The 108,058-nt window shown below is 34.5% G+C and overlaps 3 protein-coding genes and 2 long non-coding RNA genes across 5 annotated transcripts; 2 read left to right on the forward strand and 3 right to left on the reverse strand.

The window, feature by feature from the left end:
- Positions 1 to 3,239: 3,239 nt before the first annotated feature.
- On the reverse strand, positions 3,240 to 11,671 carry ak7b (adenylate kinase 7b). The gene is made up of 18 exons (XM_051133503.1): positions 11,132 to 11,671; positions 10,789 to 10,968; positions 10,583 to 10,691; positions 10,416 to 10,510; positions 10,217 to 10,327; positions 9,971 to 10,054; positions 9,802 to 9,890; positions 9,616 to 9,706; positions 9,464 to 9,541; positions 9,215 to 9,364; positions 8,980 to 9,108; positions 8,247 to 8,340; positions 8,045 to 8,173; positions 7,886 to 7,939; positions 7,241 to 7,438; positions 6,319 to 6,539; positions 5,422 to 5,580; positions 3,240 to 5,335 (listed from the first exon to the last, which is right to left on the reverse strand). Exons 1-18 carry the CDS (start codon positions 11,219 to 11,221, stop codon positions 5,300 to 5,302), a joined length of 2,097 nt encoding a protein of 698 aa, XP_050989460.1. The 5' UTR covers positions 11,222 to 11,671; the 3' UTR covers positions 3,240 to 5,299.
- LOC127179788 (uncharacterized) lies at positions 4,752 to 9,439 on the forward strand. Its single transcript, XR_007829556.1, has 4 exons — positions 4,752 to 4,881; positions 5,408 to 5,505; positions 9,063 to 9,129; positions 9,314 to 9,439. It is a non-coding gene; the product is annotated as an uncharacterized LOC127179788 (long non-coding RNA).
- A 632-nt stretch (positions 11,672 to 12,303) lies between the features above and the next one.
- galcb (galactosylceramidase b) lies at positions 12,304 to 18,327 on the reverse strand. The gene is made up of 17 exons (XM_051133504.1): positions 18,136 to 18,327; positions 17,937 to 18,005; positions 17,766 to 17,829; positions 17,562 to 17,675; positions 17,338 to 17,477; positions 17,206 to 17,244; positions 15,648 to 15,778; positions 15,361 to 15,516; positions 15,127 to 15,251; positions 14,918 to 15,045; positions 14,536 to 14,625; positions 14,357 to 14,446; positions 14,073 to 14,217; positions 13,785 to 13,968; positions 13,043 to 13,206; positions 12,857 to 12,933; positions 12,304 to 12,707 (listed from the first exon to the last, which is right to left on the reverse strand). The coding sequence occupies exons 1-17, from the start codon at positions 18,274 to 18,276 to the stop codon at positions 12,561 to 12,563; spliced, it is 2,004 nt and encodes a 667-aa protein (XP_050989461.1). The 5' UTR covers positions 18,277 to 18,327; the 3' UTR covers positions 12,304 to 12,560.
- A 596-nt stretch (positions 18,328 to 18,923) lies between these two features.
- LOC127179785 (uncharacterized) lies at positions 18,924 to 97,656 on the forward strand. Its single transcript, XR_007829552.1, has 4 exons — positions 18,924 to 18,962; positions 80,642 to 80,726; positions 84,001 to 84,106; positions 97,591 to 97,656. It is a non-coding gene; the product is annotated as an uncharacterized LOC127179785 (long non-coding RNA).
- Positions 90,779 to 96,202, reverse strand: si:dkey-87k14.1 (leucine-rich repeat transmembrane protein FLRT2). Its single transcript, XM_051133505.1, has 2 exons — positions 95,704 to 96,202; positions 90,779 to 93,310 (listed from the first exon to the last, which is right to left on the reverse strand). The coding sequence occupies exon 2, from the start codon at positions 92,879 to 92,881 to the stop codon at positions 90,893 to 90,895; it is 1,989 nt and encodes a 662-aa protein (XP_050989462.1). The 5' UTR covers positions 92,882 to 93,310; positions 95,704 to 96,202; the 3' UTR covers positions 90,779 to 90,892.
- Positions 97,657 to 108,058: the final 10,402 nt, after the last annotated feature.

Consider the following 108,058-nt stretch of genomic DNA (forward strand, 5'->3'; position numbering starts at 1 on the left):
TAATATATTTATTATAATATATATTATAATATATTTTATAATATACATTTTATATATATATATATATATATATATATATATATATATATATATATTTCAGCTTTATGGAATGCAAACTAGTTCATAAAAAGGCAAAAATGTAAAAGGTATTTACATTTTGGTAAAACAGCTATATTTTATAATATACATAATGTAATTTTTTTAAAAATAAATATATATTTCAGCTTTATGAAACACAACCTAGTTTAATAAAATAAGGCAAAAAGTCATGTACATTTTGGCAAAACAGCTATGTTTTAATATATTTTATAATATACATAAAGATTCACACACACACACACCTATATATGAAGAGTTGATTTGCGAAAACTGATCCATTTTTAACAATTTTCAATAATCATGTTTTTTCATTTTGCATTCCCGTTTATCTCAATCAAACTGCAGTTGGGTTATTTTGATTAAAGATAATAACATAAAAAACGCAATTTTGGAAAATAAAAACAAATGTTTTTGCAAAAACACACACACACACATATATATATATATATATATATATGTGTGTGTGTGTGTGTGTGTATATATAACACTAAGTCATACCGTCTAATAGCAAAAGCTGAAAAAACTTCAAATGTGCAAATTCATAATTATCATATTTTGACTTTCAAGTAAGCAATTATAGAGGACAGTCCACTATATTAATGCACATTGTTCTTACTGACCCCCTTCCTAGCCGTCATCAATCACTGGAAAATTTCCCTGACTTTCCAAAGGGACGATGCGAGAGGAGCACACACCGTCTGACGCACGTTTCTTGGAGGTGTTCCCCCATTTTGATGAATTTCCGGCCTAGGCACCCAGCATCCCTGCTGTATGTGTGGCTGCATCTCCTCCTTCCTCCTGTCAACATGATCCTGCGCACAATCAGTCGCAGGGTGCAGACTCGCCGGGTACCTTTCCGCTCCTCGCTACGTCCTCTGGCCTCACCCGCTCCGTCTGTCTTGCTCGTGAGCAACAGAATACAATTATTGTACATCTCACCACTTCAAAATGATCTTTAATTCTTATCACTGCTCTGTTGTTGCAAGGGAAAATGGACCAATCTCTCTTTCTTTCACACCTTCAGTTTCCGTTACTGTAGTTAAAGTAGTAGAAAAAACGACTTTGTTGACCTGCCAGGCTTTTATGGGCAAAAACAGGGTGTATTGTGTATATATATTTTACTTTTGTTTATGTTCTCGTAGTTTAACAACATGAAAAGATCTTTCTTTGTAGATATCTAGAATATTATGTTGATACAAAGTTTGTCATAATCCCTGATTCTGCCCTGTAATCAATAAAAAGACATTTTCAGGCCCTGCAAGTGAGTGCAGCCAATGATAAATATTGGCAGACAAGAAAAATGTGTCATTTTTGTCGATTGAAGGGAACATAATGATATTCACAAGGAGACCCCCACTGCGACACAGACAAAACTGTTCCTAAGCAACAAAACACTTTCCCCCCTCCAAATGCAGACGGGGTTTTGCTTTGACTGTTTGCAGCCGGAGATACTCAGGCCTGGAATGTAGTGACATGAGTAAACATAACTCTACAGACTTCTGGACTTACATTTGACACATTTAGCTTCTGATACTAATAATAGGTGTGCTTTATTGATCCAAAGGTGAAAATATAGTTGATCACACACAAAAAAACAATCATTTAACTTTTTTTTAATGGATAGGTAGGTAAACACATTTTTCTGTTTGATATGCGTTGTATTTATTTATTGTAGCATTACTGTATAATTGTTATTCATAATCATGGACTGTATATTTGACATTTAGGTTCTGAATTACAATTAGGACTGAAATAAATATCCTAGAAAACTGAACAACAGAAATTATACTTCCAATCAAAGCATGCTTTGTTGATCCAAAAGGTGCAAATATCCATGTTGATGTTTATAAAAGTTTTTAGTAATAGTATAATCTCAGGCTGTTTAACATACATAAATGTTTGCACAGTATGTGGTCAGTTGGGTTGTTTCAATCTCGGTGGTCTTGGTGGGAAATCTTAAAAGAAATACCATGCATAGCTTGGGTAGGAGTGCCATCTAGTGGTATAAACTTGTAAAGTAACCTGACTGAAAGAATTGAAGGTGTTGGAGAAATTGTAGCTTTAAACAGTACCAAACACTACCAAACGTTTGGGGTCAGTGAGATTGATTGATTGATTGATTAAAGAAATTAATATTTTTATTCTGAAATTCATCAAAAGTGACAGTAAAGATTTTTACATTGTTACAAAAAAGGTGTTCATTTGAACTTTCTATTCACCAGAGAATCCTGAAGAAAATTCAGGATGCTTTCTAAAGTAAGCAAATAAATAATAGAAATTATTATTATTATTATTTAATTAACAATTAATTAATTCAAATAATAAAAATATTATCATTATTATTGTTGTTATTCAACAAAGATGCATTAAACTCATCAAATGTGTCAGTAAAGATTTTTGTTTTTAAAAAACAAAATCTAATTAAATAAACTGTTTCTTTTGAACAATCCTGAAGAATGTACATGATGCTTTCTGATAATAATAATAATAATTATTATTATTATTACTCCTAAATGCTTGAACTAAATGAATAAATAAAATACTGAAATAAAATAATAATAAAAATAATTATGATTAATAATCAGCAAAGATGCATTAAACTCATCAAAAGTGGCAGTAAAGATTTTTACATTGTTACAAAACATATATAAATACATAAAATAAAATAAACTGTGTTCTTCTGAACTTTCTATTCACCAAAGAATCCTTTAGAAAATGCTTGGTTTATAAAATAAAATAAAATAATTATTATTCCTGAAGAAGATGCTTGATGGTTTCTAAAATAAAATAAAATATATATTATTATGATTATTGTTCAGCAAAGATGCATTAAACTCATCAAAAGTACAGTAAAGATTTTTACACTGCTTGCAAAAAAAAAAAAAAAATTGTACTTACCAAATAATCCTGAAAAAAAAAAACATGGTTTATAAAATAAAATAAAATAATAATTATTATTATACAACAAAGATGCATTCAACTCAGAGATTTTTACATTGTTGCAAAAAAAAAAAAAAAAAAAAAAAAAAAAAGAACAAAATAAAAACAAATTGTGTTCTTTTGAACTTTCTCTTTACTAAAGAATCCTGAAGAAAATAACTTGATGGTTTGCAATCAATCAGTCAACCAATAAATCAGTCAGTCAGTCAGCAAATCAATAATAATCATTATAATTATATAAAAACAATAATGATAAATGTTACTTGTATATCAAATCAGCATATTAGGATTTGTGAAGACCATTGTGACACTGAAGACTGGCTGCTGAAAATGTTGGCCTTCATACAGAAATAAATCACTTGTTAAAATATACTAAAATAGAAAACGTCTATTTTACATTTATATAATATTTCACAATAATAATGTTGTTTTACTGTATTTTTTAATAAAATAAATGCAGCCTTGGTGATCATAAGAATTTTTCCAAAAAAATGTCACAGACTCACAACTTTTTAATGGTACTGTAGACTATATAATAAAGTATATATATTTTATTGACTTTTAAGTAAACATTTTAAAGTAAACTAAGCCAGTGTACAATAAAATACTCAATAAAAATACTATACAATTCATTTTGGTCTTAAAACATGCCATAAACAATCTCATACGTTATCTTCTACAGCATATGTACAGAGAAGGTTGTTAAAATTATCTTTATGCACGATCACTGATGTTTGCCTTTGAATATTTGCATAGCTGAATTTCAGATTGACATTCTTAAGGCCCGTTCACACCAAGAATGATAACTATAAAGATAACTATCTTAGCGTCCACACCAGCAGACGATATCGTCTGTTTATTTTAAAGGAGAAGTCCACTTCCGAAACAAAGATTCACATATAATGTACTCATCCCCTTGTCATCCAAGATGTTAACCGATCGTTTCGCTAGATAAGACCCTTCTTCCTTGGCTGGGATCGTTTACAGCCGCATTTGGGATCGTTTGAAGACGCATTTAAACTGCATTTTGGAAGTTCAAATTTGGGGCACCATATCAGTCCATTATATGGAGAAAAATGCTGAAATGTTTTCCTCAAAAAAACAATTTCTTTACAACTGAAGAAAGAAAGACATGAACATCTTGGATGACAATGGGGTGAGTACATTATATGTGAATCTTTTTGGAAGTGGACTTCTCCTTTAAGCACATGCTTGTCTGCCGCTTTAAATTTTCATAACAGCAGGATTGATTCTGATTGGCTGTCCATGTTTTTATCATTTATCAGCTGGAAAAAAACGTTCTAAAAGTGATTCTAACGACATAGTTTCTCTGAGCCTTTATCGTTATAGCCGTGGTGTGGACGATTTTTAGAACTATATCTTTATCGTTATCTTTATAGTTATCGTCCTTGGTGTGAACAGGCTTTTAAGCCCCAAAGGGCTGATATTTAAAAAAGTTTGTTCTGCATCAAAAGTGCTCATCAAAAGATTTATAAACAGTTCTCAGGGCCTATCCATATTACAGACAGCCAATATTTCTGTCTAACCTCACGCACCTGTGCTTTGTCATACACAATCTCGTCCTTAGCAGCTGGTTATATATTACGGTTGCACTTGACTTGTAAATTCCTACCTGGTTTATTGTTTATTGCCACCTTCTGCTGCCATTTAGCCTATTATACCTCATGTGTTGGAGTACTGTTATTGCCTGCTGTAAGCTGAACTGTACTGAACTGAACGCATACTTTTGGCTCTTCTCCACTGTATCGTTGTATTAGTATTATTCTATTTGATAATCGGGAAACTAGCGCTAAGGACTATGTTAATTTATTATATAAAAAGGTAAGGTGCAGTATTTTCCTTATTTTACTAATGAAATGAATTATGTGCTAGCTAAAAGGGTCTGTTAATTATTTGCCATTTGTAACATTTATCCTTTAAAAGCAGAGGACAAATCAGACTAATCATAACATGATGGACGAATGAACTTCTAATTAACATCTTTATTCTATCAACCTTTTATTATGTTTTTTGCATTTTAAATCCATAAAACAGTGAAAGAAATTGTTTTTTCCTATTTGATTTGCATAGTATTTATTCATTGTAGCATTATAGTGTAATTATTATTTATAATCATTGACCGTCTTCAAGATTTAGATTTTAAATGAACACTAAGACTGAAATAAACGTCTCTAGAACAAAAATCAACAGAAGTTGTACTTGCTGCTGAAACCCCAGGGCGAATAATGTCCACGGTTTATTACGCTTCAGGATTATTTTTGAGAAGGTACTCAGCCTGAAAGATACAAAGAGTGACAATTTTAGAATTTGAACTTGAAATAATCTAATAAATTGTGATTGTTATTAGGAGGACCAACCTACCAGGAAGTCTATGGGGTCGTCAGGACGTATTCTACAGCATTCGATGAGCCCTTGGGTGAGAGTGGGCATCACATCCCTCATAAGGTAGTTCCTTAAAGTTTCTGACTGAGATTCCAACAGGTCATGTTCTTGTCTTCTCACCTCCTCAAGATGCTGATTCTTAAAACACACAAATACCCTGACATCTTATAGACAAGCAGAGATTAGCATCCTTTTTTTAAATATACACTGCCAGTCAAAAGATTTTGAACAGTAAGATTTTTAATGTTTTTCAGAAGTGTCTTCTGCTCACCAGGCTTGCATGTATTTGATCCAAAGTACAGCAAAAAACTAAACATTTGAAATATTTTTACTATTTAAAATAACTGTTTTCTATTTGAATATATTTTAAAATGTCATTTATTCCTGTGATTTCAAAGCTGAATTTTTAGCAGCTGAGTAGATTTTTTTTCAGGTTTGATGAATAGAAAGTTTAGAAGAACAGCATTTATCTGAAACAGAAATGTTTTGTAACCATATAAATGTCTTTATCATCACTTTTGATCAATTTAAATTTCTTAAACAGCAAATCAACATATTAGAATGATTTCTGAAGGATTGTGTGATGCTGAAAACTGGAGTAATGATGCTGAAAATTTAGCTTTGCATCACAGGAATAAATTACATTTTAAAATGTATTAAAATAGAAAGCAGTTATTATAAATAGTAAAAATATTTCACAATATTACTGCTTCTGCTGTATTTTGGATCAAATAAATGCAGGTGAGCAGAAGACACTTTTTAAAAAATGTTACAAATCTTACTGTTCAAAAACTTTTCACTGGTGGTGTATATAGTTTATAAAAACAAAAAATGCACTGATTCCACTGTAGTAGAAGACTGAAAGCAGGTGCTTACCCACTCCCCCCAGCACTGATCTCTGTGTTGGGCCTCTTCTTTCTCCTGCCGTTCTGCCTCGGCCCTCTCTGCCGCCTGTTTTTTTAGCTGCTGTTCAGCTTGCTGCCGCTCTTTTTCCTCCACCTCCTCTAAGATTGTCCCGTAGTTCTTCGGTTTGCCCACCTTTTTGCAAATCTTCTCTAATATCAGCAGGTATTCATTGTCATCATTGCTTGTAATCTCTGAAATAAGGAAAATAGACATACAGGGGTCTGAAATGTATTTGGACCCTGGGTGCTGTCAGAACAAGAGCCCAAACAGCTGATAAAAACATCACAACAATCCACAAGTAATCCACTTGACTCCAGTCCATCAATTAATGTCATGTGAAGTGAAAAGCTGTGTTTTTGTAAGAAACTAATCCATCATTAAGACATTTTAGCTTTTACCTTTCACTTCTGTCCATAATCCATAATAATGCTTAAACTCTAGTAAAAAAGTCCTGTTGTTCTCTCACATCAAAACCACCAACATATTTGTTTTGAACTGAGGTTTGGACTGTTTACTCACCCTCATGTCGTTCCAAACCTGTAAGACCTTTGTTCATCTTCAGAACACAAATTTAGATATTTTTGATATTTGAGCTTTCTGACCATGTGATGTGATATAATTTTATGAAGCTACAAGAATTTTTTGTGCACTTATTCAACAATTCTTCTCTTCCACGTCTCCAGATCAGAAAGCTCTCACATTTCATTAAAAATATCTTAATTTAAAGGTCTTATGGGTTTGGAACAACATGAGGGTGACTAATTAATGACAGAATTCTCATTTTTGGGTGAACTATCCCTTTAATGCTTACCTGTATGCTTGTCTTATATCAACAGATGTAGTATTACTGCACTTCATTAAAGTATGATTTGGTTCACTCGTTAAATATTACCTAAGTGCTCAGGATGAATCTCCAGATCCTCAAAGTAGTTCAGCAACGTCTCGTCCTCTACGTTTCTCTCTCTGAAATTGGCCAAGCGGCGAAGGAACTGTTCAGGGGTGTAGGAAGTTCCTTCCACAACTGTCTCCGGTAGATTCAGAACACGGTTTTTCAGGAAATCATCAGTGGCGTCGACAAAGAACACAAACTCTGATGAGAAGACAAATGATAGCAATGTTTAATAGCTCCTGTTACAGTATATCTTTTAAATGAATTGTGGGTGTAATATTCTATCTTCATCTGTCTACAAATACAATATTTCACTAAAAATATTCACACTATGTAAACTGAGCTAAGCTAAATTAAGTTAAATGGCACAGTTTTTATTTAGCAAGTACACTTTAACTTAACCAAATGATATTATAAATTTTAATAATATTTCACAATATTGATGTTTTTACTGTATTTTTGATCAAATAAATTCAGCTTTGGTGAACATGAGAGATTCTTTTCAAACTTTTAAACATTTATGTAGCTAAATTAATTTTGTAAGATTCAAATCAGTCATGCAAGACTCAAATCTTAAGGCTAATAATTATAAAGAAGAAAGCAGGCATTTCTAATCTGCATTATACTTTATATTAATTAACTGCAGACCTGGGATGATCTTTTTCTCATGTTTAGATTGCAAGTCCTCAGGCTCTTCATCACCTGTTGAAAATGTAAATAATCATGCAGCAAATCAAAACTCATGTATTATTAATCAAATCATGATTTAATTAGTTGATATATCACCTAAAAAGGCATATGTCTCACCAGTAAATAACTCCTTCGCCTGCTCGTATGTTTTCGGAAAACCGTCCAAAACAAAGCCCTGGTTCATACAGGGTTTAGTCCTGAGTTTGTCCCTCATTATACGAATCACATATTGGTCATCTAGCCGTCCTAAACAACAACAACAAAAATCTTAATACATAGCATTTCAATATATATCACCTAAAAAATACAAATATACAACCTCCATTCTGATTCATGTTTTCCTTCAGAGTGTCGAGAAACTCCTGAGCTTCACTCTGATCGTTTTCCGCGTCCTCCATAAGAACACACGACTCCTGATTGATTCAGTTAAGCATTAGTATAAAATATTTCAAATGTATAATTTTTTTCAATGTATGAAAACAAGAAAAGATATCACTAGAGGGATCTATTTACTTTAATATTATTTTATTTAGCTTTTTGAAAAGGCTCGTTCTTCAAAAATGACATTTTAGTCATCAGTTAGTCACCCTCTTGTTGCTTCAGACCTGTATGAATGTCTTTCTTTTGTTGAACACAAAAGAAGATACCTGAAAGAACGTTGGTAACCAAACAGTTGATGGTAGCCATTGACTTTCATGTTATTTTTTCCCTGCTGTAAGTCAATTTTGGGTTCTAATAGTCTTCAAAAATATCTTCTTCGCTATATACTAGTCAACATTTGAAGTGGATCAAAACCTTTCATCAAAGTTGTCCTAAAACCAAAACAATACCCGTTCTTTTCTTAGGACAACTTTGATGAATTTTTGGATCCACTTCAAATGTTGACTACTCTAAATTTAACACAAACTCATACAGGTTTGGAACAACTTGAAGGTGAGTAAATGACAGAATTTGCATTTTTGGGTAAATTATATATTTTTTTAATAATATCTGAATTATATGAACATGCTTTGATGGTTCTGAATAAATTCTGGTTGTTGTACAACACTAACCAGGATTTCTATTGTTTCAGTGATTGTCTCCTTAAGCTTAATGTGATGAAGTTTGTAATGCTTGCATATTCTCTCCGCTATAGTGCTCTTCCCAACAGCAGGTGGTCCCAGGATGCAGATACGAAGGGGCTGGGACACATATAAACAGAGGTAAAACTTTAGATGAAGTCAAAGAGCTCAACACTGATCTTTAACATAGAGGAAGTATCAACAGTGCTAGAGTACTTCAGCGTACCAACAATCCTCTAGTCTGCTTGTATTCTTCAGTAATCTGCTCAATGTTTTCAACCATGCCAGTTTCTGACACCCACTGAATGTTAAAATTCTCTTTCAGATACGTTGCGTCAATACGAAGGTTGACAAGCAAAGAATCAATATCTGTTTGCTGCAGAAAGTGGGAAAAAAGTCAATACAAAACCAAAACTGTACAGTACTGGTAATGTTTACTGTAGTATGTCAGAACAATACTGACATTGATTCATACCGTCAGCTCCTGTATGAGATAAATCTCCTCTTTTGAAACATTCTGAGTTTTTCCTGGTCCAAGAACAAGTGTTATTGCCTTGAGAAAGAATATTGTTTTACATGAGAATCATCCATTTTTTAAACAAAAACACTGAATGTGTACAACCTCACCTTTATGATATCCTCCACTGTGTTTTTGGAATCATCAACCGCAACAAAGTATTGTGACTTCGGCTTGTGGTCAATGACATTTTGAATGATCCTTAAAGGATACAAATCAGTGGTAAATGCCCAGGAATTAAATTTTTGCATGGATGATAAAAATCATTAAAAAGCTGGACAATATTTGTTATTTACCCTGCCAGATCATTGATGTGAATAGTGGGGATAATATTGGAGCCATCTCCAAAGATGGGCACCTGGGAGACTTCGCCCAACCATGACATCTACACAGAACAACAAATCATAACACTATTTAGCTTCAACACAAGTGTGATGCTTTTTAAAACATGTGCATATGATTTACCTTAAAAAACAAATGAAAGATGTGTTCTCCCATTCCATACGGTAGCCCTGAAGCAACAACATATGTAGACAACTGGGAGCTTTTCTGAAAATCATTCATGAATATATATGAACTTCACACTTTTACTGCCTACTTGAAGTGTTTCAAATGTTATTAGTAACTATAAACAGTGTTTACGGCTGTTTAAAATTGCAGTAATTTTCAACCAAATTGCAAAGATTTTATCCTGCAAAAGTTCTTGCTTACAGTTTTGCCTAACTTGACCACAAGCTTCTCCAAACCGATATGATCATGAAAGTTGGGGTGTGCTTTTCTTCTTCTGTAGTGTTCTTCTGTAAAAGGAATCTCTGGATCATCCTATAATGGAGTTCAAATATTCATTAATACGACCTTGTTTACATGCTGATCAAGAGTGTCCTCAATTGATAACTTTAATTATTCCTACTTTATCAGCTGGTTTAGTCATAGCCCACGTCATGACTGTTGACACCAGGATAAACATCTTGGGGCCAGAAAACTGGTCGATTTCCTCATGAATAGCTGTGATTGGATGAAAATTTAACTAGCATCTGCTCAGCAAAATAGGTTTATAGCAAGAAAGAAATATGATACCTGAGACAGCCCACTGTGCTTCATCTATCTGATCAGCATGCTGAGTAATGTCATAAATGATCACATCACATTTCATCAGATGATAAAGAAGGTCTTCACGCTTCAAGTTCTGGTGGGAGGAAAAGGGATGCGATGAAAAAATACAACTGGCAACAACTTATAAAATGCATATCTTCTGCATAATGCTGTAGTTGTGATTTATTTACGCTGTACTCTTCAGCAATGAAAGTGCACTTCTCCTCCATTTGGCTGGAAACTGTTCCCACAATCTGGAAGGTTGCACCTTTGAGTTTTGCTTGCTCATCATGCAGCGTGTCATCATCTTCTTCCACATCAGCCTCTCCGGGGTCCACAAGAGATGCACCAACCACACATGAGTCTAAAAACTAAAGACAGGAAAACAAGGGTGAACGAATTCCTGCAAGTCGTTTCATTTAACTTCAACCCGTGTTTTGCTATTCCATCGTAAACTACACGGAACATGTAAGAAGAATGCATTTATAATGCTGCAGGCGCAATTATATATTACAGAGTAATAAAATATTTTACCCTTGCAATATTTTTCGATGTGTATTCATCAACATTGTTAATAAAAACACGTTTGGAGTTTCGCGGTCTCTCCTCAGTCTTGTCCGCCATACTGTGTTGTTGTTGTTCTGTTGCTAGGAAACAGATGCGTTCGCGCCGTCCACATATTGCTAAATATAAAAACACATCGTGCTCCTGTGAAACTAAACTCAGCTCGGCTTGTTGTGGAAGCGTTTACAACATAAACCTCTGTAAATAATTAAAATCATCTTCAAGAACCTTTTAAGGTGGTGTTTGGATGACAAAGTATATTTGCACTGTATGACGGTCTTTTTCAAGTAGATTCTAGCTAACTCAGATTATAAAGTTATCATACTATCATTAGCTAACATAAATCATGTAAAACAACAGGTAGAGCCTTTAATATTTCTCAATAGCCTAAATGTTGCTGTGCCGCTCCACAGACATGACATTATAAACTTTCCTGATGGCAGATGGTCGTGTGTGATTGATCATGTTGTGGTCATTATCAATTTCACAGGGAAATTGCTGTAGGATTGATGTTTTGTACACAAAACAATTGTAAACGTACTGCCCCACTGTCTTGCGAAATATTATTTAAATCATTATAACATAAAAATTACAAATATAGTTTCACTACCCAGATAGGCCTAGCACACCTGTTGTCTGTTAAAGATAGCTTCATCTGGAAAGCATCTGCTGTGTACATTTTAAATCGTAAACATCATAAAGATATTTTCTATACATCTTTTTAACATCTGATAAGAAATCTCAGGTAATTGATTACTTAATCTATGACTCATATAGAATGTTCATTTGTTGCTGATTAATAAACGGTTTAGTTCTTCATGAGTTATTAACTCATGATTATCTGTGCATTAGTTAATCATAAATGAATGCACATTAGTGACACCATATTGGAAAATGTTACCAAATGTCCTATAGACATTGCAGATGAGCAAACAATAAAAAAAATACATCTTGCAGATGTCAAATAGACGTCTTTGTGATGTATGTGTGCTATCAGGCTATACATTTATATTTAGGAAGGTTGAGGTATGATAATCATAACAAAGCTAGAAGTATAAAGCTTATATCAGTGCTCCGTCATGAATATACCAAAAAGTGTCACAATTCCGTACAGCTCACCCTACTTTAAATGACACTCAATGCAAGATGTTTTTTTTTTTTTAATTAATGTGCAAAAATATACATTGAAATTAAATTAACAACATAAAAAACTCACACTGTCAATATTCAGAAATCACACAAGTGGTTTAAATTATTAGTATTAAGGCAGCCTGGGTGTAAATGCAAAATTAAATTAACAACTCATTAAATCTCTTCATAATTACATTAGTCAAACCTGAAATGTTTGTTTCCAGTCTGCTTGTTTACAGTGTCAAAACAAAGTCAAAACCAAAAAATATCATGCTAAGGCCTCTATTGCAAAATTATCAAACTGTGCAAGTTCAAAAGAACTTGTGCCTATGGCCGCCCATCCATTTCGTGGCTCCCAGAGCACTGCATTCTTCCACAGGGGATATCCGTTGAGATCTGCTGACGCATAGTTTCCCTGAAAACAGAATAAATGACATATCAGCACAAGTACAAATCTGACAGTGTGGCAAAATGAGATTCAAGACACAACGGATTAACCTGAAATAGAGGGAAGGCTCAGCAATAAATATATTTAGGGACATTCCTATATATAATTCAACAAACCTTGACTGTAAGGGTGAGTGTGTACCATACACGTGCTCTAGTTCCAGACTGGCCCTCAGCAAGAACTGTCATTCCACCTGTTCGATCAAAGGATTTGTAAATATAACCTGGCTTAGTCAAACTTATAGCAGTAGGGAAAATAGAATAGAAGCAAAAAAACAAGGCTTTTATTATTCAGATGCTTACTGAGGTCATTTGTGATTTTGTAGGTGCCATCTGCATACACCCAGAAAAAGATTCCCCTGGTGCTTCGGACGACACCTCCACCTTTGTTCACTCTGACAGCAATGAAGACTCCACCGGTGTGCTCAGCTTCCATGTACACATCACATGACACCATCAAGTCATGCCTGACAATTGTAAGTACATCAAATTATGTAAAATATTATATATTTCTTATGTACACTTCTTTCAAAAGTTTTGGGTCAGTACAACCTTTTGTTTTTAAAACAAGTAACTTTGTTAAAAATGCAGAAGTTTTTGTAATATTGTGAAATATTATTACAATTTAAAATAATTTTAATATATTTTAAAATGCCATTTATTCTTGTGATTTCAAAGCTGAATTTTCAGCATCATTACTCCAGTCCTCAGTGTCACATGATCCCTCAGAAATCATTCTAATATGCTGATTTTGTGCTTTAGAACATACCTTATTATCAATATTAAAAACAGTGCTACTTAATGCTTTTGTTGAAACCATATAACATTTTCATGATTCTTTGATGAATAGAAAGTTCAAAAGAGCAGCATTTATTTAAAATAAAAAAATGTTTAACATTATAAACATCTTTACTGTGTGTTTCAATAAATCAAATGTATCCTTGCTGAACAAAAGTATTTTACAAACTCTAACTGACCTCAAGCTTTTGAATGGCAGTGTATATAATAGTCATATGCACACCATATTGAACACTGCTGCACTTACCATTTATAATCACCAATAACACTTATTGTCTGATCAGCATCTGCAACCCAGGTCACCGGACGCTGAGTGACCACTTGTCGCAGAGTGGAAACATGAGGGCCAGGATCCGTTAGGTTAGTGAAATATTCAAAAACCCCCGTCTGATCTGCAAAGTTTGGAGCTTCTGAGAAATATGGAGTCCCAGCTGGGAGACAGGAAGCCAAGGTTGTTAGATTTGCACACAAAAGTATGTGAAAAGTATTAGAATAACTATTAAATGAAGGAAAAAATACAAATGAAGCTACTTACAGACATCAAAATTATCTTTGTATGATTTAGGAAAGGGAGCAGAAGGTGGAGGATCCGGGTAACTCCCTCTCTGACCGTTTGTTACAGTAGTAAATGTATAAATCTCATCAACATCAAGCTCTATGCTGAAAGACCCCTTAGTTACCTACAGCATTCACAGTTCAGAAAAATAAATTTATTGAACCTATCATTTGTTTGAACATTATCAAAATGCTTTCTTATATTAACAAGGTTTTATCATACAAAAAAATCCTTCACTTTCCTGATTTTATGTATATACTTACTTTAATAGGCTTGAGATTTTGGAAAAGGACTGTCTTGTTTGTCTTGAAATCGAACTTTGAATGCCACACCTGCAGCTCACTGACTGAGGCCTGTTAAAAAAGGTTATTCCATATACTTAAGTAAAGTTCAAGTCATTTTATCCATTATAAACTCATTTAAACCACATAAAAACACTTACAAAAGTCCCTTTCAGATGGAATGTTACATTCTGGGCAGTGACGTTATAGGGAAGCAGAGGAGGTCTTATACACACCGAGTGATCATGGGTCTAAAACAGAAAAGTAAAACAGTGTATAATAGTTTAAATAACGTGTTTACATACACAGTAAAGACCATTAGAAGAATATATGTACAGTACACTACCGTTCAAAAGCTTGGGGTCAGTATGATTTTTTTTTAATGCTTTTATTCATCAAGCATACATTAGATTGATTAAAAGAGACAGTAAAGACATAACATTGCAAAAGATTTCTACTTCAAATAAATGCTGAATTCTTAAAAACATATTAAAAAACTAATGTCATGCTAATCATTTAGAACGTCAATTTCAAAAGTCTCACCATAGTTTCAGTGATTATTGTTAGACTTCCTTTCCCATCAGTCAGTGCAACATAGCTTCCACCATGTGCGAAGTGTCCCACTGTCTGCAGGTACGTCCAGCCAGGTTCCGTAAACTGAGTAGTGTGAGCTTATAGAATTTTATAAATTAAATACTTTGATAGTCGTATCACACATTATCTATATGACTTTACATGATGATATAATATACCTGTTATCCAAATAGGGGACTCAGCAACATAATTTCCACTCCATGGCTCATTTGCAGTCATTAGTCCATCCCTTCCAAAGGGAAGTTCCTCATAATAACTAGCAACAAGGTTCCAAGATATGGTCCTAAACGTGAACACAAACCATTTGTCTCATCATGTTATCTGCGTGAATTCAACGTATGAGAGTTTGCATTGCAAATTGAGAAATGCTACATGATTCAGAGTTGTCATACGCTGTCATTTTTCCGTTGACGTAGTTCTGGTTAAGAATTCGGGCCCAGCAGCCTCCGCCAACATTGTCATTAAAGGTACTGTAGTCTTCAGAGGACCACAATTTCTTGCCAGTCTTCAGGGCTGCAGGCACAGTGTTGGTGCCAGGATAATGAACCCTGTTAGTTAAATAGTTAAAAAATCAGGATCTCACATTACCACTCTTTAAACGTATATACATGTCATGCTAGTGTATTTCATATTTAAAAACAGGGTACGTACAGTTTAATAAGGAAATAAATCATCATACCCTAAGATTTCAACAGCATCCTGTAGCTCTTTGTCATTATTTACAACAGAGGTGATCGGCTCCCATAAGTTATCACTGGCAATGATTTTAACTCTCTCCAGACCACTTTTATTCAGTGTATACCGCAAAAGCTGGCAAACATAGCAGAGAAAGAAACTATACAAAGTCATTTTTTTTATACAAGGTCATTCACTGAAACTTAAGTTTCAGGTGCTGTATATGCAGTAATAAACTGATGTAACAGTCAAATGGAAAAGCGAAAACAACACCGTAACAATAAAACACACATTGTTTAGGGTCAGTACAATTTTTAAATGTTCTTTGAAGAATTATGCTCACCTAGGCTGCATTTATTTGATCAAATACAGAGTACAAACAGTAATACTGTGAAAGATTATTTCAATTTAAATGTTTTCTATTGTAATATTTGAAAAATGAATTTATTCCTGTTCAAAGCTGAATTTTCAGCATCATTACAGTTTTCAGTGTCACATGATCCTTCAGAAATAATTCTAATATGCTGATTTGGTGCTCAAGAAACATTTCCCACTATTCTTTTTGTTAAAACTGTGATTTTTTTTTTCCCGCAAATTAAATCTTTTTTTTTTTTTTTATATATATATAATTTAATCCAAAGTACAGCAAAAACAACAATTTAAAAGAATGGATTTCTATCTGAATATATTTTAAAATGTAATTTAATCTTGTGATTTCAAAGCTGAATTTTTAGCATCATTACTCCAGTCACATGATCCTTCAGAAATCATTCTAATATTTGCTGCAGAAAAAAAAACAAAAACAAAAAAAAACATTAGAATGATTCTGAAGGATCATGTGACAGTAAAGACTGGAGTAATGATGATGAAAATTTAGCTCTGATCACAGGAATAAATTACATTTTAAAATATATTCAAATAAAAAGCAGTTATTTTAAATAGTAAAAATATTTCACTATATGAATGCTTTTGCTGTATTTTAGATCAAATAAAAACAGTCTTAGTGAGCAGAAGAGAACATTAAAACTAAAGTGTGTGTGTGTGTGTAAATATATATATATATATATATATATATATGTGTGTGTGTGTGTATATATATATATGTGTGTGTGTGTGTATATATATATATATATATATATATATATATATATATATATATATATATATATATATATATATATATATATATATATGACCCTCAACCACAAAACCAGTAATAAGTTGCATGGGTATATTTGTAGCAATAGCCAACAATTCATTGTATGCGTCAAAATTATAGATTTTTCTTTTAAGACCATGTTCCATTAAGATATTTTGTAAATTTCCTACTGTAAGAAAATATCAAAATTTAATTTTTGATTAGTAATATGCATTGCGAAGAACTTCATTTGGGCAACTTTAAAGGTGATTTAGATTTTTTTTTAATTTTTCAGCTTTCAGGTGATGTATGGTGATGCAGTTTTAAAAAAATGCACCTTTATGACTGGTTTTATGGTCCAGGGTCTCTCTCTCTCTCTCTCTCTCTCTCTCTCTGTATATATATATTGACTGACAGTACTTACCTTTATGTATTTACTGTCAAACTTCCTTTCATTCCATATCTGTGGAGAAAACAAAACAGATCAGTTCAGTTTAATGAGGAATACGGCCACAGAAAAACTGAAAGTTTATTGGAATAGATGAGATTCATTCACCCCAACATAATCAATATCCAAATCATGGTATTGCTTGGCTCCTAGAATCCATGACACCACATAGGAAACAGTGATATCAGGGAAATCATATGGCCAGTTTTCACCATTTCCAACCCATCCTGGAAAAGCCCATGGTAGACCTGTTAAAAAATAAATTATAAATTGTGAAAAACACTAATTGAATGCATTATGCATGTTTGCACTGTTTGATGCTATTTTTTCACCTATGAGAGTGATATTTGGATTCCTCTTCTTGGCTTCCCTCATAAGCCACCATTCATATCCTCTAAAATAATTCTCATCATCTTCGTAGTGCATATGTGAGGGCTCAGTTCCATCTGTAAATGATTACATTAAATAGGTTATTTAGATAATACAAACACACAATGACTGCGCATAAATTTAAAAAGTGAAAGTTCTCTATGCACCTGTGGTCTGAGCATCGCCTCCAATTTCAACCTTCAGGATTTGTAATGAGGCTCCAAACTTAGGCTGTTAGACACATATTGACATGTATACAATCTGTAGTATTTAATGTAAATATAGATTTTTTTTTCTAACATAACATGTAGTCTGATCACATTCCTAAGCAAACACACCTTGAATAGATAGTCTAGTATCTGACTCCGATATGGTTCAGCATAATTGACGAGCAAACGCGAGGTCGCCTGTAAAAAGACGTTTATAACACATTGGTTTGTTATTGTTATGCAGACGTTAGGGTTTTCTGTTAACAGTTTCACTCACTAAGCACTTCAGAAACTGCAAAAAGGAAGCGCACTAAAGTAAAAGACTCACCCCACCGCCGCTTAAACCACCAATACCATCAAACGATCGTCCTAATCCAGGTCTATCATCCAAATCGTAATCTTCGCCTAAACAAACAATGATATAGAGAAAAACACTCAAAAACACACCACAATGATTTCTTTTGGTCATTCTAACTCCTGCGTTCCTGCAACCTTATCAGCTGACTTGCATGTTCCGCAATAGGCGGTGCTGTGAGCTGAATCACGCCTATAACCACGCCCCCCGCAAGCGTCTCCAGTCACAGTGGCTCTGCGTCACATACAGGGGCGTGGTTTATTTTGACTGCGTAAACACAGTAAAAAATATAGGGGAAAACGAATACAGTTTTATTGTATTGCCTGCGTTTAGAAAGGAGTCATACTTGCTATGCTATGCTGTACATTTACATTTTCATATCAATATACATATTTTATTTTAGGCCTGTAAGATAACAATACAATACTTGTTTTTAAGGATTTTAAAAAATAGTTTTTTTAATTATTATTATTTTTTTTTATGTGAAGATTAATTTGCAATAAATCTTGAATAATTTTGTTTAAAAAAAATAATGTTTAATTATTGTTGCCATGTTTCCCGGTGCTGTGCACTAAAAAAAAAAAAAAAAAAAAAACTGACAAAAACTAATCTTTTATTAGGAAATATTTCAGATTTTTTCATTTTCGTTTCTCTTGTCAAACATTTCAAATAAATAGCTAATGTTTTAGTCTTAGTTTTAGTTACCAGTGTGCAAAATCCCTTTAATTAATAAAAGACATCGTCTTCCAGGAAGTGACATAATTTTGGTGGGAAAGCAACAATCAACAATTTCAGCGTCTGTAAGTATTCGCAATAGATTCCTGCGATGTTTTTTCACTGTAAAGCAAACATACATTTAAAAAATGCTTAAAAAAGCATGTTGACTTAATCATATTGGCATCCCTAACTGTTGTTTTGTGGTTGGTTTTATAGAGGTTTAGAAAACAGAGAAGTCATGCTGTTCTATGATGAATGTTTATTTTGGGCTCACAAAATAAGCTTTTGAGCTTTTTTGATTAAAATTGGTCAGAAGAGAAAATTTATATAAAAGAATCCTTGATGTCAGATGATGGCTTACAACCAAATATTGGAATTCTGTATAAGTGTGGTCAATTTTGATGAAAAACAAAACAAAACACAACAAAAAACATACATAAATATATATACACCGCCTATTAAAATCTAATAGCTGTTTGAAAGTGTACCTAGCCCATGAACATTGGGGATGTCTGTTAAAATATATATATTTTTTATTTCCTTTCTGTATTTCTGTAGGCCATTGTTAAAGGCATCATTATCTCTGGCATTGTGAAGGAGCCGTGTGGTCTTTCCTCAATTTTTTTTGGAAACAATTTCACAGAGGAGAAAAGCATTGCCTAAATTTGATATTCGTTTTCTTTCTTTGATAGTATCCACACAGAACATGTCATCTTTCATAACCCATTTCATTTTTCAGTCTACGTTTTCATTGCGAGTCAGATGCGAAGGGGTTTCTCATAGATGGTATGAATTTTCTCAGATTTGTGGAGCTGCCAAGTTAGCTTTACAGACTACTTTATTTACAGCGTTCTCCTGCAGAGGCTTATAATACAATTGGATGCATACATTGATTACTTATATTTGATTTTTTAACTTCTACAATCTGTACCTCATTTATCAGTCTGCTCTGGGGGAAGGAACAGCAAGGTCATCAGAGATAGGATTTTGGCTTATTGATTGATGGTTTGATATCTTAGAAATATGAGCTTCTATCTGATAACAATGTAGGAAGGAAAATAGCTGTACAATGTCAAAGTTTTATTTTTAGAGATGATCTGTTTTATTATTATATATATTTTTTTAGGTAGCAAAATGACACTAGCAATTGAAATGTTTAGTTGTTATAAAACGTAGTTGATTATAGCTATTTATATTTTATTGATTTATATTGTTAAGTGCATTACTGAAATACTGTTTGTGCAATCTTTAGTTACTAAACTCTAACAATGTTTTTTCTTTTCTAATATGTCTGAATATAGATTATCTGAGGTATGTTTATTCTTAAATTAATTCTTAAATTAATTGTTAATAAAACAATGCAAGATATGACCACAGGGGGGCAGAAGTGACTCACAATTCACAATTGATATATTTCCCACCTTTTTTTTTCTTTGTTTGTTTGTTCTTAGTAAGCCATTTACAAGCAATGTTACTGGGATTATGCAGACAATTCCATCAGCTTCCTTCAACCTCCATCTTCATTTTTATGATCAAAGATTGGTATCAAACTCTGTGATTACATCAGGGGTTCGTTTAATTGCTCAAACAATATTATCCTGCTGGGAATATCTGGAAGAAAGAAGATGACAAAAACTCATGTTGCATAAGCAAAGGGAAAGCATAATTATACAGTGATGATTTGGAAAGCAGTTTTTGGCAAACCCAAATTAAAACACCTCTAGATCATTGAGTAGGTTATATAATGGCTTATTTTTAAATTTAATTTAAATCTAATTTAATTGTATTCTATTTTTTATTTTGTTTTATTTACTTTTTTGTGTTCCCTTACATTTTAAAACATATAAATGCCATATATTTCATACTTTCATATCAGCACACTTTTCAAGCAATAAATGAATGAATGAATAAATAAAAATATACAGAACAAAAATAAATCATTAAAAAATGCTCTGAAAAAAGCTCTAGCATCACATGTTTACAGATATCACTTGGTTTATCTAATGCAGTAAAATTCATACATTTTTCTTTATGCATTCACATGTATTCAGAATTTCCCAGAACGTCACTAAACCTCAGATTTGTTGGGTGTGAATGTCTATATTATTTCAGAATGTTACCTTGTTGAGGTGAGGAGGTTTTAGAGGGCGTCTGTTTATGTCTCATCTATTTGACAGCATAGTGCAAAAATAAAAAGCCTCTGCCATGTAATTTTAGCAGCATGAAAGTGTACGTGGCTCTTAAATCACTGCCGTGACCTCGGTTGCATCCGTTCTTTTCCTCTCTTTTTTTTAGTGTTTTATTCTTTCTGTGTGCCCTTTTCAAATGTTAATGGCAACACGGTTGCAGAAGAAAGCAGGTTATTCTTTATTCCAGAGAGAGCCAACTTGATCTCTTTGACCATTTCAAGTCAGACATTGATGCATTATACAGTTGGTCAACAATTTATTGCCTGACCCTGTATGCAAGTAATGTGAGGTGTGTGTGTATGGGTGTGTGTGAGAGAGAGAGGCCACTTGAAATATGAATAAATGTTTTAATGTCAGCCTGACATCTTTTCTGTGTTCGCATTGCCACTTATTTGTCTTTTTTATTCTCCTCGAATATGGTTATGTATTCCTGCCACATATTTGCCTTTGGGTTGTCACCTTTTTGTACTCCTACATGGATACAGCTTTGAAAGACCGACCCTTATCTCCTTCTTTGACTCTGTGGAGCACAATTGAATGTGGACAGTAGAAAAAGGCTATGTATAAAGATGTCACACAAACTCCCTCCTACATTTTTATTATATGCATATGAGTAATCTGTTTGACTTGTGAAATTACGTTGTATTAAGCATTAGGAAACTATAGGAAGTGCATAGGAGTCCATACAAGAGTCTATGTCTTGGTTGAGGGATCTGGTCATGTCCCTCTTGTTTTCCCTACAGAGCATAGGATGTGACTGGAATATCTTTAGAATGGATGGGTAGATGCATAGAGAATTGCAAGAGGTGTGCCGTATGCTATTGTTTATTCACTGAAGTACTTGATTCTGATTGGTTGATGGCAGCATTCAGCAGTCACATATTTCCTAATATTTACTGTCACCCATGGAAACACTGTATGCATGGCCATAATCAGGGTTTGAAAATTAGTGAGGTCTGGTGCGGGGTTTGCCTAATATATATGTGTACTGTGTGTAATAATTAGGTATATATAAATGCGTATATATGTGTGTATATATATATATTTATATATATACACACACACATATACACATATATAAATATATATATATATATATATATAGAAGAGAAATATGTTATTTATGTACAAAATATTTTTATTTATCTATAATATAAATTATATAAAAAAAGTAATAAATACATATACTTTTATTAATTCTTAAATATATACATGAATGTGTTTTTATATATACGTAATAATTACAAATAGTACACACACATATATTAGGCAAACTTAAACTTTTATAATTGTATTTACAAATAAACACTAAACACTTTAAAACAGACATACATGTAGATGTTTATGAAAGATGATTTCTCTTTTTTTGGAGGGATAAGCATTGTTAAATTGTATCATATTTACTCCAGCAAAATATGAAGAGTTTATCTGGAAATATAGAACTCTGTTTTAACAATTTTCAAAAATTAAAAAAAAGTGCATTCCAATTAATCTCAGTCAAACTACTGTTATTTTGATAGTAAAAATAGTAAAAATAACTAATACAACTAAAAAACACAATAAATACATGGTAACATAATAAAAAACATGATTTTTAGAGTTATCTGTTTTTGCAAATAAACTCTTTGTATGTAAATACTTCACTATAGGTTAGGAGTGGATAATTTTATCAGCTTTTTATTAACCATGTTGCTGTTATAGTTTTCATTAATAACCATTGATATATAGATGATAACTTCGTCTTGTGCTCTTATGAATGTTTTTAGCATGATTTTGTGATAATTTAATTATTATACTGAATGAAATAGCATAGACTTCTTCATGGCTTGTGTTTTCATATTTTATTTCATTCTCACAACTTACAAATCTGTGTGCTAGTGTTAAAATGCTGTTTTTAGCGTTGATAATGTTTCTGACAGATAATATTGTGGTGTTTTTGTTTTTTTTTTGCATTTGCATTTGCCTTACTGAATGTCAGCAATAACCTGTCTGTAGGCTTTTTTGATTACTGTTATTTTAAGTGCTGGAAATGCATTGTTGCCAGGTATTGCTATGGAAACAGAAAAATGAATAGAAAAAGAACCCAAAATTTGTTCAAATCTTTAGTAAGTAAGACCCTAAGCCGCAACTTTCCACTTTATAAAATTTTTAAAGCATCAAATTAAGTGGAAAAGACAAGTCCAAAGACGCATATAATAGTTGGATCTGGCAACATGGCAGAGGCATTTACGAGTTGGGAATTGTGGGAGTTTTTTTTTTTTTTTTTTTTGTAGTATTTTGAATTAGAATTTTTTTTTTGTTTCAAGTTCTGTTTCATGTTACTCTTAGTTAAAGTTTTAGTAGTATTTTTGTCATTTTTTTATTATTTTGTGTTGTTTTAAAATATGTAAATATATAGATTTTGCTGTTTTCTTTATTAAATTGTAGTTTTTGGTTTGTTTTTTATATTTGTATTTTATTTCAGTTAATATTTATTTCAAGTAACAACGTTTTTTTGGTTTTATTTAACTAATGACCCAGAGTAAGATGTTTTTATTTAATTTTTGAAGCTAAATACATTTAATTGTTATATATTCTAACATACATTCTCGTACAGTACTAGTGTGTGTGGAATGTGCAACTTAGCTACTTTTATTGTAAATGAAAAAAAAACAATATATATATATATATATATATATATATATATATATATATATATATATATATATATATATATATATATATATATATATATATATATATATATATATATATATATATAAAAAAAACGTATATATATATATACTTCAGTAAATTTACCATCAGTACAGATTCTGCCTCAATTGATCCATCCCAAACAGGTTGATTGACAGGCATTCTGACCAATCATAACACCGACAAACAAATCAGACAGGAGAATAGTTTAAGTTCAGTGACTTAAAATTGAAAAATTGTGTGTATTGACGTCTTTCCGTGGTTGCTTTTTTCGTGCTTTAAGTAAAGAAGAAAAGACAATCGGTTCACATGTTGATTGATCTAATGAGGCAATACAGTGATCCATCAGGACACATTAAAGAGCCACAAAATGGTATTTATTGTTTGAATTTCTTAAAAAAATGACATTTTAAAGCTGAGACCTTGTTTCATACCAGAAGTAACCTGCCCTGTCTTACCTTTTGCTGTTTTGTCAGTCTCCTCTTTGCTCCGCGATGGATGTGTAGTTTGAGAGCGGCATTGTTTAACTAAGGAGGGCGGTTTTTTGCGACAGGTCAAATTGCGTCCACCATATTTTCTCAGTGACATTTTTCCAACTTGAACACTCTAGGCTTAAAGAAAGTTCAGAATTTACCACTTGTAATTATGAGTTTGTTGAACTGGCGCTACTTATTACATACGCAGCAGACGCCATCTTGTATCTTAGATATCAAATGTAGAAAAAATGACACTTCAGTGTGCCCGTTGTGTTGTTAGAAAGATTGTTTTGTGCCTTTTCAGTATTTATAGTGCTGGATAATGTACCGTCAGCCAGTCATTATCGCAAAATACACCCTGACAGTCATCACAACCCTGACGCTTAGCCGAGGAGTTGGGTCCATGTATCATTACATAATGTTCAAGCAAACAAGTGACATAAAGCAGAGACACCCGGCTATATTCTGATGTTGTTCTGTGTCTTTAAATGCTTTCTTTAAACTTGGGGGTGGTTTGAAAGATGGCAGACAGAAGATTCTTTAGACGTGTTCTAACCACCTTTACATCATGGTTCGAAGGGTTACTGCGATAATCTTCTTACCACGACAGTGTATCCATGTTTGTGAAAACATTTCAATGTCCTGAAATGAATGAATCCGCTCCCTAGCCTTCCAGAAGCAATCACTTAAAGCGTAGGCCGTGTATTTCATTGGTTGGGTTGCAGAAAACACAAAGACTGCAAAAAAGGTCATTCATCTTGATTAAATATACATTGGCAGCAGGTCAGGGCTGCAGAAGGGATTCAGATTTAAACGGCACCGCTTCAGAAATTAATTTGATAGCTTCTGGTGTTTATGTGAGTCTTTGTGTGGGGTGTGTACATGTGTGCAGCTTTTGTGTGTGTGTGTATGCACATTTGTGTATTTCATTCAAGAATAGTCATGGCTTCTTTCATTACTGAAGTGGACCTGACTGCATTCATCTCTGTGTAAGGCTGACAGCCTTGAGTGTTTATGACTCTGGAGGCACCATCAAGCCACAAACCTCGCTTCCTCTTTTGCCTCTCGGAGAGTTTTCACGCCATTTTAGCAGAAATTTTGTGTGTTGTTTTGAAAAGTAACCTCTGTAAAAGTCATTAAATAAGGTGCTGAGATTAAGTTAGCACCAACATTGACGCTGAATTTTATTTTAGATTTATTTTCTATTTTATTTATTTTTTTTGCTACAAAAAGCTATTGGACATTTACACTGTTATGGCTCAGTGGGGCATGTTGTCACAATGGAAACCACCATCAAACAGACAATTCTAGAATATGTAGCAAATTGGAACATTTTAACAGTTATGAAATAATAGAAAATAAGTAAAAATAATTTATGGAAAATCAGAAATTGGAGATGTAACAGGAAAATTTTAAACTATTGTTTTGTATGAAATTAAAATTACATTAAAACTTAACAACTTGCTCCAATAAAAATTTAACAAATAGCTTGACCTTTTTTTTTTTTTTTTTTTTTTAATAATAACTGTTCTATATTTTATTTTAAAATATGGTAAAGCACATTTTTTTGCTTGATTTATTTATTCATTTATTTAGGAATAGTAGTGGACATCTTTTTCTGGTGTTAAATGATTTTTGTGGTATGTGTTGAATTTTTAATCTTTGTTTAATGAACATAATCAACATATTTATGTCCTTGATCTTGATGTGCCAAAGACCGTCTTGGCGCATATTTGCAGAATAATTGATTTTCAGGGTTTTGGATGGCATTGCCTAGTTTTGCTTTTCCAAAGACATGAACTGTGATGGATAGTTTGCCTCTGAAAATTGCTTGAACTTAAAGTTCCACCTCCAGCCTTCTGCCAAGAGGGATATTCCATTGGGATATTCTATCAGAATACCCCTCAGTGATCATGATTACGTAAATCATTTTACAACCCAGTGCGATTATATAAACGTGCCATGAATACATATCGAGAAATCTGAATCAGTGTGATCAGTCTAGTTTAGAGGAAAGTATTAAATTATGTATCATTTAAAGCACTTTTGGCTTTAAACGGATACTTTAACCTGCTTCTACTTTTAAACTTCTGTTGAGTATTTGTAATGTGCCATAAGAAATCCATATGGCATAAAAACTAATCATTACATCAGTATTTTGAATGAAGTTCAGGGAGTAAAACTCCCTTATGTAACGCTTGAATGCGCAGCACAGAATGCAATACATATTTGTATCTACAGATCGTTTTATGAGAGGCAGACTTCCAATTTACAGATGGCTTATGGAAAGCGGATGCAAGTTTTTCTATCAATAAATTATGATACCTGGATAAAAAGAGATGAGCATAAGACGTGGCCAAGCTGGAGTGTTTACTATGGACAGGATTAACCACCCATCACCAGTCATTTATCGGCTCTTTAGGATCTCAAAGAGGATCATTAAAAGAAAACAGCATGGCTTGGCATGGCCTTGTATTGGCATTTCCTATTTAACAATAATCTATATGCTTATCTCCGCTCCCTCGTGACCTTAACATGTTGTGAATCCAAAGGAGGTGTATTGACCTGTGCTGTAAGGAGAAATGCAAGCTTTTAATCCTCTCTTTATCTCTCTCTTCTGCAGTGAGGTTTGGGTATAAACTAAAATTCTACACTATGTTAAGAGGTAAACAAATTGTGTTTAAAAAAAAAAAAGTTTACACAATAAAAGCTATGGAAGCCTGTTTCCACCACAGAATTAAAAAAACAAAACAAAACAAAAAAAAAAAAAAACAAAGGTAATTGACTTTTTGTCTCACAGTTCTGACTTTTTTCTTAGAATTGTGTGATTATAAACTCGCACTTCTGACTTCTCAGAATTGCAAGATATAAACTCTCAATTCCAAGTTATAAAGGTAGAATTGCGAGATTCTACTAATAGACCTACCAAACTTTGTGTAAAAATAAAAATGCTGCTAGCTTTCTAAAGTCATTTTTGCTCCCCTCTAATTTGGCTCTGAATCTCAGGTGAAAGTTGTCATTTTGACCCCTCTCTACAAAATAGTGGATTACTCAGTAAATATACATTTAATATTTTGGCTTTCATCACTATTTATGTTTGTCTTTCTACAGAAAATATATGAACAAAATCTATGAAGACTGATATAAAGATGAAATTGCGAGGAAATAACAATTATGAGAAAAAAAAGTCAGAATAATGAGGAAAAAAGTCTGAATTGTGAAATAAAAGTCAAAATTGTGAGTTTATTATGGCTGTCAAACAGTTAATCGCAATTAATTGCATCCAAAATAAAAGATTATATTTACAGTGTATATATACATTAAATATACTGTGTATATTTATTATGTGTATAAATACCCACACATAGATTTTTATATAAAATATTTATATGTAATCTAAATTACATACGAGAATAAATGTACATTTAATTTTTTTTTTAATATATACATGTATGTGTGTGTATATTTATATTTATATATATAGAGAGAGAGAGAGAGAGATAAATTGCATGATGTAAACTCTCAATTGCAAAATACAAAAAAAGGAATTGTGAGATAAAAAGTGGCAATACCTTCTTTTTTTATTTTTTATTCAGTGGCAGAAATGGGCTTGCATAAAAAATAGATTCCAATTCTTTACAGAACAACCTTTACAGTTTAAAACCGTTCTAATTTACAGAAAGGCTTTGAGTTTGAGCTAAATTATTAGACTAAATTATGCATATATTAACAGTGTAAAAAAATATCCTGTTGTTTTTACAAAAGAAAAAAGAAAAAAACTGGCAGCTGTGGTTGCCAGAAAAATGCTGTAAAAATGCAGTCAAAATGGAAACAGCTTTGCAGAATAACCTGTAAATGTTTGCAGTTTAAAATGGTTGTAATTGAAAAAGTTTTTGTTTGTGCTAAAATATTAGACTAAGTTGTGTATAGGTAAACAAATACGAAAAGATCTTGTTGTTTTCACAGAAAACTGGCAGCTGTGGTTTAAAACTGTTTACAAAAACAAACAATATAAATAAAAAAATTAACAGACCATTTTTTGTGAGTTAGCATAACCATTTTGCTTTTAAACTCTTATTTTATACTGACAACCAAAATAAAAACAAGAGAATAAAGAAGGTTATCAAAAGTAGCTATTCCACACACTGGAGTAAAAGCTAATGCATAGAAGGTGCTCAGTGTCATAGACACATACAGACATCAGTGTAACATAAAAACCTAATGTGCATAACTAATATATAAAAAAACAGGCTTTAAGATTTTGTTCATATATTTTCTGTAGAAAGACAAACATAAATAGTGATGAAAGCCAAAATATTAATGTCTATTTACTGAGTAATCCACTATTTTGTAGAGAGGGGTCAAAATAACAACTTTCACATGAGATTCGGACCCAAATTAGAGGGGAACAAAAATGACTTTAGAAAGCTAGCAGCATCATTTTTATTTTTACACAGAGATTGGTAGGTCTATTAGTAGAATCTGTTGACTTTAGCAAGTTTTGTTCCATTATGTGGCAACAGTGAGTTGAAAATGGCAAAAAGGTTTTTTTTTTTTTTTTTTTTTTTTTTTTTTTTTTTGCCTCAAGTTTGCATGCCTGCATCTCAAGAAGTATTAAAGTTAAGATGAGACACTCCAAGGCATTCGTATAGTAAATATAAAAAGACTTTAATTAACCGGGCTAAGTCATGTAAATTGTTAAACGTGTAGACCTAAATGTGTACAGTTTAATTATTTACTCATGGAGCCACATTAAGTTCTCCATATCTCTGGGACTGAACCATTGAGGGCCTTTAAAATGATGATCCCAAAAAGAAAGTTTGTTAAGAACCAGAATCTAAAAGGATATTAAGATATCTTTAATACTTCTTGAATTACATGATTTACAGGCATGCGCTGTAGAAAAAAACTTAAAATAATTTGTTACCCCGCTGACTTAATTTTTTTTGTTTAGTCAACAAAAATATTCCAGTTGTCGCTTAAAGTAACATTATGTAACTTAAAATTTCGAGTTGAATAAATAGGGTAACAAATTATATTAAGTTGAAACAACTTTTGAAAGACTTGCACAATGCAAAAAAAACAAAAAACAAAAAAAAAACATAAGAAGTACTTTTTGGCATTTTTGAACTGTAATCATTGGCATATAATGAAACAAAAATGGCTGAAGTTAACAGATTTTACTAATAGACCTTTTAAAGTCTTTTTTAAAAATAAAGTAACGATACTGCCAGCTTTCTAAAAGTCCTTTTTACACCCCTCTAATTCGGAAAATTATCATTTTGACCCCCCCTCTACAAAATAGTAGATAACTCAGTAAATACACATCTGTGGCAATTATTATTTTGGCTTTCATCACTATTTATATTTGTCTTTCTACAGGAAAATTAACATAATCAAAAATCTCCGGTTGATTTGACATGGAATGACCCAACAGCTATTTACATGAAAAACCAAATGTGAAACGTCACATTCTGGGAATGACAGTTTGCATAATTTCATTGCAAATTCTAAGATGACTTGTTTTTTTGACAGTCAAAAAGTGTACATTTAACAGTATTTTACTGTCCACCGTATATAGTAAGGGAACTTACTGTTACCCACCTACAAGTTTTTCTCAAAGCATTTGTTTCTGTCAAAAGTAAAAAAAAAAAAAAATATCAGTGTATAAGCTCGCTGGGCATTTCTTAACCTTTACATCATAGGTCTGTTGTGATTGCCGCTTGACGAGGCTGTTTTGTAAGCTAAGATGTTGAAAAATAAAAAAATATCACGGCACCGCAGGAGGCAGCCAAAAAAAACAAACTGCCATTCGATTTCCTCTTATTTTTGTTATAAAGTGCTTCAGGAAATGAGGCAGATGATGCCTCAGGGGCACCACCGTCTAAAAGTGTACATATGGCCAGTGACAGAGCAGTGCAGACACTATTCAACCTTAACCCAGGGGTGTAAACACACAATGTGCCCCTGGACATAAAGTCTCGCCACACTCCGTATCTAGAAAAATGATGAAATATTATCTGTCAGGCGTTGAAGGAGACAGAAGAGTCTGTGTGGATATCAGGTTAGAAGTGGTTTCTTCAATGTACCGATGGAGTCTGCTGAGGATCAGACCTCTCAGTCAAACACACAATTTGTCACAGTAACACCAGGAAATGTGAATTTGATTGACATCGCTGAACCGTGCTTATGACAAGGACGGTTACAACTGACGTATGATTGGCAGTTTACACGGATGTATCATTCATCCGCAATAATTGAAAATAACAAAAACAAATAAACAGGAAACAATGCGACGCCACATGCTGTGCAGCAAGAATGAGATTTGATAGATGTTTAATGTGTATGCAAATGCACAAGAAAGACACACGCAGTAGTATCAGTGACATTATGCGTATATTGTTTAATTTTATATTTGATCATTTTTATATTTTTGTGGGTTTTATAAAGTTGTTGTTGTGTAACTTCCCAGAAAGTGTATTTCAAGAGAAACAAAGACTAGTTAAAATGCACTTTTTATTGTAAATATTTATTCTATTTTTTAATTTATAAATATTGTGGTCAAGAATATTATGAAGACTTTTTTGCAACTTTTATGTTTTACATATGTATGTTCTTTATCTATTATGATAGTATGTGCACTGAAGTCAAGGTATATGAAAATATATTTGATACACTTTTATTTTATGGTTACACCACTTGACAGTTTTTAAGCCATTAAAATGTTTGTTTTTGTTTAAAATACTGTAAATGTATTTAAAAATTAATTATGTTTCTCCATTCTACTACATACTTACACTGTAAAATAAACTACTTAAAATAAGTTGTTTCAACTTAAAGTGTTCATGCTGCCTTAAAATTTTAAGTTTAGTCAACATGAAATGTTAAGTTGTACTACATGAAAACATGGATATTTGAGTTGAGTAAACGTAAAATTTGTCTACTTTAAAAAGGCAGCACGAACACTTTGTTGAAACAACTTAACAAGTTGGGTTTTTTTACAGTGTTTATTTTATTTTATTTTTTAATAATTGTCTCTCCTTTTCAATATCTCAGACAACCAATATAGTATAATGCTAATATGGCATTACACGTTTAGTAGTTCTGGAAATGTCATTTTACATTTTTCCATTGTAAATTATAATGCTTGTTGTTTTGACTTCCAATAACTATACATTTAACAGTGTTTTACTGCAAATTATATTAAATGTTTTGATAGATTTATTAACTTTTACGTTTCAGATTAGGTTATGCATATCTGTTAGTTTCTTTATCTTCTTGCAGAGCTGTATGACTGATACAGTACTATGAGATCATAACAATAGTAGGCTTAATTTGTCCTGTACAATGAGCAGAGCTGTTGATGAGGTCAAATCATCAGAGCCGCTTGCTTTAAATTGCATTACGAATCAATATGAGACAGGCTGATGAATCAATGCTGCTACCAAAACAATAAAATTGTGTTAGCTTGTTGGCCGTTTTAAACTACTGTCATTTATCTTGCTAAAAGTATTGGCTGTTGCATGGGCTTTTTTTTTTTTTTTAATCTACATGGGATCAGAAAAAACTAAAATGAACATGCAAACAAACTAACAATAGTGTTTTTAAATTACAGTAACTGAAGATGAAGGAATATAGTTGAGAGTGTATGAAATAGCTCGACAATTGCCTGTAGTTTCATCAGACACAAAACATGATTTGCTACTTGCTAGTCATTTGTTGGTAGTTATTAGGGGATGGGATAGCCTATTATCATTCTAGAGAGCATTTGATTGGACAAAAAAATGTGCTGTGCAGGAAGAAGTATCAATATTTCATTTTTATTTTTTATTTTTTTTTACGGAACAGAATGTATGTTATATTTTTAATCATATTTTAATTTTATATCAATAAAAGTTAATGTTATATCAATGCAGTAAATGTTTAAGAGTACATTAGCGTATAGATATGAGATCTAGATAAATGATTTTTACAGTTGTAGGGTAAGAATCAACCTTATATGGCTTATTAACTGTTTTAAAAAATGAACTCTGGCAATTTTGGAGCATTTTCATGTTGAATAAACATAAGCAGCCCTCATGCGCTACAAATGACTTGAGGAAAAATTACAAAGTACAGCAGCATTTTTTTCATCTAAAGCTCATTTGCATGCAGCAGCTGTTAATTTTATTCCTGTACTTCATTCTGACTTGATCAAAAAAGAGAGATAATTCTAGAAGATGAACAAACAAGTAAAAATGCAAATGATTTTTTTTTCAACCAAAACGATGTCTGTTTGTGTGTGTGTGTGTGTGTGTGTCAGAATACCATACACATAAACATTTGTTTTAGTCTGCTTTATTGGCATCATCACCTGTTTGTGAGACAATCAAGGTTTTATGTTTTAAAGGGATAGTTCACCCAAAAATGAAAATTACCCCATGATTTACTCGCCTTCTGAAGTGAATCTGTGCATTTTTGTAAGAAAAATGTCCATATTTCCACGTTCACCTACATCCTACGTCATACACTGGAACGCCACTCTCTCATGAATGTGCGTACGACAGTTAGCGGAAGCTAGAGATATTATAAAAGAAGATATTTTTCTTACACAAATACATTGATTAACTTCAGAAGGCCTTTATTAACCCCCTGGAGCAGTGTGGAGCACTTTTTATGATGGATGAATGCACTTTTTTGGACTTCAAAATTTCAACACCTATTCACTGTCATTATAAAGCTTGGAAGAGCAAAGACATTTTTTAATATAACTCCGATTGTATTCATCTGAAAGAAGAAAGTCATATAAACCTTGAATGGCTTGAGGGTGAGTAAATCATAGATTAATTAAATTTTTTTGGGTGAACTATCCCTTTAAAATAATTCCCTCTTCTTTATTTCTTCATTACTGATTTATTTAAAGTCCTGAGAGCCGATGTTCTGATACACACACTAAGCAATCTCCTGCAGCTCTTTCTGTCTGAGTAACGGCAGTTTTTGCTGATAGAGAAACACTCTTGTGGAAAATTGGAATGCTGGGTATTTGTGGGGGCGATATCTGTTACTAATTAAAACTGAGCATTTTGACTGCCAGAAGAGACATCTTGGTATGACTTGTTGCACTTGAGAGGAGTTATGTAAGGGCAAATGTGAACACTTTTAAACTTGTAAGTCAGCATTTATTATCAGAGGTCATTGAGAGATCAAAGCAGTGCTTCACTCACGGGATTGTGTTATTTTTATTTGACTGTACACTGCAGTATTCAAAGTTAACACATCTCGTTCATACATGCAGAGGACTCAGGCTTGTTTGACCTTACCTCAGCCTCATATTTTGCAGTATAACAGTATTTTTGCTCTGTGGCATTGAATTAAATGTTGATAACCGTGACAGTAACTAACAGGCTTATTCAGGCTAAAGCCAAATTTTTGGCTTAAGATACATGCATGACTGGACTTTAAATAAAACGATACATTTTTATAATCTACTTGTCCAAATTATAGTATTGTGGTCTGATCCAGCACCTTTTTTTTTTTTTAAATATTATTCTAATCTCTAATAATTCATTAATAGAATACTTCACCCAAAATTAAGAAAATCTGCTGAAAATCCACTCACCCTCAGGCCATCTAAGATGTGGATGAGTTTGTTTGGAGAAATTTAGCATTACATGTCACTTTTAGTGGATCCACTGAAGTGAAAGGGTGCTGTCAGTGTGATAGTCTAAACTTCTGATTAAAAACCTCACAATAATCCACAAGTAATCCACTGCTTGTAAACAATGCTTGATCTGTGCATATTTCTCTCCTGATTCAGATTCACTGGAGAAGCAATATTTTGGATAAAGGACTCTCGTTTTAGATGGAAGCAATTGTTTAAAGTTAAAAACGTCTTATGGATTTGTTACTTTTGGATTATTGTGGGGTTTTTTGGACTCTCATTCTGACGGCACCCATTCACTGCAGAGGACCCATTGGTGAGCAAGTGATGTGTTGCTACATTTTGCCAAATCTGTTCTGATGAAGAAACAAACTCATCTACATCTTGGATGGCCTGAGGGTGAGTACATTTTCAGAAATGTTTATTTTTGGGTGCATTATTCCTTTAAGGTATCTGAGGTTTTAATAGAACTGGTCTTGTGCTTTACAGGCCTGCATTTGTTGGTTATTGCGTCATTCATTTGCACTGAACTGGATAATCACATCTATCGCATTCAGAAAGCAGCAGCCAGTGTGTTTTCAGGTCCATGGATGTTGTGCAAAGCTGTAGGCCGAGTGCATTTAGCAGTGGATGTTTTAATGAAAGATGAGTATCTATTTCTCCCCAGGCAGTCTCCGTGGTAATAAGCATTTTCACTTAAAATAAAGTGGGGTATTAATCTTCCCGGCATCCTCTCTGTTATGTGAGCAAATTACTTGTCTGCCATAAACATATTACAGTAATTTGTAGTGAAAAACAAAATATGCTGAGGATGAAAAGCCATTTCTTATACCATGCAAAACCTCAGATTATGCAGTGCAAAAGATTTTATTAAATAATATACATATATATATATATATATATATATATACTCTGTGCTTCTCGACTGGTTTTGCTTCAGGACCCAGATTTTACATCTGACGCTGATAAAATGTGAAGTATCAAAGTTGTTTATTGTACAAAAGTAAACAAATTATATGATGGAAATCTTGACTATATTAAAATTATAATGAACAGACACTGTCAAATGTTATATTAGGCAGCTCAGTATGTAAAAATGAAAAACAGATCTTTCCAATTTTGCCAAGGGATGTATTTCAACCAAAAAAAAAAAAAAAGAAGAAGAAGAAGAAAATGATGTAGTTTTGATATTAGAACAAACTTGAATTGCAAACTACTATGAGTATTAGATAACAGCAAAACCAACCAGAACAGCAGTAAAAGAAATAAATGCATTTATATACATAATAAATTGGATATTTCGCAGGTAAATGAAGCAGGAATGCACATTACGTGTGTACATATATGTACTGTAGCTCATTTATAGGCATGAAGTGAGATCACATGACATAAATGGGTTCATAAATTTCTCTGGTCCTCACTCTGTTTTGTAAATGTGCACGTTTTATTACCATTATAAAGCAGTCATGGTTCACGGCTGATTGTTAATGTGTTGGTATAGCTGTAGACACTTAACGTTCTGACTTCTTTGAGTAATGAGGCTAGATTTTACGAGAAAGAATAGAGATGTTCAACATGCTGAACAAATTAAGATCTTAATAAGGATGAGAGGATCAGTGTTTTAATCGTGTATAATGAATGAATTTTGATAAGGGTACGTGTCATTAAGAAAAGAGAACTTCAGTTGCATTGTACAGTAGCTCTTACATCTGATAGAAACACTGGGGAATGGCTCTTTCTGCCTTTTTTCCAATTTGGATAATTCAATTCCTTCTTCCTTTGTTAAATCAGAAGTATTATGCAAACCCATGTCACCATGGCATAAGCCAATGCTTGATTAACCATCAAAACAGGCACAATAATCCTGGATTAAGCTAATGAATCCTGCAGTGCATTAGAAGTGCTGATTTTATTCTTCCAAAGATCATGTTGTTGTGATGTAAGCGTTAAAGTCATCTGATTTTAATGGTTTATGATTTAAATGACCTTTTTAATGTATCTATATACACACACGCATAATAATATGCATATGATTTTAAATGACCTTTTTTAAGGTATACTGTATACTTGCGAAAGTATTCATACCCCTTCATTTTTTTTACGTTTTATGTTGCTGCCTTAAGTTAAACTGCTTTAAATTACTTTTTCCCCCACATCAATCTACACTCCATACACCATAATAACTAAGCAAAAACAGAATAGTCACAGCTTTGTACATTTATTAAAAAAAAAAAAAATGAAATAAGTACATTGCATAAATATTCATACCTTTAACTCAGCTGAAGCTCCTTTACAGCCTCAAGTCTTTTTGGGTATGATAATCTTTGCACATCAACATTTGGCAATTATCTGCCATTCTTCTCCACACCTCTTCACCTCTCAAGCTCTGTCAGGTTGGATGGGGCAGACACACTTTTTTTTTTAGGTTTCTCCAGAAATATTTGAGTGGGTTCAAGCCCAGGCTTTGGCTGGTCTATAAACCAACTCTTGCTGTGTGCTTAGGGTCATTGTCCTGCTGGAAGGTGAACCTTCTGCCCAGTCTGAGGTTCTGAATGCTCTGGAATGGGTTTCTCACTATTTTAATGCATTGAGCTTTTTTTATACTCTGACCAGTCGTTCAGTCCATGCCACTGAAAAACAGCTCCATAGCATGAGTCTGCCACCACCACACGTTACTGTTGGGATGCTACTGTGCAGGTGATGAGCAGTGCTTGGTTTCCTTCAAACACAATGCTTAGAATTGAGGTTCATCAGACCAGAGAATCTCATTTCTGAGGATCATTTAGGTGTTTTTTTTTTTTTTTTTGCTAATTTCAAGTCCTTTTTCATGTGTCTTCACTGAGGAGAGGACTGAATCTTGCCACACCTCCATAAAGCCCAGACTGATGGAGTGTTGCAATGATGTGTGTCAATGATGTGTTCTCCCATCTCCTTATATGATCTTAGAGCTCAACTAGAGTGATCTTCAGGTTCTTGGTCACAAAAGCTCTTCTCCATCAGTTCGCTCTAGGAAGAGTCCTGGTTGTTTTAAACCCCTTCTATTAAGGGTAACGGAGACTACATGCTTCTGTGAACCTTCAGTGCAGCAGAAGTGTTTCTGAACTCTTCCCCAGGTGTGTGTGCTTGGTTTTCACTCTAATATTCATTATCAGCTGTTAGACCTTTTATCAAGACGTGTGCCTTTTCAAATCATACCCATTAAACTTGCCACAGGTTAACTTCACTTGAAGTGCAGTAACATCTACAAGCAATATAAATGTTCCTGAGCTAAATTTCCAACTGTCCCAGAAAAGGGTACAGTATGAATACTTATGCATCAAAAGTTTTTTATTTTTTAATAAATTTGCAAAGATGTTGTTTGCTTTGCCATTATGGTGTATGGAGTCTAGATTAATGTGGAAAAAAGTAATTTAAAGCAGTTTAACATAAGGCAGCATCATAACAAAACATAAAAATGAAGGGGTATGAATACTTTTGCAAGGCATTGTGTATATATATTTAAATACCCGAAAAAGGTCTTTTAAAATCTTATGCGCATGTGTGTGTGTGTGTGAATGTGTGTGTGTGAGGACTTTCCATAGACTTCTGTAGTTTTTATACTGACTAAACGATATTGTCTATCCCTTAACCCAACCCTAACCCTAAACCTACCCCTTACAGAAAACATGCATTGTTACACTTTCAGATAAACATCATTTACTATTTGTAATAATTTTTTTACATTGTGGGGACCGCAGGCCGGTCCCCACAATGTCAAAAATTTCAGGTTTTACTATCCTTGTGGGAACATTTGGTCCCCACAATGTTGCAAAAACAAGTACACAAAAACAAACGTACGTGTGTGTGTGTGTGTGTGTGTGTGTAAATTGCAAGTAAAATGACAAATAAATATATTAGATCATGCTAAATTTGAGGAACATTTGGAGAGGAAAACTTAGCTTGGTTTTAGTAGAATTTAATGAAAAATATTAGAGTTTATTTTAAAATATTTGTCTGTTGATTTCACACTGGCATCTTGGCAAATCCAAGCACAGTGTGTGACATTTCTGAGATCTCTTTTGAAACTCTAAAGGAAATGTGTGACACTACAGGGGTCTTTTACTTTTTGAGAAGTAGGAGACTTCCAACAAAATTCTCTGTTTTCTTAATGTCATTGCAATGATGCCTAGGAGAAATAATTAAGATGTTACAGAGATTGTGCGTGGTGACATCCAGCTGACTTCTGTTTGATTTTTGTTTATGTGTGTCGCAGAGTTTTTGCACAAACATCTTTACAGTTCTGTCTCGCTTTTAATTTTGTACTTCCTTTTTTTTTTTGGCATATACAGCAGAATTCCAATACATGCAAATCCAGGCTGCTACCCTGTCTAGGAGAAACTCGGATAAACTATTTTTTTTTCACCTGAGCTATTTTCTTGTTTTAAATTCTCTCAAGGCGCCCCAGGGCATCTTGGACAATCAATATGTGAGCAACAACACCACAGCTTTGTGAATACTTGAAGTAAAAAAATCCTTAAATAAATTCTAGGATGCAAGAAAGCATAAATCAAAATGGGAGCTTCAGAAGTGTGATCGAGTGAGGCAGAATGAAACTCTTATCGCTGACTAGCGTCCTGCACCCAGCTTCACTACAGAAGTAACAGATATGGATGAGGTCAACATACTGGAGCATTGCCGGAGGGTTTAAAAACCACAATATTCCATCGGGACATAAAGAATGGCGAAAAGAAAAGGTTGCTTCTGTTCAACACTGTCAGCTCTATCTGTAGATAAATAAAATGCTTTTTTATTTTTCCTCCTACAGTTTGTAGACTAAAAATTTTCAGCACAAGTCAGATAAAATATATTTATTTTTCTCCCCCCCTTTACAGAGTGTCAGACTAATTCCAGAATTATAACAACAACTCCAACCTTTATTTAAAAAAAGAACAGTATATCTCACATAAGCTGTAGTGACAAAGGTATCTGCTGCATTAACCTTAGGAGCGTAGGCGACTTGGCTATGTTGGTTCGACATTCCAGAACGAAGGTGGGAAGGTGACATCTTGACTCATTTCCACACCTGCTTGATATGTTCTCTTTGATCTGATTATCTGGATATGTGCAATAATGGTGCAATTTTTCCATTTTAAAACTCAAGTGTCAGTGCGGAGCATGAATGTTCCCAAATCAGTTCGCATGCAATTATGCCCGTAACAGACAATAAAGGGTCATTATGAGAATAAAAAGACATTTGATATCTAAAAATGGGTGACGAGATTCTCTCAACTATGTTTTTAACAAACTCTTTTGGTACTGATTGGGCTGTCTGTGAATAATAGAACAAAAATGTCATGCCATCGTTTAAACCACAGACTTTGAAAGCAAGAAAATTGCTTGTGACTTAAAAATAGACTGTCTTTTTTAGTTTTCTTTAACCTTTTTTATTATTCCTCTGAACACGCTGTTCTCATCTCTGTGCACTCATGCCATTTTGACAGTTAGAATCTTCAGTTCATCTTTGTTTCTCTTGTTTTGTTTGCTGTTTTGCATGAAATTTAGTTGTACTGGTAGCAAGTGACTCAAAGCATGTTTTGTAACGTGTGGTTAGTGTGTTACTGTAAGTTAGGGCCATGGTTTATGTCAGGGATTGCAAAAGTACAACTGGACTTTTATACAAAAAATTTAAAAGTTCTGCTTATGGGCTAAAGTCTATTTGTCCAAAGTCAGAGTTAGAAATGTCTTGGGAAAAATGTATATGTATGCAAACTGTATAATATCCAAGGTACACATTTCTAGTAATTGTGCAGTTAATTCTCATATTGAATTTTCAGAATGTTTTGGAATATTTGTCCTCTCCCCAAATTTGTCACTACCGAAACACAGTAATAATAATTTAATTAGAAGAGGTAAATCCATAACAATTACGTTTTTAACAATATTTCGAGTGTAATTAGTTGTATTTTCATTCCAAATTTTCTTTGTAAAAGGCAAAAAGTTGGTCATACTGATTTCAAATTTAAGGATTCATTAGTTTGAATATACACTGAACCAATAACTGTCATAACATCTTAGCTGATAATTTAGTATACTTTATTTTTGACAAAGCATCCCGTTTTGGTAGTGACAGCACATTTTTGCTTGACAGTAATGCTTTGCTAGCGACCATATCACATTATACAGAATTTTAACTTGCATAAAACATACTAATATACCAAAAAAACTGCATAACTGTGCTAAAATTGAGTTTATTTCCTCCAGAAATGAGGATTATGTGTTCAGTTTTAACTCTACCGAAACAATGACGTTTCGGTATTTTCATGGGATAACACCCAAAAAAAAAACAAAGATGTCACTACCGAAACTCCACCAGATGTTTCGATTTTAACATTTAGGTACTTTTGAACCTACCTGATGCTAGGTGATGCTAATCATCACATAGTTAGCTAGCACAGTTCTAAACAGTGGTACACATATAAAAACTAAATGTTATAAAATAACTCCCAAAAAAGTGTGCTTAATTGCATTAAAAAAGTGTTCGGTAGTGACGTTCCTTAAAGAGGTCATCGGATGCCCATTTTCCACAAGTTTAAATGATTCTTTAGGGTCTGAATGAAAAGTCTGTAACATACTTTGGTTAAAATTTCTCAGTGGTAGTGTAAAACAACACCCATTTACCTTGTCACAATCAGCTCTGTACACAGCAACCTGTTTTGTTGCATGTTCCTTTAAATGCTAATGAGCTCTGCTCACCCCGCCCCGCTCTTCTGTGGGGTGATGAGCTGTACTGTTTACTTTAGCCGCAAAACTCGATAACTAACACATTATTAGGAAAGGCGATTTGAAAAGATGCATTAAAAAAACATGTATACTCACTTCTTCTGTAGGTGAAACTGGATCACGAATGATAGATAGATAGATAGATCAGGGATCGGCGCATTCCCTTCAAAAATGACAGTCTTCAGCAGCTCAGATGTTGGGAGTAAATGATGACTGCTATGATCATTATTACAACCAACAACAAAACACCTCAGTCGCTTAGAAGTCATTCTTGTTTTTGGCTCCGGCATCTAAACAATGGCGGTCGGACTGTTACAGCTCACTCAGAGCGGGTCTAAGGTAAGACAGCCGTGTCAATCAACAATCAACTACCTTGGTCTGTGTTACGTCACACTGCCAAGAATCTGAGAATGGCCTGATTTTTTTTAAAAAAGGGGATATTATTTATAAAGATTAAAAAAAAATACCACTGGGTGGATTTTTATGATTATAGGGTGGTTGTGTTCACTCACTGCCAACACACATTTGTTCAAACAACATGTAAAAGTGAGTTTTGCATCTGATGACCCCTTTAACCCTTTTTAAACCGTGTCGGTGCCGACACATCAAACCAAGCTGTATTCATGTTACCATAACTCTTCAACCATTTGCAAAAAAATTCAAATTGCTCCTGACAGCAGACAACTTGTGCTTTTTGGCAGTATATAGCTTATTACAGTAATTTCTTGCATTTTTGGATTGCATAAAACACGGCAGAGGAGTAAATATCACAAGAGTTGATTAGGATGATTTTTGATGAGACTTGGGAGCAGGCTGAGTGAGGCTTTTCTGTATGTAGTGTGTGCATCGCTAAAATGAGTCCGTGCATGTAAATGTATGGGTGTATGCATGTGTATGCATTTGTAAATGTGTGCGTGTGTGAACAAAAAACCCTCCTGAATAAAAACTTTGCAACCCAGTATCACAAAAATACTTGTATATATGTAAAATATATGTAAAATTTTGAAGTAAGAAGTGTTGTATTATTTCGATCATGATTTTATCTTTATAAAAAAAAAATCTGAAAATTTATTCCTGTTTTTTTTTTTTTGTTTAAGCCATTTGTTTTCTGAAAACATAAATGACACCTTGCACTTGAAAATAGCACATTCAGTTTGAATTTTTCAATCAAATAAACAAAATATGTGAAAATGACCTATTTTACCTTTAGGTCTTAAAGGGTTAAAGTTACACAGATTTTTCAGACTTTTGAACACATTTACCTTAAAATACCTATTTACTCACACCTTATAGCTGTGAGAATATTGTTTTTTAAAGATGAACGAAGGGTCTTACGGGTTCGGAACAACATGACATCAGTCACATTGCGGTACTCTTGTGAACATATATGTCAAAAACTGACACGGAAGAGAAAAATTTGTCACTATTTTTGTTTTCTTTGGCTTCAAAGCATTAAACATAAACCACAGATGTCACATGGACTATTTTAACGATGTCCTTACTACCTTTCTGGGCCTTAAACGTGGTTGTGGCTAAAAGTGATACAGCTCCAACCGGAAACTGAAAATCTAATTATATTTCTACCTATTAACAGTATTACTGTTGTACAGTGTGACAAAACTTACGCTAGATTGATGTGCGAAGGTCTTACAGGTTTGGAACGACATGAGAGTGAGTAATTAATGACAGAATTTTCATTTTTGGTTAAACTATCCCTTTAAGAATAAATCATATTAGAAATTGTAGACGTTCTAAGCAAGTTTGACTCATCCAGTTCATCTTGTTCATGATATGATGCATTATGCACCGCTGCAATTTATATAAAAACACTTTCCCTTTCACAATGTACATTATTAACGGTTTTGTTGTCAAAATGTGACTTTACCGGCAATGCATCAAATGAGAAGCCCTTTTAACATTAGAGGATCCAGCAGTATGAACGCCCGCACGACTGATCATAACAGCCATACGTGAAATCCCTGTATGCATGAACGGTGCGTTAGCCAATTAAAAGGTCTTGTGCAATTGACCATAGCTCATAAGGTCAAATCTTAGGTGTTATGCTCAATAGCAGTTGCTAAAATTCATCTACTCTGGTGAGAACAAAAAAAGCACTGATGCAGAATCATCAAATTCAATGCAGACGTTCTCCACAGTCCCCTGTGTTTCTTTATGCACCGATATGAGTTCTTAAGTAAATGACTGGAGCATTATTTTAGGATAAAAGGAGTCGAAATATTACATTTTTGCTTGGGTGCTGTGGTTGCATTAAAAGAAAAAAAGATATTTGGGACGTTGTTGTCTTAGTAAGCTATCCTAAACCAACCTCCTGGGCAAAACTGAGGCTTCAAAGGCTCCTCTATATTACAAACTGACTTGTATTTAAGTATAGTGGAGCGTCAAATGCACAGCATATATTTTTAAGGAGAACAGAACGGTCCATGGCGTCCTGTTCAGAGACTACTTTGAGGTGTTGACGTGGAGCAAAGGGGGAAAGGGGGCGCTTGGGAATAAGGTGGCAAAAGTGCAGGAAAAAACCAAAAGCTGTGTGTCAACAGTATACAACTCAGAGCTTAATTGCTGAGCAATGGCACATTTCTGTGGCTCTCAGGAGACAGAGGCTGCGTTATTAGATGGTAATGTGTAGTGATTGAGAGCTCCAACGAGCATAATTCTGCCTTGGGGCATCTTCCTTCTCCCGTTTAATTCCCCAGACGAACCTCAGCGGGGTAATTTGGAGGAGCCCAATAGATGGCTCAGCTCATTACAGTGGCCTTTGCTGGACGGATGCTACGCTGAAAACTCGATGGCCAGGGTCTACCAGGCAGGGACGTATTGATCCGCTGCCAAGATTCGTAATATCACCTCCTGTGGGCAGATTTCACCGGCTCTTCATCTTGCAGACGTTCCTCAGAGTCCTGTCCTGTTTTATAACAACCTGACAAGAGGCATATGTCCTTAACTTTCCTAATTAATATGTTAATGAGAACTTTTAGTCACACATTTGCTTGCGTCTATGTGTGTGTGACTTTTCGTTTTGAGCATCCAGTCTTGAGGTGTATTTTAGCAACCTCAACCGCATCAGCAATGCGTCTGCTAATAACTGAAACTGGGCATGACCCCCTTTATGGCCCAAGGGTGGATAGAATTAACGCGGCAGACTTTCGCATGCCAGAAAAATTTCATCAAGAGGCACTCTCAATGTTTAGTCGTCCTGGTTTTTGACTCCAGGACGTGTTCAACTAATTAAGCGAAAATTACAGTGAGGCTGTTACTCAAAGGTCCTTCTGTGCCAGAGCATTTCACGCCTTGCATTTTAATTGTAATGCATTATCCATTGACTTACCTCTGTTTGAAGGCCATGTTTAATGAACTACAGTAGATACTACAAAGTAGTCACTTACCAACACAATGGTGTATTGCTAATAGTGGTATTAATATAAGCAAGTAGTTGTTAAATTAAATGATGATTGAAGATCCTCTAAGTTGATTTAGAATTTATTATTATTATCATTTTTTTTTCTGTATTATAGTTTATGGTACATACTACATTTAAAAATATATAAATAATTGCAGCGTTAATGTAAGCAGTTAATCGTTAGTTGTTAATAAATCATAAATCAAATTTCAGGATTCAGGCATTTATATTTATTTATATATAATATTATATATTGCATATTACATATTTTTTACATATTTATTTTTTTAAAACATATTAATAGTTGCAATGTAAATGTTAAAAAAGATAAATTACATGTTAAATTTAAATGATTGACAATAGAATATCCAGAAAAATAATAATAATGATTTTTTAGTACTATTTTTCACAATATTATGGTACATGCTACATTTAAAAATATTAATTTTATTATTTATTTATTTTTTAAACAGTCTGTTTATTGACATGTAACACAATATAGCAGTGTAATACAGCAATTTTGTAATTTGTTAAGCAGTTAATTGTTAATAAATCAAAATCCGGATTTAGATATTTTTGTTGTCACTCATTTATATTAACGATTAACTGCTTATAGTAACGCTGCAATTGTTAATATATTTTTATTTGAACAAAACATTAATAATAATAATAATAATAATAATAATGTTTAAAAGTAAATGTTATTTTTAAGTAAGTTAAACAAATAATCAATCTTAATGTAATTAATTATTTTAAAAGATAACTGACTAGAAAATCCTGTAAGTTAATTTATGACATTTGAGATTATAGTTTTTGATGTTTTAATATGTATATATACTCATTTATGGTATATTTAAAACATTAATAATTGCAGTGTTGATGTAAGTTGATGAAATTCTGAAATAATAATAATAATAATAATAATAATAATAATAATAATAATAATAATAATACTTTCATTTACATCAACAATTAATTACCTTAATAACGCAAATAATAATAATGATTATAAAATGTTAAATATTTTGACTATTATTATTATTATTATTATTATTATTATTATTACATTACCAATATTATTATTATTATTATTATTATTATTATTAATATATTTATATTGGACCATAAATTATTAAAAAACAAAAATAATACATATTATTTTTTAAGTAATTAAATAATATTAATAATTGCACTTTTAATGTAAGCAATTAATCATTAGTTGTTAATAAATAATAAATTAAATTCCAGGATTTCTATTTTTTGTCAATCATTTAAATTAATGATTAACTTCTTGCAGTAACACAGCAATTATCAATATATTGCACCATAAATAATAATACAATAATAATAATAAGAAGAAGAAGAAGAAGAAGAAGAAGAAGAAGAAGAAGAAGAAGAAGAAGAAGAAGAAGAAGAAGAAGAAGAAGAAGAAGAAGAAGAAGAAGAAGAAGAAGAAGAAGAAGGTTTAAACATAAATGTTATTTTTAAATAATTTATGGTTAATTTAAAATAATAATCAATGTTAACGTCAGCTTGCAATAACAGTCATTAGTAATAATTGTGGTGTTAATGTAAGCAATTAGTTGTTCATTTAAATGATGATTGACTAGAAAATCTTGATTTATCTAATTTATCAAACTGTAGTAGTAGTAGTAGTAGTAGTAGTAGTAGTAGTAGTAGTAGTCATTTATTTGTTTGCCAAGACTAAACCAGTTTTCTCATTGGTCTGACAGTAAATAGAAAATTGTCCTCATATAGATTTGTGAAGGACAAAAAGGTTGAAACATGCTTTCAAGTTTGCAGCAGGCATTCAGTGAGTAAAAGTGCTTTTTGTCAATCTCCCCTGGGAAGATCACTATCTAGTGTTGTGACCTTGTTTGGCAGAATGGCAGGATGCACTATAAGTTGACCTTGGTCTGTACACTGAAACTGTGTTCCCTTCTACTGTGTTGGCTTTTCAAGTCACAAACCAAACTAGCTTAAGAGCTTTTGGGCTTTTTTGATGAATATCTTGCAGGTTGTAGCTGAAAAGGTTGGCTGTATTAATGAAAATTCCATATGTTTTGCATGGTTTGGCATGTGGCCCCATTTTTAAGATGGCAGAAAAAGGGCACCTCGTTATTCCGTGATGAATCATCGATGAAGAGCCCCTCCCCACCCCAAATGAAAGGTTATTTTTACTTGCGTAAGAGTGATGTGTCTGCATTTGCATTGAACCTCTAATGTGCAACCCTGCATTTCAGAGATACTGTTTCAAACAACAGTGCAATTCTAACTGAGGATAAATTTGTGAATAATTTGTATTGTTTCAGTAATGACAACAGTATCCATTTACACCAGACAAAGCGATAGAAATGCAGAAGAAGAGTCTAGAGGCTTTCACAGGTCATCACAAATTTCCCACAGACCGCCATCTTTTAGCAAGACAAAGCAGAAAAAAATCTAGACAAAAGACTCTCTTAATCTGTATTCAAATGCGTCATCATTGTGTTTTTGCTGGCGAGTCTCACTTTTGCACAAAATAGAAAGTATTTTTACTTTAGTACTGGTTGTGTTGATGCGCAGTAATCAAATACAATTAGACATGCACTTCAAGTCTGCTTTATACTTGTCAGTAGTTTTTGGGCACAGCCCCCTATGCATAGCAAACAGACACATCCTCAAACTGATTTTTATGTTGTTAGGTTCACCCAGGAGTTACTGCTGAGTCATGGCTGAGTACTTCTAGAGAATCTATACAGAGCTAAGACTGTTAATAATAATAATAATAATAATACAGTTTAAGTGTTATATAAGTGTTATATTGAAAGTGTTTTCATTTGGTGTTGATAAATAATATTGTTTGTTGTTGTTGTTGTTGTTGTTGTTGTTGTTGTTGTTGTTGTTGTTGTTAGTACTAGCATTAATATTAGTTCTATTCTTTTTTTCCAAATTTATTTGTAGCAAATTTATGGTACAAAGACAAAACATTTTTTTAATGAGTATTAACAAACAAAATGATTATTAATTTGGGTATTACTGTAAACAATTAATTACTCATTTAAATGATGATTGACTAGAAATTTCTAAAAGTTGAATAATAATAATAATAATAATAATAATAATGATAATAATTGTTGTTGTTGTTGTTATTATTATTATTATTATTATTATTATTATTATTATTATTATTGACAGCAAAATAACAACAACAACAACAACAGCAACAACAATAATAATGATGATGATAATGATAATGCCATTTTAGTAAGTATTACTTAAAATTTTATTATTGAGTATTTAAAGTTTTTGGCATTTTTTTGTTGATTAAATATAGTTGTTTGTTGTTGTTGATGATTATGCTAATACTAATTATTATTATTATTATTATTATTATTATTGTTGTTGTTGTTGTTGTTGTTATTATTATTATTATTATTGTTATTATTATTATTATTATTATTATTATTATTATTATTTTATTATTATTATTATTATTATTATTATTATTATTATTATTATTATTATTCAGTTTTAACAAAGTTATGGTACAGAGACATTAAAAAAATATAATCATTATTATTAATTTCAGTATTAGGGTAATTAATTCATTATGAATGTATAATTAAGATTGACTATAGAAAGTTTAATTCATTTTATTATCATAATTATGGATAATGTTCTAATAATAATAATAATAATAATAATGTAGTTGAAATATTATTGAACATTTATTATGTTCAATAATACATGTGTTTTGGCATTTGTTGTTGGTAAATAATGTTGTTTTTGTTGTTGATTGTTAATCAACCTATTATTATTATTATTATTATTATTATTTATTTTTTTTTTTTTTTCATTTTAACAAAGTTGATACAAAGACATTTTTTCAAAATAATAATCATTGTTCTTAATTGCGGTGTTAGGGTAGGTAATTGTTAAATAAAATGTATTAAAAAGATAATTGTTGTAAATATTATTATTATTATTATTATTATAGAAGGTGGAATGTGCTTCAGGCCATCCTTCAAAAAGGTATGGCCTTGCCACCATCTTGCTGTCTACTGTAATAGCTCTTTATCAGGACCTCAGAAGTTTTAACAATCATGTTTGAGAGCTGTTGAGTTTTGCACGGAGGACCAGCAGTACAAGCTCCTGTTGTGCCTACACACCTCCAGCTCTCTCTCCTGATATCTCTCTCAAACACATGTCTAAAAAAATGTTCCTTCTGAGCCTTAACATAGACCATGTGAAATTTGGTGGGGGGAAAAGTCTTAAAATACACCAACGGGAAGGCAGCATTGGAAAGGTGAAGCTGAGTTGCTCTGTCTATGCAGTAGAGTCAAGCCCTAAAGTGCTTGGACGACTGTGTCAGGACTCTCGCAGGATTTAAATGTGAAATGCATGAGGAAGCTAAGGATGAATAATGTCATCTTGGCTCTCTGGATCGCTGCAGTGCAGACAGAAATTCTGTCCTGAGAAAATGTTGGCGGTTCAGGTCAGAAATTACTGTATAAGTGCATTTCCATTAGACAGCCTCATTGAGTCGTGAGTGCATCCTCAGTCGGGGCTGAATGTCCACCGTTCACGATAAACTCATTTTTATTTGTGCTATCAAGCCAAATGTATTGTTTTAACTCGTGAACATGCACAAGGAAAAACGTCCCTGTGGTGACATTTCTTCAAAATTATGTTACTTGCTTCTTGTAAGTTTCATGATACTTTTAAAGTAAAATGTCAAATAAGTGGCATACCCTAAAGGTACATTCAGTTTTATTCGAAACAAACAAATGTGAATATGTTAACATTTTATTAACTTAATAATTTTATTAACACTGTTTGATGAAGGTACCATGGCAGTTTAGAAATTAAAAATAAAGTGGCGTTAAAAGATTAATACGCTTTGGCAAAAAAAAGTATCACCTACACTAAACCCTAACCGAGAGTGTTAATAATATCAAACATTTAATTATGGCATTTTAGCTAATTTCAAAAAGTATCTGAGCTCTTCTGTTATTGTGATTTGGATGTGATTAGGATTCATGGTACTTGTATCCGAATTGTGAGACATAAACTGAGAATTTTGCAACATATACAGTGCCCTCCATTAGTATTGGCACCTTTGGTAAATATGAGCAAAGATCACTGTGAAAATAAATGCATTGTTTATCCTTTTGATCTTTCATTCAAAAAAATCACAAAATTATAACCTGTCATTGAAGTAAAACACTTGAAAGTGAGGTGGAAATCTCATGTTTTCCTCTAGTTTGTGTTGGTCACAATTATTGGCACCCAATTATTGCAACGTCCTTTCCCCAAGATAATAGCTCTGAGTTTTCTCTTATAATGCCTGATAAGTTTGGAAAACTGAAGATGCTTTCACCATTTTTTTTACAGCCACTTTCTATTTTGTGAAGCTCAACAATCTTGTTCTGCACATCTTTGGTTTTGTTCTTTGTGATGGATGATTAGGGGAATTTGGCCTTTGTGTTTCTCATATATATAATCCTGTGGAACAGGTAGTCATGGCTGGACAATTTTATGCTCCTAGTCACCCTGGTGCACAAAAAAAAAATGGGAAAAGGAAATATGAATGGGAGTATACGGCAGAGATATTTTACTCGTAAGAATTTCTAGGGGTGCTAATAATTGTGGCCAACATGCATTGGAGAAATTCATTTATTTTGTAATGTGAGCTTCCCCCCACTTTCAATTGTTTTACTTCAATGAAAGGTTGGAATTTTGTGAATTTTTTTTTTTTTTTTTTTTTAAAGGAAAGATCAAAAAGATAAACAATGCAGAATTTTTTTTCACAGTCTCCTTTGCTGACATTTTACCAAGGGTGCCAATATTAATGGAGGGCACTGTGAACTCACAATTCTGAGAAGGAAAGTCTAAATTATACACTTTATAAATTAAAAGAATTATCAGAATTGCAAAAGAAAAACAGAAAGAGAAAGAGAGAGAAAATCAGAATTGTGAGATACACATTTTTTTCTTGGAACTGCGAATTTATATCTCTCAATTCTGACTTTTTTTTTCTTTTTTTTTAAAGTGTTGCGCCGTTGTGTGCTAACATCTTGCAATTCTGAGTGTATCTCATAATTCTGCAAGTTTTTTTCTCAGATTTGCAAGAAAATTTTAGAATTGACTTTTGACAATACTAGTCAAAAGATTTTTTATGTTTTTTTAAAGAATTTTCTTCTGCTCACCAAGTCTTCATTTATTTGATCCAAAATACAGCAAATGCAGTAATATGGTGAAATTTCTATTTAAAATAACTACTTTCTATTTGCATATATTTTAAAATGTAATGTATTGTTTGTTTATTTTTTTTGGGGGGGGGGGAGAAATTATATAATAATTAACACTTTTATTTAGCAAGGATGCTATAAATTGAACAAAAGTGATGATAAAGACATTTATAATGTTACAAAATACTTTTCTGTTTCAGATGAAAATGCTGTTCTTCTGAACTTACTATTAATAAAAGAAACCTAAAAAATTCTACTGTTTTCAACATAATAATAATAATAATAATGTTTTTTGAGTAGCAAATCAGAATATTAGAATGACTTCTGAAGGATCATGTACCTGGAGTAATAATGATAAAAACTAAGTTTGAAATCACAGGAATAAATTACATTTTAAAATATATTTAAATAGAAAACAGTTAATTTAAATAGTAAAAATATTTCTAAATTTTAATTTTAGTGTTTTTGCTGTACTTTGGATCAAATAAATGCAGGGTTGGTGAGCAGAATATACTTCTTTCAGAAAACATTAAAAATCTTCCTGTTCAAAAACAATTTACAATTCTGAGTTAACATCTCGCAATCTATAGGTTGCAAGACTTTAACTCACAATTGCAAGATATAAACTCACAATTCTGAGAAGAAAAGCCAGAATTTTGAGTTATACACTCAAAAAGTCAGAACTGTGAGAGAAAAAGTCGCAATTAACTTTTTTTTTTTTTTTAATTAATGTATTGTAAACAATTCTTTAATATCTCCCCCTGTAATCACAATTTGTGTGAAAAGGGGAAAAAAAGACTGTTTTTACTCCCACTAGTGTGCACATTTTGCAGTGAATTGTATGTAAAGGTACATTTTTAGAGTTTTGCAAAAAATGAATAAATAAATGTAGGTAGTGGCACATATACCAATGAGTCTAGGTTGCATGCATGGCATTTTTTGCAGCAGTGTTGTGTCAAGAGTAAGTCCAAATGATTGTTGGCTAGATGATGCAAGTGTTTCAGCACTTCCTCCTAATCATCTATGACCATACCTGGCTTTGACAAGGCCTGCCTCGTGGTTCAAAAAAACTAAAGTTGCTCCAATGGCTTGGAGCTGCCAACTAGGAGCTAAACACAACAGCCTTCCTCCAGCCTGTCTGTCTGTGCCTGAAAGCCTCGCGTCAGTCAAGCCTTTGTTGTTTTATTATGTGGAAGAAGAAACCCTAGAGTGGATCTCACAGTATGCAGGGTGATTTCAAACCACACTTTGCTCCTGACTGATCTCCTCCGGCTGAACAAACTTGCACTATCAAGAAATATATCGGATCCGCAATATGCACCATTAGTAATCATTACGTAGCCCGTTGCACTGCTCTCTTAGTGACTTTAGTATTTACTGTTTCACCTAAAGTTTAAGTGCAGGTGGTTTATATGCAGTTGGTTTCCCTTTCCGTGAAATTCTTCAAGATAAAATACTACGAATTTGGGCGAGCTGTAACCTGTTTATTTATTTTCACCCAAAACTTTAATTAAAAGATATCATCTCTCCCCGAAGCCCTTATAAACTTTACAGCCCTGTGTCTATGGGTTATCTTCCATTGTAGCCACTGGAAGGCCATGCTGATGAGCGTAACTGGACAGGGGAGGACTTTTGCATGACTGTTACAAGTTAAGGGCCGTGACTCACATCAGTTTCCCCCTGCTGTTTTTTTATCACCTTTGACCTTTTCTTGTTCAAACGCGAGCGGAGTTGTTTCTTCATGGTGTGTTACTGAAAAGTTTTGCCTGCAGTGCTGGAGGATATTGTGCTAGTTTTTTCCAAGTAATGAGAACAGTAACATGTTACTTATTAAAGGATTAGTTCACTTCCAGAATAAAAATTTCCTCACCCCCATGTCATCGAAGATGTTAATATCTTTCTTTCTTCAGTTGAAGAAATATAGTGGACTTCATTTTGAGCCGAACTGCAGCTTCAAAGGGCTCTACATGATCCCAGCTGAGGAATAAGGGTCTTATGTAGCAAAACAACTAGTCATTTTTTAAATAAAAATTATTTTTTAACCACAAATGCTCATCTTGCACTAGCTCACGTCGGAAAGGTCATGTGTGATGTAGGTGGAAGCACCAACCCAGTGTTTACAAAGCGAATGTGCAAAGAAAGTCAAAACTGCAGTTTACAAAAATGAGCCTTTACAAAAAATGGCAAAGCAACGAAGTCGGACGATTTTGTTTTTGATTTTTGAAGTTGGAGGAGAAAAGGAGATAGAGTTTGTCACTCTACCCTACCTGTTTGAACCAGAGTACACAGAGTAAAGAACTAATCACACGTGACCTTTCCAACGTGATTACGTAATGTGTGAAGTTGTGAATGTGCATCGCAGAGCTAGTGCATGACGAGCATTTGTGGTTAAAATGTGCATGCATTTTTATTTTTTTTAGAAATTGAGCAATCATTTCGCTAGATAAGAGCATTATTCCTTGACTGGGATCATGTAGAGACCCTTTGAAGGTGCAGTGAAACTGCAATTTGGACCCATCAAACCACTGATCCCCATTGCAGTCCACTATATGGAGAAAAATCCTGGAATGTTTTCTTCAAAAACCTTTATTTCTGTTTGACTGAAGAAAGAAAGACATGAAAATACATACAAAATAATATACAATTAACTTAAAAAAGCTTGTGCTTATCAAGGCTGCACTCTAAAAAAATGCTGGGTTAAAAACAACCCAACTAGGATTATTTGGCAACCCAGCGCTGGGTAAATATTGGACAGAATGCATGCTGGGATTATTTTGAACCAGGTGGTTGGGTTAAATGTTTTTACCAAACATGCTGGGTTATTTTATTTAAGTCAACTATTGTTAAAAAAAAATATTATATTGTTGTCTTAAAATGGACTGGAACTTATAAAAAAAAAAACACAAAGAATTACTAGAGGCAAGAGAAATAATCAATATATGAACATTTATTATTAAGCAAGAACACATGGACAAAGTACAAGACAAACTGAATTTATTTGGGTGAATACAGCATATTTTGCAATATTACATTTAAACTCATTTAACAAGCATTTTAGACATAAAAAAATAAATAAATAAATAAAAAAAAAACTTTTTAATTTTAGTGTATTCAACTATTCCCTCTAATCGCTTTTTACCCGAAATAACGCTAATTCTCGTACCGGTATGTCGCCGAAATCTGAGATGGTGATGGGCTGCTGTTCACCGAGGGAACTATGAACCTCAGACTGCTGGCTCGCATTTTACTCGTAGCTGAATGATGCAGTGACTGACTCCATAACCGTAGCTGCCCATAAACAAACAGTACTGAGATTAGAAAACATATTTAAACATCAAATTAAAATAAATTCCATATTAAAACAAACAAAATCAGTTTATTTTATGCAAGGCAAAAGGCATTTCCATCATTTGAAATGACCAACCTGACTGACATCTCATCCTTGTATGTTGCTTTGTGTAAAATAATAAAATTTACAGCACAGTAAAGACTTATAAATGAATTATTATTTTTTTTTTTATGTAATAAAAGAAGTACACCAAATTGGCAGTGCTGAGAGCACTTTCTCCTGTAGAGGACACAAAAAGCCCATGCTCTGACTGTAACTCAGCGTCTCAACAACAACAAACAAATTTTTTCATGATTCTATAGTGAATAGAAAGTTCAAAGAACAGCGTTTATTTGAAATAGGAATATTTTGCCACTTTGTCCTTACTGACATTTTTGATCAATTCGATGCATCAATGCAGAATATACCTATTTTTTGTTGTTGTTGTTGTTTTTAAAGTCTTAAACCTAAAACTAGTTATTGTTCAATAATATTAACCTTTTGAGCCTCTTATAGGTCTCGAGCAACATTGTTGATTTGCTTAGCCTATATGATTTTCATCTGTTGTTCAACTCAGTGCCATTTTAAGCCAACTGAATGCGCGTATTACCTTTTAAATCAATCTTAACTAAATTGCCTCAATACAAAAATGCAATATGCCATGGCCACTGACTTTAAAGAGTCTCATTTTTGCAAAGTCATAATGGCGTCTGAGAGAGGAAGACAAACAAGAGTATCATCGTCATGCCTATTTGCATGAGATCCAGTTCAATATCTGGCCAAGAGCCACAGTCCATCAGACAAGACAAGGTTATGGCAAGGATTTATGTTAAGAAACCTTGTAATTACCTTCACAAACAATGATTTGTGATCAAGGTAAACAGTATTGATCTGTTGTTGATTTATAGCTTTCTTAAAATTCACTGCTTCTGATGGGTATCAATCACCATGGTCCTGCCCACTCGCTCTTGAGCGTCTCAGTGTTTCTGTAGAGAGCTACAGCAGGTTTCTGCAAGTAATTTAATGTATAAATCAAGATTATTTTGCAATATTATGCCCTTCTGAAAAAGTCTGACTGATTTAAATTGCATTTTTAACAAATTAAGTTACTGTAGGAAATGTGTTTAAACATATAGAGATACAGTATACTAAAGTTATAATACTAAATCAGTATAGTTTTTATTATGATTGTTTTTAAAACTTTATAGGTATTTGAATTATTTCAGTTTAAATTCAATTTTAAAATAATATATAAGAAGTTCTTTTTTTTTTTAATGTTCAAATACTTTCGAAAAGCAAAGTTTGCAATGTTGCGATTAATTTCTGAGCTGATTCGTTTGGTTTATGGCTGACAACTCTATTGCATTATTATTATTTATTTAATATAATTTTAAAACCAAGGTTGCAAAAAAAGTGGTAGGTCATTTTTGTATCTATTGATCGGTGTTCAGTAGACCAACGGTCAACATATGACATGTTATTTTGGCTAAATGGGCATTGTAAATAATATAATCAATAGACAATTGTAGCATTATGACCTATGTTTCTCATTTAGACAGTATTCTGGTTCAGCTAGTGAAATATTGCATTCATTCTGCCAATATGGACACTGTTGTTAGTCTAGTTGACCATAAACAGAGCACTTCGGTCGGAATGAGAAAGCTTACAGATGCATCAATAACTCTTATTGAGCTATGTTTGCTGTTTCTAAATGAACAGTGTCCATTTTATGAATGTTTAACGGGATGCAATATTGTGCTGGTTGGATCTCATATTGCCTCATATGCGCATTAATTATTTATTCTTTTTCTGACATTTCAGCTGCCCTTTACTGAGCCACTATTTTGCCAGCCACAGTGAATCTCCCTCAATACACATCAAAGAAATTTATCTTGCATCATGATACTAAACTTATTTATAGATATTAATTTTAATATCATGTTTGGGATTGTGGGAGTTTTAAATTTTGAGGCTCAGGGCTTCAGGCGAATCCCTGGTTGAAAGTTTAATGCGATGCAGTGCGAAGCAATGGAATCAGATTCAATCAGCAGACATACAAACATCTCCTCCACAGCCATGGTTTGATATTTTGGATCCTCACCATGCGGAATCGACATAAATAAGTGAATTAGTGCTTTATTGACAAGTTGAGAACATGATGCATCGGAGGCTTTGCAAAGATGATTAACTTTAGATGTTGCTGTAAAAACATGTCACTCTCTGGAGAGCTTTACCAGTGGTGCTATGCATGGCTTGATGCTCAAATACCGAACCGCGGTGCTTCTATTCGCTGGCTGTATTCTATTCACTCAGAGTAAGTGTTGAGTTAATGTCCCATGTGCTGAGTTTATGCCATCAGATGTATTAGAATCACAATAATGCAAAAGCAGAAATGCATGTTAACTTGTAATCTTAATAATTCAATATATATCTCATAAGCAGTTAGGAAAGTGATGATCTGGTGAAGTCAGATCTCTGCTGCTTGTAGCATTTGTTTTACATGTTGTTTGTTTTCCCAGCCCATTTCCATTCCATCCATCAGATATCATTCACTCCTAAAAAAAAGGTTCTTTATAGGCAATGATGGTTCTATGAAAGACCTTTAAAGGAATAGTTCACCCAAAAATGAAAATTCTGTCATTAATTACTCACTTTCATGTTGTTCGAAACCCATAAGTTCATCTTCAGAACACAAATTAAGATATTTTTTGATTAAACTACCACAGAAATGCAACTATCACATTCAAGGACCAGAAAGGTAGTAAGGACTTGTGACATCAGTGGTTCAACCTTAATTTTATGAAGCTACGAGAATATACTTTTGTATACTTTATATACAGAAAGTATTCTTGTAGCGTCGTAAAATTATGGTTGAACTGATTCAATGGACTATTTTAACGATGTCCTTATGACCTTTCTAGGCCTTGAACGTGTCAGTTGCATTGCTGTCAATGCGGGGTCAGAAAGCTCTTGGACTTGATCAAAAATATTATAATTTGTGTCCCAAAGATGAACAAAGGTCTTACGGGATTGGAACGACATGAGGGTGAGTAATGAATAATAGAATTTAAATTTTTTGGTGAACTATCCCTTTAAGAATGCTTGATTCACGAAAGAATCAACCTTTACAGTTGATTCTTTTTAATTAATTAGTCAGACAGGGGTGTGTTTCCCAAAAGCATCGTTAGCCAACTATGGTCGCAAGTTCCGTCGTTATCAACATAGTTCAAAGATTTGGTGTTTCCCGAAACCATAGTTCAAACGAACATTCGCAAACAGCGTCACAAACTTATGTAGTTGGAACTACAGCTTTCGACCTGTGGTTAGAAGCATAGTTCCTTGTTAGGAAGACATATGGGCTCAGTAAGTTATGCTCTTGGGCACAATAAGCAAGCGAACATGCAGTACAATGTATATCTTTCACTCAATCTAATTATAAATGCATTTTAATCTATGTATTTTTAAGCTTCCTCTGTAAGCGCAGTTTTTGAATAGTGCGCATGCGCATAAATGCTTTTAAAAGGGAACCCCGAAGTATGACGTAAGAGGGAAACCGAATAAAACATCAAATAAAGCGATATGACAGGACACAAAAAATTGTGAATTAGTCATCAGGTGCCATGTTCAATATAGCTGCATTTTAGAGATCTCTTATCCGTTAAATAGCATAAGTCAATGGAAAGCTTATTTATTCAGCTATATAGTTTAATTGACTTATGACTGGTTTTGTGGTCCAGGGTCACATTTGATTTGGCTCATTATTTGTGAATGCATTGTGAACATATTAGCAATTCTGTCTTTCTAAATAAGAATTCCTTCCTGAAATATAAGCATGCAGGTTGGTTTGAGGATTTATTTTCTATTCAAAGTAAGATGCTATGATATTGAAACATCACAGCTGGTGTTTCAGTCTCCGCAGGAAATGCCAGCAGTATGCATTAGTTTCATGTCCCTTCACATAGTTGTTTGATTCTCCAGGGTGATGGGATGTTCAGATCTGTGAAACTAGTATTCATTTTGGGGATGGTTTTAAGCTGACAGTGAGTGAGTGCAATGACCCAAACCAGGGGATGTTGTTATTGCGACATGTTATAAGTATTTGCACAATAAAGATAAATCCAAGTCCCACTGGGTCAAGTAATCTTACAAAGACACTTCACCCTAAGACGTCTTTGTAAAACTTTTGGCAATTAATATGTGTAATGAAATCCCAAGCGGAACTTGTCTAAAACTTCAATTGAGACTGAAGCTGGAAATAATTGCATCTTAACAGGAAAAATATGGTTTGCTGAATTTACTGACAAAACTATGCTGCAACAGCTTAGTCTCCAAAGCCAAAAGCCCATTTCTCTTTTGAAAACCAAGCAGACATTCAATAGTAAATCTCTTGAGTAGCTTGTAAGTGATATCTTTGGCCTTAGTATATTAAAACTATGAAAATATTCTTAGTCAATATTTTTGTCATGTCATATTGATTCTGAAATGGCATCAAATATTCATTGACCAAAACAACATTTGATTTGAAATTTGATTTAATTTTGAACCAGTTTAAACAAATAGTTCACCCAAAATTGAAAATTTGTAATGTTTTTATGAGCTGTAAGGACTCTCATTCTGGCGGCACCCATTCACTGCAGAGGTGAGCAAGTGATCTAATGCTAAATTTCTCCAAATCTGTAATAAATGCAGTATTCTCATACAATATTGTGAATTCTTAATATTTCAGTTATTCGTTGCCCGTTTTTGGTGTGTAGAAATTCATTTTCCACAATAAATAATATATTGTTGTATTTTAAATGTTCATTACTCAAGTTATTTGAGTTAGTTGTACTCAATATTTTTGAGTTTGGTTGTCACAGAATTTTTAAGTTTTGTGCCACATGACTTCAAGTACAATTAAAGTGTGTTAGTTAAATGCTACTAAGTATTGAGTTAAGTAATACTAATACTTTTTGATTTTATATAACTTGATTTTTATAAGTATTGTTAACTTATACAATGGCACAAATGATTGAAAACTCATAATAAGAAGTCATATTAACTTAATATTTGAGTAGACTGAAAACTTTTAATTAAACTATAATCAAAAACTACAAATAGCAGTATTTAATAGAAAAATTTAACTTCTGAAAACATTATTTTTAAGTTTATTAACTCAAAAAATGAAGGTAATCGATTGCCTTAATTTTTTCGAATTCTGTTAACTTATCGGGGTTTACAGTGTAGTTAGTGCCCTTTTCTGTTTAGGATGTAAATTCTTAGATCAAGATCATTTGTGCATCCTTAGCATTTTGTGCATATATAAAAGTTGTAATATTATGTTTATTTTTGTGTATATTTCTGACTAATCTCACATAGGATGCGTCTGGGAGAGAACGGTCTAAAATAAACTGCTACTGAAGCACGAAGCATCAGAGCTGCTGCCGAGAGGAAGAGTTGTTTGGCTCTGCGATGTGACGGGTTAAGATGTCGAATTTGCAGCAGATATCAGCAGAGCCTTGCTGCAATAAAACAGCTCTGATCTGCCTGCACAGGCAGAGCCGTGTCTCACCTTCTCAAACCATAAAACACTTCTCTCAGGGTGGAAAGCGGAGAGAGCGCAGGCCTCGTGAATGATGCCAGGGGAAAGACGAAGCTGGAGCCCTTCATAGATTAGTCACTTATGAAGAGAGAGAGATAAAAATAGTTAGCAGCAAACCCTTGTGGAAGAGAGATGCCAGTTCCTGTTGTTCACAAATCACCTTGAGAAATGAGAGGTTGGAAATTGCTTTTCAGATATTTGACGAGCTGTGAAGGAAACTTGGTGGGTGAATGTTTTGGTTGTAATGATCGTATAATTCTGTGAAATGGCAGCAATGTTTTTTTTCTTGACTTTATCTAATTAAATGTCTTAATAACCATTCTCTAAGTCCATTTAGAGAGACTATTACCTTGACCACTTTACATACTCATCGTTAATTGGATGTGTGGAGTGTTCGAAAATATTCACTCTTTAGCACAACATTTAACATTTTTAAGCTAAGTGGATTTTGAATGCAAAAAGAAATGCCAAAGAATGCAAAAGAAAAAAGTAAAAAAAAGTTTTAAAAAAGTTCAAAGATATATTAGCTGTAGGTATTCCACTGTTCTACTAACATGTTTGACAAAATATCCAAGGCATTTCAACAAAAGCCTTTATTCTGTGGAAAAAACAGTGATTAAAATGAAAAAACGGTAACTACTATAGCACAAAAGAAATATGCAATTAAAATTGTGAAGGGTTACAGCTATAAGAAGTGTACAGGCCCTTGCTTTGAATGACTTCAGCATATCTTCAGCCGCAGGACATCGCTAGTTTCTCAGACTGCTCTGGTTTGATCTTGGTCCACTCTTCTTCCACCTCCTTCCATAGATTGCTAACTGTATTGGGTTTCTTAGCCATAACTTCACCCCCAATGATTTTCAGTCAGGTTGAGATCAGGACTCTGTCCCAGCCATTTTATTATTTCAGTGCTCTTGGCTTCAAGGAACTACTTCACCTGTTTTGCAATGTGAAGGGGAGCATTGTCTTGCATAAAAATTGCAGGCTGATTGGGAGATGCTTGCAGAGAAGCAACTGCTTTTTGCTGAAGGAGGTTCTGATAAACATTTGCATTCACCCTCCAATGCATCTGTATAAGAGGCCCAACTCATCTTCCTCCTCCACCTTTCACTGACTTACACAATTTACACACTAGGGCTTCAGTCTTTCCTCAGTTTGACGCAGAAAACAAATTGTTTCCCATCAGATCCAAATAAATTAAACTTGCTTTCATCACTAAAGTGAACTTTGGACCAGTTCTCCTCTCTCCACACAACATGCTCCTCAGCAAAGGTGTGCTTAGGTTTTTGATTCTTTCTGCTGATGAGAGGTTTGGTCACAGTCCAACTTCTCTTAAACATGTCAAGACAGACCCTTCCCTGTTCAACACTGAGCTACCAAGCAATTCCAGCTGCAGTGCTGAACCCATTTCCCACTAAGTCTCTGCATTTTCTTGTCTTCTTGTGCATTCATCTTAAGTGGACGATCAGCCTTTTTGGGGGACTTGAATTGAATTAGTGTCATTGTAAACCTGCAATATTCGAGAAATCACAGATATGGAATGAACAGCTTCTCTTGTAGTGGCTGAAAGGGTCATCCCTATCTTGTAATCTCAGTGAATATGGGTATTTTTTTTTATGTATGTTGTCCCTGCTCAGTATCATTTTACTTACTCCCAATTTTATTTATTTATTTATTTATATTTGGCCTTACTATTTAGTTTTGTTTCCCCCGTAGGATATAATAATTTTTTTTTTTTTTTTCAATATTGCATGTGGCACTGAATCATACCAGGCTTAACATTCAGCCATCTTTCCATTCAGATTTCTTATTCCTAAAAAAGCGAGACCTGAGGCATGGGCCCTGGATTTAATCTGCCTAATCCTCCCACTCAGCTTCCCTTCTGCAGTGCGTTTGTCTATGCATACAAACGAGTGTGTAGGCAAGGTGAAAGAGTAGTTTCTTCTTGCTTTGTATATGAAAGCCTCCTCATCCTCCGAGACCTTGCAAAATATGAAAAAACATTAAGAGGGTTCAAAATTATTTCATGGAGCATGCCTTGAATTGAGCTCTTGTATATGTCATCAGATGTGCCGCTTTGTAGCGCATTTTATAGACACTGCTTGTGGTTTTCGATCTTTTTGGCAATTACAAGAGCAAATCACATTTTTAATAGAGCATGGGCATATAATTGAACTTGCATGCTTGAATAGGCATAGAAGTCATTTGTTCCTTAAAAAAAAAAAAAAAAAATGAAAACGAAAACAACTTGAATATTTGTCAGAGCTCATTTCATTAGGGCAGAGAGGAGAGATGAGGGGAGATTTCTTATTGCATCTGAAAGGATGTCCATGTCTCTTGGGTTTCTCCAGAGCATGAACTCATTCCGTTATTGATCATCTTATATTCATCACCAGATAGCCTTTGTTATCTCAAGTGAAAGCAGTGCATATATTTAACTTCTAGACATTAATCAACAATATTACATGACCTTTTCACAGGGAACCTTGTTTCCACCGATAGATAGATAGATAGATAGATAGATAGATAGATAGATAGATAGATAGATAGATAGATAGATAGATAGATAGACATATAGACATATAAATAGATAGATGCAACTTTTTAGCTCAAAATTCAGACTTTTTTCTTGAAATTCTGAGAAATTTTCAGAATTGTGAAAAATATACTCAAACGTACAATTGTGGAAGAAAAGCCAGAATAGTGAGATATAAACTTGGAGTTTTGAGTAAAAAAAAGTCAGAATTGTGAGCCTTGAAGTTTTTTTTTTTTTTTTTCGGTCTGGAAATGTGGAAATTGTGAGAAGTTTTTTTTTTTTTTAATCCAACAGCATAATCAAGCTTCACTAACATTAACATTGTTTGAATGAATACTGTATGTAAATCACAGAATTATATTTGCAGAAGTTGTTATTCTGATGATTAATTGAGTAATCATTAATGGTAATTAATTATTTTGTAGTAAAAAATTGACCTAAGTGAACAATAGCCTTTCAAACGACTTAAAATACATATATAATAGCAATGAGGCAATAACAATCAGTTCAAATAAAGTATCAAAAGCAAGTAATCATATGGTTTTATTAAAACTGTTAAAATACATAATGTATTATAAACAATAGAGCTATAACAAATGCCTGCAGAGGGCGCCAACGGCCTGACGTTTGTTTTTACACTTAAAGGGGTCATCGGATGCTAAGTTCACTTTACATGCTCTTTGAACATTAGTGTGTATTGGCAGTGTATGTACAAATCTACCCTGTAATGGTAAAAATCCATGCAGTGGTTTTTAATTAATTTGTAAAAATAATATTCCCTTTTTCAAATCGAGCCATTCTCAGATGCCTGTCATTGTTGCGTCACACCCACAGAGGCCGCACAATAGTTGTTTGACATGAGCTCTTACCTCAGATCAATTGTAAGAGTCCAGCCTCCATGTTTTGATGCCGGAGCAGGGATGTAAGTTAGACAAGAATTGAGCGATTGAGGTGTTGTGTTGCTGGATGTAATAATGAACGTAGTGGTCGTCATTTACTCCCGACATCAGAGCCACTGAAGATGCAGTGGATTATGTTTGTTTGTGAAGGGAATGCGCCTTCCGATCTACATATATCCGTCTATATCCGCATGAATCATTCGTGATCCAGCTTCACTTACAGCAGAAGTGAGTATAAGGGTTTTTTTATGAATCTTTGCGATCGCCTTTTCTAATAATGTGCTAGTTAGCAAGTTTAGCGGCTAAATGCAGTAAACAGGCTCGTCAATCCACAGAGAGAAGAGAGGGGCGGGGCGAGCAGAGCTTATTGCATTTAAAGCAGCCTCGACCAGAATGGGATGATTTTTGCAGAGCTGAATTTGGCAAGGTAAAAAGGATGTTGTTTTACACAACCATTGAGAATTTTTAACCAAAGTATATTATAGACTTTTCATTAAGACCCTAGAGAACCATATCAGTTTGTGGAAAATGAGCATCCGATGACCCCTTTAACTACACAATCTAATCCGTGTTTAATATTGTCTCAAAAACATTTACTTCAAATGTCCACCTAATCTTTAATATTCTGCCATTTCTTAATGATAAAAAAGCTAAAGTCACTGTAATTTCTTGAATATGTGGACATCAAAACGTGCAACCTCAGAGTGAGGGTTTGAAATTTTTTTACATTTTTGAAATTGCGATGAACAGTTAACATATTAAAGATAATGATGTATTCTCCTGTGTTTGCGTTTAGGTTTATAAATGATTTACCTCACAAATCTGATGAAATAACTCTCGTTGCGCTCCCAGATGAACGTTATAATAAACCCGAACTCGCAGCAATATGCAGAGATGGAGTTTGAGATGCTCCACACATGTAAATAATAAATGATGAAGGAGCCGCTCTGATATGCACATACTGTATGTAACACGCATGTAAATAATTAAATTGCATACATTTAAACCTGCATGTCATATACTTATTTAATTGAATTGTAGCATATTTGTGAATTTTTTTTTAACAGCATTATGCTTTATTATGATTTTTAAATGGGTTTAATGTGGAATGTGCCATTTCCGGTTTGTTGCCGATTACTGGACATGGGCAAAATGCAATCAATGTTTTTTTTTTTTTTTTTTAAATCAAATACTCGAATAGAATCAAGAATTGTTTGCAGCCCTAGTTAAATATTCAAAGCAAAACCCCTTACCAGAAAGTTCAAGGAATACTTCTAAGCACTGAAAAACTAAAAGTGAACTCAGATATTTTTTTGGTCACATGCTGCTTTCACAATGTAATTAAGTCCCATGGTCGTCAACATCGAGATTAGACTCGGATAAGAGCGACACCTGCGCCGTTAGCAGAATGCTTATGAACACAGCACTGTCAGCATCTTATAAAAGCAAGAAACAATAAAACAAACACGCTGCAGACGCCTCTGATGGGGAGATGGGCCGCTCGGTATAAACCGTCTCCCCAAGGACAAAGTGTGGCAGTAACATCTCCAGGAAAGATGATTGATGATAGTGTATAATTCCACACGTTGACTCTCACCTCAGAAGCAGACTTTTCCTTCAACTTACATAAAGTTGGCCCCACTCATTGTAAGCTTTTTAATTTCCTCTGTTTGGCAAGGGGTTATCATGAAGGATGAGCGTGAAAGACATTTCAAGGGCACAGTGATGCTGTAACTCAGGCAGAGATTCAGCCTTTGGTGTTAAAACAGTGTGGGATTGTGTCTCACCATGTAATGAATGAGAAATTGCAGTGTGCCTGGTTAATACACTGTGAAAACACTGTCTGAAAGTATATGAATAATGCTTTATTTTCTTTTGGTTTTTTACATGAAGGACAAAAATGAAGTCTGATGGAGCGACGCCAGTTTACTAATCCAGCATGTTGATCATTCATTATTAGGTAGAACTTAAATTCATTGTTAAGGGAGCTTGGAGGCCCAAAGGTGCTGAATTAAGGTTGAAACTTTCATCAATATCTCATCAGTGCCTCCCCAACATGATAGTAGTGTGAATGGTAAACGTGCGTTTTGGCAGATTGTCATTATAAAAGTTATTTAACCTTATTGAATATAGTAGGAAGAATAATAATGCTTGGCTAGCAATTAGTCAGTTATTCTTATCAAAGCCGACCTACATAAACATATTAAATCACATAACATGCACAGACTGCTAAGTATCATTTTGAATGCATTTGATTATTTATTTACTTACTCATTCAATTAATTCTTATATATAGTGTACAATGGCATTACAAATCTGTAAACTGATTCAGCAAAAACGATTTGCTGATAAAATAATTTAAAAGCATTTAAAGAACGTTTTTGTCAGAGTCATTGTTACTATTTATTTTGTTATTATTCATTTTCATTTTTACACCAGACACATATATCGGTTCAAAATATCTGCTATACTTGATCTTGAATAATCTGTATCGAGACCCCTACACAAAATACTAAAGGAATAGTTCACCCACAAACGAAAATATGAAAAAAAAAAAAAAAAATGTACCCTCAGGCCATACAAGATGTAGATGAGTTTGTTTCTTAATGTGAACAGATTTGGAGAAATTTAGCATTACATTATTTATATACCAACATCTGCAGTGAATAGGTGCTATTAGCGAGCAAAAACATCACATTAATCCACATGACTCCAGTCCATCATTTAACGTCATTAAGGCTATAAACAGTCACTTCTGGTCAAACATTTAAGTCCATAATTAATAATAATGCTTGCTCCAGGGGAAAAAGTCCATCTCCTGTTGTCCTCTCGCAAAAAATCCGACTTAGAACTGTTTCGGGCTGTTTTTGCTAAATTATGCTTGATGTGTGCATATTTCTCTCCTGATTCAGATGAGACAACTTTTCCACTGTGAAAAGCAATTTTATGGATAGAGGACTTGGATATCTTAGATTTGCTTATTCCAAAAACAACTTTTTACTTCATAAAATGTTAACTGGTTATTGTGATGTTTTTACCAGCTGTTTGAACTGTCATTCTGACGGCACCCATTCACTGCAGAGGATCTGTTGGTGAGCACATGATGCTAGATTTCTCTATTAAATCTCTTTCAATGAAGAAACAAACTCATCTATATCTGTACAGGTGTCATTTTTCAGCAAATTTGAAATTTTGGGCGAACTATTCCTTTAATTACTAAACGTAATAATAGTAGTGCTCTGGGAAATCTTCGCCGTACTTTTTTTTTTTCTCTTTTTCTGGTTGACTTTTTTTAGTGTACAAATTATACAAGGTGAATTGTTTCAGTATGTACTGCATATTTAGTCATTGAATAAAAATGATGTTGCATGTGAAATGGAGGTGTCAGGAGAACACCGGTATTGATTGTACAGTGTTACTATGGGTGTTTCCTTTCAGTCCATTTTGACAGGCGTTGCTGTAGGTGACACAATGTGTTTCCGTTTGCTTAGCTTGTTCTTCCTGACTGCATGAGCAATTGATATTAAAAGTCAAAGAATAAGGCCTACATTACAGCCTAACATGTTATTAATTGAGGTGTGGATTCTTTATAAATATGTGACCCTGGACCACAAAACCATCTAAAAATCACCTGAAAGCTGGGACAATACAGGACAATAGTAGAGATACAACTATTTGAAAATCTGTAATCTAAGGGTGGAAAAAAATCAAAATATTGAGAAAATTGCCTTTAAAGAAAGGAAAATTACGTTTGGATATATTCACGGCAGAAAATTTACAAAATACCTTCAATGAACATGATCTTTACTTTATATCCTAATAATTTTTGGCATAAAGGAAAAAACTATAATTTTGACCCATACAAATATACCCATGCTACTTATGTCTGGTTTTGTGGTCCAGGGTCTCATATTTATTTCCAAAATAGGAAATAAGGAAAAAAGGGTCCTGACATGATTAGCTCCTGTAAAAGTTTTTATGACGTTTGGATTCGGTATCAAAATAGCATATTACACTGATCAAAATTATAAACACAACATTTTTTTTTGCCCCCATTTTTCATGAGCTGAACTCAAAGATCTAAGACTTTTTCTATGTACACAAAAGCCTATTTCTCTCAAATATTGTTCACAAATCTGTCTAAATCTGTGTTAGTGAGCACTTCTCCTTTGCCAAGATAATCCATCCACCTCACAGGTGTGGCATATCAAGATGCTGATTAGACAGCATGATTATTGCACAGGTGTGCCTTAGGCTGGGCACAATAAAAGGCCACTCTAAAATGTGCAGTTTTACTGTACTGGGGGGGTCCAGGGGGGTTCCGAAAACCAGTCAGTGTGACCACCATTTGCCTTATGCAGTGCAACACATTTCCTTCGCATAGAGTTGATCAGGTTGTTGATTGCGGCCTGTGGAATGTTGGTCCACTCCTCTTCAATGGCTGTACAAAGTTGCTGGATATTAGCAGGAACTGGAACACGCTGTCATATACGCCGATCCAGAGCATCCCAAACATGCTCAGTGGGTGACATGTCCGGTGAGTATGCTGGCCATGCAAGAACTGGGATGTTTTCAGCTTTCAGGAATTGTGTACAGATCCATGTAACATGGGGCCATGTGTGACATCTGTGGCATTGTGTTGTGTGAAAAAACTGCACATTTTAGAGTGGCCTTTTATTGTGGCCAGCCTAAGGCACCCCTGTGCAATAATCATGCTGTCTAATCAGCATCTTGATATGCCACACCTGTGAGGTGGATGGATTATTTTGGCAAAGGAGACGTGCTCACTAACACAGATTTAGACAGATTTGTGAACAATATTTGAGAGAAAAAGGCCTTTTGTGTACATAGAAAAAGTCTTAGATCTTTGAGTTCAGCTCATGAAAAACTGGGGCAAAAACAAAAGTGTTGCGTTTATAATTTTGGTCAGTGTATTTCCAAATGCATGAAATGCATAACTCGAAACTACTGTAAGTCTACACAATACCAGGACACAACCTAATGAGGCAAATCATGTAATGTAATTACCCTGCTCACTCAACTGTCTGCTTCATCAAATATAATTTGCTATTAGTAAAAATAAATCAAATGGCATAATAACTCAAATAAATCATTCATAGTTGGTCAGGTTTTTTTTCCTTGCCACTTGCTTCAGTGTTTAGAATCACATACAACATATTATTACAATTGAAAATGATCAGTTTCTGGGCTCTGTTACATTCTGTTACAAGTTTATATGTTAGCTCATTGTCTCCCACAAAAATAAAGGATGATTCTCAATATTGTTCAGGTCTTTTTTTTTTTATTGAACTTGAAGTTCAATAATAATAGTTATTAAATTATTAAAATGTCTGAGACCGCACTGAATTTTTTTTTAAAGTTATATGGTTTAAAAAAGCATAATAAAATATTTATTTATTTATTTATTGACTTACCAACCAACCATTTAACCAAAGCTGCATTTTTTTTTTTTTTTTTGTTTTTGGTCGAACAGTAAAAACTGTTACTGTAATTAACTTTTACTGTAACTATGATTAACTTTTGTTATAACTAAATAAGTGTAATTTATTCCTCATTATTTTCAGCAGCTATTACCCCAGTGTTCCATTGTCAAATAATCCTTCAAAAATTACTAATATGCTGAACTGATGCAATAAAATAATATTCTAATTATTATCGAAGTTGAAATCAATTGATTTAAATATCTAGAAACCATGATAATGTTTGTCATGATCAATTAATCAATAAATTAACAAAGTTCAAAATAACAGCATTAATTTGAAATAGAAATCTTTAGTAAATGTCTTTATTGTCAGTGCTGACTAATTTAATGCCTCCTTGCTAATTAAAAGAATTTATAAAACTTTGCTGTGACAGAACGAATAATGATTCTGCACTATTTCTATGCCACTAATCATATATTCAAACTTTTTATAATTGATGTGACTACTTAGTTCTTTAGAACTTTTCATTTAAATTGTGAGGCTGAAAATGAAATCTGCAACAGAAAAGTTTGTATTAAATTAGTAAAAACTATATTTGCTGGAGTTCTCAGACTTTGGGACCCCAAAGATGGATCTCTCAAAAGCTTCTCTCCTCTGCCCTTTCTCTCACCTGATACTTACTCTTAATTGTACTGTGCGGAAATGGTAAGGCCCCTCAGGTCTAAATAATGATTTTGAGAACATGACAGAGTGCTGACTGGGGCTTTCAGCAGACGCTGTAACCTCAGCTGGTGTTGGGAAAGAGGGACTGTCAGGGACAAGCAGCGGCAGACGGCCTGTCTGGAGCCTTTGGCAATTGCCCTCATTGATTGAGACAGATGCAAGGGTGTGCTGAGGGACGTTTTACAAATTGAAGCTGATACTCGAGTCATAGAAGCACAGAGAGAGTGCCAGATTCACACCACTGATATCAGCTGGGGGTGCCGCGGATGCTACGGATGGACTGAGCGGCGGTGCTTCTGACAGATTGTCTTTTTATAGGGTTTGTTTGGATGGATGGCTAGTTTGCTGCTTAGGAAATTGGACTTTCTTGCTTACGTTACGTAAACACAGAAAAACGTAAGTGTACAGATAGAGCCTCCGGAGAGTGGCATTCTGGGAAAGGTCCTTGTGCCGAGTGACTTACTCTTCTCCGCTCTGCATCAGCGCTGAGCAATTACATCTATATAAATATCATGCGACCTTGCACAGCGGTCCGTATCTCCGTATTACTGTAACTGAGCGCTCGGCCCCGGCCCAGCAAACCGGCTGCAAACTCCATCAGGAATTCGGCTGCCCCGCTTCAGTAGCTGCACTCGATCCCCAGGAGTGACCCTGGCATCACCCTCCATTTTTCACCCCCACTCAGGCACATACAGAGACATAAAAGCACTGACAGGCTCTGAAAGCAGAAGCTGTCACCCTCAAAGGGCCGGTATGTATCTTTTATGGGTCCCGGCCTTTAACGGAGACATTTGTCTTTTGAGTGTGCTTTTTCTTTGGTGTGAATAGTGTATGTTAAAATGTGTCGGAGGATCAAACTGTTAAAAGTTTTACCTTACAATGGCAAATCAATCATTTGTAGAGTCTTGGCTTTGGCTTTGAAGCGTTAGCAGCTTTCAGTGCCCACGCAGCTGTCAAATTATTGACTGTACTTTTGTCGCCAGATGGTTGCATTACTGGAGAAAATAATTAGAGACTGTACTGGGGATTTCAACAAAAGAGGTTAAAAAAACTATTAATTTTGTACACTTTGTATACTGACATGTCCATAAATGTCTCTCATCATTGCTATTTGTCAGGGTTTAAAGTTCCTTGCTGTCTTTTTATTTTTAATATTGTTTTTAAAGGGCACCTATTATGCAAAATTCACTTTTACATGTTTTTTTAAACATGAAAATGTGTTGGCAGTGTGTGTACACAGCCACCCTAAAATTATTTTAAAAAATCCCCATAAATCATATGCATTTTCTCAAAACAAGCTGTTTGCAGAATATGTAAAATGTGATGTCACATTTTACAGGCCCCACCCTGAGTGAGCAGCATTCAAGCATTCAAGTAAGAAATGTCGTCTTTCTGTTTTTATTTTATTGTTTGGATCACATTAACAGCACAGACAGCAGTATAGGTACTGTATATTACACTGATGTCACTTAATAAACAGATCTAATATAAACATGCAATTTCTTTCCCAGCTGTTTAATTTCAGAGTCATAACCAACTGTGTTTTTGAGCCTCATGTGTGTATTTCAACAAACTTGTGTGTATTCAACAGTTTAAGCGCAATAAGACATGAAAGAGAACTTCGTTTAGTACTCACATGTCATGTGACAGCCACTTTCTGTGCCCGTACTTCGGATATGTGTGCTCAGAAAACCGTATATCAGAAATTTAAACTGATATGGCTTTAAAATGCATGATTTCAGCGCGATACAAATGATAATCAAAACCAAACAAATGTTTTTTGGCAGAGTATCCAAGCTACAAACTGTAAAGCCATTGCCCTAGTCTGGAAAAGAGGGGCGGAGATCGGCAGCTCATTTGCATTTAAAGGTACATGCACAAAACAGTGTTTCTGCTTCCAAAACAGGCATTTTCAAAATGGTATAATAAATGATCTGTGGGTATTTTGAGCTGAAACTCTTATTAAGATTTTACCAAAATTTTCAAATTTTAAAACAATTATTTTAAGTTAACCAATTTAAAAACCGTAACATTATAAAGTATTATTATATTAAGTATTATTATATTATATTTTTAAAGTGATAGTTCCAGTTGACGGTAGCCATTCACTTGGCACAATGGTATGTTTTCCATTCAATAGAAGTCAATGTCTACCATCAGTTGTTTGGTTACCAACATTCTTTCAAATATCTTTTTTTATGAAGATGTTTCAACAGAAAAAAAAAAAAAGGAAACACATACAGATTTGGACCTACACTGTAAAAAACAATTTGTTGAGTCAACTTAAAATAACTTGTAACCTTGCTGCCTTAAAATTTTAAGTTCAGTCAACTCAAAAAAAGTTTATTCAACTTGAAATGTTAAATTATTCTGACAACTTAGATATTTGAGTTGAATCAACTTAAAATTTTAAGGCAGCTGGGTTACTTAAGTTTAGCAAACACAATCATCTAAGTTGTTACTTAGTACAACTTAACATTTCAAGTTGACTAAACTTAATTTTAGTTGACTGAACTTAAAATTTTAAGGCAGCAGGGTAACAAATTATTTTAAGCTGACTCAACATATTTTTTTTTTTCATTTTTACAGTGTAGAGGAAGAATGATGACAGAATTTTCTTTTTTGTGTGAACTATCCCTTTAAGTGTAATTCTTAAATGTTTATCATGTATTTCTGTAATAGCAAATTTAAAATGTTTCTTATTATCAACATTGCAAACAGTTGTGCTGCTTAATATTTTTGTGGAAACTTATGGACACTTTTTGTCACTCTGTCACTTTTGATCAATTTAATGCATCCGTTCAAGATCAAATTAGTAATTTATTTCAGAAAAAAAGTAGTGTACATAATTGAATTATGCTACTGAAGTATTCTTTCTTGTTTGCAGAATTTGTTATATGTGACCCTGGACCACAAAACCAGTCATAAGTGTTAATTTTTCAAAACTGAGATTTATACATCATCTGAAAGCTGAATAAGTAAGCTGTACACTGATGTATGGTTTGTTAAGATGATATGACAATATTTGGCCAAGATACAACTATTTGAAAATCTGAAATGTGGGGGTGCAAAAAAATTTAAATGTTGAGAAAATCGCCTTTAAAGTTGTTCAAATGAAGTTCTTAGCAATGCATATTACTAATCAAAAATTAGGTTTTGATATATTTACAGTAGGAAATCTACCAAATTTCTTCATGGAACATAATCTTCACTTAATACGCTTATGATTTTTGGCATAAAAGAAAAATCGATAATTCTGACGCAATGTATTTTTGGCTATTGCTACAAATATACCTGTGCTACTTAGGATTGGTTTTGTGGTCCAGGGTCTCACATGTGCAAAAAAAAATCAGCCAATAAGATCTTACATTTTACCTTTGTGGAGTTAAATGGACATACATTACTTTCTGGTGTAAAAGTGTTGTATGTAAAGACAAACTTTGTAAAGAGAAATTCATCATTCTGTTTCCAAGTACAAACCGTTCTACTGCAGTGATATCTGGACACAAGCCAGCATCTTTGAAAGCTGCGTATGGAAATTGAAGACAAGTTGCAGTTTATTTGAGCAACAGTAAAAACTCCTTGTTGCAAGATTCCCATCAACCTTTCTTTTTCGTGTCCCAGTTGTACCACCCCCACTTTGATAGCAAATGCATGAAATAACGACAGCACTCAGCTGATTGGAAAACATCTAGCTGCTCCATTTTGCTAAAGATTAGTTGCTGATACCTTGGCTTAGTCAGACTAGTTATTGAATAGTACTTGATAGATTTCCTGTGGTCTTATGACAGTGCTTTTAATTGAGTTTTAAAACGGTGTGTCACCTGTTCTCATGATGGTATTATATTATCTCTTGTATTCTCATAATATGTTTGCGTCTGTAAATAGAGGCTTCCCTTTGCCTTTTCAAAAGTGAGTCTAAAGTTTGTTTTTAGCTGCATGCCCTTTCCGTCTCTCAGCAGAAAAGGGCATCGTGCCTCAGAGAGCAGAATTGGGCCATGCCATAACAATGCTTTAATTTACAAGATTTGTGTACTTGCCATGCCTAGAGAGACAACCTATGAATCTTCACCTCGCCGTTTAGTATAGACACGGCTGGTGGCAGGAGGTTCGCTTCATTCAGCTCAGAAGTGAACGAAGATCCCTCTAGCGCCAATCGATACGGTACAGGAATCTGATAAACACGCGCGTCTCTCTGAAAACCCCGGTCTGGCAAGTTACATTAAATAATGAGAGGACTCATTATTTCCAGAGGGAAATTAGGGGGCTCTTTGATGGATGGCATATTTCAATATCTGAGTGAATTATTGTGCAGCTGGAACATAAAGCAGTCATTTGACTCCTCAGAGTGGTTAGAGGCACAGAATCAATCACCTGTTCCTTCGCACAAAATTAAGAACCTCAGGTGCTCTTGCATTCTTTTAGAGGTGTCGGAGCAAATGAGAGTCGTAATGGCATTTACCTGGCTGAAATTCGCTATTGATAACAGAGTAAATGAGGTATTTGTCTGCTAAAATGTTTCTGACGTGATTGTGGAGAAAAGATATGACACGTTTGAGTGGAATGTCATTGGAATGGCCTTTGCGAATGTCGAAAATGTTGAAAGTTTAAATGCTGAACTTTGTGGCTTTTTACATCTCCCGTTATATAAGCCGACTCTATCAAAAATGTATGAATAATATATTACAACATATGGGCTCTCCATGCCAGTCTAATTACGTGGGATTTAATATAGTTCTGTGCATTACCAAGAAGTAAGAATAGCCCTTTTGTTTGATCCCACTGATGAATTGAAAATATGGAGAAAAACATGCAAAGAGTGTCTCTCAGATTTGGTAAGGTCTGTTTGCATACTTTATATTATATACAGTATGCCAAGAAATCAAAAGAATCTAATTAACTTTTTTACTAATGCTTTTTTTAACAATTGTTTTTATTCTCTAGCACAATGCTTCTCGGTTGCAAACATTTAAATCTGCTATTATTGTTATCTATGGTTTACATACAGTTGAAGTCAAAATTTTTCATACACCAGAATCATGCAGAATCTGCAAAAGGTTAATTATTTTACCAAAATAAGAGGGATCATACAAAATGCATGTTATTTTTTTATTTAGTACTGACCTGAATAAGATATTTTACATAAGAGAGAGGAAAAAAAGAAAATAATAGTTGAATTTATAAAAATGACCTCATTCAAAAGTTTACATACGCTTAATTATTAATACTTTTTTTTTTTTTTTTTTGTTTAGTAATAGCTGTTCATGAGTCCCTTGTTTGTCCTATCCAGTTAAACTGCCTGCTGTTCTTCAGAAAAATCCTTCAGGTCCAACATTTTTGTGTATTTCAACATTTTTGTCTTTTCGGCAATGACTGTATGATTTTGAGATCCATCTTTTCACTCTGAGGGCAACTGAGGGACTCACATGCAACTATTACAGAAGGTGCAAATGCTCACTAATGCTTCAGAAGGAAGCCGGGGTGAAAACTTTTGAACTAAATAAAGATGTGTACATTTTTCTTATTTTGCCCAAATATCATATTTTCATTTAGTACTGCCCTTCAGAAGCTACAGAAGGATACTTACTTATTTCCCAGTGGACAAAATAAGTTACATTTACCCTGATCTGCAAATTCAAAAAGTTTTCACCCCCTGGCTCTTAAAAGCATTGGGTTTTATAGCACATTTTGTTTCATGTTCCTGGACTTTCTGTTTTATTAGCTTAATTTTGCACCTCATAGATGGTGCCTGAAACCATGATACTTGCTCTCTATTTTATGTAGTCATAGTGTCAATTCATCATGACAAACGCAATACACTTGTTATGACCTCAATCCTCTTTCTTCAGTATTTCTACACTCTTATTCCTGTAGAAATTCAGGCTTGGTTATTAATCATATGTGACCACCTCCACATCTGCTGCAGGGTAACGATGAAGAAATAGCTCTTTTGCCTTTGCATTTCTAACATGAGCCCTCAAAGACGGCAGACTATGTAGCCATTGTTCGATCGCCTGTTGAAGGTACCTCTAAGCATCATTACATTTCAATTCTGCAAAGAGTGACATACAATTTGTAAGGGGGAGACTCCAGGGAAATTAACTCAGAGATGACAGTTCACAAGACCAAGAGTTCTGAAAGCCAAAGTCAATTTTGCAGCCTGCTAGTATAATTATATGCCACCATCTTTGATGGAGGAAGATATTTGCACTTCATTTCCTGAGAACCAATGTCCAGGCTGGAATATTCATATGTTCTAGATATATCAGATTTAGGAAATAATAATAAAACACTAATAACACCAAATAAGAAAGCAAGAAAAATTACTTTTCAATCATCTGGCCGTAATTACAAATGCATGTTTTGCATAACCCATGTTTTGCATTTTAAGGGTCTGAATACATTTCATTTTGCTTTTATGTGATTATGATATGCTTGCGGCTGGGATTTGCCATGCAATTTTAATATGCTGTACTTGTCGGATAGCTAGATGTTGGTTGTAGTAAGCATTCGGATAAGTATATAAGAGAGGGAGGCCACATCTTGAAAGAAGCTGTGTCCCTCAAGTGTTGAATCTTTGCAGTGAATAGACTTTAATCTCTCATGGCCAAGTGCTCAAGTGTGTGCTGTAATTCAATGCTGCTGGCACACATTTGATTCTGTGAATCATATCTCCAAGCCATCGCGTAAGAACTGCAAATACGTTCACAATATATAATCAATGCTGTGAGCTACTCAAATGCTGTTGTGAGATGCAAAGAAATTAGGTAGAACGAAAGGTGTGACTCAATGTGTCAGTCAAAGGTACAAACTTTGACTTTTATTGCTGTTACAGATTGTGTTTCATTTCCTGTGCGACCTCCAGGGGTACGTCTCTCTTTCCTTTTATGGTTTATCCTCCCTGCAACTTATTCGCGTGGGGAACGTTGCTCCAGTTTTACCCGCAGATCTCGCCAGAACGTGTTGCTTATTTTCCTGCCGATGGGTTGGAGAACTATGATAAATGTTTGGATTTGATCACAAGCTTTGATCGAATATTCAGTTTAATTCAGCTTGTTGGAAACAAACACAACTGCTGAGAAAACCGGAATGTGTGTCTGAGCTTTTTATATTGAGAACATACGTCTGTGTGGGTCCAATGAAGTTCTTTGTTTTTTTTGTTTTTTTTTCTCCCCCCCCCTCTTGGTTTAAACAGGCTCATCACTGTCAGCTGTAGATGACTCATCCTATCTGTTCTGTTCAGACACTTGCCTGTTCTATACACGGCAATCATTTCTCGCAAAATCAAACACAGCTGCACAAAGCCTAGATAAGACGAGTGGCCAAAAAGTGTCACACAGGCAAATGTTCCACATGAAACAAAGCCTTAAATGCCCTTTATTCTGCGCTGATGTGCTAGTGAAAGATTATTGTCAATGCAGTGTCCGGCCGCAGTTTACTTGGATTAGGAATTAAAATTTTTGTCAATATTGTATCCATTTAGATTAAACCGTGTTACAAAATATTCAAAATATCTTCTCCATATATAATAAATATCCACACTCAATCACTGCATTATCAAACTACGCCTTTGGTTCTTTGTTTTGAATATGTACTCTCTAGCAGCGAAAACATACATATTGTGCCTTTAATACTTTTATTTAGCAAAGATGCATTAAATTGATCAAAAGGGAGAGTAAAGACATTTAAAATTGTCCAAAAATGTATTCTGTTCTTTTGAACCTTCTATTCATCAACAGTTTTGGGGAGAACTACACTGTAAAAAAAAAAATCGACTTTGTTACCTCACTGCCTTAAAATTTGTTGTCAACTTAGACTAGTTACAGTATGTCTTTAAAGTTTAGTCAAATCAAATAAGTTTAGTCAACTTAAAATGTTAAGTTCTACTAAGTGACATCTTAGATTTTTGTGTCAACTAAACTTGAAATTTTAAGGCAGCGGGATAACAAATTATTTTAAGTTGAAACCACATTTTTTTTTTTTTTTACAGTGTAGTTACATGTAACAGAGTTATGTAATTTAATTACAAAATAAATGTAAGTGTAATCCATTACACTTACACTGTGAAAACAATTTGATGAGTCAGCTTAAAATAATTTGTAACCTGGCTGCCTTAAAATTTGACAACTTAGATATTTGAGTTGAATCAACTTTAAATTTGAAGGCAGCTGGGTTGCTTACCCATCTGTTAAGTTTAGCAAACACAAATATCTAAGTTGTTACTTAGTACAACTTAACATTTCAAGTTGAATAAACTTATTTTAGTTAACTGAACTTAAAATTTTAAGGCAGCAGGGTAACAAATTATTTTAAGCTGACTCAACAAATTGTATTTTTTATTTTTTACAGTGTACTGAGAAAAAAAATGTATAATTCAATTACAGTTACTTATGGCAATTTTTTAAAGATTACAGATGGGGGTTACATCTGAATATTTTCACACACACACACACACATACACACACACATACACACACACACACACAGATTTAATTGATTTCTTCCCCAAATTGTACTGACTGCTATATGAAATATGAGACATAAATGTTTCAGGAGGCTATGACACAGGACACACACTTATTCGCAAACTGTTTTATGTCCTATCTGGGTTTATGTATATGCTTTACTTTTTTAAGATTAACTGTTTTTTCCAAGGCATTGTTAGATGTTTCCTGCCATAGCTATGCAAAGATTTGATTTAAAAAACAGTATCATAGCTAATAAACTTTAAAATTTTAAATCTGTATTTAGTCTCTGAATTATCTCAAAGTAAAAAGAGACGATTTTTGTGGTGGCTGTGCCTTAAAATTAAATTATTATAATCTTAATTCTTAAAGGATTTTGAAAGTCTGACAGTAATCAGTGTTGAGTACTATTGTAAGGTTAAAGGAGTTTCAAAGTAGTTCAATGATGTTTTGATGTTTTTTGTGGAAACATTTCAGGATTTCTCTCAATATAGTGGACTTCTGGTGCCCCTGAGTTTGAACTTCCAAAATGCAGTTTAAATGCAGCTTCACTTCTAAAAAAAAAAACATAATTTCTTTACAACTGAAGAGAGAACGACATAAACATCTTGCATGACAAGGGGGTGAGGACATTATCTGTAAAGTTTTCTTCTGGAAGTGAACTACTCTGTTAACACTGTCTGGTTTAAATATTTAAAAATGATTAACAGTTGAAAACATTCATTAGAAATTTAGACAAGTCATCAAAAAGTAAAGTAGCTGAAATATTTAACCTACTTAGTACATTTTAAATAGGATAATGTGTTATTTGTAATCTATTACATTTCCAGAGTAACCTTCCCAACACTATTCATTAAGGAAACTGAAACAAAATGTATCGACAAAAACATTAATTAGCACAAACACTGAATAAGAAATGTTTCTTCAGCATATTACAAAGATTTCTGAAAGATCATGTGACACTGAAGACTGAAGTAATTGCATCACAGGAATAAAGGACAATTCAGAATATATTTTAAATATCCAAAAAAGAATAAAGAAACTTTTGAATGGTGGTGTACTTTTGGTAGACTTTTGTTTTTTAGACTGTGCAGCCATTATTCAGGGCACATAGGTGACAGTTAAGCGGATGTTGATCGTAGTGCATTCGTTTATTTCCTAGTTTTCTATAACCCTAGGGAGAGACAACAAACCTAACCTCCCACCTAAACAAACCCCAGAGGGGCCGGTCAGCTACCACACACAACACCGCCAATTTACTGCTTAACGTCTCCTGACACAGTCGAGGAGTTCCTGAGGAAAGCAAACTGCATTACACAAACGAGGTGTTTCGGAGCAATCCACTGCAAATGTATTTGCAGACTAACCACAGCGGAATTCATAATGGCACAACTGTCGCTGTCAAATTCAAGACACATGAAAAACAAACATCTAGCTAGCAAACATCATCTTTTATGTTAGATGTACACAAAAACAAAATGCATGTATATTATATTACGTTATATTGTATTATAGTATAGTATATTATTGTATATTATATTATATTATAATATATTAGGCCTCAAACTATTGCTTACCTAACATCTATTTTTCATCTTGAATGAAAGGTATAATCTGAAACGGGGAGTGTAAAATCTGTCCAACTCATCATCTGATTGTCCCAAAACTGGAGCTCAAAATGAAAAAAAGCTCAGGATTTATAGTCTACAAGAAAGCATCATTTATTTTGTGTAATGAATCCATCTGAATTTTTCTGTGAAATTGCACTCTGACTTTGGCGAGATGAGGAACTGGCACTACTGTAAAACACAACATTTTTTTTGATGATGTGACAGGCTACATATGCATTTTAAAATCACACAGCTGAGCTCAGATGCTGCTCTTCTGTTCCTGTAGGCCCTGTAAGCGGTAATCCGATTGGGAAGATTACACAAACATATTTCACAACCTTTCATTTAAAGCAAACGCACACAGCTGAGCACCACATCCCTGTCTAGAAAACACTGTGATATTTTTTGCGCTCGTAACATCTAATATTTTCGGTGAAAAATTCATAGAAGGTCAGCTTAGTATTACAATTGTTCTTTTTCTTGCCCAGAGCCACAAGCACAAACATCAGCTGTGTCTACAATGTTTTGTACTGAATCTTGTTTGAAGTTGGCACATGTGGCCCCAAGATGTATTTGGACACTTTTTTTGTATGCCTAATCCACACTTAAATAGGTTTAGTTACTAAGCTTGTTTATTTTATAACCATATTTATGAACAATTATGCACCCTAACTCTTAATGCAGCTAATAGTATTATGTGGTATTTTTCCCTGCTGTCCACAACCAGAACAGAGCTTCTGAGAAGTTACTAAGCCTGTAAGGTAAAAGTTGTTGTTGATGTTCATTTATTGATTTTTTTTTTTTCCTTTGCCTTCATACAAATAAACACTATTGCTGCTGTGTCAGGTTAGCTGCAGCACCTGATTAAAAATAAATAAATAAATAAATAATAATAATAATAATAATAATAATAATAATAATAATAATAATAATAAATAAAAATGTAAAAGGAAAAAAAGATATTATCTATCTAATTAAATTCTAATATATTATTTATTTATTTATAATGTATAAAATGTTACACAGACATGGTTAATTAATTGCACTAATTTTTTTTGTATTTTTTTTTCTCCAATTTTTTCACTATAAGCACCACTGATTACAGACTGTTGTAACTGATTGTTACCATTTGCTTCAAGACTGGCCGCAGTGCAACAGTTGTGGACTTGTCTGTTATCAACTAATCATGAGCTTTGATTGCACAGCAGAGACTATTATTTGTGCTCTCTTTCTCTCTCTCTGTGTATTTTTCCTTTCTCTCTCCTTCCTTTCTCCCTCACTTTACATTTCAGTCACACTTCCTCACAGTTTAATTCTTCCCAAGCAGTTCGGGTGCTGAGTTTCAATCAATTCCTATTATTTAGATTAATCCCCAGCTTTCTTAATTCAGTATAGTTGTGGTTTAAAAATGTGGGTTTAAAGCTATCCTTGAATCCACTTGAAGTGGTGTATATTTCAGCTTCAGTGTACCCAACAGCTCATGTTATTGGTGACTCTTCTAAGGAAATGGGTTGTTGAGTCACAGTAAATTGACTCACACTGAGAGCAGGTAAAAAAATGCTACAGAAAATCCTCAAGGTGCAGTGTGTAATTTCTAGTTTATCAGACCGAATTACAATGTTTATGTGAGCAGTTAAAAAAAAAAAAAAAAAAAAAAAAACATTGGTTCAGCAAATAAGAAACTTGTTTGAAAACAATCAGTTATTTTTAGTTCTTTTTATTATGACAGATATTTAAAAGTATCTGTGTATTCTGATTCTCTTCCAGGGAATCCTGCTGCTGAGATCAAGATGAACTGAAATGTTAATGGATCGATTTCTTCAGGTGTTACAGATATCCTTGTAATGTTCAGGTAACTTGATCTAGTTCAATTCTGCCTACAAAATATTAAGAGAGTCTAGCTGCATCTTATTTCGAAGGTTACACACTCCAGGGGTCACATTTGTCAACTCCATACATTATTAAGGATGTTTCATTTCAGAAAAGTAACTTAGAAAACTTACTTATTTCTCGTAAGGTATAAATATTGTAATTTGGAAACATAATAGTTACTTTTCTGAAATGAGGCAGCCTTAGTGACGTACAGTATGCAGCTGACAAATGTGAATTTAGGAGGGTGCAGCCTTTGAAATTAAATACAGTGTTTGTTATAGTGTCTTATCAGTTCTACCGATTTTATCTTGATTGAAAAAAGAATATAATGGATACGCAAAACTGTTGATTTATCAGCTGAGCTCTGCTGAGATACCATATACAGTGATAACATCATTTTTGATGGATAATAGTTGGTTAGATATTTTAAAGGATTAGTTCACTGCCAGAATAAAAAAATCACGTCATCCAAGGTGTTCATGTCTTAATTTCTTCAGTCAAAAAGAAATTAAGATTTTTGAAGAAAACATTCCAGGATTTTTCTCCATATACGCTGTAAAAATAAAATTTGTTGACTCAACTTAAAATAATTTGTTACCTGGCTGCCTTTAAAATTTTATGGTTAGTCAACTCAAAAAAGTTTAGTTAACTTGAAATGTTAAGTTGTACTAAGTGACAACTTGTATATTTGAGTTGATTCAACTTAAAATTTTAAGGCAGCTGGATAACAAGCCCAGCTTTTAAGTTTAACCAACCAAATTTGTAGTTTAGTCAACTCAAATATCTAAGTTGAGACTTAGTACAATGTAACATTTCAAGTTGAAACTTATTTAAGTTGGTTGAACTTAAAATTTGAAGTTATTTTTTTTTTTTTACAGTGTAGTGGACTTCAATGGGGATCAGTGGGTTGAAGGTCCAAGTTGCCGTGACTCTATAACACGATCCCAGCTGATGAATAATAGTTTTATCTAACAAAACAATCTGTCATTTCCTAAGAAAAATTTACGTTTCTATACTTTAACCACAAATGCTTGCTTTGTAGCAGCCCAAAGCTACGTGTGGTTAGTTTTTTGTCTGTGTGCTCCAGTTCAAAAAGGTAGGGTAGGGCAAAAAACTCTAGCTCATTTTCTCCTCCAACTTCAATATCGTCTGACATCGTTGTTTTACCTTTTTTGTAATGCTGTTTGACTTTCTTTGCACGTTGCTTTGTTAACACTGGGTCGGTACATCCACCCACGTCATGCGTGACCTTTCCAATATGACTACGTAATGCGTAAGATTAGCATTTGTGTATATACAGTATATACATTTTTAGTATTTTTTTATTTATTTATTTATTTTTTAGAAAACGACCAATTGTTTACTAGATAAGACCCCTATTTCCAATGGGATTGTGTAGAGCCCATTGAAGCTGCGTTAAAACTGCAATTTGGACCTTCAACCCCGTTGACTCCCACTGAAGCCCACTATATGGAGAAAAATCTTGCAATGTTTTTTCTCAAAAACCTTCTTTTCAACCTTTTTTTTCAATAACTTTTGAAGTTATTTTTTATGATTCATCGTAGTTTTGAACAAGAGATGCTCTAAAGTTAACATTGTTTACAAAATCCTTGATAAAATGTAATCTCAAAACACAAAAACATGGCAACCATTCACTTTAGTGTGTAATTTAGTGTTGAAACTGCCTGTGTACTTGAGTTCTCATAAATAGAGTGTCTGCCCTCCAAGGAGTAACTGTAATAACATGGATAGGGGCCAGTGGGCAAGGGAAGGGAATCTCGAGGTCAGAGGTGTGTTGGTTTGTAGGAATGTAGGCTTGGAGCTTCTCAATATCCTCATTTGACACTGATTTGATTCAAATTACTTTTTAGACCTTGCCTTATGGGTTTCTCATTAACCATCAGCACTGACAGAATTGGGCGTGGGCCGTCATTACAGATCAGTAGAGGCAGGAAAGCCTAGTAATAAAAAAGCAATCTGCCTTTGCTATATAAGCTCATAGAAAGTGAAAAAGAAGGAAATTATTAGTTTAGAGATACCATAGCATTTCTTTTGGTCCTGGTGATGTGAAATGACAATATGCAATATTAGGATCATTTTGTGCAGCTTGTTTAGCCAATATTAGGTTATTATTGTATATTATTTAGCTTATGATTAAGATGTTTTATATAGATTAGTTATTGGTGTTATTATATATTTGTAAATGTATTTATTGATACTGTGTATATTTATATTAATAATCAGGAAAGGTTTGTATGTATGTGTTTTTTATAGTGTGTTTCTCCAGGTGATTACTTTCTAGGAAAGTATGCACACAGTAGTTTTCTTCTTAATTCCTGTATGCTTTTGCTTGTTTAAATGTTGCATTCCCTGGTGAAAAAACCAGCACATGCTGGTAGGTATGTTTTGATGCTGGTTTAAGCTGGTCTTTTGCTGGTTTATGCTGGTCCTTAGCTGGTTTAAGCTGGTCCTTTGCTGGTTTTTGCTGGTCATGTTGCTGGTCAAGGACCAGCATGAACCAGCAAAGGACCAGCATAAACCAGCTAAGGACCAGCATAAACCAGCAAAGGACCAGCTTAAACCAGCATCAAAACCTACCTAACCAGCATTCCAGCATCAAAACATACCCACCAGCATATGCTGGTTTTTTCACCAGGGTTTCCATTGCAATTTCAGGAGTCTCACATTTCTAAACTATATCCAAAACTATAAGGCAAAAGTTTATGCAGAGAAGACACTGTAGTCACATTTTTCTACTACAGGAAGCATAATCGAACATCTTTCAATAGATTTTGTGCTATTGCCCTGGAGAAGATGAATAAGATAATTATATGTGAGCTCTGGGCAAATGGATGAACACATCCTACTGCTGCTAGACTGCCTGCAGTTCTATTGTAGACACAATGCACCACATCAGCTTTCATTGCTTGATTATTGTGTTCAGGCAAGAATTTCTAACATAAATAGTTGGAAAGATTTTTATGTCTAATATTTGCCTCGCAAGCCAGTTAGAGGGAAATGTAATTATTGATAATTGCACAAGGACATAGTGTCTTTCTTCTCCACTGTGGCCCATAAAAAGTGAAATATGAGAATGTTAGTGCACACATGTTCATGCATGAGCTATGTTTGAGTTCATACAGCAGGTCATACAGGCAAAAGAGAACAAATGTAAAAGTCCCATCATCAATATCCCCAGCAATAACATGGCAGATAAGCATCAGATCCATCAAAAATATGTAATTTTCTTGCAGATCTATCAAAGAGGGCTGTCTAATGAAGAGAGCGAGTGCTGTGCGGTGCACATTAGGAGAAAATCAGTCCAGCTATTCATCCAGGTGATGCTCTGCCTGCAGGCAAGTACGCACCCCTGTTGCATAATTTAGTTGGCGCTCTTAGACATCATTATTTGTAACTCTGATTCTGAAAGATCGAGAACGTCCAACAAATTCTCCTTTGATTTGGTCATTATGCCCCATATGGCATGTCATTCCCATAGCAAGCCTAAAAGTTGTAAAACAGCAGTGCTTTTTCCCATTTTATGATACATTAACATTTTAATTCATAGCCACATTTCAAATGAGACTATGGAGCTCACAGTTGATTTGTTATTAGTTGGGATTATCCAGCAAATACCAGTTCATTCTATTTATTTGGCTCTTAAACAAAAGCTTAATCCGTTGAGTAATTGGAAATGCAATTTTACACAACCAAATCATGGTGTTATATGAAACGCCCACGTTGCTAAATAATAAATTGTTTTATTTGGGCTTAAGAAGACAAGAGAAGGAAAAACGGTATTGAAACCATCTCACTGTTGCTAATTTGTTGTTTTGCACCATAATCGGCTCCCATTTAGCTCTACCATATGGAAAATGATATTCTCTTGGAAAGATCTCCCCTCAGTTCTGTTTTTCAGCTTTGTGTTTTTGGTACACTCCAAAAAATGATGGGTTAAAAACAACCATTTCTGGGTTATTTTGTCGCAGCTTGTTGGGTTTTATACATTAACCCATTTGCTGGGTTGTTTTTTGACATAGTGCTCAGTCAGTTAACCTATCGAAGGTTTTTCATACGAAATTAAAAAAATGTAGGCCTACTCTTAAATCTACTTTATAAAAGGGTGTTTTTGGAGTGATGCTATAGAGGGACCATTTTTGGTTCCCCAAAGAACCATTTTGAAGAACATTTGAGACCCTGGATCACAAAACTAGTCTTAAAAAGCACAGGTATGTTTGTAGCAATAGCCAAAAATACACTGTATGGGTCGAAATGATCGATTTTTCTTTTATGCCAAAAATGATTAGGATATTAAGTAAAGATCATGTTCCATTAAGATATTTTGTAAATTTCTTACCGTCAGTATATCAACTTTGTTTTTGATTAGTCATATGCATTGCTAAAAACTTCATTTGGACAACTTTAAAGGCGATTTTCTCAATATTTTGATTTTTTTGCACCTTCAGATTCCAGATTTTCAAATAGTTGTATCTCGGCCAAATATTGTTATATCCTAACAAACCATACATCAATGGAAAGCTTATTTATTCTGTCCATACAGGTTTTAGATGATGTAAAAACCTCAGTTTAAAAAAAATGATCATTATGACTGTTTTTTTGGTCCAGGGTCACATTTTAAAAAATCTAAAGCCTTTTTCGACTATACAGAACCTGCATTTGAAAGGTTTTGTGAATGTTCAAGGTTTGTCACAAAACCATTGATGCCAAATAAAAAACCTTTATTTTAAGAGTGTAGGGCAAGAACAGTTCATACAATATTTTTTATTCAATGTCAGATCTTTTACACTCATAAAATCTTCAAAATATTCAGTAAATGTATTAGGACTTGACAGGAGCAGCAAGAGCAGCCATTGGGAATCTGTGGGAAGAAAATTGTTATCAGAAGCTGTTCCATTTCATTAAATTACTTATATTCTTGACATATTCATCTTTAAAAAGTTACATCAAAAACAGCTTTACCTCGTGCCATCTTGTCTGTCAGAGTTTCAAACCGTCAAACACAAAGCGCGACCACGGCTGCAACAATAGCACGCACTATCAATAGCGCGCATATTGTAGTCAGTGGTGCGCACAGTAACTTTGTTAAATATAACAGCGAAGTCACGTCTGGCCGCGCATTCGTTGCATTCGTTTGGCGGGAGATGAAACTTCCACAGTGGCACTGGCGCATTGTTTGCTTTGAATCCGGTGAATGCTGTGTTTGTAGAAGGCTAGCGTTCCAAGCAGACGTTAGCTGCGACATACATTTAAACAAAAAAAAAAAAGGAAAAATGTGAGACGTCAGAATGTGAGACTTTGGTTTTCTATTTATACAGTGGTAATTTGAAAGGAATACAATGTAATACAAACCTTATTTGATTCAGATAGTTTCCCTTCATTCAGGTTTTCTCTCAACACAAAATGACCGTTGAAAAATGTAACTGGTTTTAACTGTTTTGGCGTACCCCACATTGGGTTCCACTGACTGGTGTGTGAGGGGGTTCATCATTTGTATTAACAATAAAAATGACAAAGCAGCTGAGTTATAGAAAAACTACCCAGCACCTGGGTAAAAAATATTAAAAATAACCCAACAAGTTACACAACAAGCTGAAAATGCATTTCGGTTAAAAAAAAAAATAATAATAATAATAATAATAAAGCAATTTTAGCGTCCAGAAAAACTACCCAGCACCTGGGTAAAAATATTTAAAATAACCAGATAAAATGACCCAACAGGCTGAACCTAGTATTTTTTAGAGTGTAACATTTTACAATAATGTTATATGGATAGTTCACCAAAAAGGAAAATTCTGTCATTAATTACTCACCCTCATGTCGTTCCAAACCCGCAAAACCTTCATTCGTCTTCGGAACACAAATGAAGATATTTTTTTATGAAATCCAAGAGCTTTTTGACCCTGCTTTCTGCATCATAGTATTCGTGAACACTTTAAAGACTGACATGGAAGAGAAGAAATTGTTGAATAAAGTCATTATATTTGTTTTCTTTGTGCACAAAAAGAATTCTCACAGCTTCATAACATTAAGGTTGAACCACTGATGTCACATGGACTATTTTATCTATGTCTTTACTACCTTTCTGGGCCTTGAACTGGGTAGTTGCATTGTTGTCTATGCAGGGTAAGAAAGCTCTCGGATTTCATCAAAAATATCTTAATTTGTTTTCCGAAGATGAACGAAGGTCTTAGGGGTTTGAAACAACATGAGGGTGAGTAATGGTCCATTGCATGTTCTAATTATATCAACGGTAAACTCGACTTCTTTTTTTTTCTTTTAAATGAGAATCCACTTTGTTTTTTTTAATGATTTATGGGACTGTTCTATATGTGTGTAGAATATGTGTGTTTGAAAATGGCTTCCTCCGTTATTAGAGGCAAACAATGGATTTAATGACCCCCTGTGAATCAGATGTAATGATCAGAGGTCTAACTCAGGAAACCAGCAATCATGGCAAAGTGTGAAACCTGTCAATATTAGCACATCCTGCTGTTGAAGACTGGCCTGTATGATGACTTATTTTTAACCTCGCTTTTTATATATTAGCTGTACTGCAGACACACAAACCCTTACAGCAAATGTATAACACTAATCAAAGTTGTGGCGACTTGTGCAGTGGATAGGAAACATTTATGGACTGCGTTTTGGTTCCTCAAGCTCTTTTGATGCTGCACAGCTTTGCACAATAGGGTAGGTGGGTAATTTGTTCAGCTGACTTGGTTTCCACTATCGGCTCACGTTACGCTGTGTTTATTCAATTCATTCCTACACACCCAACTGTTTCCTTCACCTTAGGGTGTAGTTCAGGCCCATTGTGACAGATCAGGTCCGCTACAACCCTCAGGCATGCTGAAATTAATATCCCAGGCAGCCACCCACGTCTGTCTGCCATCACAGCGTCTCTCAATTCACGTCCATGCCCATCTCGAAGAGATCATGTTGGTAAATGACCTCCGATAACACCAGAGGTCAGAAACTTTTTAAAGGAATATTCCAGGTTCAATAAAAGTTAAGCTCAGTTCACAGCATGTTGATTACAAAAAAAAAAAAAAAGGAAACATCCAGGCCAATTTTTGAAAGAATTTAAAAGTAGAAATGTGAGGCACTTGAAAGTAGAAATGTGAGGCACTTACATAAATAATACACAAGTTTTAATAATTTAAAAATTAAAGCTGTTAAAGGGTTTTCATCATTTTTAAAGACATTTTAGGGTTGTAACCATCACGTTGTTGTTTACATCTTGTGGGTATACTTTGGAAACCATGAGAAATGTAAAATTTATTGATATGTGCTTTTTAAAAAAGAGCAGATGGTAATTTTGGTTGTATTCCACATTATGCCACAAGTGCTGTCAAATCATCTTAACCAGGAATGAATAACAGAAAATCTAAGTAAAATCACAACTAATTTTAAAAGGCAGAAATGTGAAACACATTGTTTATATAAAGGCACTTGTATAAATAATACAGAGAAAAACTAAAGTTGATAAAATATTCTCAGTCAAATCATGTTAACTAGGAATGTCTATGGATGGTATGAGTTCTTCCATTATGGAAAATCTACCAAAAAAAAATCCCCCAGCCTGCAGTGAAGAGAATAGCTTTCTGAGATGGGTGTATGGACACCGGCAATAATAATGGAATTGCTGTATGAATTGATTGTAATGAAGCGTGCAGTCAGATGGTTCTCTCCAATATTTGTTTATGATTACAAATGGGTGCTGCTCTGAACCCGACGCCTGAACTCATAAAGCAGTGCGGCGCTCCTGGCCTCTCTCTGGGTCTCTGCAGTGGGACAGCAAGAGGTAAAGAATGATGGTTTATTCTCTAGCTCATTTAGAGTTGACCACACAGCTGGAGGGCCCAGATGTACCGATTTAATGGCTAATTACTGTCTCACGCACACACTGCCTGATGGGAGTGAAAGGTCATGCTGAGGAGCTCCGGGTGTGAGTTTATTGTGTTATTTATGCATGTAAATTATTAGCCACAAAATTGCACTACTCAGATACTGTGAAGCCAAACTAATGATGCAATCCATCAAAAAATAACCTAGTTCTATCTATATATGATGTAAATGTAGACCCTTTTAGAAAGAAAGAAAGAAACCTTTTCTTTCATTTGGCATGATATTTGATTATCCTTGAATATCGGGGGGAAAAATTGTTTCAGTATGCATGCTTGATATTATTTTTTTGATGAAACAATATGATGAGCTTCATTTTGTTAACACTGGTAATTGCACGGCTCTCTGGAATGCTTGAATCTGATTGGTCAATTGTAGTATTCAAAGGTCTGATATTTCCAAATATTTACTCTTGTTTATGGCAACTCCATAACCAAAAACAGTGCTACTTTCATGTCTGTTATATCAGACTGCAGACTTGCTCTCGCTGGCTTTGCACAAACGCATCTACCAGCTTCTAGTTATCATCTGTAGTAAAAATTACCTTAGAGGATTTCAGTATTAATATTACTGTAATATTGTTGATATGTTTGACTTATTGCTATTGTGTTGTACGTCATTAACAGACTTTTTTCCCCCCTTAGTGTAAGTTTTTTTGGATAATATACAGTTCAAATAATTTAAAAATAAAAATTCTAGTCTAGCTGCAATACAGTACTTACAGTCACATCAACCCTTGTTATGGGTACTTGTAAATCGCTTCACGCATACATGTCATAAATGTTATAAGCAATTAAGCCGTGATATAAAGAGAAAGGACTGCATGTATAGCATCATGCTTTCATGGAGTATGGTTTGGATGTGGGAAACGGGTCAGATCAGGCGAAGAATTGTCGTAAAACTGGTCAGTGGTGGTATTAACTCTAGAGCCTTGTTTATTGCTGTGCTATGGCTCATTGACACCTGCTCAGAGCTCTGAGAAGATCTCATTTCAAAGCCATAATAATGCTGCAGTCTTCACTTGCTGCTAGGGAGTGTACTGGGTGTGCGGATAATACAGGGGAACAAATATCAAAGTTAACTGCATTATGTTAATTTGAGCGAAATGTCAAAAATAGTTATAGCGCACATGTGGGTTTCAAGGGACGTGTTTAAAAGTTGTTTTAAGTCTGATTAGTAACACCTTAATTCCAGCTTTTAGCAGGTTCAAGCTGAATAGTGTCGAAAACGTTTTTAGCATGCAGGCACATGTATTTCCCAAAAAGGCACAGAATGTTCCCTTAAGGTTAGTAGATGGCTCTCATTTGTTCTAAGAACTGTAAACTAACAAGGAAACCAGCTCTTATGCTTGGTTTAGTTATTCTCCCTATGATTTAAATTTGTAAAACAAAGAGCAGAGCCTTAAAATCATTTGATTGAGGTGGACCTGTAATGTGTTGACTTCACTGTGTTCATACAGACTTTCTTTTCAACTGAAATTAATGCACTACACAAGCAAATGCCAGAAATTTAGCCTCTAAATTTCCTTTAGCTTGAATGCAATTCTTATGCAAATGTTGAATAACAGCACTAAATATTGTGGTAAAGATATTTTGCTCATTGTAGCACATGTGCTGCGGTGTGAGAAAGCAGGACATTTTATGTCTTGTACAGGAGGACAGCAAAGGAAATCAGCCCTGATGCAGAATTTCCTAATATAATTCTAGTCCTGCATCAACCAAGGTTTGTTTTCAGATATTTGGCAGGAACTGTCTGTGTTCAGTCTTTATGAACTGAGCTGTTAGGTAAAGATGTGAGATACTGGATCAAAGAGTGTGGCTTGTGGTCTCAAATTAATAGTGGAGATGAGAAGAGACACCACCTTGTGGTAGTAGTCAGAACTGCTTGCTCTTTTTCACTCCTCTTTAAACAGACACACATACTGTCCATTTCATTTCCTACTTTTAACTTACAAATATATATTGTAAAAAATGGGGCACTTGACATTGATTTGTGCTTGATTGCTGATTGCTAAGATTGACTTACTATATCTTCATGAGCTTGGATTGTAGTAATACAACATAGAAACTAAATATTCATAAATCATTTTAGTTTTACTAAGCGATAAAAAAGGAAGGCGATATTGTTCAGAATATAAATTACAATATTATACAGTCTTTTGAAATACAGTGCGTTTAGAAGTCAGATCTAAATACAAAGGACATTATCTGTTTAAAATCATCATTTATGGCATGTATCAGACTCTGGAACACTGTTTTTGCAGTACGCTGTGCTATTGTTTCTCCTTTGAGAGTCTCTGAATCCAACTCCCCCATTAGGGGTGTAAATTGGCTGAATGCGAAAGTCCCCTTTGAGCAGCTGTTCGTTATTCAAAGAAACTATCTGAAAGCTCGTTTCAGTCATTTCTAGAATAGAGTTATCCTTTTTAGTCCCTGCTTCGCAGTAGTCATCTTTTCTTCTGCCCCGGCTGTATTTCCATTTTGACGACTCTGACCTTCCCTTCTTGTGCATGTGCCAGCAGAATATGCTCAACAAGACCACCAGGACTACAAGCACCGCCCCGCCAATCAGGCCAGCCAGTAGGAAAGGCGAGCTGGGGTCCTGCTGGGTCGCCTGCTCGGGCCCAGTGGCGTTATCGCCAGAGTGAAAGGAAGCAGACTTTGTTGTCACCTCTGAGCAAATTGTATCATCTCCCGGGTGGTAGTTATTGAACGCGTCCAACGGATCCACGCAAATGCGATAAGTGGACTTGGGCTCCAGGTTTGTCAGTGTGATTCCTTCACGTTCACCCTGCACGAGTGACTCCTGCATGGGGCCGGTTATCAAACTGTGACCCAGCTTGACCCAGGTCACCTTGTAGGCCGTGACGGTGAACGTCGACACCCAGCTTACCTGAATGCACGAACCGTTTAGCACCGCGAAGGAAACTCGCAGCGATTCCTGCATCGGGTCGATCGTGTCGACCGTCCTCTGCTCGCCGTCTTCGCTTGCGGTCGGTGGTGGAAGCGTGAGACGTGGAGGGCTGGGTGTAGGCCGGGAATGTGCGGGTGTGAAAGCCGTTTGAGTGGCTGACTCAGCGGTGGAGGAAGAGAGCAGTGTGGGCTGTGGGACTGTGGCGGTGCTGTTAGGACACTGGATGAGCTCCAGGGTTAGCTCTCTGATTACCATGCCACGTACCCTCTCTGGTTTCTGGCACATGAAGCCACGGACATTGAGGGTAGCTGGCAGGGATTTTAACCACAGTATGACCCATTTAATGTCGCAGTCACAGAGCCAAAGGTTGTTTCGAACAGTGAGCTGTCTCAGACCATGGAGGCCGTCAAAGACCCCCTGTGTGAGAGACTGCAGCTGGTTGTTTGAAATATCCAGTCTCTCCAAGCGGTGGAGGCCGCGAAAGGCTGTCAAAGGAATCTCATTCATCTGATTATCCTGCAAGTTGAGCTTGACTAGAAACTCGGCCGGCAGATTAGGAGGCGGAACCGTGAGGGAGTTACGCGCCAACGACAAGGTTTTGAGATTAACGAGGGTCTGGAGAGCCCCGGGGGCGATGCCCTCGTCCGTGAGCAAGTTCCCGTCCAGGAGGAGGAGTTCAAGGCCCGTCACATTCTCAAACGCATCCTCTGCTATAAATGCGATGCGGTTCTCATCCAGCCGCAGCTCTCTCAGCTCCTCAGGCAGCCCGATGGGGACGCTGCTCAGGTGGTTCTTGGTAAGGAAGAGGGTCTTGAGACTGATGGCCTCCCTGAAGGCCCCCTCCTCCACACCCACGGTGGAGATGGAGTTGTCATCCAGATAGAGCTCCTCCAGGCGTAGCAGCTGTGCGAGGGCGGCCCGGGACACCGTCTGAATGTTATTCTCCTGCAGGTGGAGCACCCGCACGTTTTTGGGAAGATTGACAGGGAATTCGTCAAGCTGGTTGCCATAGAGATACACCGTCTCCACAGAGGCAACATTGTGCATTTCCAGAGGAAATCCAGCATTGTTGATTTGATTGTTGTGGAGGTAGAGGGTCTTATAACCCTCTCCTAGCCCCAGAGGCACTGACGTTAGACTCCTCTCGTTGCAGTAAACAAAGGTCCTGTCACAGCGGCACTCCTCCGGACAGGTTGTGGCCCAGGAGAAGTGCATGTGAAGACCCAGAAGTATCGGTATCCACGGGCTGATCAGAGTAGGCAGGTCTTTATTCCACATTCGGATCTGTACCTCCATTTTGTAAAACTTTGCAAACTTTCAGACGACAACAACAGTGCACGTAATTAAAAAGGGCAAAAAAATCAAATAAAATCCACCACACTGGAGTTCTTAGCGGATCTCGAAGCTCGCCTCGGTGGAGAGTATGCGATGTTGAAGTGGCTGGGTAATCCTCCTGTAATTGCCTGTCCTAAGCTCCCCAACACAAGAGCAATAGTCTCATTAACTCGTGCGACTCCCTCTCATCCCTCCGTCCATGCTTGGGCTGGAAATGATAGCAGAGCTCATCACATTGTCACTCTGAGTTTAGGGAGGGACGATTTCAAAGTGTGAGGGCCAGAGCAGCAAGTATGGAGGACTCATCGAAGACGACCTCCTCTCTCGTCACAGCTGGACGATTCTCGTAAGGCACGACCTTCCTCACAAGTAGCATTTTGAGCCACTTACCTATTTTAACAGAGAATAAAAACAGATGACATGTTATTTCAATGTCAAAGCTATTTCCAAAACATTTTTACAGGAAAATATGCATCTGTATATTAACACAACATGCGATTTTGATGTCAGCCAAGTGAAACAGCTACAGTGGGCCTTAGCATTAACTGAAACATAAGCTATAATAATCCACTTGAATTTACACTGATTTTACCATACCCAACTGTAACAAATTCAAGTGGATTACTGCAACAGCATTGTTTTAGTCTTTCTTCGACTTTTTCTACTAGAAGAACTATTCTTCTTCTAAGTACCTAATATTGTGCATTATCTTCACTGTAGGCTGTTTACGGTTGCAAGTAGCATGGAAGTTTACTGGATTAATAATAATATTAAATGTGTAAACATGACTAATCCAATCAGAATTTAGAGTTTGAACTGTCTGTTTAAAAAAACAAAAAACACAAGTTTAATTGACAATAAGAGAAAGAAAAGCAGCAAGCAATAAAGCAGGACACTGCTCCACACTTGCTCTCCGTGAGGAGAGAGTGGTGACTGGCGACATCAGCATCTCTGCGCTCTCAGACTTGTAAAGGGCACTGAGGTGTTTAATCTGTCAAATGCCACGATGATGGACAGGTCTGTTCTCCAATGCTCTGGCACAGACTTCTGCTCTCAGTAATAATGATTCTGAACCTGGGGACAGCGAGAACTGCACTATTAAATCAGCGAAGAGTGCATGAGTTTGAACGGGAAAGAAACACAGCCCTGTCCATGATGCAGAAAATAAGATATAGTCAATAAGACACTGGCATCTCTCTGAATCCTCTCATGAGATGCATCTGCCATTTTAGCAGCAGTCTCCTTTACGCACAGCCTTTAGACAGATCAATTATGGGTTGGATCATTGGGCATTTTACATGGTAGAGGATAAAGGTTACAAGTTATGTAATCATGTCAGGTTACAAGATGTAATGAATGTCAGCCTGATGGCCTGAATATTGCTAGTGGATGTGCAGATTTCGTAATTCATTTTGTTTTAGCCATTTTGAATCTTTCATCTTTGTATATTAATATTCCAGTCTTCACTGAGGCCTCACATGCCTTTGCCTATTCCTCACCATCTACTAACTGTCTGCAGATTGTGTGCTGTATTTTGTATTATTGTTCTTTTTTTGTTTTAGCACTATTTTGTTTAGTTTTTCATGTACAATGGTTATCTGTACCTACTGTACAGTTTTCACTGGCCTTGCTGTATGGATATAAAAATTCTATTCTATTATATTCTGAAAGTGTACATTTCTTTGTGAGAAAATCTTTCTCTGCGAAAAAGACTTCGTACTCTCTTGCTATATGTCTCGGTAAAGGAAAAATTATCTTGCAGGATTATTTTTTTCTTTCTTTTATGATGTTATGTATGTATTGAACAAACCAAGGTCCAGTATAATAGTGAAAGCCATTTGTTCACGCCAGCCTTTACTTACTAGTTGGATAGATTGATCCAGGAGTTCAGCTATTATTATACAGTGCTGTTCAGGATTTGTTCATTTAGAAAATGGCTCAAGTGCAGATAGCATACAGCTGATTTGAGCAGTGGTGTGGTTATGCACACATGGAAAATCACACATGGAAGTGCTTGACATCTCACTGCTATAAACACACTTTTGAAATGCTCTGATTTACCTCTTTCTCCTCCTATTTGTGAGAGAATTTGTGTTTGAGCACTATAAAAAATGTTACTCTTTTTAAATTTGTAGGCTGCTACATCAATAGCATGTAAACTGATTAAAGGTAAGGTAACCAGTATGTTAAAAATGCATTAGATATATGTCATTGTAAAAAAAATAATCATTTTGGGGGGAAATGAAAAGTATGAATATGTTTATTGTGTATAACAGTGAGGCTGAGACTTTTTTTGTCATGGTTTATTTTGAGGGCAATTTTGTTTAACTTCAATTTATCATGTGGCTTTCTATTTTTCCACCTTTCTTAGAATTGTGCTCAGTAGTCTATATTATAAAGTGCACGGCAGATTTACTATAATCTGCCGTGTACTTTATAATATACTGAGCACAATTCAGTCAATGTAGACTGTTATATTAGTATTAAAAGAGTAAATGACATACAATACAGCCATGAACTGCAGAATATACAGGCACCAAATGCCATGCCTAAAATATTCAGTAAATGTATTGCCGTTTTTTTTTTTTTGTTTTTTTTTTCGCGTTACTGTTGTTTTCTAACCTACTTTTAGAGGATTGTTTTAATGTAATTTAGGAATAGCAGATATAACGGCTGTTATGCAAGAAGTTTCTCGCAAGAGCGCAATTAATACAATCTTGAAATTGATTTATTACCACAAACATCTTTACTCTCTAAACGTGTTTTTTCCTTTTAGTCCTCACCTTTTCTGAAGAGGCTTCGACCCATCTAGGCAGCATTTTAAAGTCGTCTAGTCTCTTCTCCGGTACGAGTTCTCAGAATAAACATCCCCCAGATAAACTAAAAAATAATTCCAGACCCCTAACAGAGTCAGCCCGACAATCCTTTAGTCCGGATGGTCTAAAAAGCGTCATTTTGTCGAGCGGTTGATCCTGGGGAGGATTTGAAGTGTCTGCGCAACATGATGCGTCCGAGAGCCGCTGCTTCAATCCCGCAGATGCGCTTCTGAGTTCCGCGCTTCCTTCACCAAATGCCCGGAGCGCACTGGACTCCCTACTCTCGTTCACTCTCTCTCTCGCACACACATACACACTTCTCTCACAGTCTCGCAACCAAAGATGTTACACTTCTTCTTGATTGGAGTCCGATTCCTCTACCATAATTGGTTTCATCTGATTGTTTATTCCAAATGCACTGAGCTCCGTTTCCCTTTGGAACCTATGGGAGGAATTGCAGTAATGAATTCATTTGATAGCCCGCTCTCTCTCTCTCTCTCTCTCTCTCTCTCTCTCTCTCTCTCTCTCTCTCTCTCTCTGCTCTCCTATTTTCTGTTCTGCTTTCAGTGCATTTAGTTTTTGCTCGATATCGCAATTATGAATTTTAGTTTTTGTGTTGAATTGATTATATTTAATTATTTCTGTAACTCCGAAGCGCTGCACAATTAATCGACCGATAATCAGTAGTATGGATATGAAAAAAATGCAATGACATGGTTACGTTTACATCTACTGCCATAGTTTTTTTTTTTTTTTTTTAATTTACTGGCGTAGTTTTCTATTCACACAGTGTTTTTGCAGTGTTGAAGCATTGCAACCAATCACAGACATGTCTGTTGAGCAATGCAATTGCAGCAGCCAATCGGGCGAGTTTCAATACTCTGGTGTAAGACTAATTATAATAGTAGCGTGATCAGTAACGCTGCTATTACGTTTTTATCAGTCACTTATATTTTATTCGTTAAATAAATGATAAAATAATTAATTATTTGGTCAGAATCATAAAGCCCTAATTTCTATCGCATAATAGTGTTTTCACTACAGTAGGTGTCATCAGTCGCCAACACTGAATGTAAACAATGCTACAGAACCGAACGAAACTAGGATATGTGGCTGATTATTGCTGCTTAAAATCAATTATTGTCATGTTTTGGACTGTACTAATAGGTCGGACTGGGAAAAACATTTGGAGACTACCAAAAGTTATAACAAATCAAGGAGAAGTGTGCAAAACATTTTCTGAGGAACAAAAGGCGTTTGTGGTTGGCCAAACTGAACCAGGATTCCAGGGCAAGAATCTTGACAACATTCGTGCTTGTTCTATTTCCGGTCAGGAAGGGCTAATATCATAATTAATACTGCTCGTACATATCTTTACCACCTATTAACTTTAGTTTGACAAAATACTGTGCCTTTCCTGCTTAATAAGTCCTTTAACAGCTTTCACACATTTTTTCCGTAGTTTAGACAGCATAAATTAGCAGAACAACATATTCAACCATGCAATCCATGCTGTTGTTTACATCTGAGTATATGGCCGCATATCAGTGTAACTGAGCAAATCGTGACGTAAGTGCAAACCCTCTATAAATTAAGAATGGAAGTGCAGATTTGTGATTTTTACCAGTTTTGTTTTGCAAGTTTTTGAACGCCAGAGTATGGTTGTTTTCTATCTCTCCGTGATTGTTTGTGGTACCATACAGGCTCTTGACTATTCAAAGCTGTTTCTCCAACATTGTCTCTCTGCAGTTTGTAACTATTTGTATGACAAATCACATTGTAAGAATTTATACGATTTTGTTATACCTTATAAAATACATCTTCCCATGCAATCCGTTTGGTTTCTCTCACCAGTGAGCAGGGAGTGGGAAGCGGAAAACCTGGAGTGGAGCCGAGGGAATATAGAATGCTTTAAGCTAGAAGCGGAAGGGTGCTTCTTAATAGGAAACCTTCATCCTAGTAAGGCTGCATATGTCGACTGCCACATCAAGAGCTGTTGAAGACCATCTCAATTTAAAGCATCCTTGGAAGGCAGCCTTCGTTTCACATCCTTCATTCGGCCTATTTTGGCATCGGCATCGGCATCAAGTGTATCCTTTGTGTCCTCCAATCACCCACTATTTTTGCACACGTTCCAATTCGCACAAATAAATTAGCTGATCAGTTCATCAAATGTCGTTATTAAATGCAGAACAGAAAATGTTTTTGGAAATAACTATGTATGTTTTCTTATGTTTTGTTGTAAATTAATCACATAAAGTTAAACTGCCCATGATATGAACCACTGGGAGAACACAGAGGGATGTTATTCTTAATGGAAAGTCAGATTAAAAAGTATTTTTCCCAAATTATTTTTTAATATTATTATTATGCGTTTATGATGTTTCCATTATTTAATGCAGAGTAGGGAATCTCTCATTCCGCTCCACTTATATGCTATTCCAGACTGCCATTGGAGACACACAGAGATGCTTCGCCCTTGAAATTTAGTTAAATGTTATAGCGTGTCCAGTAGTACAGTTGATAATCTTGTATGATTTATTTGATTAACACCCGATAATCTGTTGATTACAAACTCAGTTAATAGCCTTTTGTGTAACAAATAGGCAAATTATGCTATTTTTATAGTGAGATGGAAGTGAGAGGTGTAATCAAGCACTCTTCAAGTGCATAAGAGTTGAAAAAAGCAAAGGCCACATGCTGAGATGAAACACTCATATAATAAGGGTTCAACTTCGTCGCTATCATGATTTATTCAAATGGTGCAATAAGATGAAAAAATGAATCGAAAGATATTTTACACGAAAGTTAATTTGTTTCTGGCTTAAATCCGTTTGCAAAGAAAAGTTTCTGCGAATGGGTCATGGAAGGCGAGAGCGATCACGATCTAGAAAGATCAGTAACTCATTTCCTCTCGTGGCTCAACCTTAACCGCCTCTTTCCTCAGAGCAAAAGCGAAAGGATACGCACGCCCCTTTAATGAACCATCAAACCAATACCGATTTGTTTTAACCGACACAAAGCACACAGACATGAATCTGCTCAAGATCAGTCCTTTAATCTTTTGATGCTTGCTGCCTCACATGAAACATCAGTCAAATCCAGTGCTGGGATTATTGGGTTTCTGCTATTTAGTTACAGTTACGTTCACCCAATCAATGACAGATGATATGAGGAAACCTATAAATGACAGGAGGATAGCATAATTGATAGCTTATGGATAAGAATCGCAACAGCCTGGTTACGGCAAGCCTGATCAATTTCTTATCAATTTAAATTCATTAGTCACAGATGACAACGGAGACTATGGGACTTCCAACCAATCATGACAATCATAGACAGCAGCCTTTTGAACGCAAATTGGATATCAAAGAACGCACACAACCCTCGCACACCACATTATTTGTATTATGTTGCTTTATTATCTACCGGCTTGCTTTGTCTATTTGAAGTTTCGTTCGGTTTCTTACTGCCATTTTCGAAAGCTGTTGATTTTCCTCACAGGAGCTCATTCTGCAGAATTCATTTTAAAGCAGACTGTCGGACATTAATTAAATTATGTGTCACGATATGCATTCACAAATGAATGTATTATGAATTTGCTATTGGCTCGGCGACGCCGGTGTGGGTAGTGCTTATATCAGACAGGATTATGCTGATGAAAGCTTGAAACAGACGTCTACCCCACTGCAGAGAGAAAAACAAACAAATAAATAAATATAAAAATAACATATTCACTATTTTGCAGAGTTCTGGCAATAGTGTCTCATTATTTTCTGCTTATACCAAGAAACCCTCCTACAGACAGGTAGCGTTGCCTATAAGCTGCAGGCTAGTGCTTATATAGGGAATAATATGCTAACTTTATTTGACCTAACTTTTGGTAAGAACACAGAGGACTCTGTAATTGGAGCATAAGTTAGCGACGAATAGGTTTTGGGAGTGAATGCGATAAAATGTAGCGTTTTTTAAGCTAAGGTAAGGGAGTTTTCGAATCTGGAAGCTTCGCAGGCTGAGGTAGCTGCGATACAGTTAGCTGTTGGAGGTCAATGACGGATTGCTAGTTAAACACAAAGCCTCTTTCTTTTTGTGTGTGTCTGTCTGTTAAGAAACAAAAAGAACACCCGGAACATTAAGTTACTCGAGTTAGGGAGAAAAACAAACATGTTTGTCAAAGAAGCTGGGGAGTTGGGATGCCGTGTGGCCAAATGCGTGTTCAATCACCGGCCGACTTATTTAATCAGCACTTCTCCCAGCTTGAAGCAAATTAGCAGGACAACAGAAAAAGCAAACTCTGCGGTGTGTTGTACCAGATAGCTGCCCCTCTTTATGCATCTCCGGCTGCAGTAGCTTTGAATGGCAAACAGATAGTGCTAGTCAAAGGAAGACTTGTCATAGACAGCAGTGGGAGGTCAGGGGCCACACTGCTTTAGCTTGTTTCAGTAGTTTAGCCTCAGTAACCTCTTTGCTCGCTTGCTAAAGTATATATAGTAGCGTCCAGAAATCAAAGACCATTCGTGAAAATGATTATATGTAGCATTTTTCAATGTTTTTCCCTTTGATTTACAAAAATTGCTTCAGTACATGCATAATAAATATGCTTTTACTGATAGTGCTGTAATTATCATGAAGACAATGAAAACCATAAAGCAGCGAGAACCCATTTAGTGAGTTGTACGTTTGTTTGTTTTTTGGAAATAGTCAGCATGAATACATTAACTTGTTAGATTTAGTTTAACCTAGAAAAATATACTTAAAAATTATTAAAATATCTTCTTAGACATTGACCCAAAATATCACATGGTCAGTGTCAGTAATTTATAGTGAGCTAAAAATAGTTCAAAATTTTAAATACTATTTGTGAATTAAAGCTTGTGGAAAATTGTTAAATATTTAAATCTTGTTTTATTTAGTTATTTTATATATATATATATATATATAATTTTTTTTTTTTTTTTTTCAAAATTGTGAGCAAATGTGTGAAACGAAAATAAAATAAAATAAAATAAAATAAAATAAAATAAAATAAAATAAAATACTGGCCTAATTTTTTTTTGGTAGGATTTGTTTCTCAAAGAATGAGAAATCTTTTTGTGTGTGTGTGTGTGTAACTTTTTTTACTGTATTTTAAAATCAAATATACAGTACAATAAAAACAGCAGTATTGTGAAATATTATTATAATTTACAAGAACTATATTTTTATATATTTTAAAATGTTATTTATTCATGTAATGGCAAAGCTGAATTTTCAGCATCATTACTCCAGTCTTCAGTGTCACATGATCTTTCAGAAATCATTCAAATATGATGATTTGGTAAGTAAATAAGTAAATAAATAAATAAATAAATAAAATCAGTGTTGAAAACAGTTGTGCTGCTTAATATTTTTGTGGAACCTATGATGCATATTTTCAGGATTCTTTGATGAATAGAAAGTTGGATAAAGAGCAATTAATTATTAGAACTGGGGTTTGACAAATTTCACAATTGGATTTGATTCTGACTCACAAGCTTGCGATTTGATTTGATTTGATTTTCGATTTGATTTAATATTGATTATTTTGGATATACACTACTGCTCAAAAGTTTTGGGATCAGAAAGACTTGTAATGTTTTTTTGAAGAAGTCTCTTATGCTCATCAAGACTGCATTTATTTGATTAAAAATACATAAAAAAACAATAATACTGCAAAATATTATTACAATATATAATAATGGTTTTTTTTTTTTTTTTTTAAATACTGTAAAATATAATTTATTTCCTGTGATGCAAAGCTGAATTTTTATCAGCTGTTACTCCAGTCTTAAGTGTCATATAATCCTTCAGAAATCATTCTAATATACAAATTTATTATCAGTGCTGGAAACTGTTGCTTAATGTTGCTTATTTTTATTTTTATTTTGTTTTATTTATTTATTTATTTTTATTTTTATTTTATTTTTTTTTTTGAGGAATAAAAAGTTAAAAAGAACAGCATTTATTTAAAATAGAGATCTTTTCTAACAATATACTGTTTAAAAGTTTGGGGTCAGTGCATTTTTATTCTTTCTTTTTTGAAAGAAAGTAATACTTTTATTTACCAAGGATGTGTTAAATTAATAAAAAGTGGTAGCATAGACTTACATTGTTAGAAAAGATTTATACTTTGAATAAATGCTGTTCTTTTTAACTTGTTGTTCATCAAAGAAGCACAGGTTCCAAAAAAATATTTGGCAGCACAACTGCTTCCAACATTGATAGTTCTAATAATAAATCAGTATATCAGAAAGATTTCTGAAGGATTATATGACACTTAAAACTGGAGTAACAGCTGATAAAAATTCAGCTTTGCATCACAGGAATAAATTATATTTTAAAGTATATTAAAATGACAACCATTACTGTATATTGTAATAACATTTTGCAGTATTACTGTTCTTTTTTTCTGTATTTTTTGATCAAATAAATGCAGTCCTGATGAGCATAAGAGACTTCTTTAAAAAACATTACAAGTCGTACTGATCCAAACTTTGAGCGGTACTGTATATCAGATACATGCTACATTTTCTGAAGGGGGAAAAAATATCTCAACTAATGCTGTAAAATAAACATGAGTTTCAGTTAGTACTACATTACTATTGAAGGTTAAAATGAACTTATTTGTGTACAAATGCTTACACTCAATTACGTTTTAATAATAATATAGTTACAGTTACATAATTATATTTCTACTATTCATTTTTTGAAATATAAACATTTAAAAGATGGCTGTCATAAAAACTGATTTATTCAAACACTGAAGAACAATAAAAATTATAATGAATATTTTCTAAGGTGCATATATTTAAGTTCACTGAGGTCACCAATGTTTTTTTTTTTATTTTATTTTAGGTAAATGATGTTATGTGACACTGTTTACAAGCCGTTATATTAAATATAATACATTTAATATATTTATTACTTATTAGAAATCTTTTGTAACATTAGAAATGTCTTTGATATCACTTTTGATCAACTGAATGTGTATTTACTGCATATATTTGTATGCACATGATTATTTACAATGTAGCATCTTTTCATGCGCATACCAGAAAGCAAATAGCTTATTAGAGGAGCAAGGACAGCGACCAGGCTCAGTGACGCCTAGCTTGTGAAAGCGAGAGTTGAGATGTGCGACTCACAGTCCGAGTCGACCATTTGTCATGCTGAAGACTGGCATTATCATTGAGTTCATTCTTGAGGGCTGACCCAGATGGCCAGTGCCAGTACTTGCTACACTCCAGTGAATCTGAGACGGCCCTGGTTGAGAAGGGGGCTCGGGCTGGTGATGGAAGGGGGGGCCGCTCGCTCTCCATCTCATCAGAGTCATGCCTGGGAGCCCGGCTGTTCTCATCCGACATTACCACACAGACAGGAAGAGACTGTTAATGACTACATATGCCATTGTGAAACCAAGGCCACCTTGCAAATATTTTAACACACTCTCTGTTCATTCGCTCACCCAATGGGGATACAATCGAACAAGACCTAATGAGTGTCCTTGAGGTATTTAATTATTTTTAAAAGGACTGTACGATGAGACTTTTTTTTTTTTTGGTGCGGTTGTGAAGTACCCTAATATTTACCACCCCCATAATTGGGATCATCTGTCATCATTATCCGTACTTAGCTCTGATGAGTCAGTGTGCAATGAGAGGGGTAGTTTCGCTTAATCATCGGTGTCAAAGAGCCACCGAAACCTGTTAGATTTTGTGTAACTTTTTCATTATTCCATATGGCATCAATGAGGCAGAAAAGACCTCTCATTCTGCGGGTCCATTTGCCGATTTCGGTCTTCGGGATTCTTTGTTCCCCTTCCACGCTGCTGCAGCCATTGAGAAAAGAAATCAGTTCCACCATTGTCAGACACCCACTCGACCAAATGTAGCTTAGCCTCAGAATCAACAGCGGTGGTGGTAAAAACTCTCAATTTTCTTTGCCAGATGTGAATCTTTTCAGTCAGCCCATCGCTCTTCTTCGCACACCTCTGGCTGCCAGAGTAACTAGGCCAATGAGTGATGCTAATGTAAGCTATATTAATGAGAGGGATCGGTTTCTGCTCTAATTATTTACCATTGGGTCAGGCTAGAGGAGATAATTCTTCCTCAGGTGGCACGAGGCCGAATGCCGGCGTCTGCCACCCCGGCTATGATTAATTGAAACGTATCCGTGCAAATGAATCGCATATGGTCAGTATCTTCCCGTGCAAGTTCAACATTAGACATAGAACGTGAATGCCTGTTATTAGCATCTCAATTTATGGCCTTTTGCAATTTTCCTCAAGGTTTGGAGTCGTTAAAGAGAGATTTAATGTGTTGTATTATTCATGTCTTTCGGGTCGGAGTCTCATCCGAGTTCATCGCACGACACCGTTAGATTAATTGCCGTGATCCGAGGAACCAAAAGCTGCAGCACCTGTCCTGTTGCGGAGATATATCAACATTAAGGAACAGAGAGAGGTGACCATTATTTATCCTGACTGTTAAACACTACTGAAACTCCCATAGCCATGCTGAGGAGTTGGAGGAGGGCTGGTGTTCTCATAAATGTGTGAAGCATTAGCTTTGGGCCTTGGGCCATCATGAGCACTCAGAGGGTTGATTGGAGATTTCGACCCCTTTGGATTGTTTAAACGCTGATATGATTTGTGTCCCTCGTTATGTTTACTGTATTCTAATGTTGCTTCATTTATAGTAACCACCTGCTTTGTCGTCATGTGGGAGCGTGTAATGAGGAACTGAATCTTTATACTTGAACTGAAAGTCAAAATATAGGAGTCCTAATTTTTTAATGGGCATAATTGCCTTTTGGTGAAGTACTGTAATTCACTCAGTCAAACTGCTCAGTGTCTGTTTAATAAATGCAAGAAAACCAAATTACACTTATGTAACTAATTTTTCACCTCAGTGGACAGAAAATAAGAAAATCCGTAAAAGAGAATCTTAAATCATCTTAATGGGTTTAGAAATGTTCAAAGAAAGACTTAACAGACAAAACTTGGACTCAGTGGTTTAAAGGGACAGTTCACTTAAAAATCACTTTATTTGCTTACCCAAACTGTATGATTTAATTTCTTCTGCAGAACACGGAAGTAAATATTTTGAAGAATGTTTCACTGTCTGACAAAGTGAAGTCAAAATGAAGTCAGCTGTCTAGAACGTTCAGGCTTCAAAAAGAACATAAAGGTATTATGAAATAATTCCAAATGACTCAAATGTTTTTACACATTACCAAATCAAATGCTTGATTCACATGCATATACACAAACTACACTGCCGTTCAAAAAGTTTGGGATCAGTAAGATTTTAAGATGTTTTTTTTGCTTATCAGAGCTGCATTTATTTGATTAAAAATACAGAAAAAACTGTAATATTATGAAATATTATTGCAATTTAAAACAATGGTTTTCTATTTTAATATACTTTAAAATATAATTTATTTCTGTGATGCATTACTCCAGTTTTCAGTGTCACATGATTCTTCAGAAATCATTCTGATATGCAAATTTATTATCTATGTTGAAACTTTTTTTCAGGATTCTTTTAGAATGAAGCATTTAAAGGAACAGCATTTATTTAAAATAGAAATCTTTTTTAAACCATATACATTACTGTTCAAAAGTTTGGGGTCAGTTCCATCTTTTTTGATGGAAATTAATATTTTTATTATAGCAAGAATGTGTTAAATTGATAAAATGTGATAGTAGAAAAGACTGTTAGAAAAGAAGTCTATTTAAAATAAATGCTTTGCTTTTAAACGTTTCATCCAAGAATGCTGAAAAAAGTATCACAGGTTCCAAAAAAATATTAAGCAGCACAACTGTTTTCCAACATTGATAATAAATCAGCATATTAGAATGATTTATGAAGGATCATGTGGCACTGAAGACTGGAGTAATGATGCTGAAAATTCAGCTTTGCATCTCAGAAATAAATTAGATTTTAAAGTATATTAAAATACAAAATGGTTATTATAAATTTTAATTAATATTCCTGTTTTTATGTGAAGAGTTCATTTACGTTTTTCATAAATCATGTTTTTTTTTTATTATTATTATTATTGTGTTGTTATTATTTAATCAAAACAACCCAACTGCAGTTTGATTCATATTACTTGGAATGCAGAATAAATAAAAATCTGTTTTTGCAAATAAACTCATGTATTTTTGATTAATAAATGCAGCATTGATCTTACCAATCCCAAACTTTTGAACATCAGTTTACATCAAATATGATGATACAAATTTCAAACTAAACGATTCTCAACATATAAGAACCAATGACTTAATTGTTTAAGGTTTTTGTTGCCGTATTTGATTAATTTCAGTCTTTTCAAAGTAACCGTGTTGCTTCAGAACACTTTTTGAAAATCTATTGAGTCACAGTCTACTTTTATGCTACATTTATATTCTTTTTGGAGCTCAAAAGTTGTGGATCCCACTGACTTTCATGTAAAGAGAAAAACAGCTGAAACATTTTAACGAATACCTTCTTTCGTGTTTTGCAACAATACAAAAGACAGGTTTGAATTTTTTTTATTTTGCTGAATTGTTCATTTAACCAAGCAGATACTTTTTTTCATGATTTTAATAGAAGAATCTGGCACCAAACTGTAGCAAAACAGTGTAGAGATTTCATTTTAAGCAGGACAACACTGGTACAGCCATATAAATCGAGGAGCACAGATTAATTTTATTCAGTTATTTGTAGTGCTATCCAGCAAACCGGCCATGGTTATGTTAGTGTTTTTTTTTCTGTCACTGAATTTAGTGTGTTCCTCATGACGGTTAAATTCTACACCGACCGAGGTGAAACGTCTCAAGGCCAGCGTCCGTTCTTGTGACAGCCGAATACACCGGAGCAGCGCTTGGACTGCATCCAGTCAAACTGATACCTTCATAACAACCTCTTGTTTTAATGAATGCCCTCTTTCTTGTATACATGCAGAGCATGAGCTCGCAGCTTGTGTTCCCTGACAGCCGGCCTCAGAAGTATACCCTGACCTGGAGCAACTGGCTCCAATGTCCTAATCACAAGACTCTACGTGTGTTGTTATTATTCCAGGCAATGGAATCTGAATGCGTGAGACAAGTGTAGGTATTGTGCTTTGTATGGAAAGGAAATGAGAGAAGTTGACCACACCGGCCATGGAGGACTTTTAGGACAGGATGTGAAAATATACCAATTTTCATTCTCTTTCATCAGTTCATCATTGCTAATGCTTTGCTTTTAAAAAAACAGGACTGTGCAGTGAAACCACCTATTGTATGTGTACTTTTCGTTTCTTTGCTAAAACATTCAAACAACACCTGGTAATGTGCTGCATTTATTTCTCTTAGCCTTAATTCCTGCAGACGTCATGGTTTGGCTTAAGCTAATGGCTATTTAGCTTTCTTGTGCTGAATAACCCTCTTAGCAAAACGCTAAAGAGGAGGTTGCATCTTTCAGTGACAAGGGTGTTGGCAAATCTGGGAGGATTTTTTCATTTGTTTAACTGTATTCGAGAGCTTTAGTGTAGCCTGAAAATACTTCCCATTTGCTCGTGTTATGTTCTAATACTCCATAGTTTTGACAGTGGCCTGGTAATCAGTGTTTGCAGAGCGCCAGTGAATTTCTAATGACTCTGTGCTGGGGGAGATTTCAGAGCAGATCAAGGCCTGCCAGCAGACTCGATCGGTACACAATGCCATCGGGAGGCACTGACCAAATGGACACTTTATTCAGTGATTGTTGCTTAAAACAGTAGGAAGTCTGTCATCTTTTAGAGCTATGCAAGTTCTGTAAAATAGTGAATGATATCTTAGACTGCCTAATTGGCTCATTATTACATTTTTGGATAAATACTTTTAATGTTTTGTTCATGTACGGTGGGTGTCAGTATCATTCATAAGTTTCCACAAATCAAGTGTATTTAAATTGGAGGAGGAAAATAAGTTCTTCCATTAAAATGCACATATCTGGAAGTTACTGATTTGTTGATCATATTTTCTGGCAGATATACAAGTTATCCTTTAGTTCTGTTGATGAATTTATTTATTAGGTCTCATTCCAGAGAACCAACTGCATAGTAAAGCTACAATCAGGGCTCATACAACGTGCTTAAAGGGCTTAAATTAGATGGATTTGAAATTGAAGGCCTGGAAAACCCTTGAAAATAGCAATATTCCTGAAGAGGTACTTGAAAAGTGCTTGCATTATTGACATATGTGTATAAAAAATAAGTGTTTAATTTTGTAATAAGCACATATCTTTTTACGTGAAAATTTCAGTTAATGTCAGAAAATAATTGAGCTAAGCCAGTA

Source organism: Labeo rohita, chromosome 17 (assembly GCF_022985175.1).
Source record: "Labeo rohita strain BAU-BD-2019 chromosome 17, IGBB_LRoh.1.0, whole genome shotgun sequence".
Lineage (NCBI taxonomy): Eukaryota > Metazoa > Chordata > Actinopteri > Cypriniformes > Cyprinidae > Labeo > Labeo rohita.

Excerpts from the sequence above, each read along its gene's own strand:
- galcb (XM_051133504.1), bottom strand. The coding sequence starts at position 18,276 with ATGACCAAAAGAAATCATTGTGGTGTGTTTTTGAGTGTTTTTCTCTAT. Across the intron at positions 17,245-17,337 it reads TGGATATTGATTATGTTGGG|ATATGGAATGAAAGGAAGTT; the intron begins GTGAATGAATCT and ends TTTTCTCCACAG. Across the intron at positions 12,934-13,042 it reads CAAAATCACAAATGACCTCA|GTGGAATGACAGTTCTTGCT; the intron begins GTAAGCATCTGA and ends TTGATCGAACAG.
- si:dkey-87k14.1 (XM_051133505.1), bottom strand. The coding sequence starts at position 92,881 with ATGGAGGTACAGATCCGAATGTGGAATAAAGACCTGCCTACTCTGATC.
- ak7b (XM_051133503.1), bottom strand. The coding sequence starts at position 11,221 with ATGGCGGACAAGACTGAGGAGAGACCGCGAAACTCCAAACGTGTTTTT. Across the intron at positions 9,891-9,970 it reads TCTTTCATTTGTTTTTTAAG|ATGTCATGGTTGGGCGAAGT; the intron begins GTAAATCATATG and ends TGTTCTGTGTAG. Across the intron at positions 8,341-8,979 it reads CTGAAACAATAGAAATCCTG|GAGTCGTGTGTTCTTATGGA; the intron begins GTTAGTGTTGTA and ends TGAATCAATCAG.